The following is a 126,209-nucleotide window of genomic DNA, read 5'->3' as shown; positions in this document are numbered from 1 at the left end:
CCGCCACCTTAAGTGGGGTGCTGTTGTAAAAACAACCTATACTATATGATGTGTATTTAGTGGTTCTATGCCAGGTAGAGAGAAAAGTTCCTGGATGCTGGTAATCCATGTTCGATGTGGTTAAATATTTGGTAAGCCTATTTCCTGGAGTAACTTGGGTGGCAGATAATTGGCTGAAAGCATTTATGTCTTGGCAAAGAATTCAGAAAACAGAATACTAATTGGTTACTGGAAATGTGTTTGACAAAGTATTCAAGAAAGGTGTCAATAGAAATAAATTCACTAGTTAGCAAGTAGAAATGAAATGGATAAAATTCACAAAATTAGGGTTTTGTAGAGTTGGAGAAGAAATTGTTCTCTCCACCCCCAAAAGTAATAAGAGACTGAATTTACCTAGATAAGAATAACTTGGAAATAGCTGACTTAACTTAAGACTTGAAGGGGAGTTTTCTTGTCCCTCTGTATTTACTAATAGTTTTCATGGACTGCATATGATAATGATTTTATCAGAAGAGTTTAAACAATGTTTTTTTTTTTGTTTGCTACACCCCACAGAGATGGAAGTTAAGGGAAAGACAAAGGAGAACTTTATATTTTATTAAACTATGGAGTGTTTAATTTAAAGGACAATTTTACTCAAAGAACTAAAAGATTATTTTTAAGCACATTTTATCAACTTTGATTTTTCCCACTTGCTCCAATGTGCATGGTAATTTTTCTTATGTAATGAATTTCTTCCTAACTTAGAACTTCTTTTGGTGAATTATTGCAGTCTTTCAGGCTATTTTTGGTGACACATTTATTTAAAAAGCTTGGATTCAATTAAAGAATAGTCTTAATAATGACAAAGTGCCCAGTTACTAAGTACAAGCTATGTGCTAGATATAGTCATAGGCTTGATTAAGTGAGAAACAGAACTTTTGTTAATGTGAGATATAAATCTTAGAGTAGGTCTCAGTCATTCTCATATCATTCTGATTTAAATCTGATGCTTGACTTTTTTCTGAGCAAAATTTAGTTCTATAAATCAATAGGAAACAAAATGAAAGTACGATCAATATATTCTGTAAATTTTTCCAATAAAAATATTACAAAGAGGGATAACAGGACTCAAAAGCAGATAATTGAAGATGACAAGTAGGTGAAAGAAGAGTCATTCTTGATTTCATAATTCCTATCATCCCATCCAATCAATCATCGAGTCCTGTCAGCTCTACATTAGTCATCTGTCCCCTAAGTATTATAATTTTCATTAGTACTTTTCTATTCCAAAACACCTTTATTGCTCATTCATATTACTTTAATAGCATGCCAACTTTTCTTTTTGCTTCTATTCTTGTCTTCCTTCTTTCCATTTGGATGGAATATTATAAGCATTTTTTGCTCAATGTCTCCTAATTTCTTGCTGGACTATGTTCAGGTATGATTGGGCTGGGAAAGAATAATAATTTCCTGAATTGGGGTCATTTAGTAATCAAATCTTAAATACTCTTTCAATTGTCAGATATTCTGCTTGCCCTTCAAAGAGTTGCAACGATTTTTTAAAATAGAGTAGGCCATTTGTATCAAGGCATGTAAAAGAAGAAAAGAAATTGTAATAAAAGAATGTGTTAACCTTTGTTAAACAGCTTAAGTGAATTTCCATCTTTGCCTGGTCCTTTTTCCGCAATTGGAAGGTAGATCATTGCTGTTTATGCTAATATTCATTATTTTCTCAGCAAGTTTGAGAAATGTATTTGATAATAGGTAGAGATGATATTGGTAATTTTAATTCCCTCTGAGGGATTTTTTTGCCCCAGAAAAAGAAGTGAGATTCCATTTTAGCTCGTGCAATTCTGAAGTGATGGAAATGTCAACCCAAGATATTTTCTTGTCAAGTTTCGCTACCTCCTCTTTTCTTCCTCAGAAGACTAGCTTGATGTAACTAGTAGGCAGAGTCTCACAAAGGGACAAGGCAGTAGTTTTCTCATTCAACCATCTTTGAAGTTCTTAGGTAGCTTCCTAAATGGGCATAAATCCATGGACCTTATACATTGACATGTGCTCCATCTCTTTCCCATCAGTCATTTCCACAGTAGACTGACTTATGATACATGCCTTCTAGAGCCCCACCCTGGAAGGGAAAAAAGGTAGGAACACTCTAAAGTTGTTCTCAGGATGTCTGTCTATTTGAGGATGATCACACTTCTTTTTTTATTCAGTAATCTTTTTACTACACCTATTAATATCTTAGCAAACAGGAAATGTAATAGACACTGTGTGGAGCAACAAAGTAGCAGACAAATTTGAGTTTGAGTCTTTACTCACTTATTAGCTGGTTATCTTGGGCAAGTTGCAAAATATTACAGAGCTTCAGCTTTCTCCTTTGTAAAATGAGATATTAAAATACACAAACACAGACCTATGTAGCTATATCTGTATACTAGGAAAGTGGTATGTGTTTAATAAATATTAAATGCTTCTTACTTTGTGGACTTAAATCTCATTTCCTTTTCCTTAAAAAATACCACTTCTCTCATCCATCCTCACAATATTAATTTCCCAGCCTTGCAGTTTATCTGATTTCAAACTGATATTAAAAAGACAGCAGTATGCCCTTCAATATTAGCAGAGGTAAGAATAGTGATCCCACCTTTTATTTCCAGAACTAGTTACAATCTTGAAAACTGCTGCCTCAATAAAAGAAACATCAAGCATGTGAAACTCTAGACACTGAAGGAAAGAATTTAACCAAGAGACTCTGATAACTCAAGTCAGCTTGTCTATTATACATGTATATTTCATTTCAATTTAATACACATTTATTACATTCCTCCTATATGTCAGGTGTTATTCTGGATATGAGAGAAAATTAATAAGACACAATCCATAATCTTGAAGAGCTGATATTTTTTACTTGTTTTTAAAGATTTGAGACCACCTACATGAATATATATATATACACATATACATATATGTGTATATATATATATATAAAATCCAACTACAATGAGATATCACCTTATACCAATTAGAATGTAGAAGTGCAGGGAGGAAAATGCAGGAAAGGGGAACCCTCCTACACTGCTGGTGGGAATGTAAATTAGTTCAACTGTTGTGGAAAGCAGTATGGAGGTTCCTCAAAAAACTAAAAATAGAAATACCATTTGACCCAGGAATTCTACTCCTAGGAATTTACCCAAAGAAACAAGATTCCAGATTCAAAAAGACAAATGAACCCCTATTTATAACAGCCTAGACATGGAAGCATCCAAAGCATCCATCAGTAGATGAATGGATAAAGAAGAGTGGTACATATACACAATGGAATATTATTTAGCCATAAAAAAGCAAGAAATCCTGTCATCTGTGACAACGTGGATGGACTTAAAGGGTATCATGTTAAATGAAATAAGCCAGGCAGAGAATGAAAAATATCATGTGATTTCACTTATTTGTGGAATCTAAAAACAAAACAAAACAAAATGAACAAAACAGCAGTAGACTCATAGACACTGAGAAATGACTTGTAGTTACCATGGGGCAAGTATTGGATGGGCTGTGAAATAGGTGAAAGGGAATAAAAAGGCACAAAAATCACAGTTATAAATTAGTCATGGGGATAAAAGTAGAGCATAGATAATATAGTCAATAGTTCTGTAACATCTTTCTATGTTGATAGTAACTACACTGGTTGGGGTGAGCATTTATTTAAAAATAAACCATAAATTCATAACAATACATACAATTTCAGTAAAACTATCCAGGGTTTATTCCTGCATTCTTCCTTTCGGTACATGTGATTCCTTTCTCCAGCAGTGACAACCTGGCTTCCATTGTTCATGTCTATGACAGCTATAGATCTGTAATTTTTTGTTCTGTTTTACCCACTTGCAATATCTTTGCTTTTAGCAGTAGGATAATACTACTTTCAAAGAATGAATTGAGGACTAATTTGTATTTGATTTTCTAGAAGACAATGTATGAAATTGGTATTCATTCTTCTTTAAATGTTTGGTATAATTCTGCAGTGAAACAGACTATAATTCTAAGTTGTTATAACTGCCACATCTGGGCCTCGAAATTTCCCTTTGGGAAGCTGTAAAATTATGAATTCAATGTCTTTCATGAATACAGGATGGTACAGATGTTATATTTCATCTTAGAGGTATCAGTAGCTCATGCTAGATCATCTATTTCTTGACTATTTTCAACACCTCCTTCCCTTTTTTTGATTTTTAGTGTATGCATTCTCACCCATAAAACAGGCTTTACCTTATCAATCTTAGATAAGAATATATTCAAAGACTTATAATATGGTACATGTCTATTGAATATTTAGTTTTACACTTTTTTTTTGTCTTAGAAAGCTGTTTGTATATGTTGTGGGATTATATGGTCTTTTTAAACTAATCAACTAAACCAGTAGGAAGGAGATCAGAATATCAAAAAGCAAAAAGCAAGTAAGAAAAGAACTGATTCTTCTTGTTAAAATTTAATCTTATAAGCAAATATTTTGGAAATTTTGCTCTTTATAATCTTTTATCTAGACTGAGTCTAGTTAGGATTAATGATGAATATTAGAAAATCTTGTACAATAAAAGAACATTCATGTGGTTGTTTAGGTAAGTTCTTTATTCTAAAAGCTGGTTATTTTTGTTTAAAGAAGAGACCATAAGACAAAGTCAGATGTCAGTCTTTGAGTTCATTCTTCATTGGTAAGAACATAGTAGGAATGACAATGATGTTGAAGCTTTTTTTTTGGCTTGCTGCTTCCGGTAACATAGTTCTAGTGACCAGAGTCCTATGGTTGTGTAAGTTTCAAAATCCTCAACTGATTCAGTTCACTATGTTGAAAGGACTAAATTTGTATCAAAGTCCAATGTTGTTATCATAGACCTCACTGCTTTTGTAAATCACTGTATAAAAGAGATTTCAGTAAAAATCCAGGAGAAGATGCATTACTGTTTGGAATCATATTTGTAACTAGCATGCTACAATTCCTCCTCTGGTGTGTTGTCAATTAAATGATGCAGCCCTTCCCCACTTAGACCTGCAGAATCCACTGCGCATTTCAGTAAATTTTGTTTTCACATAGACAAGTAGCCTTGCACTTTTCCTTAAGCAATTCATGTTCACATCCAGCTGTTGTCTTCAAGGAATCACAGTTACTAAGGAGGTCTTCATACTCACAACTATTGGCTGTAAAAAAAAAAAGATTGGTTACCTCATTACCATTCTCCCCAATAGCAGCAAAACAATCTGTGCATTTAGAGTTTATGAGGGCAGTAGGACTGGACAAACATGTCAGCCTCACTTATGCTCTGATGGGCCTTTTACTTCTGGAGGGACACAGGAGACGTACCCTAATTTAGCTCACTGATTAATCCATCACTTTCTTATTTTGAGCTGGTGATGTGTTTCTAAAATGAATTAGCCTACTATTCTCCCATAGCAGAGAGAGTAAAATGAATATAAATAAATCTCTCTACACCTGCAGAGTCTAATATGGGAGCCACTAGCCACATGTAGCTATTTAAGTCTTTTTTCTTAAATTAGATAAAAATAAAAATTTATTGTCTACAATTTATCATCTAAAATTTTCCTTAATTTCCTAGCCATTATTTGAAATTATTGTAAAATTTCCTAGTTTCCTATCCATTATTTGGCTACTTGTAAGACACCCGCTGATTGAGAACATTTCCATCCTTTCATACTATTGGACAGCACTGCTCTGAACTCCAATGCTTTCTTTCTAGAGAGAGTGACTTCTATAGAAAGATAAACATGTAAAACAACAATAATATGCCCCCTTTCCTTCTAATATTTCTTCTTGGATGTTCTCCAGGGGCCCCAAGCCCAACAAATCTCAAAGACTCTTCATGCCACCAAGAACAGACCCATAGATCTATGGAACAGAATAGAGAGCTCTGATATAAACCCAAACATATACAACTAATTAATATATGATAAAGGAGCCATGGATATACAATGGGGAAATTACAGCCTCTTCAACAACTAGTATTGGCAAAACTGGACAGCTACATGTAAGAGAATGAAACTGGATTATTGTCTAACTCCATACACAAAAGTAAACTCGAAAAGGATCCAAGACCTGAATGTAAGTCATGAAACCATAAGACTCTTAGAAGAAAACAGACAAAAATCTCTTGAATATAAATATGAGCAACTTTTTCCTGAACACATCTCCTCAGGCAAGGGAAACAAAACAAAAATGAACAAATGGGACTACATCAAACTAAAAAGCTCCTGTACAGCAAAGGACACTGTCAGTAGAACAAAAAGCCATCCTACGGTATGGGAGAATATGTTTATAAATGACATATCCCACAAGGTGTTAACATCCAAAATATATAAAGAATTCACACTCCTCAACACCCAAAAAGCAAATAACCAGATTAAAAAATGGGCAGAGGATATGAAGACACTTCTCTAAGGAAGAAATTCAGATGGCCAACAGGCACACGAAATATACTTCACATTGCTAATTATCAGGGAAATGCAAATTAAAACCACAATGAGATATCACCTCACACAAGTTAGGATGGCCAACATCCAAAAGACAAGAAATAATTGCTGGCAAGGATGTGGAAAAAGGAGAACTCTCCTATACTGTTGGTGGGAATGTAAATTGTTCAACCATTATGGAAAGCAATATGGAGGTTCCTCAAAAAACTAAAACTAGGAATACCATTTGACTCAGAAATTCCATTCCTAGGAATTTCCTGAAGGAATCAAGATCCTTGATTTAAAAAGACATATGCACCCCTATGTTTACTGCAGCACTATTTACAATAGCCAAGATATGGAAGCAACCTAAGTGTCTATCAGTAGATGGATGAAGAAGAGGTTGTACATATATACAATGGAAAATATTATTCATCCATAAGAAGAAAATAAATCCTACCATTTGCAACAGCATGGGTGGAGCTAGAGGGTATTATGCTCAGTGAAATAAGATAGACTGAGAAAGACAAGTATCAAATGATTTCACTCATTTGTGTAGTATAACAACAAAGCAAAACTGAAGGAACAAAATAGCAGCAGATCCACAGACTCTAAGAGAGGACTAGTGGTTACCAAAGGTTGGTGGTGGGTTACCAAATGGGTTGGGTGGGAAGGGAAGGAGAAGGGGATTAAGGATCATTATGATTAGCACATAGAATATAGGGTCACAGAGAAGGCAGTATAGCACAGAGAAGACAAATAGTGACTCTACAGCATCTTACTATGCTGATGGACAGTGACTGCAGTAGGGTGCATGCGGGGGACTTGATAATATGGGTGAATGTAATAGCTACAATGTTGGTGTCATGTGAAACCTTTATAAGATTGTATATTAATGATACCTTAATAAAAAAAAAAACACTCCTCATGTCACCCACAAGGCTGACAGTTTTTGGGTGTGGTCTCCCTACCCCTTCCTGTCATCACAATGAAATGGCTCTCAGACTACTCAGCAATTCAGGCCAGGATGAATCAGACTGATCTTTTCTACTTCTGATCCGCACCGACTGGCAGAGATAAAAACACTGGCTATTCTAGTTCTTGTCTCTCAACCCTGCCCATTTCTTTTCATTCATTTTGCCAATAATGCATTAAGACATCCTTTTTTTGTTTTCAACTCATGTTTTGCAACAGTATTTTGGCTGGCTTCCATCCATTTGTTTCTACATAGGATTGCTAGAAAGTACTTTATAATATGTGATTTTGAACTTATTACTCTTTTATTTAAAATATTTCACTTGAGTGCTTATTGATAATAGGATAAAGTACAACCAACTCCTTATAAAGTAACAGCAGAGGTATACTCAATTTTTCTTTGATTTGTAGCTTTGGTGTCATTTATATTCTTAATTATAGCTATTAAATTCAGTCAGAAAGAATGCTAACGAAAGGTGAATGCATTTGAAAGGTAAAAATCTCAGTGAATGGGTCAACTCTATTGTTCATAATATTTTAATAAAAGTATCTTATCCACAAATAGCCAAAGACTATTTTTACTTCTACTCATGGCAACTAAAGAAATGGTATATATGATGTTTATTTTATTCTCTCCTTTTGCAACAATATGCTTGTAGGTTCTGTGGGTCAATTCTGTGTACAGATTGGATTTTTTCATTAAAAATGTGCAAAGAATTACTGTCATAGGGCAAGTGATCATTTCTTTAATCAAACACTATAATTCCAATTATATTAGAAAAAAGTGAGGTAATCAGCATGAGGAACTCATTAGCACTAAAGGAACATAATATTGGTTTACTGGTCTAGAATGAGCAATAATATGGTCTCACACATAATATATTTTGATTCTGCCAAAATACAACCTTTGGTTATAGTGATACCAACTGATGAAATGAACTATGTCCCAGAAACATGTATAGCTAATATTAGTGAGCTGTGCATAATCACAGGACACACTGATGATAGATATTTTATTATCTTATATATGGTAAAATTCTTTTCATTATAAATAATATGTAGTTTCCTGAAGTGTATAAAATGTTTACTTAAACACACACTGATGAGTAAGCTATTTGTCTTTTGCATAAAGACATTATTTGAATTGGTTACTTTAGGAGATTTCTTAATCAGTAGAAAGAAAATAAAATATCAACTCTATTATAATAGCGAGTTGATCATATCACACTTACTGCATAGCCCACTGTCACAGTTACCAGGGCAACCGGCACAAGGTGTTCCTTGATGGTAAGGGGTATTCTTTCTACTCATGTTATTACCACTGAAATTTAAAATACACAATGTCAAATAATTTTCATTTTGCTGTTTAGTTTACATGCTCTTAAAGCAATTATCCATCAAAAAATATATATAGTTATTAGATGTTTTTATATACATTAACAAAACTGAAAAATTACGATTTCCAATGTGTAATTCAAGTAACATCCAAATTAAGAAAATTCATCACATGTTGACCATCTCCTTGACAGTAATTCTGTAGGCTAAGCAATTACATTGTACACCAGGAGTCTAAAGTTTCCAGTATATTTCAACCTAGCAACATTCTCTTCACCTCCAGGGGACTTGGCCAGTCTGTAAGGCAGTAACCCAGTGTGCCAGCGGGGGTAGAACACATGCCCTGGAGGGACACAAGAGGCTCCTGGGGGCAGGGCCATTGTGGTATGGAAATGAGTACTCAGTATTACAATATTTTTTTACTTGAAAGATGATAGAATATTATAATTTCTCTAATATGAACTAGGGACACTAAGGCTCCAGTGACTTCTAGATGTGGGGGTGATATTTAAGTAGAGTTGCGTGTGTTCGTGGTGCAGGGAGAGCTGGGGAAGGTTTGTGAATTTCTAGATGTGGTGAGTGAGACATTTTTTATGTTTACTAAATAAGGAATATTAATTTTACTAGTTTTGATAAACAGCAATATCCAGGGTATAATCATCTTACAGTGACCGATTTGTAACTTACATATGATTATTTTCCTAGTGGCCATCTAATTCCTTTGAAAATACAAGGGGGTCCAGATCTCAATAGTATCAGGTGGGAGAAGGGCCCGAGGCAAAACATCAGAATCTCAGTGTCCCTGCACAGAATGTAGCCGTATGTGTGTGACCCTCGGAAAAATAGTGAAATAGATATAAAGGTGAGTTTTCTGGAAATTCTCTCACCCCTGCCTGCCTCTGCCCATTATTTGCTCCGATTCTCACTTCAGGGGCTTGGGTCCAGAAGCTGGCCCTCTCACAGCCAGGCAGTGAGGTTGGAAACATTCTCCTAGGACCTGCCAATTCTTCCTACTGAAGTCTAATAGATGTTTGCAGGAAAATGACTCTGGAGGTCATACTTTTCAAGCTGGAGATCCATATGCCTGGGTTATCTACAATCTCAAAATAAATCCTGTAGCAGCAGGCCTGGTGTTAGGTGCCCCCTGCCTCTACTGGTAAGGAATTCCAAACATTAAAAGAAATTAAGACTAGCTATGTTGAGATTAGATCTTCTGTATGTCCACAGGATTTGTTGTGGATAAGTTCGAACATAATGCTTGATGAAACAGCATGTTTCCTGCTATAAATCAAGACCTAAATGGATGGAGTTTTTGTGAAATATGTCTGAGAAAGAGTTAGGATGTTACTTTTCTGGACCTTGAAATATATTAAAATGTCTTGGAAAACCTCTGAGATCTAAAACAATGAATCATTCCTAATGGTAACAATGTAAGTGGTTTTTTAGATAAGCAGCAGCAGGAACATTTTAGCGTGCGGAAAGGGCTATAAATCACAATTTGCTATCCCCTGTATGACACTCTACTACCATCCCTTGTTTAATGATTAAGTCTCCACTTGCTGGAGTATGAAATTAGCAAGAAGTGGTGATATGAAAAAGAGAAATGCACATTACACATTCTCATGGGATATCCTTGGGCCCTAGGGAAAGGTGATTGGGAGAAAAGACAACACTTTTTAATTAAAGTCAGCGTTTCAGATTGCATAACTGAAAGTGAGAACACGATCTCTTCTCTGATAAATTGAAAGTATGTCACTATTTCCAAAGATTTAGTCCTTCCCTGTACTGATAGATCCTCTTTATTTTGGTTATTTAATATATGAGAATTTTAAAATACTAAATTACAGATGGAATTATTGGCATTAAGGTCTAAAGCATTTACTTACGCAGGACAGTATTGGCAAACATAGTAGTATTTTAGATGGTCTTGATTGGGACAATAGGCAATTCCGCATCCAACACGGTAAGATGAGTACCAAACAACCTTCCGTAAGGAAATAATAAGGTACATTCAAGGGGAGGGGAAATATGAAAAAACAAATAATAGCAAATATAAAAGTGAACAAAATGTTACTATTATGGTTTGTAGCCATGTACATTACAGAAATAAACTATTAATTTCTGTATTATTATAAACTATTAATAAAATCACAAACTTTTAAAATACTGTATTTTCATGTACATTCACTATTTTACTTACAATGTTAGCAAAGTGCCAAGTCTATTTCCCTATCATGAGTTCTGCAGGCCTTGGAACAAAGTCAGAGCTCTAGATGAACTGCCAGCCACACGCCAGGACTCTATTATACCTACTCAGGCTCTTCCCTTAAATTGAACCTTAGAGTTGGTCATAATTTGGAGAAGTTTTCTATATAAGAGCATTTGTGGTAGAAGGATTTTTACTTTTTCCTTTTACCTGGGTATAATGTCCAACGACTGTAGAAGGGCTCTCTGGTCCTACACCATAGATGAAGTTGTGGCCCTCATGATACCAGCTTTGGATCGCATCTGACCAGGCAGTGGGGTCACTTGACATATAGAGATTTTCACCACATTTTGTACCTAAGAAGGAACAGATCATTCATGAGGAAAGCAATACATGCAAATATCGAAAAAAGTCAAGTATAGATACACAAGGATGTTGCCTATCAAACACAGTGGCTATGCTCATTAACTGTTAATACACAGAAATGGTGCTTTCATCCCTTATCAGCTATAAAGCTGAACAGAAAACACATCTGCCACACATTGAAGCTGGCCTCAATGTGGAAAACTTTGAATAGGTTAGAAGACCTTATTCTTTAAAAATCCTATTCTCTCTGGATCGTCAAAGATGCATTTTTTTTCACACTGAATTCTTCACATGTGTAATGCCTCATGTACTGCAATTAATATTTTGTGTAAAGTTGATGCATGGGTGTTTTTTCTCTCATAGTTTCTATAATCCTTGATAAAATATGTCTTAAAGTTATTTCAAGTCTAATATATTATTCTACACATGATAGGCACACAGTCCATACAAAATACTTGACTGTTATTAACAGGTAAAAAATGAATCCACCTACCCAAAACATTCATCCTGCTAAATACATTTAAAGCAAAATTCAGGAGCAATTCAAAATAATGCAATATATCTTATGAATGCAAAAGAAATAGCTTTCAAACACCAAAAAAGTACTCAATATCACAAAAAGGACGGAGTTAGAGGAAGTAGGAAGCCTGTTTGTCTTTCGAATATATGACACCACTTCCAGTTCTGCTCTTGGGTAAGGCATTCTTCCCATGTCCTGGTTTTCTAATCTTTAAAGTTGGAAAAATGACGATATATATCCCATTTACTCATGAGTTAGTAGAGAGGAGCAAATGGAATATTGCTTGAGAAATTTTTTGCATAATGGCAATGGACAAGCACCTCATGGTACTTATCAATATTATCTGTCTATATACAGATACTTTGATTTTATAAAGACAGCGGTGTAAGCAACATTTATTCACAATGCCTTAATGCAATGTCCCAGAATGCTATTTATTTTATTTGGCCAATACTATTTTATTTGTTCATTTACTCAACAAATATTTTTAGTCATCTACATACTGGTTTTTCGTTCTTCTGGGTTACTGTGTTGTAATGTGCACTTGTTTGCCCACTTTTGGGCATTTGCAGTTGCTTCTCTGCTCCATTCCTAAATGTCACAAGATAAAAAGTACAATTAAAGGCTCAACTCCAATGAAGCATATGCTTTATAGTCTGATTGGCAGGTTGATTTGCACTACTTTAAAACTTCTATAGAGGTATTATCTGTTGTCACTGGTATGAAAATTTCTTTGTGTATGTGTGTGTGGGTGTGTATGTGTCTTTATCTGCCCCAGTGTCAGTTTCCACATGAAGAGTGGTCCATAAAAGATTCGTTTAATGAGAGAAATATGTAATATAATAATATCTGACTATTTATTTTAGCACAGCAGCTACATCCAAGATTTTTAGTAATGGTGCTACTGTGAATATTGATCAACATGTGATGTATCTTAATTATATTTCAATAGTAATAAGCTGGTCTAGATTATTCCCAATACTATTTGTAGCCCATGCATTCATATGGGAGATATACAGCCTTTATGGACTATGTGCTGGAAAGTGGGCTGTTATTGACCCTCAGTGGCACTGCTCCTGAAAGAAAGGGTATGGCTTTATTTTAGACTAGGAAAGATAGCTAACAAAAAAATGTAATGGCTGCAATATGATGTCTGAAGATTTGACTTCTAATTCTGCCTTCCCAACTTACTAGCCCTGTTATGGCGACAAGTTATCTAACTATTATAAGGGAAAGTTAATTTCTGTCCTGACCAAAACATGTCTCAAATGAGATAGCAAGATAGAGGCAGGACCTTGTAAATCACAGTGTTCTCAAAAGATGCCAGCTCCCAGCTGTCTGCTCTTAGCACTGCTAGTTCACACCACTATGCTTATATTACTGCCTTTTACCATCTTTAGCATGTTGCTGGCAGGTGGAGAGACCGATTTCCTCAGTTCGTTGTGTTTATTTACAATCTCTCTTTGCACTTGTGTTTGAGTGGTTAACAAAGCAGTAAAGGCTGGATCCTAAATGAAAATAAAATTAAGGTTATTTTTAAACTTTTTTGAAAGTTGCATTTAAGAGTAAGTTAATTCAAAGGAACAGAGAAGACTTCAAAAAACATTCAGTTCAAGCCAATATTAGCTGGTAATCATTGCCAATAAATCTGAGCTCAAAGTATGACGAATAGGAAAGAAATACTTTGAAGCTTTGAGAGTGGGATTGTAATTCAGTGTGTGACTAATTAAAATCCCCTCCGAGGCTACAAGTGACAGTTTCTAGATTCAAGAGAACTCTTAACAGGTTTTTCTAGATATATGAGTGATGATATTATATAATTACAAAGAAACACAATAGAAACAGTAAGATATATCACATTCACAGGCTGCCTCAGTGGGGGTCAAGGGTGGAGGCTGAGATTCTTTCTGGGCTGTAAGGGGAAGGTTGACCTGACATGGTTCCCGTTTTCAGAGAAAGAATGTATTTATAGAAAGAATGTTTAAGTTCAGTCAAAGTGCATTCAGTAGTCTTGTAAAATGATTTTTACCTATTATGGGTAGATGTATGAAGTCGTGCAAAAGACAGTTTTGCAGTATTGAAAGAAATCTCCAAGGCAATTTGAAAAAAGCAAAGCCATCCTATTAAAGGACTATTGCTGATGTTGTTCCTTTTAGTAACAGAATGTAATTGATAAGATATTAAATCAGGTGCTGATGTTTTTGGTTTATCTTTGTGGTGTACGGGTGTGTAGGGGTTTAAGCCTTGAGCTAACCCTTGTTCCCACAAGGTTTAAGCACTTTGATAACCTAAATTTACAAGAGAGAGTGACGTTATATGGGCATGAGCAATATTTTGCCGTGTAAGTATAATCAGACAGGGTTATTTGTTGATTTTCACTGATTTTGTCACTTTGGGATAAGTTATGTTCTCCTCCCCTCAATACTGAGGTCCTTCAAAGATTTCCAAATACTGTGAACATAGGTCTCACCATATTTTATGGCCTCTATTTACGTTAAGTGTCCATTTCTCCTGCTTGCTTGTATGTTCCTAAGGACAGGGTACAATAGTGAATGACATTGTACCCACAGATTAGGCACATTCCCACCAACTAACTCCTAAATTAGAGAGTTAAGAATTCACATGCGAAATACTAGCAGCAGCCAACCCTTGAATTACATCAAAGCATAAAATAACATCCCTGAGTATGTCCTATTAACCCTCAAAAACCTGCTTAAGATAGGTTCATTTCAAAATACATCAATATTTGGTCCCTGAGAAAGAATTATTTCCTGCTTCTCACCTTATTTTGCTTTGTAGATAAAAACTACTAAAGATATGCCTTTGTGTTTTCTTTTAAATGAGTTTCAGTAAAGCTTTCTTTAGGAAGCAGAAAATATGAAAAGTACTGAGAACAAAACAGATCAAATATGGTATTTGTCTATCTATCCTCAAAGGGTTTATATTGGATATGCAGTATGACATAAATAATGACGATACCACAAGATAACTGAAATGATGGGAGGGACCTACTAGATACAGGAGGAGGAGGGATCAATTCTTTTCGATTGAGGTTAGTGAAAACTTCACAAAAGATGATCTGGATTGGGGTTTTGAAAGGTAGATAGTGTTTTCTACGCATCTTGAAAATGCTCTGAAAACCACACTGAGCACAAGGAATGGAGGGCATCTGATCAGCAAACTTTCAGTGGAGAAAAAGACCAAAATGATACCTCCCTTTTAGATAATTTCATAAATGAAGACCAGAAGATGGACCAGAAAGGTAACAGGGAATTGGAAAGGGCCATGAAGGGAAATGTTTAGGCAGGAAAATGGGAACAGAGCAAGCATTTGAATGAAGCTGTAGGTGATGAATAACATGTCTTCAGATCGAGACTTGATTATGGTAACATAATGTGTTTCTGAATGCCAATGAGGTATGACCCAATGTCATGTTTCTCGGTCTGGGGAGACCTAGCTAATAGAGTTAAAGGAGGGTGCAGAACAAACAGCAAAGATCAAAGTTCCTCACATTCAGAGGTTTTCTGATCAGGAGATAGATGCCTTATGGGGCATCCACTGAAGAGGATGATTGATTCTGTTCTTGGATCTTTAAGCAAAGCAGCACATTCAAAATAGAGGATTTGAGTTCAATAGGTAGGCTCTCATATATCAAGTCTATAATTATTAATAAACAGAGCAAAACAAAATACTAAGTATTTTAGAGTTAGATTTTTTAAATGTAAAAAAGGTATTATCATACAGTAGTGATGGAAATGAAATGATATGTGAAGTACTATTTTAAGATTATGTAAATTGTTAATTTTCTGTGGGATCACACTGAAGTGGATTAAATAAAGGAAATCAGAAAAGAACTTGGGGAGGGAAAGCTATCATTAGTTTTTTAAATTTATAGACTAGCGTGTCCATCAGAAATATAATTATGCATGATATGTAATTTTAACTTTTGAAGGGTCATATGAAAAGTGTAAAAAGAAACAGGTGATAATGATTTAAATAATATGTTTTATTTGTAATGGGTTAAGTGGTAGTGTACAAGAATGACACCATGTCATTATCCCCAGAATCTCTGAATGTGACCTTATTTGGTAAAAAGGTCTTTCCAGATGTAACTAAGTTAGGATCTCTTGATGAGATGGTCCTGGATTCCGAGTGGGCCTTAAATCCAATGACAAGTGACCTTAAAAAAGTCACCCAGAGAGGAGATGGTGATATGAAAATAGAAGCAATGGTTGGAGTAATGCAGCCACAAGCTAGGGAAGCCAAGGGTTGTTGGAAGCCACCAGAAGCTAGGAGAGGGACATGGATCTGATTCCCTCCCAGCTCCTCCAGAGGGAGCTTGGTTGGCCCTGCTGATACCTTAATTTCAAACTCTGGCCTCCAGAACTGTGAGGGAATAAATTTCTGTTCTAAACCACTAAGCTCGTGTTGATTTTTTATAAGAACCCTAGTATAAGAATGTAATACATTATTTAATTATCCAAAATATCATTTCATCATATATTCAATATAAAACTATTAATGATATTTTCTTTTCTGCACTCAATCTTTGAAATCTGGTATGTATTTTACACTTCCAATAGGTCTTATTTTGGACAAGCCACATTTCAAGTGTTCAAGAGCCACATATCTAGTGGCGACTGTATTGGACAGCTTCCCCTTAGATTGAGACACTCTTGCCCCTTCCACTCTCGGAGTGCCTAGCCATCCCACAAAGTTGCCTGGATAGCTCTGGAAAGATTTTCCCCTTTCCCCTTACCTTTCCTTCAGCAGGTAAAGACAGAAGCAATCCAGCAGCCAGAAACACCACTACCGGGAGTGAAGCCATTGCTGGGAAATAAGTCAAAGAGCACAAAGGTCTGCATTGAATCAAGTAGGACATGGATCTCTGACTAAGAGGGAAAAACCAATGATACTAGTTATCTCAGAGGAACTTTGATTCCCAAACTCATAAAAATGCAACAAGAAAAGACTGTCATATGGTGCCAGTAGAATCATAGTGGGACCAACCTCTTCTCTGACAGTGACGACAAAAAACTGAAGAACTTGACTGATGCTTTTGAAGTATACTTTCAACACCCAGGGACATATTATCTTTCTACCCACTTCTATTTCTGCTAAGTCTATCAAAAGGAAAATATGGGGGAAAAAACAGAGTTCTTCCTAATTAATTATAATAGTACATTACTCATCTCCATCTTGGGAGAAATTTTATTTTCAGTGTGTACCATCTCTTGGTTTACTTTTCTCTATAAAAGGACAAACAGAAGTGTTCGTCCTTTTACTTATGCATAACTCTAATCAAGATTCCAGGGTTGTGATTATGCAAAAATAAATGTGCCAATACTTTATTAGTGGTGATTAGTTTTGTTTAATACGCAGTTGAACAAAGATGGTTTAATATCTTCATTAATGCTCTAAATTGACATTCAGCATTGGATTGCCCACATTGTCTTCTCTCAATGTGTCAAAAAATCCTTGGCTCTTTAGATGAAGCAATAAGACCACTAAGTTTAGAAAGTAGCCATATTCCTGCTAATGTCATATAAATTACTAGCTCTGCAAATGGAAGGAATGCTGCCTTGATTTGTTTTCTTCATGTGGTATTGGTACTCTCAAATTCTTGGAGGAAAAGAAAATTCTAAACAATTTATCTGTGGTATTTCTCAGGCCTTATTGATTTGTGGGTAGTAGACAATGGATAACCTGCTCCAAGTAGTCCCTCTATCTTCAATAGTGTGCTCATGAAAGGGAGGGGAATGAACATTTATTGACAGGGATGGTAAAATGCAATGTCTAATTTCACTCTCATACCTTGGTGGATGTGACTATATTTTATGAATGAAGAAACTTAGACTTAGCACAGTTAATTAACCTATGCCAGTGGTAAGTTCTTAATGTCAGAAATTACCTTCAACCAATTATGACTTCAAAGTCAATGCACATTAACATAGTTCCAACTGGGAAAAAACAATCATTTTGCTTCACAATGGAGATACTCTATCCTTGTTTTAACAATCTCTTATTACTATAACCACATATGTTCAAAATGAAAATCATCAATATAGAAGTATATATATATATATATATGTAATGTATACAGTTTATCATACTTTTATGTTTTTCCATTAAAGATAGTTCTAGTGTAATTTTTTCAAACTCATAAACATGGGAATGATTTATATTATCTAATTTACAATGACATGTAAATAATTCATTTATTTATAAATTTCATATGTAAGTTGATACAGTGAGTAAAAGAGTAAAATTAACTTGAAATCATTCGATAAAAATTTATCCATAAAGTTTTGAGATTCATGGATAAATTTATTAAACATATCATTTTACTGCAGGCAAATAAAAATGATTGGTAAATAAAGTGTTCACATAAAAATGAATGAGTAATCACATACTACTGGTTCTCATTGCAGGATGAATAGTTCCTTTATCTGTAGGAAAAAGCAAAGTGGAGAGAAGGTAATAGCACAATATGTATTACATCTACTGCTGTTTAAGCAAATTCTGGCTGTGTAAGTAAATCTAAGTAGATACATTTCTGAAACAGGATTTTTTCACACCAATAGGTACAAGTTTCATCCCCACCTGCCCAACAGTGTGTTTGACATTATTTGGTTCCCACATATCTTGCAACATGAATAAGTAAAACATGTCCTCCCTCCCTAACCAGCCCTCTACTCTTAGGCACACTAAAATTTGGGTCCCGCCTTTTTGGCCTGGCATTTTTATCACAACCACTTGAGCCTGGTTAATCACTGCAAAGGTAACCAGGATCCTACCTTATAGCTGAACTCCCAAGGCTCAGCTTTCTATGACTTTTACTTCCTAGTTACCAACTTTCCATATTTTATTGGTTGAGAGCATAGTCTTAGGAAGCCATCAGTTCTAGGAAATCACCTCTGAGCTTCTTTTCTCTTCTGTAAAATGTGGATTATCATATCATAGATTTGCTTTGAAAACTGAACAGTATAACATACACAAAACACCTGCTAAAATGCCCAGTATATAATACTTAATATATGAAAATTATTAATATTTTTATTTTTATCCTTTGCAATGCATGATAGTTTGATGACCTCATAAGATCTTTCTATAAATTCATGTTGTTTGATTGAATTGCTAATTTCAGAGCTGACTATAAGACCCGTTTTTACTTCCAGGTGTCACAGGGGGAAAAATATATATATATAAAAAAATACATATATATATATATATATATAAATATCAGTATAATCTAATTAGTGATTCCAATGTTCAAGGCCCAGTTCTACTGGTGACCTGGCTAACTTTAGGAAAATGATCTAAGATCTGGGCTGTTGTATTCTTATTAGCTCATTGAAAGACATACCCATGAACCTAAAGATTTTGTATAGCTCAACCGTTTAACATGTTTACATTAGATGACCCACAATCCATAATTTAACAGACTGTGATGCCACATATTCCTCACTGCCACTCTCCTGTCGCTCCACCTTCCATCAGCCAACCTACAGTCTTTTTTGTTGCATCAATGGGAGCAATACTTTCGATGGGAGTGTATTTCAAGAATTATGCCTTTAAACACACATATAGTTGAAAAGTTGTCTGCCATTTTTTTCTCTGCTACTTACTAATGGAAAAGTACTGTACCCTTTCTTGCAGGTGTTTTAAGATCAGGATAACATGGTTCTTTTAAGGTGTCTACAGGAAGAACATGGTGTATGGTTCCATAATCCTAGGACAGGGAAAAGGAAGATATTTAAAACAAAGGTTTGAAAACTAGATTGATAGGATCAACAATCTCTAACAAACTTAAAATAGTGCGACTGCTTAGAATTATTGGTCTCTAATAATTGACTGTATTTATTTGAGCTCATCATTAAAACAATAATCTCCTCCCTAGATCAGATTGTATTTTTGATGTTTTGATGTTTCCTTCAAACACTAACAAAGGAGACTTCTTAAGAAGTTCAGTTAACTATTACTTAGCTAACTTCCTGGGAATATCACAGCATATATATCCTTTCAAGATGCACAACTCCTTATCCAGTCTTCCAGCCCATACAGTCTTTAGATGGTAACTTCTCTAAGTAGTAACCCACATAATAAGCATTTACTACATGGATTTGGGGGATCACACCTATATCTCTTCACCTCTTTAGCTGGAAGCCAGGGAATAACATAGAGTCCAGAAGGGTCCATTTTACTTGTTTGTAATATACAGGTTCTAATAACTGCATTCAAAACATAAAGTTCTTAATTTGACCTAACGAAAGGCCAGATTTAGAAATGGCTTCAGGCTTCTGCTATGACCCAGTGCAATGAATGACTTAGGTTTTAACATAGGTAAGGGTTTCGAGAGGATAAACAGAGAAGCCTGTTGAAAGTCTTTCGTGGAAAGCTGCTGAGCAACAACATGAACCCTCCGCCCTGAATTAGCTCATGCAAGCGGAGTGCCGGAAGAGACACACAGGACCAGGAGACTGCTCACCTCCCAGATCTTCCTGTCCCCTGTCTCACCGCACTGCCCTCCTCCTGGTCGTCTCCAGGTTTTCAGACTGCTCTAATTCTTACCCTGGCTCCAGAGGCCAGATCTTCCTGCTGCAGAGTGGGAGCCAGGGACTTGCTGCTGCTGGGCTCCCCTGGAGTGAGTGTAAAATACCCAGCCAGCCACGTGGGGGCGACGTCACCGGGCTTTATCCATTCAGCACAGTTGTCAGTTAACTGCTTCCTGCAACTTCCCCATCCGCATTGAGGGCGCACCGAGAAAATCCTGATTTTCCCCTGTGAAACGCAAAGTTCTGCCTTTCCCTCCTTGTCATCACTTGATGAGGAAGCTGAACGTTTGCTCACACACCTGAGGAGTAAGAGGAGGCTGGAGATAATTAATAATCAGGATACATATAACCCAAGGGGTGGCTGAAAAGGAGGCGTTGCTTTTCAGACAAGAATTCCTGAACTAACGCAGGTCGAAGTTTAAAGAGCCAGTTGGAAAAGGCCATAGATACTTAAGATTACATCACGATACCGGTGTGGTGCTAACGATGCACTGAGGGTTTCATGGGTAAAGCTGACATTTTGCAGGTTCACTCAATAAACAAGTGTGTTCTTGCCGCTCTTCTCCCCTGCTGTAATAGTTTTGTGTCTGTAAGTTCAAGAACAAGTCTTAGGAAGAACCCAGAATTCCTGATCCAAGGCTGGTGGCTTCAAGTTTAGCAGGTATTTGAGGCATTGACTGAAGACTGTGCTGCCTCTCTTTCTAGAAGGCAGATGAATAATAGATGAATTTTCTTCTATGCTTAGTTGTTTTTTCAAGATTTAAAGGGATGAATTAACTCACTACTTAAAGTATAGGTTAGGTCAAAAGATAGCAAACCAAGAGTTAATATCCATCACACACTAGCTCTCTATACCCCATGCAAAGAGTCTTGAAATTTCTCATTCTAACCCTTGAGATTCATCTATGCACAACCTTAACTGTAACAAACTGCCATGTTTCTTAGTGCTGAGTGCTCCTTTGATTCAGTAATGCTGAAATTCCAAGTGACCAATGTATGAGCATTATTTTATTTTTCTTTTGCTGCTGTTTCAGTTAAAGGACAAGTGGCTAAAAATATCTTGGAATTCAGAAGTAATTGTAGACTGCCTTACTCTTAAGGCTACATTCAAAGTTAACTCTTGAGAGTTTGCCTTTCTGAATGTTTAAGAAACCCACTCCCAGATCTCCCTTTCTTACTGCTATATTCATGTTTTCACTGTATCTTGCTTAGATTATTAATTTAACATTTCAAATACTTAATATTCACAAAATTGCTACTCATCTTCTTACAAATAGAGTTTTGTAGTACATTGCTCTTTTCCTAGTGCAAAATAGTTCATCGTTATCCTGTAATAGTCTATAATGTACTGTGAATAACCTAATTTTCTTTCTTGGAGACAACATACCTATAATCATTACTTGTTCTAATGATGATGTCAGAATGAGAGCAACTTGGGTGTTGTAGTGATATTGTCAGTAAACATGTATTTGAGAAATGGACTATGTCCTCTCTTTATTATTGTCATATTTCCAAACCTAGCACAATACCAATTATTTAGGTGGCAGTTTGTAAATATTTGTTGAGTGAATAAATATTGACCTGGTCTAAACTCTTAAGGAATGTAGAAAAAATGACACACCATCTCTTACATCTCTTACCTGTAACAGTAATAGTACTGTGGGAGAGATACAGACATATGAACATTACCAGTTAGTGTTAAGGAGTTGGAACAGAAACTATATCCAGTAATTGGGAGTCCTGTGAGTTAATACTGAGAAAAAGCGAGGTGGTAGAAGTTGAGACAGGACGTAGTGGAAGGGGCAGGCAGGACAGGGCAGCCCCAGTGACCGTCAATGAAAACCCTGGTAATGGTTAACAAAAAGGGGAACTAAAACACAGTCAACAACGAACCCACAGGAACAAGCAGAGAGAGAGCCAAGAAAACCTTAAGCCTCACCCCAGCCCTAGCAACAAAGCCCAGCCAATCAGCTAGACTTCCTCCTTTTCAGTGCTTATAAACCCCTAGGCATTGCAGCCCCTGTGGCATCCTCTAGTGGAACCCCTCCTGATTAGCAGGAGTCATTTTCTTTTCACTCCTCGTTAAAAGGTTTGCTGGTTGCTCTGTACTCTTGTCTGTTGGCTTCATTCATTGCCTCCGAGACACGATCCTGGGAAAAACAGCTTCTCAGCCAGTAACAGTGACATTTGAACTGCTTTGAAAAATGTGTATGATTTGATCAGAAAGAAAAAAACAGTTTAGAATATTTGGTTGGAAGAGCAAACAGACAAATCAGTGTATCACAAGGTATATTTAAGTCAGAGTGATAGGTCTTTGAATATGTTAGGGATACTTTGTGTAGAAGTGTAAGGAAATTGGCTTCTTTATATAACATGGAAAAATAATTTCATTGATGTTTAGAGAGTTGGCCAATTATCAAGTATTATTTCATGAAAGCTACCTGATAGCACTATGCAGGGTGATTTACAGAGCTGAGAAATTGCTTATGGGAAATATATGAGTGTGGTGATGATGTATATAGAGATGTACATAATATACACCTATAATCTAGTGCAGCTTTTAAACTTAATCTCTCTTAATCAATCAATAGTCTCTTAACTGGTTTCTTGCTTCCACTTTTACACCTCATCTTCAGTACACCCTCATGGCTTGCTGTCTTGTAGTAATATTCTGAGTCTTTACTTGCCCTAGAGGGTGCTCCTGACTAAGTTACTCCTAACTCTGACCCTCTTCTAAGATGATCTTTACCTTGCTCACTGTGCTCCAGACATTCTAGGCTTCTTGCCTTTCCTCAATATGCCAAGTTTATTCTTATCTCAACAACTGTGTACTCACTAGTCTCTTTGTTTTCTCTATTAAGTCATTTTATCAGTTGTTCCCACACTTCAATTCTGTTCCTAATCCCATGTTATCACCTCCAAGACGATTTACCTGACTTTATTGGCTTAATTTATCCTCTTTAAATCAACATTTTCCTTTTCCAGTTTATCCTCATTATTCTCTATTCTCTTGCTCATTTTAATTCACAGCACTTAGCACCTCTGACATGATATTCAGTGTTTATTTGAAAAATACTTTGCTTTCTCTCTCTTCTATTAGATCGTGATCTCTATGAAGTTCGAAATTTGATCTGTTTTGTTAATCACTCAATTCAAAGTACTTAATTGAATACCTGAGCTATAAAAGTGTGTTCAATAAATATTTGTTGAATGCAAGAATGAATTATTACACATTGTAACAATTAATGTGAAGGGAAAGACAGGAAACATGAGAGAGAGTAGGAGAGTTCTTTAGATTATTTAATCCAAGGAATCTCTTAGATGAAATGATATTTAATGTGAAAGAGCTATTCTAGCAAATGATACAGGCATGACTCTTCCAGACAGAGTTAATAGCAAACACAAATGTCCAGAGATAAGAAAAGTCTTGAGAAGTTTGAGAGAGTTTAGTAAGGTCATTGTATTTGGAGCATCAGCAATAAGGGAGGGTAGAATGAAGTGAGATTAGAAAGAAAAGTATCAAAGAGATCATTCAGCTTTTTGAAGATGAGTTTAAGTGCATGAATACTATCCTAAGTCTATGGAAAGGTCTTGAAAGCAGACTAGTTAGCTCTCACTTTAGAGATTAAGAAACGTGCTGCAAGAACAGAATCTGGGAGCTACAGGGTGGTCTTGAACCTCTCCCTGCTTTTGCTTTGTCTTATGATTACTTGTATTCTTGAAATTATTAGTGAAGCTTGACCCTGGATAAGCTTGGGAGTCTGATTCAACAGTCCAATCATTGGTATTATCTGAAAGATCCACAAAAAGACAAAATCAAATATTTAGAGTAGAACGGAGGATTTGAAACTTGTAGGAAAAACATTTGAGAAAGAATAACCGGATAATCAAGAGAGAAAGTATGAAATATTATGAAGCCAAGAAAAAAATTTTTCTTTTCTTTTTTTTTTAAGCACTTTTAATTTTGGAATATTTTTAGATTTACAGAAAGTTTGCCAAGATAGTGTAGAGACGTCCCATATGATCTTCACCCGGTTTGAGTTTTCATTAATGTATCATCTTGCATAAGCCTGCCACATTTTTCAAGACTAAGAAATCAATATTACTGTTAAAAACACTCCAGACTCTATTTAGATATCACCAGGTTTTCCATTAGTGACTTTTTTCTGCTACAGGATCTGATCTAGGGCACCACATTGCATTGAGTTCTCACGTTTCCTTAGTCTCCTCTGGTCTGTAATGGCCCCTCGGAATTTCCTTACTGCTCATGATTTAGATGGTTTGGAGGAGTACTGGTCAGGGGTAGAATTTCCTCAGTTTAAGTTTGCCTGATATTTTAATTTATGATAAAATCTGGGTTACAAATTTTTAGAAAGAATACCCTGGAAGTGAAATGCCCTTCTAATTACATTCATGTAAGGGGTACATGAATCCCCATGACTTATTAGAGGTGATTTAACTTTTGATCACTTGGTTCAAGATGGCGTTTGCCAGATTTCTCCACTGTAAAGTTCTTCTTATTCCCCTTCCATGCTTTACTTTCTGGAATTGAGTCACTAAGTTCAGCCCAGACTCAAAAGAGAGGGTGGTTAGTTCTACTTCCTGGAGGAAAGAGCATTTACATTTATTATTTTGAATTCTTCTTTAAGGAAGATTTGTCTAAAAGAAGAGATGGTTAAAAGGAATGATATGGTCATATTCTATTATTAAATTTATGCTGCTGAAGAATCAAAAGATGTGCATTCTGACAAAACAAAGGTCAGGGTTACCTTAGGAAGAACAATTTCAAGTTAATTGTAAGGATGGGCACCAGATGAGTGGGGAGAAGGACGAAACAGGAGAGGACCCTGTTTATGAACACTTTAAGGATGTTTAGCTCTGAACTAGAGCTAGGAAGGACAGCAGGCCAGGATTTATGTGACAATATTACCTTCTGGTCTTTTTGTACATTTTACTCTAGGAACATGATTCTCAATTTTAATTCAGGTTTCTAGTGACCTTAAGTCATAAGAGAATAGAATTTTCAGAATCCTCACCTTGGTTCAATTCATTAAATTTAAATCACCAAATTTATATCAAAGTCCAAAATCATCATAGATTATGTTACTTGTTAATTCTTTGTATGAAAGAGATTTCTATAAAACAAAAAGTAGGTTCAGGAGAAAAAGACTTACTACTATTTGGGATCAAATTTATAGCTAACATGCCAGAGTATATTGATCTGACACTAATTACCCTGTACCTCAATGATGATTATTATCTTACTGGCCATATTTTCATTTTGATGAAATCCAATTTATCAATTTGTTTTACTATAGATTATTTTTGACACTGTATATAAGAAATCTTTGCTAACCAGAAGTTACAAGTATTTTATGTTTTATTCTAAATATTTTCTAATTTTTTTAGGGCTACAATAGATTTGAGGATTACTTTTTGTGTACAATGCAAAGTCTGGATCAAAGTTCATTTTTTCAAATGTGTGGGGATCAGTTTTTTCCAGGACCATTTGTTGACAAGATTACTTTTTTCCATTGAGCTGCCTCTCCACCACTGTCAGAAGTCAGCTGTCCAGATAAATGCATGTTTATTTCTGGATTGGTGATCATATCTATCATTTCTTCTGTGCCAAGGACAGTTTTCCTCCTTCCTTTCCAACTGGCTGCCTTTTGTTTGTCTTACCTGATTCACTGGCCAGAACTACAATGTTTAATAGAGATGATGTGGGTGCACTTCTTTGCCTTTTTTCTGATCTTAGGGGAAAATATGCAGTTTTTCACCATCAAGTACGATGTTAGCTATACAATTGTTTCAGATTCTTATCAAGTTAAGAAAGTTCCCTTCTATTCTTGGTTTGCTGGAAGTTTTATTAGGATTGGACTTTAGATTTTGTCAAATGCATGTTCTTTGCCTATTGAGGTGAACATACAGTTTTCTCCTTTAGACTGCTAATATGATGGAGCACGGTTGGATTTTGAAAGTTAGCTCAACCCTCTATTCACAGGGTGAATCCCACTTGGTTAGGATGTATTAGCCTTTTACTATATTGCTGGGTTTATCTGTTAAATTTTTATTTGGATTTTTCCATCCATATTCATGAAGCTTTCAATCTGTAGTTTTTGGGTTTTGTTTTTTCCTGTTTTAATATCTTTGGTTTTAGCAGTAGGACAATACTACTTTCAAAGAATAAATTGAGTAGTATAACTTCCTGTTTAATTTTCTAGAGAGATTTGTGTAAAATTGGTAATAATTCTTTGTAAGTGTTTGGTATAATTCTGCAGTGAAACCATCTGGACCTGGAAAATTACTTTTGGGATACTTTAGAATCATGAATTTAATGTCTTTCATGAGTACAGGATGATACAGATATTTTATTTCATCTTAGAGTTAATAGTAGCTCAGGCAAGTTTGCTGTCTGTCTGCTCAGACCTATTTCTTGACCACTTTCAATACCTTGTTTGTTCCCTTTTTTCAGACTTTTAGTGTAGGCTTTCTTACCCATAAAATGGGACTGCTTCACTCTGTTGTTATCAATATTAAGTGAGAATGCATGCAAAGACTTATAAAATGGTAAATATCTCAGGAATATTTACTATCACTCATTTTTTTCTTAGAAAGGCTATTTTTGTATATGCTGTTGTATATGCATTCTTTTAACTAATCAACTAAACCAGTAGGGAGGAGATCAAAATGTCAAAAAGCAAGTAAAAATAGCACTCACTTTTCTGTAAAAATTTAATTTTGTAAGCAAATATTTTGAAAATTTTGCTCTGTATAATTATTTATTTGGGCTGAATCTAGCTGGGGGTAATGAGAAGTTCTAGAAAATGAAGCACAAGGATCACACTCATGTGGTTGCTTTGATGAGTTCTTTATTTCTAAAAGTTGATTACTTCTGTTTAAAAGGAGGTCATAACACAAAGGTAAGGGGTCAGTCTTTGAATTCATTCTTTATGCAGGTAAAAATCATGTAGTAGAAGATAATGCTGTTAGCCTTTCATTTTTGTTACAGTTCTTTTTATTTTTTTGGAGTGTAATTTTGTAATTCTCCACTTTAAAATTCTAGTGACCAAAGTCTTTTAGTTCTATAAGTTTAAAAATCCTCAACTTGATTCAATTCATTAAGTTGAAAAGACTGAATCTGTATCAAAGTCCAAGGTTGTTATCATAGACTACTTTGCTTTTGTAAATCACTGTATGAAAGAGATTTCAGTAAAAATCCAGGAGAAGATGCATGGCTCTTTGGAATCATATTTGTAACTAGCATGCTACAATTCCTCCTCTGGTGTGTTGTCAATCAAATGATGCAGCCCTTCCTCACTTAGACCTGCAGAATGCATTGGGCATTTCAGTAAATTTTGTTTTCACATAGACAAGTAGCCTTGCATTTTTTCTTAAGCAATTCACTTTTACAGCCAGCTGTTGTCTTCAAGAAACCACAGTTACTAAGGAAATCTTCATACTCACAACTATTGGCTGTTAAAAAAAAAAACAGATTAGTTACCTCATTACCATTCTCCCCAGTAGCAGCAAAACAATCCGTGCATTTAGAGTGTATGAGGGCAGTAGGATTGGACAAACATGTCAGCCTCACTTATGCTCTGATGGGCCTTTTAGTTCTGGAGGGACACAGGACGTACCCTAATTAAGCTCACTGTTTAATCCATCACTTTCTTATTTTGAGCTGGTGATGTGTTTCTAAAATGAATTCACCTACTATTCTCCCATAGCAGAGAGAATAAAATGAATATAAATAAATAAATCTACACCTGCAGAGTCTAATATGGGAGCCACTAGTCACATGTAGCTATTTAAGTCTTTTTTCCTAAATTAGATAAAAATTTCTTTTTCTACAATTCATTATCTAAAAACTTCCTTAATTTCCTCGCCATTATGTCAAGTGTTCAAAGGCCACAGGTGAGTACTGCCTACTTGTAAGACACCCGCTGATCTAGAACATTTCCATCATTTCATACTATTGGACAGCACTGCTTTGGACTCCAGTGCTTTCTTTCTGGAGAGAGTGAATTCTATGGAAAGGTAAGGATGTAAAACAATGATAATATGCCCCCTTTCCTTCTGGTATTTCTTCTTGGATGTTCTACAGGGGCCCCAGGCCCAACAAATCTCAAAAACCCCTCATTCCATCCACAAGGCTGACAGTTCGGCATGTGGTCTCCCTACCCCTTCCCGTCATGGCGGTGAAATGGCTCAGACTCCTCAACAATTCAGGCCAGGGTGAGTCAGTCTGATCTTTTCTGTTTCTGATCATTACTCAACTGGCAGAGACAAAAACACTGCTATTCTAGTTCTTGTCTCTTAGCCCTGTCCACTTCTTTTCATTCATTTTGCCAGTAATGGACTTTGATATCCTTTTTCTGTTTTGAACTCAGTATTGCAGCAGTTTTCTGGCTGGTTTCCATCCATTTGTTTCTACATAATATTTTCTAGAAAGCTCTATAAAACATGACTCTGACCTTGTCACTCTTTGTTTAATATCTTTCAGTTGACTGCTTATTAATAATAGTATAAATTACAACTCTTTAGAAAAAAGTATTCAGCAGAGGTATAAATACACAACTTTTTTTCTTCTTTATTTGATCTGTACCTTTGATATCATCAGTATTCTGAAATATAGCTATGTTTCAGTCAGAACGAATGCTAACTAAAAGTGAATGCATTGGAAAGTTAAAATCTCAGTGAATGGGTCAACTATATTGTTCATAATAACAAAAAGCCAACAGCTGTTTTTACTTCTACTCAAGGCAACTCAAGAAATGATATGTACTGTCTTATTTTATTCTCTCCTTTGTAACAATATGTTTGTAGGTTCTGTGAGCCAATACTGTGTAGTGTTGGATTTGGTTATAAATATCTGTACAAAACTACTATCATACTATAAGGCAAGTTATTACTTGTTAGCCAAACAAAATAATTGCAATAATAACTAGAAATAAAGTAAGGTAATCAGCATGAGGAACTCAATAGCACTAAAGGAACATACTATTTTCTTTGCTGGACTAAACTGAGCTATAATATGGTCTCACATATAAAGTACTTTGATTCTTTCAAAATACAGCCTTTGGTATGATGATACCAAGTTTGATGAAATGCACTATGTACCAGAAGCATGTATAGTTAATATTAATGAGCTCTGAATAGTCACAAACACACACTGATAATAGATATTTTATTATCTTATATATGGTAATATTCTTTCAGTATAAATAATATGTAGTTTCCTGAAGTGTACAAAATGTTTACTTAAACACACTGATGATTAAGTTGTCTTTTGCATAAAGACATTATTTGAGTTGGTTACTTTAGGAGATTTCTTAATCAATAAAAATAAAATAAAATATCAACTCTATTTTAATAGTGAGTTAATTATTTCACACTTACTGCATAGTCCATTGTCACAGTTATCAGGACAACTGGTACAAGGTGCCCCTTCTTGGTAAGGGGTATGAATTTTATCCACATTATTACCACTGAAATTTAAAATACATAATGTCAAATACATTTCAGTTTGCTATTTAGTTTAAACGGTAAAAATAATATCAATCATTAAATACAGTTATTAGATGTTTTTAGTTAACAAAATTCAAAAATTTCTATTCCCAATGTTTAATTCAGGTAACATCCAAATTAAGAAAATACTTCACACATTGACCATCTCCTTGACTGTAATTCTGAAGGCTGAGCAACTACGCTGTGTAACAAGAGTCTGAAGTTTCCAGTATATTTCAACCTGGCAACACTCTCTTCACCTCCAGGGGACTTGGCCAGTCCATGAGGCAGTAACCCAGTGTGCCAGCGGGGGTAGAACACATGCCCTGGAGTCACAGGGGCCCCGGGGGGCGTGGCCATTGCAGTATGGAAATGAGTATTCAGTGCTACAATAGCACTTTTTATTTGAAAGATGATAGAATATCCTAATTTCTCTAACATGAACTAGGGACACTAAGGCTCCAGTGTACATATACATATTTGACTTCTAGATGTGGGGGTGATATTTAAGTAGAGTTGCGTGTGTTTGTGGGGCAGGGAGAGATGAGGAAGGTTTGTGAATTTCTAGATGTGGTGAGTGAGAGATTTTCAATGTTTACCAAATAAGGAATATTTATTTTAAAAGTTTTGAAAAACATCAATATCCAAGGTATAATTACCTTACAGTGACCAATTTGTAAGTCACAGATGATTATTCTCCTAATGGCCATTTAATTCCTCTGAAAATACAAGGGGGTCCAGATCTTAATAGCATCAGGTGGGCCAAGTGCCCCAGGCAATATATCAGAATCTCAGTGTCCCTCCACATAATGTAGCTGTATGTGTGTGAGCCCATGGAAAAATAGTGAAATAGATATAAAGGTGAGTTTTCTGGAGGTTCTCTCACCCCTGCCTCTGTCCATTATTTGCTCCGATTCTCACTTCAGGGGCTTGGGTCCAGAAGGGGGCCCTCTCACAGCCAGGCAGTGAAGTTGGAAGCGTTCTCCTAGGACCTGCCAATTCTTCCTACTGAAGTCTAATAGATGTTTGCAGGAAAATGACTCTGGAGGTCATACTTCTCAAGCTGGAGACCCATATGCCTGGGTTATCTACAATCTCAAAATAAATCCTGTAGCAGCAGGCCTGGTGTTAGGTGCCCCCTGCCTCTACTGGTAAGGAATTCCAAACATTAAAAGAAATTAAGACTAGCTATGTTGAGATTAGATCTTCTGTATGTCCACAGGATTTGTTGTGGATAAGTTCGAACAAAATGCTTGATGAAACAGCATGTTTCTTGCTATAAATCAAGACCTAAATGGATGGAGTTTTTGTGAAAAATGTCTGAGAAAAACTTAGGATATTAATTTTCTGGACCTTGAAAAACATCAGAACATCAAAGACGTCATCAAGATACATCAAGATTGAAAAACCTTTGAGATCCAAAAGAATGAATCCTTCCTAATGGTAACAATGTAAGTGGATTTTTAGATAAGCAGAGCAGGAACATTTTAGCAGAAAGGGCTCTAAATCACAATTTGCCATCCCCTACATGCCACTCTACTACCACCCTTTGTTTCATGATTAAGTCTCCACTTCCTGGAGTATGAAATTGGCAAGAAGTGGTGATATGAAAAAGAGAAATGCACATTACGCATTCTCATGGAATATCCTTGGTCCATAGAGAAAGGCGATTGGGAGAAAACACCACACTTATAATTAAAGACAGAGAGTTTCAGATTACATAACTGGAAGTGAGAAAATGATCTCTTCTCTGACAAGTTGAATGTATGTCTCCACTTCCAAAGATTTAGTCCTTCCCTGTACTGATTTATGTCCTTTATTCTGGTTAATATATAAGAATTTTAAAATATTAAATTACAGATGGAAGTATTGGCATTAAAGTCTAAAGCATTTACTTACGCAGGACAGTATTGGCAAACATAGTAGTATTTTAGACGGTCTTGATTGGGACAATAGGCAATTCCACATCCAACAAGGTAAGATGAGTACCAAACAACCTACAAATTCATAGGAATATAAAGTACATTTAAGAAGAGGGGAAATATGAAAAAACAAATAATAGCAAATATAAAAGTGAACAAAATGTTACTTTTATGGTTTGTAGCCATATACATTATGGAAATAGTTAAACTATCAATCAAAATCACAAACTTTTAAATACTATATTTTCATGTACATTCACTACTTTATCTACTTATAATGTTAGCAAAGTTCCAAGTCTATTTCCCTATCATGAGTTCTGCAGGCCTTGGAACAAAGTGAGAGCTCTAGATGAATGGCCAGCCACACTCCAGGACTATATTATACCTACTCAGGCTCTTCCCTTAAATTAAACATTGGAGTTGGTCTTAATTTGGAGAAGTTTTCTATATAAGAGCATTTGTGCAGAAGAATTTTTATTTTTTCCTTTTACCTGGGTATAATGTCCAACAACATCACTGGGACTTGTTGGTCCTACACCATAGATGAAATTGTTACCCTCATCATACCAGCTTTGAATTGCATTTGGCCAGGCAGTAGGGTTACTTGACATGTAGAGATTCTCACCACACTTTGTACCTAAGAAAGAATAGATCATTCATGAGGAAAGCAATGCAAAAGAAACCAACTATAGAAACACAAAGATGTTGCTCATCAAACACAGTGGCTATGCTTGCTAACTTATCAACTGTAAGGTTGAACAGAAAACAGATCTGCCGCACATTGAAGCTGGCCAATATGCAACTCGTTGAATAGATTGAGAATGTTTTTTTATATCCTATGCCCCCTGGATTGTCAAAGATAAATGCATTTTTCTCATGCTAAATTCTTCATGTGTAATGCCTCGTGTGCTCTCAGCTTTGTATCGTAAGCTTGTGATACACCTTCACCAAAGATTTTTCACAAATAGGATGTTGAATAAATGTTTATGATTACGATTTTGTGTGGACTTTGAAAAGAAACTTTGCAGGCAGTGTTTAAGAGCTCCAATCAACCGGAGGGATGACAGTTTCAAAAAGTGGATTTTCCCTTCATCAATAAATTGGAATGTCACAGGGCCACATCTTCCTCAGAATTAGGCAAGAAGGGCCTTTCAGAGGGTCACATCAGCGGGATGGTGGAGTGGGAAGTTATAGATTCTCCTTCCCCCAATATACACACTCATTCAGCCACAACTCATAAACAAATTGTCCTTTTGTGAAAGCCTCCTTTGCCCTGGGAGAATATGAACTCAAATTCATGGAAACCTGGAGGAAGATTCTCTTGCTAGAATTCCTCTCATCACAGTACCATGTGGTCAGGAAGAGATCCCTTAGCTCCTAGCTTCTCCCAGAGGAGGAAAGGAGTTGGTTCATGTATCTAGCATCTCAGCTTTTCTAAAGGGATTCCCCAGAAAGCTGGCTTCTGTCTTTGTAGTCTTAGAGCTCTGACAGTTAGGCAGAGGCTAGCTGCTGGGGCAGAATGGAGCTGGTGGCTTGGACTCATAGACACCATAAGTCCCCCAGTCCCTACATCACATCCAACTGTGCATAGAGAAAGAAAAAAAAAAATCCTAAGTTCTCAGCTTTCTCCTGGGGAAGCAAAAAATTATTCAGTATTCCCAATACTCCAGGGATACCCATAGAACTGGCACCTGTCTTGCCAGTTTCAGAGTTACGAAGGGATTGGCATGGTCTTAACTCCTGGGGGAGAACAGAGATAACAGTTTGGATTGGTAGATGCCATACCTACAAATTGGTAGGTTTCCCTAGCTCAGCACAGAGAAGCAGACCACCCCAAGTTTGCCTGCTTCTTCCTGGGAAAGGAAAAGTTGGTCTGGGCAGCCAATGCCACATATTTTTTAGTAGCTGCCCAGAGGACTGGCTTTTGACTTGCCTGGCTCAGAATGCTAAGAAGACCTAGCTTAATCTAGCTGCCTAGAGATAGTGAGAACAGAGACAGAGATTTAGGCTAGCAGTTGCCATAGCCTCCTTTTCTGGCTCAGCACAGATCAAGCAGACAAAAATCCTAACTCTTAGCCTCTCCCTTAGGAAGGGAAAAGAGTTGGATGGAATATGGCCAAACAGCTATTATTTCTGTGGACTGCCTGAGGGACTGACTAAGGAACTTTTCTGGTCACAATAGACTTGCATAGACATTTCTGCAAAGAAGATGTATGAGCAGCCAACAGGTATATAGAGGTATTCAACATCACTACTCATGAGGGAAAAGCAATTAAAAATCAAGTGAGATATCACCTTACTTCTGTTAAGATGGTTATTATCAAAAGAAGAAAAGACAATTAGTGATGGTGAGGGTGTGGAGAAACTGGAATCCTTGTACACTGTGGGTGAGAATGCAAAATGTTGTAGCTGCTGTGGAAACAGTATGGAGGTTTCTCAAAAAATTTCAAAGTAAAACTAGGAAATGATCCAGAAATCTCATTCCTGAGTATTTATCCAAAAGAACTGATACCATAATCTTCAAGATATTATTAACACTGTCATGTTCATTGCAGCACTATTTACAAAAGCAAAGATGAGGAAACAACCTAAATGTCCACCCAAAGATGAATGGATAAACCAGATATGGTATATACACACAACAGATTATCATTCATCCTTAAAAAGAAAGATAATTCTGCAACATGTGAGAGCATGGATGCACCCAGAGGATTTTATGTTATGTGAAATTAGCTGTCATGGAAAGATAATTAGAGCATGATTTCATTTATATGAAGTACAGAAAACAGTCATATTCATTGAATTAAAGAGCAAAATGGTGGTTGCTGGAATGGGAGAGATTAGGACATGGGGAGTAACTATTAATGAGCATAAAGTTTCAGACAAGCAAGATGAAATAGTTCTGGAGAGCTACTGTCCAACACTGTACTTATAGTCAACAATATGTATTGTACATTTAAACATTTGTTAAAGGGTAGGTCTTATGCTGTGTTCCTCCTGCAACAAAATTTTTAAAAAATTTAAAAAGTGTTCTTGTCATGAGATATAATGAAGAAGAAAAGATGGCAGTATGAGAAGTGAGGCAGAAACCTTCTCCCAAAACCACATATAATATGAAAATAGAGCAAATACAACTAAGCCTGAAGAGCAACTGGAAAGAAGACTGCGACAGACTGCCAACATCTAGGGAAAAGAGAAGACCTCATGGAAAAGGGTAAAGTAGAAAATTCCAAGGTGGAGAGACCCAAGCCCTTCCCCTGCCCAATCTCATAGGCAGGAAGAAGAAAAACTAAGAGTGGAGGGAGTAGAAGCCCAGGACTGCTGAGCTCCCATCCCTAGAGATCTGCTCCAGGAGCACTAACCCACATTACATTGTGCTCTGGGAATTAGTGGGGTTGGAAAGCAAAGGCAGGCAGAACACTCAAGAGAGACTGAGATTCCAGCCACTTGTGGAGAACAGGAACTGACAACTGACCTCTTGGGACAAAAGATGAACACTTTGAAAGACTTCCCAAAAGTGAGAGGGGTGCTAAGGGGCAAGGATTACAAAGAACTCGCTATTCAGGAGAAAGGACAGGGGACAGAATTGTCCCAGCACACTCAACCCAAAAGATTGGGAACTTTCAGGAGCTTCAGGCAATCGATCACCATGGCAGGTGATATGCATCAAGGCCCACCATAGTGATACATAGCCTACTGCGCCTTCCTCCCTGCAGGCATGGGTTCACAAACTTGTTGCTCCTGCCATCGCACCTGGCTAAATCCTATAATTTAGGATTATACCACCTAAAGCAGATACAGGGGCATAATCCAGAGGCTACTCCCTGTGTACTTTGCCTATCGACCCTGACAGTGGAGAGAGGAACTGTAGCCAGGAAGCAGGAAAGAGCTCTTTCCTCCCAGCAGGCCCTGGAGCCACTTGCCTGCGACCCCTGCCATCACTTCAGATGCTGGGAAGCTCCAGAGAGTAGAGTTTCTGGACACTAGAGGACACAGCCTATACAAAGTTATTATTCCATAGTAGTCATCAGAAATATGAAACAGCAAAAGAATATTGTACAAATTACAATCCCTCAAATGCCAGAAAGAGGACTCAGTGAAACTGAAATCACCAATCTCCTTGATAAAGATATCAAAATGAAAATCATAAACATGCTCATGGGGCTACAGAAAAACATTCAAGATCTCAGGGACGACATCAAGAAAGAGATACAAACTTTAAAAAATACAGTATCTGAAATGAAACATACAATGGAGGGATTTAAAAGCCGATTAGATGAGATACAAGAGATGGTAAATGAAACAGAAATTAGATAACAGGGATATAAAGAAGCTGAGGCCAGAGAGAGAAAAGGATCTCTAGGAATGAAAGAATAATAAGAAAATGGTGCGACCAAACCAAATGGAACAATATTCACATTATAAGGGTACCAGAAGAAGAAGAAAGAGAAAAAAGGCTAGAAAGTCTGTTTGAGGAAATAATTGCTAAAAAAAACACCCACAATCTGGGGAAGGAAATAGGCTCTCAAGCCACAGAAGTACACAGATATCCAATACAAGGGAGCCTAGGAGGACAACACCAAGACATATAATAATTAAAATGGCAAAGATCAAGGACAAGGACAGAGTATTAAAAGCAGCCAGAGAGAGAAAAAAGATCACATACAAAGGAAAGCTCATCAGGCAATCATCAGACTTCTCAGCAGAAACCTTACAGGCCAGAAGGGAGTGGCAAGATGTATTTAATGCAATGAAACAGAAGGGCCTTCAACCAAGAATACTCTACCTGACAAGATTAACATTTAAATTTGAAACAGGTTTAAACAATTTCCAGATAAGCAAAAGTTGAGGGAATTTACCTCCCACAAACTGCCTCTATAGTGTATTTTAAGGGACTATTATAAATGGAAGTGCTCCTAATGCTAAATAGCAGTCACAGTGAAAATAATACCACAGTAAAAGAAGTAGATGAATTAATTTCTAAGCAAATATAAAATTAAACCAACTACCTGAAAAGTCAGTCAAGGGATACACAAAGAGTAACATCTAATATGACACCTAATATATAAAGAGTGTAGGAGAAAGAAAAAGAAAAGAACCTTTAGATTGTGTTTGAAAGATCAATAAGTGAGTTGTTAGACTGTTAGAAAATAAAGAAGCTGCCCATGAACCTTTGGTAACCAGGAGTCTAAAGCCTGCAATGACAATAAGTACATATATATTGATAATCACTGTAGATATAAATGGACCGAATGCACCATCAAAAGACATAGAGTTAAACAATGGATAAAAAAGGAAGGTGCATCCATATGTTGTCTACAAGAGACTCACTTCAAACCCAAAGACATACACAGACTAGAAGTGAAGGGATGGAAAAAGATATATCATGCAACTAATAGGGAGTAAAAAGCAGGAGTTGCAGTACTTGTATGTATCAGACAAAATGACTTTAAAACAAAGGAAGTAACAGGAGACAAAGAAGGACATTACATAATGTTAAAGGAGTCAACCCCACAAGAGGATACAACCAACTACAAATATCTATGCACCCAACATAGGAACACCCAAATATGTAAAAAAATATTAACAGAATTAAAGGCAGAAATAGAATGCAATGCATTCATTTTAGGAGACATTATCACATCACTTACTCCAGAGGACAGATCAATGAGACAGAAAATAAGTAAGGAGAGAGAGGCACTGAACAACACACTAGAATAGATGGACCTAACAAACATCTACAGAACTCTACACCCAAAAGCAGCAAGATATACATTCTTCTCAAGAGCATATGGAACATTTTCCAGAATAGATCCCATACTAGGCCACAAATAGAGGCTCAGTAAATTCAGAAGGATTGAAATTGTACCAACCAGCTTCTCAGACCACAAAGATATGAAAGTGGAAATAAATTATGCAAAGAAAACAAAAAAGCCTACAAACATAGAGAATTAGCAACATGATCCTAAATAATCAATGGATCAATGACCAAACAGAAACAGAAATCAAGCAATATATGGAGACAAATTAAAATGACAACTCAACACCCCAAAAAACTGTGAGATACAGTGAAGGTAGTTCTAAGAGGTAAGCATATTGCAATACACACCTACCTCAAGAGAGAAGAACAATCCCCTAATTCAGCATCCATTCATGATAAAAACTCTCAACAAAATGGATATAGAGGGCAAGGACTTCATCATAATAAAGACCATATACAACAAACCCACATTCAACATCATACTTAACAGTAAAAAGCTGAAAGCTTTTCTTCTAAAATCAGGAACAAGACAAGGATACCCATTCTCCCCACTTTCATTCAACACAAAGAAATAAAAGGCATCTAGATTGGTAAGGAAGAAATCAAATTGTCACTATTTGCAGATGACATGGTATTGTACATAAAAACCCTGAAAGAATCCACTCCAAAACTACTAGAACTAATATCTGAATTCAGCAAAGTTGCAGGATACAAAATTAATACACAAAAATCTGTTGCTTTCCTATATACTAACGATGAACTAGCAGAAAGAGAAATGAGGAAAACGATTCCTTCACAATTGCATCAAAAAGAAAAAAATACCTAGAAATAAACTTAAGTAAGGAGATGGAAGACCGATGCCTTGAAAACTACATGACATTAATGAGAGAAATTATAGAAGAAACCAATAAATGGAAATACATCCTGTGCTCATGGATAAGAAGAATTAATATTGTCAAAATGGCCATCCTGCCTAAAGCAATCTACATATTCAATGTAAGCCCTACCAAAATACCAACAGCATTCTTCAGTGAACCAGAACAAATAATTCTAAAATTCATATGAAGTCACAAAAGACTCCGAATAACCAAAGCAATCCTGAGAAGGAAATATAAAGTTGGGGATTACATTCCCCAACTTCAAGCTCTACTACAAAGCCACAGTAATTGAAACAATTTGTTACCTGCACAATAACAGACCCATAGATCAATGGAACAGAACAGAGTTCAGATATAAACCTACACATATATGGCCAATTAATACATGATAAAGGAGCTATGAGTGTACAATGGGGAAAAGACAGCCACTCCAACAACTCATGTTGTGAACACTGGCTAACTATATGTAAGTGAGTGAAACTTTATATTGTCTATCTCCATATACAAAAGTAAACTCAAAATGAATCAAAGACCTGAATGTAAGTCATGAAACCATAAAACTCTTAGTAGAAAATATATACAAAAATGTCTTGAAAATAAACATGAGCAACTTTTTCCTGAACACATATTCTTAGGTAAGGGAAACAGAAGCAAAATGAACAAATGGGACTACATCAAACTAAAAAGCTTCTGTACAGCAAAGGACACCATCAACTGAACAAAAGGCATCCTACAGTATGGGAAAATATATTTGTAAATGACATATTCAACAAGGGGTTAACATCCAAAATATATTAAAAAATTCACATGCCTCCACACACAAAAAGTTAATTACCCAATTAAAAAATGGGTGGAGGATCTGATAAGAAAATTCTCCAAAGAAGAAACTCAGATTGGCCAACAGGCACATGAAAAGATGCTCCATATTGCTAAGTATCAGGTAAATGCAATTTAAACCATAATGAAATATCACTCACACCACTTAGGATGGCCCAACATCCAAAAGACAAGGAACAAGTGCAGAGGAAGGGGAATCCTCCTACATTGTTGGTGGGAATGCCATTGTGGAAAGCAGTATGGAGGTTCCTCAACAAACTAAAAATAGAAATACCATTTGACCCAGGAATTCCACTCCAAGAAATTTACCCAAAGAAAACAAGATCACTGATTCAAAAAGACATATGCACCACTAAGTTTAGTGCAGCACTCTTTACAATAGCCAAGATATGGAAGCAACCTGTGTCCATCAGTGGATGAATGGATAAAGAATAGGTTGTACATACACACAATGGTATATTATTCAGCCATAGGAAGAAAACAAATCCTACCATTTACAACAACATGGAATGAACTAGAAGGTATTAGGGTCAGTGAAATAAGCCAGGTGGAGAAAGACAAGTACCAAATGATTTCACTCACTTGTGGAGTATAACAACAAAGCAAAACTGAAGGAATAAAACAGCAGCGGACTCACAGACTCCAAGAAGGGACTAGCAGTTACCAATGGGAAGGGATAGAGGAGGGATGGAGAAGGGAATCAAGGGGCACTATGATTAGCACACATAATGTAGGGGGGTCAAGGGGAAGGCAGTATAGCACAGAGAAGACAAGTAGTGACTCTATAGCATCTTACTATGCTGATGGACAGTGACTGCAGTGGGGTGTGTGGGGGGGACTCAATAATACGATTGGATGTAGTAACCACAATGTTGTTCATGTAAAACTTCATAAGATTGTATATCAATGATACTTTAATAAAAAAACAATGAAAAAAAATTGTTCTTGTCACAATAAAATTTTAAAAAATGAAAGAAGTGCATTGCCACCCAGAAAATTTTCTATATCTTTTCAATCCCTCCATTAATATTTATATTTTGGTGGCTTGAAATATAATTTCTACATACTGTTTAAAATTTAAATACTCCTGAATATAAAATATTGGGCTTGCTCATATGTATATCATGGTGGATAATGTAATTAATATTTTATGTAAAGTTCATGTATAAATGTTTTTTCTCATAGTTTTTATAAACTTTGATAAAATACATCTTACAGTTTTTGAGTCTAATATATTATTCTATATGTGGTAGGCACATAGTCCATATAAAATACTTGACTATTATTGAAAGTTAAAAAATGAGCACTCCTTAACAAAACATTCATCCCGCTGAATGTGTTTAAAGCAAAATTCAGGAGCAATTCAACATAATGCAATATATTTTATAAATGCAAAACAAATAGCTTTCAAGCACCAAACAGGCACACATCACAAAAACAAAGGACAGTGGGTTAGAGAAAGTAGGAAGCCTGTTTGTCTTTCCAATATATGACACCACTTCCAGTTTTGCTCTTGGGTAAGGCATTCTTCCCATGTCCTGGTTTTCTAATCTTTAAAGTTGGAAAAATGACAATACATAACCCATTTACTCATGAGCTGGTTGAGAGAAACAAATGGATTATTGCTTGAGGAATTTTTTGCATAATGATAATGGACAAGCACCACATTGTACCTATCAAAATTATCTGTTTGTATACAGATACTTTGATTTTATAAAGACAGCCATATAAACAACATTTATTCACAAAGTCTTAATGCAATGTCCAAGAATGGTCCTTATTTTATTTGTCCAATATTATTTTATTGTTCATTTATTTAGCAAATATTTAGTAGTTTACATACTGGTTTTTCGTTCTTCTGGGTTACTGTGATGTAATGTGCACTTGTTTGCCCACCTTTGGGCATTTGCTGTTGTTTCTCTGCTCCATTCCTAAATGTTACAAGAAAAAAATACAATTAAAGGCTCAACAGCAATGAAGCATATTCTTTATAATTTGATTGGTAGGTTGATTTACAATGGTTTAAACTTTTGTAGAGGTATTATCTGTTATCACTGGTATGAAAATATCTTTGTGTGTGTTTATCTGCCCCAGCGCCAGCTTCCACATGAAGAATGGTCCACAAAAGATCATTTAATGAGAGAAATGTAATATAATAATATCTAACTATTTATTTTAGCACAGCAGCCACACCCAAGATTTTTAGTAATGGTGCTACTGTGAATATTGATCAACATGTGATGTATCCTAATTATACTTCAATAGTAATAAGCTGGTCTAGATTATTCCCAATATTATTTGTGGCCCATGCATTCATATGGGAGATATACAGCCTTTATGGACTATATGCTGGAAAGTGGGCTGTTATTGACCCTCTGTGGAACTGCTCCTGAAAGAAAGAGTATGGCTTTATTTTAGACTAGGAAAGATAACTAACAAAAAAATGTAATGGCTGCATTATGATGTCTGAAGATTTGACTTCTACTGCCTTCCTATCTTCCATTATAAAGGAGAATAAATTTCTGAAAGGAAATAGTAAGATAGAGGCAGAACTTTGTTAAACACAACATTCTTAAGCAATGCTCACTCCCAGCTGTCTGCTCTTAGCACTGCTAGTTCACACCACTATGCTTGTATTACTGCCTTTTACCATTTTTAGCATGTTGCTGGCAGGTGGAGAGACCGATTTCCTCAGTTCATTGTGTTTATTTACAATCTCTCTTTGCACTTGTGTTTGATTGGTTAACAAAGCAGTAAAGGCTGGATCCTAAATGAAAATAAAATTAAGGTTATTTTTAAACTTTTTTGAAAGTTGCATTTAAGAGTAAGTTAATTCAAAGGAACAGAGAAGACTTTAAAAAACATTCAGTTCAAGCCAATATTAGCTGGTTATCATTGCCAATGAATCTGAGCTCAAACTATGACAAATAGGAAAGAAGTACTTTGAAGCTTTGAGAGTGGGATTGTAATTCAGTGTGTGACTAAAATCCCCTCCAAGGCTGCAAGTGACAGTTTCTAGATTCAAGAGAACTCTTAACAGGTTTTCTAGATACATGAGTGATGATATCACATAATTACAAAGAAACCCAATAGGAACAGTAAGGCACATTCATTCACTTTTGGTCATGCTGCTTCAGTGGGGGGGATAAGGGTGGAGGTCGAGATTCATCCTGGAGTGTAAGGGGAACTTTGACCTGACATAATCTCTGTTTTTAGAGAAAGAATGTATTTATAGAAAGAATGTTTAAGTTCAGTCAAAGTGCATTCAGTACTCTTATAAAATGACTTTACCTATTATGGGCAGATTTATGAAGTCGTACAAAAGACAGTTTTGCAATATTTAAAGAAATCTCCAAGGCAGTTTGAAGAAAGCAAAACCATCCTATTAAAGGACTATGGCTGCAGTTGTTCCTTTTAGTAACAGAATATAATTGATAAGGTATTTATTCAGGTGAGGATATTTTTGGCTTATCTTTGTGGTGTAAGGGTATGTGGGTTTCCTACAGGTCTAAGCAATTTGATGGCCTACATTTACAAAAGAGTGTGATATTTTATGGGACTGATCAAAATTCTGCAGTATAAGTCTGATCAGAGAAGGTCATCTGTTGATTTTCACTGATTTTGTCACTTTGGGATAAATTACCTTCTCATCCCTCAAATTCGGTGCATTGGTATGAAGTACCTTCTCTTCCATCAGATCTGGCACAATGGGTTGAGTTACCTTCCCTTCCATCAGATCCGGCACAGTGGGTTGAGTTACCTTCCCCTCCATCACATCTGGCACGGTGGGTTGAGTTACCTTCCCCTCCACAAGATCCGGCACAATGGGTTGAGTTACCTTCCCCTCCGTCACATCTGGCACAATGGGTTGAGATACCTTCCCCTCCGGCACAATGGGTTGAGTTACCTTCCCCTTCAGCACATCCGACACAATGGGTTGAGTTACCTTCCCCTTCGGCACATCCGGCACAATGGGTTGAGTTACCTTCCCCTCCGGCACATCCGGCACAATGGGTTGAGTTACCTTCCCCTTCGGCACATCCGGCACAATGGGTTGAGTTACCTTCCCCTCCATCAGATCCGGCACAGTGGGTTGAGTTACCTTCCCCTCCGTCACATATGGCACAATGGGTTGAGTTACCTTCCCTTGCATCATGTACGGCACAATGGGTTGAGTTACCTTCCCTTGCATCATGTACGGCACAATGGGTTGAGATACCATCTCACCCATCAGATATGGCACTCTGGGATAAGTTATCTTCCTATCCCACAGATTCAGTGTATTCCCAAAGAATAACCCCTAAGTTAGAAAAAATGCACATGTGACATATTATCAGTGGCCAACCTCTGCATTACATCAAAGCATAAAATAACATCCCTGGATATGTCCTATTAATATATCAAAAGCCTACTTAAAATAGTTTCATTTCAAAACATATTGAAATTTGGTCCCTGAGAAAGAAGTAATTGTTTCCTGCTTCTCACCCCATCTTGCTTTGTAGTTAAAAACTACTAAAGATATGCCTTTGTGTTTTCTTTTAAATGAGTTTCAATAAAGCTTTCTTTAGACAGCAGGCAATATAAAAAGTACTGAGAACAAAGCAGATCAAATATGGTATTTATCTATCCTTAAAAGATTTATATTGGATATTCAGTATGACAAAAATAAATAATCACATAGTGCATGAAAAGTGAAATGATAGGAGGGATGACTATATATAAAAGGAGGGATCAGTTCTTGACTGAGCTTAGGGAAGGCTTCACAAAAGATGATCTGGATTGAGGTTTTGAAAGGTACATAGTGCTTTCTAGGCATCTTGAAGAGGCTCTGAAAGCTGAGCAGAGGGAATGGAGAGCATGTGATCAGCAAACTTGTAGTGCAGCAGAAGACCAAAATGATATCTTCCTTTTAGATAATTTCAAAAACCAAGACCAGAAGATGGAGCAGAGAGGAGCAAGGGATTGGAAAGAGCCATGAAGGGAAATGTTTAGGCAGGAAAATGGGAAGAGGAACTATTTGAATGAAGCTGTAGGTGATGCATAAAGCGTCTTCAATGAGATTTGATTTTGGTAACATAATGTGTTTCTGAATGCCAGTGAGGTATGACCCAATGTCACATTTCTCGGTCCGAGGAGTTCTAGCTAATCATGTATGTTCAGAGTTAAAAGAGGGTGAGGAAAAGACAGCAAAGACCAAAGTTCCTCCCATTCACAGGTTTTCTGATCAGGACATAGGTGCCTTAGGGGCACTGAAGAGGATGATTGCTTGTTTTCCTAGGATTATTAAAGTGAAGCATATTAGATATGAGAGTATCTTATCTCATACATACGAATTGTAACACCTTGAAAAAAATCCAAATGCTTAAGATCTTTAGTCAATTTACTTTTTTTATAATTTAAAAAACAGGTATAATTATTTTCATACACTAAAAATATGATGGGTGTGAAGATATGTTGCCAATTTGGGGATATATAAATACATAGCATTAATTTTTTGTGGGGATAACATTTAAATAGATTAAACAAAAGGAAATCAGAAATGACCTTGGAATAGAAGGAGTTTCATCAGCTTTTTAAATGCATAGAGCAGTGCTGTCAATAAAAATATAACCATAGTATTACTTGTAATTTTAGCTTTTTAGTGGCCACTTCAAAAAAGGAAAAAAATGAACAGATTAAATTGCTATTTGTAATATACTTAACTTATATATTCAAAATGTAATCAGTATTAAAATTATTAAAGAAATATTTTATCCCCCTTTTTTTAACTGTCTTAAGTCTGCTCTGCATTATGTTTATGCAGATCTCAATTTAAACTATCCATATTTCCAGTTGTCTGTAACCACATGTGGCTTGGGGCTATGATATTGGTGACCACAGCATTAGACTTACTTGTGTTAAGTACTCAAGCAACCTTTTGATGTACCGGACTCTAGCCCTTTTTAGTTTCGAAAATTGATCTCGCAGCCTGCTAGTTCTCAAGGCTACTTGAATCATTCTGAAAAGAATTTCAACCTGGACCATACCTGTCCATTTGCAGGAAAGAACGGAAGCAAGACAGCATTCAGGAACAGCAACACTGGCAACAGCGCCATCGCTGGGGAAACAAAACAATGGGAAAAAAGAGCTGAGCTGGGCTGTTTAATGCATGAACTTCTGAGGAACACGGTGGGGGGTTTGGGGGACAGGGAGGGAAATGAAAGAAAGCAATGAAATAGTGTTGATTACCCCAAATTTATTAGCAACATAAGAAGAAAAGATGTGTTACATGGTGACAGTAGAATGATAATAGATTAAATCAGTGTTAGTAGCTTTGAAAGTTCAGGTACATGCAAAAAATTTGAAAGCAACAAAAATGTTGAAGCGGTTGAAAGTTATACATTATATAATACTTCAAAAAATTTGTTCAATGAACTTGAATGTTGTTTAAAGTGGTCATTTCCCTTCTTCATATGATATGGAAAGCAAAACTTTCCTTTTTTAACATTTTCATTTATTTAATGGAAATCTGTTTATTTTCATATGTCCTGCACATTTATTTTATATTTTTAAACAACGACTGTTCATCTATATATTATGCATAATGATTACATCAAGTGTAGGGGGCTTTAGGTCTTGTTATTAAAATCAGTTAGGCAATCTTTTATGTTTCTATATTATCCTTTAGAATAGTTGTTGTGATTTTTATTTATAAGAAAACTTAAGAGCTATGTTGTTTATATATGTCTATTTCAGTTGCTGGTTAGAGATGGTGAAAGTGCTACAGAAAGATCCAGTCAACATCTGTCTACCTCACTCACTTCACAACTAAAACTTCTTTATATACTAGAATTCAATTTTACATTTTTATTGACATGTATGTAATTATTACATGTGATTAATTGGGGTTTATATTGATAATGATATAGAAGTTAAGCAGCTATTTATTTAAAAATAAGCCTTTTTTTCTTAAGTAATACATTTACTGCCTTAAAAAATATACTTTCCTTGTGGATCTACTAACAGAAGTTAGATTTCTCACTTTTAAGGGATTGCCATCACAGCCTCTAAATATCCTCAATATGTTTACATCCTTTGCCTCCCTGATTCAACTTCTTGGAATCCTGAGGAAATAACAATATACCCTGGGAAAGCTTAGATGTAAAGTTGTCATCCGTTTAATAGTTACAAGGGCAAAACACTGTAATTACGTACATGCTCAATAACAGAGAGATAAAATGTTCAAATACAGTAGAACAATCCTCTTGCTAGGGTATATTAGACATAAAAATTATATTTATGATGCTTTTATAACAAAGAAAATGCATATGCTTCAAAGTTACGTTAAAGAAAGTAAAATAAGGAGTGGTAAATGGGAGATCTTTAGCTTTCAGTTATGGATGAATGTTGGCACCCTCACTGAATTCATATGTTGAAGTTCTAACTGCCAGTGTGGCTGTATTTGTAATTAGACCTCTAAGGAAATAATTAAGGTTAAATCAGACCCTAATGATGGGTCTGATCCAATAGGATTAGTGTTCACATAAGGAGAGACGCCAGGAAGGGCACTGTGTCTTCCTCTCTCTCTGCCTATTGGCCCCATGCACTCAGAGAAGAGTCCATGAGAGAAGACAGTGAGGACGTGGGTGTCAACAAGCCAGGAAAAGAAGTTTTATCAGAAACTGACTGTACTGGCTTCTTGATCTCAGGCTTTTCACCTCTAGAACTATAAGAAAATTAATTTCTGCTGTTCAAGCCACCCAGTCTGTAGGATTTTGTTATGGCATCCCAGGCAGACTTATACCCATTCTCATATTTAATATTTGATGTTCAGTTATTTTCGAGTGAGTTCCAAGGTCCTTCATTTGTGATAGTTTGAAATCTTCTGGAGCTACAGGTCAGCATTCAGATGGACATGTGAGGGCAAGTTTATGCCAATGGGGATACACAAACCCACAGACTGAGATAACACTGCCCTCTGACTACCTCCCGGCACGCGTATCTCAGGGCAGCTTTGCTATTCTCGTGAATGTGTGACAAAAACTATGACGTAGACATTTTGGTGCAGTTTTAAGATACAGTAACAGAAGAAAGAAAGTTATTGCATAATGGTATTAATGACCTTTATGTGTAGGGAGATCGGGAGATCTGGGAATGCATACATTATTACTCTCCTGGAGGACAGTAACAGAAATAGTATCTCATCCTCTTATCCCACAAAACTAATGATCAGGCCAAATGCCAGGCAAAGAACACATGAGATGAAACAGAGATACAAGAGAATGAGCTTATCTTCACGTGGTAAAAGGTTCTTTCCTGCATTTTATATAATGAGCCTACATTACTGTAATTACAGTAATTCAAGCAAGGAAAGGCCTTTATGACAAAGAGATTATTAACTTCTAGAAAAGTGTCTCTGACTTTGTCAAACCTATTAGTTACCTTTATTTGCAACCTGGTGTAGCTAGTAGTTTAGGCATTATGATGTCCATGTAAAAGAACAGAGGCACAGGGTTATTAATGACTTCCTGGTAGTTTCATTATTAGTTAGTGTATAGCTGGGACAGAACCTGATTTCTTTTAATCTCAGTATCCATTTCCAACTAAATTGCATTATATTTTTGGGGGACTGGGGTTCAGGGTAAGAATGAAAGTATTTAATGAATTTTCTGCCTTGACAAAAGGAGTTGTACATCACTACAAATCTTTTTTTGTAGCTGGTAAATAGCTGGTAGATTACAGAACACATTTGAGGGGAAAAAAACCCCACAATATTAAAAATTAAGGTAATCCTTTTTTGTTGTCTTTCAAATAAAACAAAACTCCTGAGACCTGGAGAACTCAAATTTAATATTTTCATGGAATATCCATCTTAAGTTGAAAACATACCCCATTACGATATCTTATTTATGTAACATTGTTGAAATAATGGAGAACTTTCTTGGCATTTTAATGAGGACTTTTGTCCATTTAATAACCAGAACTTGAAGGGAGGGAATTGGGATGGAATCATGATTGATAGCATATTTCTATAAGGGTTTGATAAAGGATAAAATTACACAGGTGTTTCTACAATGATTTAGAAATTTAATTATTTCTATACCATTAAAATTTCACTCAAAGCAATAGGAAAGGTTGATTTGTTTATATTGTAATTTTTAATTAGAACAGAGGAAGAGGTGGCAGAACAAAATGAACAAAAAAATTGTATTTATATAAATCTAATACATAAACTTAATGTCATAAAGAGTCATTTTCATTCCTTACAAATACCTGGCTCCATATTGGGCAAAGCTAAAGTTTGGCACCTGGGAATTTGGTAAAGGAAAAAGAGTGCTGAAGTGGTCAGAAGTCTGGATTTTTGTTGTTGCCATTGATGTTTTGCCCAGCTCATCTGTAACTAGCTATATGAAATTGAAAATCTTCATTTGTCAAGTAAAATATGGTGACCTAGGGTCACCTTATAGGGTTCTGGTGAGGTTTGAAGAGGTAAGTAATATTAAAGCAACATGAAAAATTAAAAACTCACCATATATATATATATATATATATATATATATATACACCAAGTCCTAGCATTCATCTATCTATCTACCTATATCTATCTATCTATCTATCTATCTATCTATCTATCTATCTATCTATCTATCTATCTATCTATCTATCTATCTATCATCTATCTATCTATCTCCCTCAAGTCCTAGCATTCACAGTTGCTATTTTTAGTACCATTTGGGACACTTGCTCCTCAGCTGGGAGTGTCACCCAGGAAGCTTTCAGCTCTGAGGCCCCTCAGGTGAGTGAGACCACATCACAGCTTGATTTCTGCCTTTGCCTAATCTTGCTTCTTTTCCTCCCTTCCTAGGGAATTTCTTATTCAGTTTCTTCAAGAGCATTTCTTTATAAATGTCCCCTCTCTCAGATTTTGTTACCATTACCTGGGGAACACAACTTGTGACATCATTCATTAGATAATCTTTTTTCCATAACTGTAGTCAGGATAGGCTCCTTATTTATACCTTCATTATTCTTTGATCTAATACCCTTTTTGCCTTTGATGATGTTAATCTTTAAGCTCAGGCTCTAGCCACATTCCTCAAGAACATTTCTAAGTCCCTCTTGCCAAAGAAACTCACAGGCTAACTGCAAAAACACTGATCTTGTCCCTGGATAGGAGCATTTAAAGCCCACACAGTAGAATTTTGATTATATTCATTTTTTCTAATATGTGTGCAGGATCTTATTTCTCTCAATTTCTCCATGTACTTTTGACTTTTTTCCAGAACTAGACTGTGAGTCTGGAAAAGGCATACTACCATCTTCATATTCTTTTAAATGCCTTATGGCCGAAGATGGCTCACTCTGTCCTTGCTTAGTGGTCGAGGGGCAGAAGCTGTCAATGACTCCAAAGGACTCTGTCTTAAAGCTACTGTCCTTGGGTGTGCACCCCTCTGGCAATGGCCCCAGATGGGCTTCCTGGAGAAGCTGAGGACAAAAGAGGCCAACAGATACTTCTTGTTTTACAAGTCAATGACAATCAGGTGTCATTCCTTTCTTTAACAGATATTAATTAAGTTTTACCTACTCTATCCAGGATAGCACGCAAGATATTGTTGAACATGATCAAGTGAACAAGATATGATTCTTGCCCACTCTCATAGTCCTAGTATATCATCAGGGGAGCCCATCATTCAACTACCCAGAGGGTGAGCTGGTTGGATTTTTGATGTGCAGAAGTGGAGGGTAAAGTTATTTTCTTTTACCTTGACCCATTCTAATGCTTTTGAAGAAGGATGGGTGAAAAATCTAGCACTGCATAGGGCTCTAGAAGTAAATATTTCACATGAGGTAAATGTGATAAAGATCTATTATTAGCTGTAATACCAAAGGATTTAGCTCCACTCCATCCCTCCTTCCCAGGAGCTGCCCTAAATAGCAGATATAGACAGTATATAGTTTATTTGAACCTCCATTTGGTAGTCACACAGAAAACCTTAGAAAGAATTAGCAAAAAGAAATACCTCTTCCTGTTATTTACTTGTAGTAACAATTTTTTAATGTGTGTAGTTGTATATTTCATCTGTTATTTCCTCCAAGAAATTAGAAAATTTCTTCCAGAGTAATTTTGTTATGTGCAAGTCACCAAGTCTCTCATTTTATACGGTTTTCTGCTCTGCCTTTTGTGAATTTTCCTTTTTTGAAGAGATTACTAATTTTGCTCCTAAGTGTGATTACAGAAAAGCCAAATCCAGGGATTTCAAAGATTTATAATTCCAAGTGAAGGGTCCCCACCAGTAAGATGGCAAACTTCCGGCTTCTCTTCAGGGTCCTCAGTTCCCGCCGGCGCCACCTGAAGCCCAATCACCTCTCGCCCCCCTCCCAATCCCAGCACCTAGCCAACAGCCACCAGCCCCGTAGAAGTGACACCTCAATCAATTCATGCCCCCTCCTATATAACCCAGCACCTTTCCCTAATAAAGCGGAACTCTCCGGTGAATTGCTGCTATGTGTCACTCCTTTCCTTTCATTGGTGCCGAAACACGGGAGACGGGACACCCCAACTGGGCCCCGTCTTCCCCCGACACCAGCAGCAGCTTGCCCTCGTCCTCTTTTTCCGGCGCTGGCTCATCACACTCACCACATCTCTCTGGCCTTTAGGTAAGTTTTCCCCCTGGAGTGGGCCACTCTTCCCCGAGCTATCGCAGTGCCATTGACCGTGATAGTCCGGCAAGGCCCTGACGCTCGGGGATGAGGAGGGAACGCTCCCTGCCTCAGGCCTTCACGGCTGCGGCGGACCCTCAGGCCCCTCCTCCAAAAGCCATAAATCCCCGCCTCAAGCCTTTACGGCTGCGGTGGACGCTCAGGCCCCTCCTCCGACAGTCATAAATCCCCGCCTCAGGCCTTCACGGCTGCGGCCGACTCTCAGGCACCCCCCTCCAACAGCCATAAACGAGGTGACTCCTTTGTGGATGAGAACGCTCCCTTTCCCCCCCTCCTCCTTCTGCTCCGTCCGCCGAAAACGCCTAGCGCTAGGTACCTCGTGACTCCGGCACTCTGCCTTCTTAGGGAAGTCTGGGTGACGACCCACACTTCCCAAGAAATTCCGACTCGTATACGAGTTTCTGCAGACCACCAAGGATCATCGGGGACGCCCTTTGTCTCCTTGTGGTCTGCTTCCAGTCCGAGGATCTCCGTTCGTCTTCCCCTGTCTGTCTCCTTCTCTGTCCTTTACCATGGGAGCCTCCTCATCCCTCCCTGAAAGTTCACCTCTTGAATGCCTGCTTAAGCATCTAGCTACCCTCTCCCTGATGCCTGATATAAAACCAAAACTTCTCCGTAAATATTGCTCCCAAGATTGGCCGACATACCCCCCTAGACAATAAAAACCAATGCCCTGCAGGGGGAACTCTTGATCCTAACATCACTCGCGATCTTTTTAACTACTGCCAGCGCCTGAAAAAATGGAAGGAGATTCCCTAGAAGCTTTCCGCCTCCTCCTCTCCCCGCCCCCTCCCAAGTTCTCCTAGCCTGCAAGCCGCCGCCCCCACAGAAGCCTCCTGTTCACTCCCTTCCCCTTCTTCTCCTACAACAGCCCTTCTCCCTTCCTCCCCAACCATCTCCTCCCCCATCTCACCTCCTCCACCTTCATTCCCTGCAGATTAAGCCTGAGCCTTTCAGCCCCCCTTTAACTAGGTCCCAGGGGCCTCCTCCGTCTTTGCCCTCATCACCTGTTTCTCCCCTGTTAGGGACCGCCTTTGTCTTCTCACATGTTTGTAGAGAGAATGGGAAAGCACCTCCCCCCATGTCTGAATGCAGCATGGGAAAGCACAAGCTAGAGAACAACCGGTGCAGTCCTTAGAAGTTATCTGTCCACAAAAACATATCTTGCCAAGACTCCTCACTCTGAAAATAGGGAGACCTTGAAGATGTGTAGAAACACCGCCCCTGCTTCTAGCTATGCCCTTCCCCCACTTGCCGATGTGGCAGGAATAGAAAACAACGCATTCCATAAGCAATTAACTGGAGCCCTGCTGTAGCTCAGTAGAGCATGGGACTCTTAACCTCAGAGTCATGAGTTCAAGCCCAACTAAAGCAGCAGAGGCAAGCAGCTGGGCTGCTAGCTGGCGACATGTAGGTCTATCTTTCTTTATTTTCTTTGCCCCCCTTCTGCACTTCAGGAACTGCTCGACTAGGCACGGCTAGACCGCGTCACTCCCCCACAGACTGAGCCAGAACCCTTCAGTCCCCCTCAGACTCAGTCCCGAGAGCCTCCCAAAATTATCGCCCCCCTCCGGGAGGTAGCAGGATCCGAAGGCAGCGTGCGCGTTCACATCCCTTTCTCCTTAAGAGATTTAGCCCAACTAGAGAAACGCCTAAGTTCCTTATCCACTGATCCCATGACATACATCAGGGAGTTTCAATGGACCCTCCAGTCTTACAGCCTCACACATCATGACATTTTCATGCTCCTGGCCAATACTCTCCTCCCTGAAGAGCGCAGACGAGTTTAGGACTTCGCCCAAATGCAGGCTACTGAAACCCACAGGACTGACCCCACCTATCCCCCTGGCCCCACTGCTGTCCCCGAACAAGACCCACACTGAAATTATAACACCGCCATGAGTCTCCGCTCTCGAGATATTTTTGCCTCCTGCTTAATAGCAGGTCTGAAAAAGGGCAGCTTGTAAAGTAGTCAATTTTCAAAAGCTCCAAGACATAATTCAAAAGAGAGATGAAATCCCCTCTGAGTTCTTAGAGTCACTCAAGCCCTATTACAGTACACCAGCCTGGACCCAGAAACACCTGAAGGAAGACATGTCCTTATGACATACTTCCTAGCTCAAGGCTACCCCGACATTAAAGCTAAACTCAAAAGTTAGAACAGGGCCCCGCTACCCCACAGACTGAGATCCTAACAGTGGCCTTTAAAGTCTTCCATAAGTGGGAGGAGGAGAAAGAATGCCGTAAACAAAAGGCTGATCAGGCCAATTTCCAGATGTTGGCCCAGCTGATAAAACCACAACCTGGGCGCCCCTCTACAAACAAGCCCCCCCAAGAGCTTGTTTCAAGTGCAGAAAAGAGGGACATTGGTCAAGGGTGTGCCCCTCCCCCAGATCTCCTACCACCCCATGCCCCAGATGCCACAAAAAGGGCCACTGGGGGTCTGATTGCCCAACCACCCGAAGGGGAGGCTGGACGAACAACCCCCATCCTAAGCCCGCCGTAGTGGGGCTGGCAGAAGAAGATTGATGGGGCCCGGGGGCTTCTCGCCCGACCATTTCCATCACCAAACAGGAGCCCAGGGTTACTTTAACAATAGACGGTCACCCCATCTCCTTCCTCCTAGATACAGGAGCCACCTTCTCAGTCTTGTGAGAATACCGGGGGCCTACCACACCAGCCATTACTCCTATAGTCAGAGTAGGAGGTAAACAGATTTTCCCATTAAACCCCCCACCCACCCTTTTATGCACAATCCAAGACAATCCCATACCTTTTTCCCACTCCTTCCTGGTTATGCCCCAGTGTCCCATCCCTTTACTAAGACGAGACATCCTTTCCCTCCTCCACATTTCCATAACTATATCCACTCCCACAGCCCCCAGTACTCCCTTTCTGATGGCCCTCATAGCCGACGACCCCCCTCTACCCAATGAAAGCTCTGGTTCTGCCCTCATACACCCTGTAAATCCCAAAGTTTGGGACATAACAAGCCCCTCCGTGGCCCTATGTCCCCCTGCCTCTATCAAATTATGTGACCCCTCTCAGTATATCTGTCAGGCCCAATACCCCCTAACCACTTCAGCCCTCATAAGCCTCCAACCCATCATTCAAGCAGACCCACTCACTCCCCATTTAATACCCCCATATTAGCTGTTAAAAAAACCAACGGATCTTGCCGCTTTGTCCAAAACCTTCGCCTCATCAACATAGCCATTGTCCCTATCCATCCCTTAGTTCCAAATCCATACAGCCTCAGCATCCCACTTCTCAGTCCTAGATCTCAAAGACATACCCCCATATTAGCTGTTAAAAAAACCAACGGATCTTGCCGCCTTCTCCAAGACCTTCGCCTCATCAACATAGCCATTGTCTCTATCCATCCCTTAGTTCCAAATCCATACAGCCTCAGCATCCCACTTCTCAGTCCTAGATCTCAAAGACCCATTTTTCTATCCTTCTAGACCCCTGCTCCCAAGATATTTTCATCTTCACCTGGACGGACCCATACACAAGACATTCTAAACAACTCACTTGGTCAGTTTTGCCACAAAGCTTCCGAGATAGTCCCCATATTTTTAGACAGGTCCTAGCTCAGGACCTCAAACAGTTTCATCATGATCACTCCAAGTCCACCTTATAATACATAGACAATCTTCTACTCTGCAGTCTCTCATGGGAACAGTCTCAACTTGACACTGCCTCCCTACTTAACCTTCTAGCTTCCAGAAGTTACCGAGTATCCCCCGTCAAAGCTCAAATCTCTTCCCTCCTTTCACTTACCTCAGATTCCTTCTATCTCAACAAAGAAAGTCCATTACCTTAGACAGAAAATGGCTCCTCTCTGACCTGCCCATTCCCAAAACCAAGACAAAAATCCTTTCCTTTCTAGGCCCTTTCTAAGTCTAGCTAGATATTTTAGAACGTAGATCCCTAACTTCTCCCTGCACCCTGTTGGCAAGACCCCTATACAACCTCAGCAAGAGCCCCCCCTAAAAAACCATTATCCTCCTCACCCCGACACTCCTTCATTAAGCTCCGTCAAGCCCTTGTAGAAGCCCCAGCTCTCCATCTTCCTGATTTGTCGAAGCCCTTCTCATTATACATTCATGAGAGGTCCAGTCAATCTCTAGGAGTCCTAGGCCAATATGCTTTGCCCCAGTAGCTTATATCTCCAAGCAATTAGACCCCACAGTTCAGGGATGGGCCCCCTGCCTACGGGCATTAGCCGCTGGACAGCTCTTGCAGAAGGAAGCTCATAAACTGACATTCAGAGCGCCCCTTACCATTCTGTCCCCACATCACCTAAAAGATCTCTTAACCTACAAAAGTTTACAGACTCTCCCTCCCTCCAGACTCCTGACCTTACTGTCCTCTTTCCTCCAAAATCCCGTTCACCCCCTTTGCCATCCATACCCGAATCATGACTTTTTCCTCCTTTACTGCTCTCTCGCTTTTTTTCCTCATTCCTATTGTCTTCCCCACCACCCCAGCCTCCTTTGTATGGCGATTCAAAGTCAGACAGACTTACACACAGCATCAAACAAAAGTTACTGCCCTCATTGCCATACTAGACTGCCCTCTGAAAAGCTGCTCTGAGCCTTTATACCTCCACTTTCCTCCCTCCACCGAAGTGTTCACTAGCAGCTACCCTTACTCTCCCTACCTCTGCTTCCTCTATGACCAAAAACAAGCCTATTGCAGGCGATGGCCAGATACCTACAGTAGATGTCCCTACTAGTCTTGCACAATTCACTACATAGGTAACTTCCAGTACCCACAGTATTACTCCTCCAACCGTTTCATGAAATATCCCAACGGCTCATTCTCCTTATCAATCCCAGATCCCTGGGACTCTCGATGGGCTGCCAGAGTCACAGCCTCAGTTTACTACGGGGGGTCCTCGACCCTCCACAGTACCCTTCATATCTCTCGAAAGTATGTTCCCTCTCATTCCCAGATCTCTCAAGTTGCATCAGATATCGGACATTCCGAAAAAGTCATTATCCAAACTCTTGATGGCGCCTCTTCATCTTCTTATCCCCGCCCCTCTTCCCATTTCTCCTACTCTTCGTTACAGCTCATTCAGGACACCACCATCTTTCTCAACCACACCCTCAACACCGCCAATTGTTTCTTGTGCGCATCACTACAGCGCCCACTGCTGGCCGCCGTGCCCCTTAATATTTCCAACTACTCCTTCCATGCAGAAAGACAACCCCTCTGCCCCCTGGCAGACATACCCCTATGGGAACCAGAATACGCAGATAATCTCACCATCCACCACTGTGTAAGCCCAACTCCACCCCCCTCCTGCACACTTCATTGCCTCTCTATCTACACCCCTACCTCCGGCTCTAAGACTTTTACGCAACCGGGACACTTCTTTTAGTGTAATAGCAGTCTTTTCAACTCACTGCCTCTCAACTCCGATACACCCTGCATTCTCGTCACCCTAATCCCACAGTTAACACTTTACAGCATGGCAGAATTCCTTGAGCTCCAACCTCCCTTGCCCTCGCGCACAAAAAGAGCTGCTTTCCTTCCCATCATAGTCAGTAGCTCTTTGATCACCTCAGCCATTGGGGCAGGGTTTTCTAGAGAAGCCTTGGGTCACTCTCTATGGGCAGTTAGAGATCTCAACGCCAAACTTGAGGGAGCCCTGACATCCACTGCCGATTCTCTAGCCTCTCTCCAAAGACAGGTCCCTTCGCTAGCTAAAGTCACCCTTCAAAACAGGCGGGCCCTAGATCTGCTTACAGCCGAGAAGGGCGGCACCTGCGTCTTCCTCTGGGAAGAGTGCTGCTATTACATCAACGAATCTGGCATTGTAGAAACTGACATCACCAAACTCACCGACCTTGCCACCAGCCTCCACTCTGCTTCCAATTCCAACCCATTCTCGTCAATACTAACAAACCCCCTCCTCACCTGGCTCTGGCCCATTGCAGGCCCCATAATAATCATTCTTCTCGCCTGTCTCTTCTTACCCTGTATAATAAAGTTCATCAAATCCCAAGTAGGAAAAATCTCTAATTAAGCTTTCAACCAGCTTTTACTCAGGAACTACCAGCTTCTGGCCACAGAAGATCCCTCACCCTCACGTGACCTCCTCACCACACGCTGAGATGGACCCCTCTCTCCACTGGAAACTGTTCCTGGAAACAATAGCCGCAGACGCCTGGCTCCTGACACCCATATCCTCTTGGCCAACCTATGGTTACAGGGAACCTTCATTGATTTCCAAACCTGAAGAAGTCCACATCTACTCGTCCTTACTGCGGGGAGTCCTATCAACCCTTTCCTCCCAATCCTCAAGCCCTCACTCCCTTCTCCGCCCCTGTTCAGCAGGAAGCAGCCAGAGAGAAAGCAACGTCCACAACCCCATAGAGGAGAAAGGGGGGAATGAAGGGTCCCCACCAGTAAGATGGCAAACTTCTGGCTTCTCTTCGGGGTCCTCAGTTCCCGCCGGCGCCACCTGAAGCCCAATCACCTCCCTCCCCCCTCCCAATCCCAGCACCTAGCCAACAGCCACCAGCCCCGTAGAAGTGACACCTCAATCAGCTCATGCCCCTTCCTATATAACCCAGCACCTTTCCCTAATAAAGCGGAACTCTCCGGTGAATTGCTGCTATGTGTCGCTCCTTTCCTTTCACCAAGTGTTGATGGTTCACTGCTATCTAACTACAGACAGCAGAGCAAACTGTGTTTTCCTGAAGCGTAAGTGCATAAATGGCCAAGACACAATTAGACTGTAACATAGAGCTTCTTCCTGGCATTGATGTTAGGACCACCAAGTTTGAAATGCTCACTTGAAAAAGAAAATGGATCATTTTCTCTAATGACATGATACTGATGCTTATTAGTGGATAAAAAACATATTTACAAACATTATAGGGGCATAGTATGCCTTGAAAGTCCATTTTGTGGAAATAAAGATTTTCAAACTGTAAACTAGGGAGGATTTGCTTCATTCCTAAGAAGAAAATTCATAAAAGGGCCCATTTAAAAAGTAAGACTTTAGGATTCTATTCCAGTCAGGATGTCAAAGTTACCAGGATTCTTTTTATCACCCCCAACATGAATTCTGAAGAATGATACAGCAAAAGGAAATATGCTTCCAAGAAAGTAGCAAAAAGATAGAAAATCTGAGGAGAAATAAGTCTTTCAAGAAGTCTAGTATTCATGTACGGATGTGTGTGTGTGTGTGTGTGTTGCTGGGGTGCTGAGCATGAAGTGGGCAAAGGGGTTGCATCCTGGAGCAGTGGCTGAGCTGATCCTATAGTGACAGTGTGGGTAAAATGGTAACATTTCCAGAATATCTTGCCTGGCTTTAGTATCTCTGCATATCAATAGGCGTTCAGAGGTGGAAAGAAATATGGCTTTAGGGCATTTGCATCATTCCTCAGGGGTGGAGAGAAGTTCATCTCCATATCAATGGGTAATTACCTGGGCAAGGAGGGCTTATCTGTACCTGAGAGGTGAGGGGGAGGGCCGTTTTTGCTGTTCCTGGAGCTGGAAAGAGAGATTGGCCGGACTGTAGTTTTGTAAACAATAAATGGGTTTTAAACTTTATTTCTCCCTTTGACTGATTACGGTTTTTAGAGGTATTTTGCCCTGGGATTTCCTCTCCCCAGACTAACATCTGGCGCAGTCAGCAGGATTCCTCTGAACAAGAAATCTGTCATAATGGGTGTGGTCTTTGGGAGGGCTGCCCCTAGAAATGATGGGGAGAAGTGGTGCTGGCACTGAGGGACATGTGTCTACACTTGTGGGGTCGTGGAGTTGCCACCACTGCTGCTGGCGGTGCTGACCCCTGCCTGTGGCCTGAGCCTAAGGCTACTGCTTCTGCCACTGCTGCCGGCCAGAGCCTGGTCACAATTATGGAAATGAGCAGAGGTCTGGGTCACCTTGACAGAGAAGCAAATGGCTGCTGTGTATCACACCTTGCTGGCTGTGGAACCCATCACTGGAACAGCTCCAACCAAGGTAATAACCACCTATCCCATTGCGGGGCGGGTGAAAGACTGGACCCAAAGGCCACGGAGTGGTGTGGCACAGACACCTACTGTATATCATGTGACTAGCCATTTGCCTTTGGCATCCCCAGGGAATGATGAAGCAGACACATTGGCCCAGGTGTACTGTGTAGAAAGAAAGCCTGTCTCTACTGTGGCCCAATGGCTACATCAGTGTTTGTTGCCTGTGGGGCAAAAGACAATGTGGGCCTGTCAGTGGGGCTTGCCATTGACCTTTGAAGAAGTCAGCTGAGCCCAGAAGGAGTACCCTGCACATTGTGCAGATCAGCAAACCACCAAGAGGGTCCCAGAGTGTCTCCTTGCAGCCTATGGCTAGTTGCCAGTGATTGAGAGTGATCAAGACACCCACTTTATTAGACATGCATTGCAAGGATGGGTACAGCAATTAGGAGTAAAATGGATGGGGCCTGGGACATTTTGATACATGGATTGGTGATGGCTGGCTCTTTTGGTACCTTGGGGAAAGGGCATGGAAGCTGGCCTCCTGTGTATTCCTGGAATAACAGCAAAGTAGCCCCCCACAATCATGGTTATTTGCTTCTATAATCCTTGTGTCATGGATGCGCTTCCTGGCTGCAGCTGCCACGTGATTGCTGGAATGGATTAGCTTTGGACTTAATCTGCATGGGACTTTGAACCTAGCTGCATCCTCTGGCTGAGAATTATCATGATTGTGTTGCTATTGTCAAGAGGCTTGACTTTGTCTAATGTTTGGTAAAATTTTTGTGGGCAATCTAGCATAGTTGTTAGGAATGAGTAAACATGTGTAGAAACATGTTTTGAGAGATTGTGCTATAAAGTACATTTACTTAATCTGCATAGGCTGAATCCTCTGGTTTGAGGATTATCATGAGTTTATTGCTGTTGCTATTGTATGTCATTAGTTTGGTCGGAAGAGGGGAACAAGTAAATTGTAAGGCGAGATTTCTGGAGGGGTGGCCTACGAATACAATTGTAGTATTTCCAGAATATCTCACATGGCTTTAGTACATCTGCATATCAATAGGTGCTCAGAGGTGGAAAGAAGTATGGCTTTAGGGTATTTGCATCATCCTCAGGGGTGGAGAGAAGTTCATCTCCATATCAATGGGTAATAACCTGGGCAAGGAGGGCTTATCTGTACCTGAGAGGTGAGAGGAAGGGCCGTTTTTTGCTGCTGCTGGAACAGGAAAGAGAGATGGGCTGGACTGTAGTTGTGTAAGCAATAAACAGGTTTTAAACTTTATTTCGCCCTTTGACTTATTTCAATATTTAGAGGTATTTTGCCCTGGGATTTCCTCTCCCTGAACTAACAGACAGTAATGCCATTTAGTCCCTGGTTTTGCCCCAAGATAATTATTGCTACCTCTTTATTGCAAAATTCTGCAGCAACAGAACATGCTACCTGTCCAGGTGCCATATGTCAGCAAGAGAGCATTAGGGAAACATAAAAACCTTCATCAGGTATGAAGAACTCATGAAAACCAAATTTTGAGGACTACTCTATATGACTATTACAGTCTTATCTCTATTTCTTCTCTAGGATTATATGAGTACAGGTTTCTGTGACTACTTTGTCCACATGCTCATTCTTCTTGAAGTGTAACTTGAGGAGTGGTAGTGAACGAAAATGAGTCTGGGATTGATTCCTCTAACAGATAAGAATAATAATAAATAATATATAGTCCCATTTCATAGATGAAATGCAAAAATCCTATCAGAATAGTAATTTATAAATTTCTAAAATGCATTAAAATATCATGATCAGGTAAAGTTTTTATCAGAACTGCATGGATTATTCAAAATTAGAAAATTCATTGGTCAAATTGATCATATTAATGAACCAATGAATGATCATGTGGCAAAAAATGTTGTTCAATCTAATTCCTAAGTGTAGCTAAAAGAAACAGAGGGGAATAGAGGAAATTATTAATTGGGTAGTGGCAATGTTACTAAATATCTATAGCATATATTATAGTTACTGGAGAAGCTCTAGGTACATTCCATTTAATACTGGGAACATAAACAGAATTACTAATGTCACTGTTACTCAACATCATATTGGAAAGGTCCTCATCAAAACCACAAGAAAATAAAAATATATATTTGTAAGTCTTTTACAGGGAGGCAATATTATTTGCAAATGTATGGTCATCTATCAGGTGAACACACCATAATTAGTAGGTTTGCTACATACAATATCAACCTAAAAAAATACCATTAGCAACAACTGGAAAGTAAGATTTAAATTAAAAAAAAAAGAACCTGCTCAAAACAGTAATAGAAATTATAAAGTGTCTATGAAATAACCAATAATAAAAAAATCCTCTTTGGAGAAAACTTTAAAACTTTGTATAAAAGAAGATCAGCATAAACTGAGAGATTTCCCTGTCCTTAAATGATATACCTTAAAATAAGAAAGTTATTAATCCTAATTAAGCTAATATGAAAATTACAATCTCAATAAAAATTATGATTGGCCTATGAATAGCTAACTAAACTTTTTATAAGAGGATTAATTTGGGTTTCTTTTCATATTAGTTATTAAGACAGACTTCAAACTTATCTTGAAAAAAATTTGATATTATAGGACAGACATATTATATGGATTGATGGAGGTGAATAGAAAACTTAGGAGACATACCAATGTGGTAGCATAAAAAAGCATTTTCTAGCATATCATATTGGAAAAATGAACAACTGTATGGAGGAAATAACCCAGATCCTTTTAAAGGATTACCTATAAAGGTGAATATAAAGAAATTAAAATTTTAAATATATCACATGATTTTCATGCAACTTTTCAGGACCATATAGAGTAGTTTACTTGAAGTGAGTCACACATAATAATGCCATTATACGGTGATCCTGTTTTCTTGAGGCATGGTTTCATTCTTTACGGGCTTATTTAAAACCCACAACAATCTACATAATAGACGATGTTAGTCAATACCCCAGTATGCAGACGGACAGTTCCAGAATCAAAGATTTAATGATGAAACACCACAAACTTGCAAGCAGAAAAACTGGGGGAGAAGCCCGGACAGTTTGGCCTCAAAGCCCTAGCTCCTGAAAGGAGGGGATAGAAATATTTTAAGTGATGATATAGCCCAGAAAAGCTGCTGTTAAAAAGATTAACACACATGTGTGTAATGTGTTCACTATGGGTATAAACACATTTATATACTAATCATGGGACAGAAAAGTATCTGATGAAATACTTTAAAACTGTAAATATAATATTTAATCTTCATTCTTGTCATTTTCTTTCATCTTCCCACTTGTCTGTGAGACAGAAAGCAGCCCATGACACTATATAAAATTTGCAAAACTTCCAGATTTCATCATGTAGGAAATTTGTAAAGCTATCTAAATAAGAACCATTTGACACTTCCCAAAAAGCAATTTGGTTTCCCTTTCCATGGATGAATTACCTGCCCTTTACTAGAATTTACTAAACAACATAACTGGCATTCTTAGCAGTATCTGATTGAAACATAACTTGTGAAAGTTCTGACACTCTTTCTTCCAGTTTACTTCTTCCTCTTACAAATCTGAGTTCAATTCAGGGGCCCCAACTGACCTTACGATGCATCATTATAGAGTAGCTCCCGGGCTTGAAATTCATCTTTCATTTCCTTTGATTCTCCCCCAGAGTGTTAGTCATACAGGCAGAACTTGGTTTTGGTTTTAACTAGCAGAAAAGGCAACACCAGATCTCTTCTGGCCATTGTGAAAGTCTTCCCTAAGCTCCCTGATGGCATTTAGCCATAGAGGAGAAAAGCAGTAATAAAATATTTTTGAGAGTAAAATCTTCCCTCTTACCTTTCTTAAGGTAACTCCTTATGTACTGTCATTTAGGTAGTTTCGTGGTGTCTTAATATCTGTTTATCCAGAATCACTTCTTATTTGCCAAGGACTGTAAAGTTCTATGTGGAAATTGCTTCCTTATGTAAAATACATACAATAGATATTACATTTAAACTATTTAGACAGGTGTAACTGGCTGAATAGATTGACTTGATTGGAAAATTTAAGTCACCTTTTTCTCTTTTCGATTTGAGTGCATTTTTAGGGATACTGGTGATAATCTTTAATAGAATATTTCCTATCTTAAGGTCAGTGCTATAATTTTGTTTTGATAGATTTAAAACTATTAGCAACAGTTTCCCACCCTTATTTTAATAAAGTTTGTATCAACACATACCCATATATGTGAATACTGACAAAGTTATTAATATGCAAGTATGCATACACATATAACCTTAGTTTCTCATTGTTATATTAAAGGAAGTTCCTGTATAATTGTTTCCAAAAGTTATGGACATAGAAACTAATTATGTTATTTGTTTTAGAATGAAAGGTAAAAATTAATTTAAATATTAAATTTGATAAAAGTGCTTTTAGAATAATACAGCTAAATTTTTTTTAACTTAAAAAGAACATAATAACTTAAGAGCAGAATTCTCAATAAAAGTCATTAATAAAATTTTGGAAATCATAGATTCATTTACTATATATCATTTTACCACTGACAAGGCATAAATATATTGGCATAATAAAATGTTCATTTTAAAATAAAGGAATTACCACTTACTGTTGGTTCTCAGAGCAGGTTGAAATGGCTGCTTTATCTGTAGAGAGAAAGTAGAGAGAAAGGAGGTTAGAGCACAGTATATGTACATTACACCTATTTCCTGTTTTTGGCAAATTCTGTTTGTGCAAGTAGATCTAAGTCAACAAGGTCCGAAACAGGATTTGTCATACCAAGAGTCTCAGATTTCATTGCTGGTTGACTTACTGCATAATTTTGGCAGTATCTTGCAATTCTCCTCACTGTTTTTAAAAATAAATTATTATTTTGAATTTAGCTATTGTACATTCATTCTTTGGAGCTTCATGTACTGTTACAACTAATCCACATTTTGTATTGACAATTCTTAACTAAATATTCTCATTACAACATTAGAGTTTTCAAAATTACTTCTATAAGAGTAAAGCCAAGCTTATCCTTTTTGTGAACTGCAGAGACTACCATGTTTTTTTACAGACTTACACTATGCAATAGAAATCTGTTGAATCTTACTGTTTTGGAGAAAAATTTACTCTTTTATCTTTGTAAACATAAGGTCACCGTGGCTTTCAGAATCTAATGGCAGAGGACCCCATAACTCATGGGTATTTCTAAATTCTAAGTTCTCCTCTATTAACTTCTATTTTCTGGTTGTATGAAACTCAACATAACATTGAACAACATTACATAGTAAATTAGCATCATTTGATTCTATGGAAGACTTTATTTAATCATTCCAGGCTATTTCTACATTTCAGAAATGAAGGAGGTTGGACCAATGATTTCAAGTTTTCTCTCCCTCCAAGATGTAATGATTTCAAATATGAAGTTTTTATCAATGAGGGAAAATAAATTAATAAATAAATATCAGGCATTTCTGGGTGCACATATCTTATTTTATTGTGTTTCACACATATTGTATTTTTTCCAATTTAAAGTTTGTGGCAGTCCAGCATCGAGCGAGTCTATCCGGGCCATTTGACCAACAGTATTTGCTCACTTCATGTCTCTGTGTCACACTTTGGTAATTCTCCGAAAATATCAAACTTTTCCATTATTATTATACTTCTCATGGTGATCTGTGACCAGTGGCCCTTGCTGTTACTATTGTAATTGTTTGGGGTGCTATGAACTGCTTCTATCTAAGACAATGAACCTAGCTGATAAATGTTGTGTGTTCTGAGTGTTCTACCAACCTGCCATTACCCCATCTGTCTCTCTCTTTCCTCAGGCCTCCCTATCCCTGAGATAAAACAGTATTGAAATTAGGCCACTCAATAATCCTACCGTGGCCTTTCAGAGTTCAAGTGAAGCATCAAACATCTGTCATATTACATCAAAAGCTAGAAATGATCAAGCTTAATGAGAAAGCACGTCAAAAGCTGAGATAGACAGAAAGCTTGGCCTCTTTCACTTCAGTTAGCCAATTTGGGATGCAAAGGAAAAGTTCCTGAAGGAAATTAAAAGTGCTACTCCAGTGAGTACACGAATGATAAGAGAGCTAAACAGCCTTATTGCTGATATGGAGAAAGTTGAAGTGTTCTGGACGGATCAAACCAGCCACAGCACTCCTGTCAGCCAAAGCCTGATCCAGAGCAAGGCCCTGAGTCTCTTCAAGTCTCTGAAGGCTCAGAGGTGAGGAAGCTGCACGAGGAAAGTCTGAAGGTAGCGGATGCTGTTTCATGAGGTTGGAAGAAAGAAGCCAACTCCGTAACACAAAGTGCAGGTGAAGCAGCAAGTGCTGATGTAGAAGCCGCAGCAAATTGTCCAGAAGATCTAGCTAATTACCGAAGATGGCTTCACTAAACAATAGATTTTCAGTGTAGAAGAAACAGCCTTATAATAGAAGAAGAAGCCATCTCAGACTTTCCTAACTGGAGAGAAGTCAATCGCTGGCTTCAAAGCTTCAAAGGACAGACTGACTGTCTTATTAGGGGCTAATGCAGCTGGTGACTTTAAGTTGAAGCCAATGCTCATTTACCATTTTGAAAACCCTAGGGTCCTTGAGAATTATGCTAAATCTATGCTTCCTGTGCTCTAGAAATAGAACAACAGAACCTGGATGACAACACATCTGTTTGTAGCATGGTTTACTAAATATTTTAAGCCCACAGATGAGACCTAGTACTCAAAAAAAAAAAAAAAAGATTCCTTTCAATATCTTACTGCTCATTAACAAGGCATCTGGTCACCCAAGAACTATGATGCTGATATACAACAAGATTAATGATGCTTTAATGCCTGCTAATGCAACATCCATTCTGCAGTGCATGGATCAAGGAGTCACTTAGACTTTCAAGTCTTATTATTTAAGAAAAACATTTCATAAGGCTATAATTGCCATAGATGGTGATTCCTCTGATGGATCTGGGTAAAGTAAATTAAAAACCTTCTGGAAAGAATTCTCCATTCAAGATGCCATTAAAAAAATTTGAGATTCATGGGAAGAGGTCAAAATATCAGTATTAACAGGAGTTTCGAAGAAGTTTATTCCAACCCTCCTGGATGACTTTGATAGGCTCAAGGCTTCAATGGAGGAAGTAACTGCAGATGTGGTAGAAATAACAAGCAGAAAAAGACCAGAAGGGGAGAATGAAGATGCGACTGAATTGCTGCAATCTCGTGATAAGCCTTGAATGAATGAGCAATTGCTTTTTATGGTTGAACAAAGAAAGTGTCACCCAGAGGCCACTCTCCTCTCTACTTAACAGTGTAGGATATTGTTAGGAGGCTGGGATTTATGGTGTGATAGACATGGGTTAAGTTTCTATACCACAGTATATTAGGAAATTATTTTTCTGTCCATAAGTTTTCACATCTACAAATGGGAATAATATTATTTTATTTTATTGTGATAAAATGAAATAATATGTAAATTATCAGCCATGTAGTAAGAATTTCTAAAATTATGTTAGTTTCCCCTTATTTAATTTGCTTCTTTTCTTCTGGGTCTGGACAAACTGTCCCTAACACTTACATGCTATGGAATTGTACTTAACTTTTATGAGAAATGGTTTGACTTACTATGGTATAAGTAGTTATGTGAGAAACTACCATAAGATGTGGATAGAAGATGGTATAAAAAAGGAAAATATATTTTTGACTCATTATTAATACTTAATAAATTTACTCTAACTTTATATTTATAGTTATGACTAAATAATCATTAGGTGCACCATGATATATAAAGTATTTTGTCAGATATTAGTACCTCTCTTATTAAGTTAAATAAATATAAAAAATATGTGACACCTTTGGGCCACAGAATACCATACACATATGGGATTGACAGATTGGTGACCCTAATTTTTCAAAATGATTGTTTGCAGCCACCTCTGTTCCCTCACCTCCTGTGATTAGATTATCTTTTAAAATTTTTTCTTTCCTTCAAGCATATTTTATTTTTATTTTATTAATTTTATTACTTTTTAATTGTAGTATAATTGTAGTATTATGTTAGTCTCATGTTTACAACATCGTGACTTGACCATTATATACATTTTAAAATGCTCTCCACAGTAAGTGTAGCTGCCATCTGTTACCATAAAAACATAATACAATATTATTGACTGTATCCTTTATGCTGTTTTTTATTCTTTTTCATCACCATGACTTATTTACTTTATAATTGGAGGTTTGTACCTCTTTACCTCTTTCACCTATTTTGTCCAGCCCCCCTCCTCTCCTATGGCAACCACCAGTTTGTTCTCTGCATTTATTTTGCATTTATCTATTTTGTTTGTTTTGTTTTTTAGATTACACATAAAGGGAAAACATATGGTATTTGTCTTTTTCTGTCTGACTTATTTCATATAGCATTATACTCTCTAGGTCCATCCATGTTGTTGCAAATGGCAAGAGATCATTCTTTTTTATGGTTGAATAATTTTTAATTGTCTAGATCCACTTCTTTATCCATTCATCTATTGATAGTATTTGTGTTGCTTCCATATCTTAGCTATTGGAAAAAATGTTATAATAAACAGGGGGGCATATGTTTTCAAATTAGGGTTTCCATTTTCTTTGGGCAATCTGCAGAAGTGGAATTACTGAGTTGTATAGTATATCTATTTTTAACCTTTTTGAGGAATCTCCATATTATTTTCCATAGTGGCTGCACCAATTTAAATTCCCACAGACAGTGCATCACAGTTCCCTTTTCTCCACATCCTCAACAACACTTGTTATTTCTTATATTTTTATGCTAGCCATTCTGCCTGGTGTGAAGTGACATCTCATTGTGGTTTTGATTTGCATTTCCCGGATGATTAGTGATATCAAGCATCTTCTCATGTGTCTGTTGGCCATTCATTTGTCTTTGGAAAAATGTCTATTCAGGTCTTTTGCCCACTTTTTAATTGGATTATTTGGGGTTTATTTGGTGTTAAGTTGTATGAGTTCATTATACATTTTTGGATATTAACTACTTATCAGACATATCATTTGCAAATATCTTCTCCCATTCCATAGGTTGTCTTTTTTTATTTTGTTGATGGTTTCTTTTGCTGTACAAAAGCTTTTTAGTTTGATGTCATCACACTTGTTTATTTTTGCTTTTGTTTCTCCTGCCTGAGGAGATCCAGAAAAATATTACTAAGGCTGATGTCCAAGAAATTACTGCCTATGTTATCTTTCAGGAGTTTCATAGTTTCAGGTCTTATATTTAGGTCTTTAATCCATTTTGAGTTTATTTTTATGTATAGTGTAAGGAAGTGGTCTAGTTTCATTCTTTTGCATGTAGCTCTACAGTTTTTCCAACACCATTTATTAGAGACCGTCTTTTACCTACTGTTTTTCTTGCTTCCTTTGTCATAGATTAATTGACCATATAAGGATGGGTTTATTTTTGGTATCTCTATCTGTTCCATTGATGCATGCATCTATTTATTTGTGACAACACCATACTGTTTTAACTACTATAGCTTTGCCATATAGTTTGAAGCCTGGGATTGTATTATTCCAGTTTTGTTTTTCTTTCTCAAGAATGCTTTGGCTGTTCAGGATCTTTTGTTGTTACATATAAATTTTAGGATTATTTGTCTTAATTGTGAATATTGATATTTTGATAAGGGATTAGAATGTTAAATGATGCAGTTTGTATATTTATTTGGTGTAATCAGTCTGTGACTATTTCTTAAATAAAATATTCATATTGGTCAAAAGTTGCCATGATATAACTTTTCTGTGTAGGCATCATTTCATACACTTAAAAAATTACAGCTATGTTTATCCTCAATGCTCTAGATCAAAGTTTTAGAATCCAAGCTCTGAATCATTGCTATAACTAATACAATCTTAGGAATTTAGGCATCTGAAGTCAATACTCAACTGAAGTCCTAATTACTGACAAATGAAAATTAATTTGACCATTCATTCTAAATTCTGACACATGTGATGGGTCTGTGCCCCAAATCTGGTATGCATATAGGTATCACTAGAATTAGTTCTGCAATGTTTAAACATATGGAATGTTTAAACATATGGAAATCAATATCATCCACTGTTATCTTCAAATATATAGGAAATTATATTTGTGAATGCAAACAAATTATGGGTGGAGATTAAAATCTTCATTGTTGAAATACCATGAAGAAGCAAGGTAAGTCTTTCAGATCCAGAGGAGGAAGCTTATAAATTGATAATCTTGTGAGCATTTAGAAGATGAGTGGCATAATTTATAATTATGACATATTTTACCTTTGGAAAATAAACAGAGCAATGTTTACTTAAAGAAAGCAAGAAAAAAATCAGAAATTAAGGTTGAATAATTTGAAGATTAACTTTTTGGTGATGTTTTCCTATGAATACTGGCAATATTTTCCAATAAAGATGACTTTTTCTGTGCAGCCAATTTATACAGGTATTTATATAAATGTTCTTCTCCCTAAGGCCATGCTTAGATTTATTAATGCAGTCTTTGATTAATGTCACCTAACAAGAAATGCTGTGTATCCCTGGCCATGAAAAAGTAATGTATCTTACAAGGAATGAGAATGCTTTAAGATTGAACAGCTAAATAATTTCTGTGTCCATTCACTTTTCCTTCTTAATTCAACATTAAAAAAAGTTAATTTTTACTCTCAACTTTTGTATCTGTACCATGAGTTTACCTTCTGGTTAGCTGATTTCCATAAATTAAAATTTTTGTAGTTAGTAGTAGTATCTCTTTGTTCAATCTTTTACTGATGTTCGAAATACTTGTTCTTTGCTTTTCCTTGAGTTACCTACCATGCAAATGACAGAAGATGGTGTCATGAATAATACCCTTTATTTTCACTAAAGGTCACAGTATTACTTGGAACCATATCCTTTAAAAGGAAGAATAACTAAATTCTTAACTGATATATACCATTAATTTAATTCATTTGGCAATTCTTTGCCAGAAAAATTAATAAATAATAAACACTATTTTACAATATATTTCAATATGAGCTTCTGAATCAGCTTTTTCATTGTAGGAAGGTAGAACAAATGGGTTGTTTATTGAAATCTTATTATAAGACTAATTCTGGAAACACTGACAATTTTATGCTATTGATTTTCCTATACAAATCCAAGTTATATCTTTCCATTTGCTTAGTTCTGCTGGAGGATTTAGGTCCTTCAGGAGTGTTTAAAAATTTTCTTCAAGTAGGCATTGAATGTTTCCAGCTAAGTTTCTGTCCATTTTCATCCTTTTAGCTGTCATTGCAAATGGTGCCCTTTCTGTCCATCTGCCATTCTAAAACTTATGATGGCACATCTAGTCTGTCTTTGTAACCTAGGAAATGAACTGTGATGCAAACCAAAGAGATCGTAAAGAAATATCTCTACCAAGATTACAGAATATGGACAAATTTTCCTCTTAAAAACCATGAACAATTTCTCTTGCTTCTCTGCTTGTGACTCCCAACTATTGAATGTTCATAGTTGCATTCATTTCCAGTGACTTCTATAGTTAATTACCATAGACTTTTTGGCTTAACCAATTCACATGTATTCCTTCACAGTTTTGGAGGCCAGAAATCCACAATCAGTATCAATGGGCTGACATCAAGATCTAAGTAGGGCTTCACTTTTCCAGAGGCTCTGGGGAGAATCCCTTCCTTGACTCTTCTAGATTTTTGTGGCTGCCAACATTCATTGATTTGTCACTGTATCACCTCAAATCCCTGCCTCTGTGGTAATACACAAGAGGTCTATTGCCTCCTCCCCTTCTATCTGTAATCTCTCTCCCCCATAAGCACATTTGTGAGAACACTTAAGGCGCACCCCAGTATGCTAGGATAATTTCCACATCTCAAGATCCTTAACTTGATCACATCTGCAAATAACCCTTTTTTTGGGAAATATGATAACATTTACTGCTTACAGGGGTTAGAATATGAACACTTTTAGCGGGGATCATTTTTAGCCTGTACAGTAATAAATTCCAGAATTCTATCTTCTTAAAGTCCAGGTGATGTCTGACTTCATCCTTTCTTCTATCTGAGCAGGTGAGGGGAGGATTGATTATAGGCTTATTGTGACAGTATAATACATTTCCAGGGAAAATTTTCAGATCCAGATCTTCACATATAATAAATTTGATCTGAATAAAGTCATTCAGGTTCTAGATTATAGCTCAGTATACGTCACCACTATCTAAGCACCCTTCTCTGAACTATCAAGAAAATCATGGTTTAAGATGGAACAATGACAGTCTGAATGCTCCAAAACTGGAAGCCATGTTCATCATGTATATAGAATTCCTGCCTCAATAACTGTGCATGACAGCACACAAGATGTGCAGAGAATGTAAAAAGAAAAACAATTGGACAATAGCGTTCCTTGGCAAAAATTTGAAGTATTTTATAAGAAAAGCATTTTTACATTGGGCAAATATGAGACGCTGGAAACCAATAGGAATTCATAATCAATATGTAAATTATGATTATGTAATTAGTATTCCCTTAGCTCTGAAAAATTGTATTAAAACCACACAGAAGACAAGTACTTGGTGTATACTTGGTGCTGAGCTGTCTAGAAACATCACGGAAAATTTACTGGTGAATGAAAGGCCATGTCATACACATGGTATTGTAGAGAGAATTACTACTAATGTAGTTCAGGGATCTCTAGTAACTAAAAAGCATGGCACAATCTAAATTTGAGCCAACTTATGCATTTCATAGTCAGGTGATATAAATATATTGGAAAAGAGAAGTAGCAAAGTTTAATAATCTTAATGAACTCCATAGTAGTCAGAGTAGCTAAAAAATCAAACATGGTATAGAAAGATAATAAATTTCAAGAAAAATCCATGAAAGAAAATGATTAAAATATATTAGCAATGGCTATTTCAGGTACATAAATTTCAAGAAAATAAAGCCAAATTGTTGTAAAGTTCCTCATGCTCATCATTAATATGTAAAACAAACAAAATCATCTTCTGAGCCAGAAAGAAGGTCATATCCAAAGACTAAAATCTCACTACCACACTAGAATCCAGTTGGTTTGCTTAATCCCTCATATAAATTATATTAGAAACTGAATCATTACAATCTTCAAACAGAAAAGATCACTTTTAATCCCATAGACAAACTCTAATGAAAACAAATGATAGTGGCCCTGTTTATGCCAGCTCTACTAAGATTGTAGGCTTTAGAACAAACAAGCAACTTAAACACTGTGGGGCAAAAATACTTGGCTCAAAGGTTTGAGGAGACTAAGGGCAGAAGCAGAGATGCTCTGAAGCTGGAGCTTCTATCTGTCCAGTGGCCAACTGGTATAGAGGCTCTTTGGGTTTTCTGGTTTCTTTGTGGGGTGTGGGTGGATAGACCGATAAAAATATACCTTTTATGCTTGCAAAAACACATAGCACACTCTTTGTTAAAAGTAGTATGCTTCCTATTCTCCAAGGATCATGACATGGAAAAGGTTCTTCAGTTATTAGTAAATCCATGAGAAAAGTGTCTCACATGGTCTGAAGTGGAAGAGATTTGCCACGTGATAGTGCCCGATCTGCTCTCAGCTTTAACTGAAACAGAGCTTCCAAAAACCTATGCTCACAGGAAAAATGTGGAAATTTCCTGATAGATTTATGTATATCTTTAAAGACCATATTCTCAGACTAAAGGTGCTGGGTATGGAACTTCAGATTCTGTTTCTTCATAAAACTCTAGATATGCTTAAAAACAGAGGGAAGGATTGCTCTGCCATGTCTTTACCTTTTTCCTCTTCCTTCTCAGAATGTGTTGTGTGGGTGGTTGATTTTGCTAGATTGGTACTTAAGCCTGGTTTTTGTGAGAGGGATATAGAATGCAAACTGGAACTGAATGGTACGTACTGTTTCATTCACAAAAGCATTGAAAATTCTGTTGTATGACTCATATACAGTATCAGTCATTAGTAGAAACAGAGTAACATGGTTGCTATGGTGAACTATTTGTGATGATTTTTTATATTTTATCAACCAAATGCTATTTCTATAAGAAAAAGTTTGCCACAGAGAACTTTATATGCTGTAATTTTATTGTCATGCAAGTTGTCTCTGTAAAGCATTTGATAAAATGTACCTGAATGTATGTCATCTCACTCATCCTAATCGCTCCTAACTAGCTCCTTGAAAATATTACAAAGCAAATAAAAAGGGTCACTATTATATTGAAAATGTTGAGCACTTTCTTGAGGCAGTAGTTATCATTAAAAAATTTTAAACCAATTATACTTCAAGTCCTTAAGTATTACGTGTGGTGTCATGTGAATGGGGACAGGTAATTATCTTTTAGACAGTCAACCTTGATGACATAAGCTGATGTTTCTTTATTGAGAACAATTGTGAAAGGAAAAACTGCATCCTTAGATGAGAAGTAGATATATCTCAGCCAAGACTTTCTTTAAGTTCATTTAATTCCTTTCAATTCTTTATCTCCACGATTTTCTGCCCCTTAATCCACAAGTCATACTCCACCTCTTATTGCTAGTTTTATTTCTTTTACTTCACCACCATACAATTTTAACATAGTGATGCTTCCTTTTATCTTAGTAGTTGTTCAGGAAGACAGATAAACAAGCTGAATACAAAGGGAGGCTTTATTTGTATGCAGGAAGAGGAAACGAGTGAGGGGAAAAGGAAAATCATTTTTTCATCCCTTGTCCTCTTCACTAGCATTTATGGGTTCCCTGTTTCTGGGTGCAGACTTCTGAACAGATTCATCCATCGTAATAATCAAATGCTTTATAAAGACTTTCATGATTATACATTCCTAATTTCATAGTAAACTTCTTGTATGATGAGAGTCAAGAGTACTCAGAAAAACTAAGTGGGCCTCTACAGTGTCTAATACCTTAACTTATTGATGCTGAACTTTCTTGGGTTTGAAATTTCCTTGTGAGAGAGCAAATCCAATCATTCTGTTGGGAGTAGGCTAGTGTAGCATGGATGCCAAAGATGCGTGGAGGGGAGATGAGTCAAATTTTTGGATTTAACTCCATGCTCATCCTTTGATTTTGACTACTTCAGCCAAAATCATGACTTACTCTATGGGCAGGCCATAGTACTAATTTCACAGGTTGTTATCAGATCAAGAAAAAAGATTTTGGAAAGCAGGTGTTTCCTAAAAATATAATTCCAAATCAGAAGAGGTTGATACCTCTGGAAAATGTGGTACATTAAGAAACTATTTCACTATGAAAAAATTACAGGTAATTAATTCTTTTCCTATAAGGAAAAGGGGAACATTAAAGGCAAACCGTATGTACAAAGAATAATCTTTTGTCTAGAGGTGATTCTCTTTATTTTTATTTAAATAATGTGGAATCTTGATGTCGGAATTTGTTCTTTCTGTTACTTCTGCCTGAAAGGTCCCACAGTTATCCTCATCTTATCCTTCTTAGATGTAATTAAATCCTAGTCATTCTAATTGGAATCCTAGGTTAGGATAGAGAGTATTAGAGTGTAATCAAGCATAGTACCCCAGGGGCCTCTCTAACGTTGTTTAAAGCTCTGAGATGTCTCCAGTAACATTAGTCTCCTCTGTGATTTCAGTCAAGGGCCCTCTGCGGTCCTTTCTTTCCCTACCTGGGCCCTTTGACTCTAATGTCTATCACTTGATCATATTTCCTGGGGAACAGTGATAGTGTTCAGAATGCGCTCAGGTGACCGGACACCTTGTGTTCTTCCCAATGGTCCCAGTACATGCAGTTAGGACATGTAATGCTTATTTAGGTAGAACACTGAAGAGTTACAGCGATGGGGATTTCTAGAACAACAATTACATAAAAATATTTTCCAATAATTTCCCAAGGGGGACTTCCTTTTCTAGTCAGTTTCTCCAAGTCAACTACAAAGGATGTGCATGCTGCCACATCACAAATTGTCTATTCAGTCTCTTCATCTCCGCTATTCCATTTTGTCATTGTTTCTATAGTCCTGATTTATCTTCCCAGGCTGTAAAAAGAGAATGATTGCAATATCCTTGAGGTTTCTGTAAGACCTTATAGGTTGCTCAGGTTATAGCAGTTTTTCCAGGGACACCCTAGGACATTTAACTGTAGGTTATTTTGCTCAGTACGCTCAAGTATACATAAGCAGTAAAAGCAATATATGACTTAGTGAGCACCTGTTGTATGTATAATTTATTCTGTCTTCTGTGGACAGAAGAACAGGTGGTATATAATTAGTTTGGGTATGTTAATATAGTGCTCCAATGATATCAAAATCAGCAATGGTACTTCATTAGTATATGGATTTCTGTATTGTTATGTCACTTTGTTTCATCCTAAACATATTGCATCAGCATCTCTGGAAGTGGATCTCAGATTTCAGCATCTTTGAGAAGCTTCCCAAGTGATTCTTACATTTTGGGAGCTCTTTTAAAAGTCCTTCGTGTGTGGAATGACTTGGAATGTTTTCTAAAGCTACTTAGAATGACCACCTGATTTCTGATACTTTGAAAGTAAAAGAGGACACTATTAAGAAATTATTGCTAAGAATACCTATGTATATCAGGGACTTCCTCAACAAATCAAGAATTCCTATTATTAGGATTCATGTTTTGAATATGAAATCTAGGACAGACTAAATGTTTTGGGCTGTATCTTAGACTATTGGTTCTGTATTATCCCTACTCATATCCAATCAGAACTGCAGATTATCCTTCCAACCTATTGCTAATGCCAGCTCAGCTTTTACATTCCCAGCAACACTGTCCTAGATCAGCCCCCATCCTTTACCTTTTACATTATAATGCCGGGCTTACAACTGCTCTTGCTCTGTCTATTTTTATCTTTCTTCCATTCTTTCTTTCCAACTGATGCCAGAGTAGTGTTGCATGAATTATCATTGCATTATCACGCTTGAAATGTGTTAATGTTTCTACATGACTTAAATTATAATGATGAGCAAAATAAACAATAGAATAAATCCATATGATAATAATAATGATACAAACAAGAAGATACATAGTGATAAAGAGAACAGACTTCTTATTTAGCCAGTATGCACCAGTAGTTAAAAATAGCAACTGGCAAATTACCACTGCTCTTACCCTTTCGAGTCCTCCGTGCCTCACTGTGGAACCTCCCTGGCCCTGCCGTCAGGACCTGTGTGGACATTCCCATAATCTGGTGACAAACAAGGCTAAGCCTGGCACGGCAGTGTCCTCCTGGACCCAGTTCCAGGGCGACGGCCTGAAAATATTCTAATAGGTCAACGCATGTGTTGTACTGGTAGTAAAATCTTTTCAGTAGCCACCCTTAGAATAAATAATGTCCTTTTTGTGGTATAAAAGGTTCTTCATGACTTATCTCTTTCATATTTCATCTCTTCCGTGATCCATCTCCTCCCTGTCCATGCTTCACTTCTCTGAAAAATGGCATCTTCTCCCACGTCTTCATGCTTTCACATCTGTTTCCTGGGCCACTCTCTTTCCCTACTTTCCTTCCTCCTAAGCACTTACTTACTATGTTTGTATCTCAGTTTAATATATTTTTTCATGATGGGCTTCCTTAGCCCCTGTAAGCATATTTGAATATTTTCCTATGTTCACGTTTTATTTTGTACATATCTCTAATTCAGTAATTTTTAAATGTGCCTTTTTTTTATATGTGTTCCTTTTCCTTCTCAATAGTAATATTCTTGACCCCTGAATTTTCATGTGTATTTGGCCCCACTCCTTAGCACTTGTTCTGCAGGTAGCATATGTCAATATATATTGACACATGGCAAATAAAGAATAAAGAATAAATAAAGAATGCTTATTTGAAAGAGCATGTAATTGAAAAAAAAAGTTTGCTCAGAGTAGTCAGAGAGGTGTTCATAAATGTGACAGAGTTGAACAGAATTTTTTAGGAGTAATGGACATGATGGAATGGAGATGAGGGCGATTCACATCCTCAGTGAGGCAATAACAAAATCAAAGCACAGGAGGAGAAAGGAGTTCATAGGTGAATGCAAAGTGGCAATACTGGGTTAGTAAGTGAAAGAGAGAGAAGGAAAGGAATTATTCCAACTCACTTATGCCAGTTTGAGGAGTTGAGAGCTACACTACTGGAACCAGAAAACCCGAAGTTTTATGTCCTCACAGTAGCCTTGGGTTTGTAACAATTGGCAGTTTGTTCTTCCCCGGGGATTGGTTCCAACTCCATACAATGTCACCATCTGTGTCCCAGAAGGATGCAAATCCATGCTAAGCATTAACTAATCTTCCCGAGCATGTACCTTCCCTGAGCTCATTATGTTCTTCTCTCAAAGGTCAACTGATGGCTGCGTAGGCCTGTTGGCTCACTGTCACATAAGCATGTGGCTCTCTGTCAAATGTTAATCTCCCTTAAATTAGGGCCCAAAGAATAAAGAAATCCATTTAGTGATTCATGTGGATGTTGCTGCACCTGGCACTGGTTCCTTGCTCTTTGGCATGTGACCTTTTCGTGTTAGTTTTAGTAATTCACTGGTGTTCAAATCTCATCTATGACTCAATAAAAGCCGATTCTTGTGGCTGTGAGACTCTATATCTTGCCCCTCATTCAGGAAACTACCTCATCTGCCTTTTATGTGAAATTTACAGATTAACTTCCATTGTCTATTGCTATTTATATCTTTGTAAGTCTAATACTTATCTGTAGAATACTCAGAATGAAAGAAATACAGCCTCCATCAGGTTAAATACATTCTAGCCTGGGAGTCTATTTCTTCCAAATTACACAAAATTGAAAGTGACCTATATTCATTTCACTGTAGTTTTAAGCAAAAGCAAGCTTTTTACAACATTGGGATCCCTTCCTGGGGACATAAAACAAATCATATGTATAGATTAATTCATAGGAATTACTAGGGCTGATCTCTTTGTGTGATATAAGGTCCTGTTATTTATTCAAGTGATAATGTTCCTTGGCAAATTTCTTATATGGGGTAAGGAATTTTCTACCTGCTGGAAAATTTTTTAGATATAATTATCACATGCTGTCCTCCAGTTTTCAAAATTTTGCTCTGTCTTGAGTTGGGTCTCTTGCTCTTCTTGGTTCCTTATCCATGTGTTTCCACTGCTTGAAGGGTACCTTCCAACACAGGGAAATATTTGGAAGTAGGACACTTCGATATGCACGGTTCTCAGGATTAGCTCTGTGGCAGCTTTCAACTCACCCATTGATCCTCTTCTTTTATTGCTTTATCTGTTTTTGGTTTTCTCTCTATCTGCTCCAAACTGAGAAGGGTTCCCATGAAAATCACTCTTCTCCTCCCTGATGATGCTTCAACCACATGGGACGTCCTAACACTTTTCAACATGAGTGCATTTCCTCACTAGCAACTTAGCAATTTCTGGACTCTCTGCCTGGGTAGCTCTACCCTGCACCCCCACCCTCAAAGCTGCATGGTTAGCTTTCTTATATATTTCTGACTTTTAGCTCATATATTATTTTTCTAGAAAGGCCTTTCCTGACTCCCCTACACTATGCTGCACATATAAGCTCAATACAAATTTGTTGAATAAATGATGGGACATATCTGTACAACACATGTCATATTAGGAAATTAAAGATGCTGAAAGTACTAGAAAAGTATGGATGAAATGAGAGGGCCAGAAATAGATACTGGCCATCCACATCTGTTTATGCTTTACAGTCACAAAGCAACTTCACTTCCATCAATTTTTGAACTCTGTTATGGAAAACTGTTACTATCTCCATTTCATAGGAGTAATGGACTCCATTTAACATTAAAAAAGTTAAATAATATCCTATCTCAGGATCATATAGATAATAAGGAGGAGATGTTGGCAGTTAAATTATAGTCTTATCTTCAAATTTAATGTTCTGTTCTCCATGACATGTTGTAGTCCCCTGACTTAAATTTGAGTTTTTCAAGAGAAGTTCTAGGTGAACATCAGATAAATGGCAATTATCACAGGTTGATTACTCCTGTGGATGTTCAAATATGTTTCCTGCTGCAGAAAAACACTTACCTGCATCCTTATGTGCTAGCTCCAGCTTAGCCCCTTCTTAGCTGTGTCACCAACTGCTAATGCTATGCTTTACTTTCTTCTTCTACAAAATAAGATAGTTATAGCACATATTCCATAGGGTAGCTGTGAGAATTGAAGCAGTTTATATAGGTAAAGCAATTTATATATATTTATTTAGTTGTAAATGTAAGTAGCTTATATATGTTAAAAACATCTGTTTATGTATTGGAACATTGCCTGTCACAGAGTAATACCCAATAAGTGAAAACTGCTCTTATGATTATTGTCATTGTTATTAGCATGACTTCACATGTTTAGTAAAGACCTTTTGTCCTGTCAAGAGAACTCTAAAAGCTTAAGATATGTCACTGTTTTATTTGCAATTCATTTTTTTGGGACTTCCATTATGATTGCATGGAAGGAGTGCTCTTTATTTTTCACCTTTAGATCTTTGATTGAATGTGAGTTGATCCTAGACACTTTTCTTCTGAGGTTCCAGCCAACCCTAAAGAGGAATTCCTAGAATGGATGTAACTAACTGATTCTGGATTTGTCTTGCAACTGTTAAGTCACAAAAGAATAAGACCTCACTGTGGATACATCAAAACTTAAGTAGAATCATAATATTTAAAATAATCAAAAGGAAATTAAACACTGTCCGCTTTCTAACCCTGTCCCTTAGCATGGGTAATACACTCTTTCATTTCCCTTTACATAAACACAGAGACTTGAGAAATTTCTTGCACTTGGAATTATTTGGTATAGTATGGGTTTTGTATCTCTTCTTAATTTGTTTTAGTGGGGATATGCTCCAAAGGAGATCTTGTTCATGGATTCTACTAAAATGAAAATTATATTTTGACTATTTGAGGTCCCCAATCAGGAGATTAGAGTCCAACAGCAAGCGTCAATTCTGAACCTAGTAGAGAGAAGTCTTGGTGTTTCCACAACGGCTCCATATGCAAAGGAATTGCCAGGATTCCTGGTATGAAGGGGAAGCAGTGATTTCAGACACTTCTTCCTCACTCTCTGACCTTTCTTGAACTCTTTAATAAGATTGCACAAATGGGAAGAAACACCTCCCTTCAAAAATTTCTGCAATACTTACAGTCTGATACAGTGATTTTCAACCCTATCAGACCCAGTGCTTCCTTTTTTGGTGATTTTTTTTAATACATTATACTTCCATGACTTATTTTATTACTGGAAGTTTGTACCTTTTATACCTACTGCTTCATTTTTATTGCAAAACTTTTTTGACATCTCCTTTATGATTCTGAAAATAAATTCTGAGGATATATATCCAGGGCTCCCCAAGAGTCTGCAAAGTCTTGAGAAAATATTTCTTGGGGGCCCCCTTTCTACATAAACCATTTTATTCACCTAAAATCAACATGTAAACACCATTCTGGTGGCCTAATATCATTAGATAATATAAAACACAGCTACACTGACCAGTGAGAGCAATTCATTCACCTGGAACTAAGGACTTGCCCCAGAGCCTGAGACACTCTACAGTTCAATTGTGATGCTTCTGGGACATCTATACCCCATGTATAGGGTAGAGGGTTGGAAAGTAGCCCATAGGGACTAACAGGGACTGGGGCCCACACATGTAGGGTCAAGTACACTTCTGAGGGACTTAGATATTTTCAAGCCTGTTGGTCCAAAGCAGAGGGGTCCTCTGATACCCAGATAGATAGATCCACGAGGCAGGGACCTGCTTGTCCATGTCAAAGGACAGTTCAGACATAGCTTATGTGTATACATACTTTTTAAAAATGTTGGTAGTAACAATGCTTACATATAATAGGGTAAAAGAAATTCATAATAAATTACATGTATTTCAATACAAAATTTTTAGTGCATGTCTATGCCAGAAGACTTAATGAACTGTCAGATGATTGTAGCCTCTTTTAATGGATATATTTGTAGTTAAAACAATGAGAACATCACAAGCCAATCTGTACAAGAAGTACAGGGAAAATGAAAGACGAAGTATTGGTAGACACCGGAAAAATAAAGGATTAGGGTAGTTAATTAGGGACCATCCTTATTTGCACAGGATAAATGAAAAGGGAAATAACTGTAACTGGATTTGGGATTACATGGCAGGACAAATTGAAGAAATAAGGAAGAAAGAATTTCTTGTATATGAACCTACCGTTATTTAGAACTGCATTGCTAGATAATTCTTGGTGCTGTGCTGTATGTCTGAAGGGGCCACTGTTTCAGTCTCTGGTATTTAAAATAAACTTGGAGACCATATTCTTGAAGAGGTGATGGGGACTACAGGCCAGGTTAGAAAAATGAACAGTAACTCAAGAGGCTAGAGGGTTTGCGTGGTACACTGCTTAAGACAACATCCAAATAACATTGAATATGATCCTGGAATACAAAAAGACAGCCTGTGTTTTGTGACACAGAAGTTGAAGGACACTGATGATTTTGAAGGAGGGGTAGTATGGGGCAATGTTACAAATATCTCCCAGTTTTCTCGCTCAGTCTGTCCCTGGGTGGACAGTAGAATCAGAATTCAGTAAAGGGATGGCCAACTCAGAGTTAGTCTAGTAAAACATTTCTAATTTTTGCTTTTAAACCTTGACCTTCCCTGGCAACTGACTAATTAGTAGCATGTTATCATTATACAGCACTCATTGCACGTTTAAAAAAGAACATGCCTTATTTTTATAATCAGAGAAAAAGTGTTTTTGTTTGCATAATTTGTTTTTAGCCAAATGGAAACATTTTAAGTATCAGCGGTAGAGCACAAAAGAGAAATCAGGCATTTTTGCCTTCAGGGTATGATTATCTTCATACCATTAATTATTCTACTTATTGGATAAGCATAATTTCTAGTTACTGAAAATGATATTTAAAGCTCTGGACAAATAATTGCTTGATTTGTTTCTCTACTTAGGGTAAATATGGCCCTGCTCTCACTGTTGTCCTACTTGTTGAAGATGTCCTTCAGCTTGGGAGCCTTATGATTCTTTGTACCACAATCATTAATTATCGACCATGCAGAACAGTTTGTCATATTCTTGCAAAATAATTTTACAAATCCTATTGACTTTTCCTATGTATTTGTGATTCTAGAAGAATTTTACAGGTGTTTTTTGGGACTGCCCAGGTTCAATATGTGCCCTCTAAATAAGCACTGGCATTACTTTTGTGGATCTTTGTTCCTGTTCAGATAGAAATAAGAAAGGAGGGTGTAAGTTAACTGTAAGTAAGCTTCATTTCTGCGACAGCTATGTTGGTTCAAACCCATGGAATTGACATTATACCATCTAGTTCATTTCAGCCTTGGGCATATAATGTAAATCATATGGAAAGGAGGAAAGTAGGTGTAAATGGCATTTCCTTGTTTAGCGTAACCATGTTTTCAGATTTGGGTAATATTTTGGTCTTGGAAAAATCATTGTGCAAGTCCTTAAACAGTGTGGTTGATTCAGGAAGGAGCACAGTGTTTTCTTTAGTTAGTTCCACTTGGGTTCTACTGCTAAGATATAGACTATCTCCAAAGCTAAGAAGGGGATGACCGATTAATGACTTTGTACATATATAAGACTACCATTAGCATATGATGGATATATATGTATCAAGAGTTTGGAATACAAACTAAGAAACAATTGCTTATATTATTATAATCTATGTCAAAAATAGGTTCCAAAACAGCACTGGGTGTCTCCTAGATATTCAAAACTCCAGTATTGAAAAGTTAGGAGTAGATGCTCTGACATCATTGTTAAGTCATATCATTCAAGTTTCCTACATATTTTTTCATGTTGTTTCTACTGACATATTTGCTCAATCTGTAGAACCCTGGCATGTCTAATCAAGCAGTTCACCTTCTGAGTTTGACCACTCTCTGAGAGTGGGGTAAGGGTGTTGTATGGATTTTTGTTTGGCATATTTTATGCAAAACAATAATTCTAGATCACATTCCTTCAAGCTCTTTTTCTGTCTTGTTGCCAAAGTTTTCTGCTCAGTCTCACCTTTAGATTTGGAACTCTCAGTCCTCTTAAACCTTTAATCATGCCTGAATTAGCATAGTGTTCTGTCTTACCTAGGAAGCCTCCATCATCTAGTATTCACCTTAGGCATCTTAGCACTCTCCCCCCAAATTGAATAGCAATAGTTTATGTCAGTTTTCAGGGAATCATTTTGATTTCTCAGGAGAACTTCACCTTTCCTTTTGAGAAGGCTTAAGCTTTTTCTATGATTGTCACTTTTAGACCAGTCCTCCTATAATCAAACTGTACTTCCTCAGTCCTTTGTTTGATTATAAACATAATTTGAGGGAGGGACACAGTGTTTTCTTTAGTTAGTTCCATTTGGAATTGCCCTACAGATTGTCAGTCTCCTCAATAAGCACTAGACTATCTCCTCATTAAGTCTAAGACTATTCTGTTTGCTAAATATTTTTCCTCTACCAGACCACAGTTATTTCGACATCTAAATCCTTAAAGCTAAATAAGTGGTTTTTTAACATTCACTGATGCACATGAGTATAATCACATTCATGAAATAGAAATAGATCAGTTTGGGTCATTTACAGTGTTGTTTTCCCAAAAGTAGTAAATGTAACAAAAAAAAGGGCTACATGGGTAGTTTTGAGAGAAATGTGGTCTGAGGTAGCTTTAGGGGAATCCTTCAATTCAATGTGTGTATTCTTTCTTAAAAATACTCTTTCTGAGAACATACCTACAATTTCTTGCTCATTTTGTGTTGATTGAAACTTTGTGCTGTTTTCCTTTCTTAACTTTCCATGTACTATTATACACTTCCTCTTATAAAAGAAAAGCACCTCTTTCAGACCTGAAGGGTGAGTTGCCTCAAGATGTAGAGCCTCTAAGGCCTCAATAAAAGGGCAATCTGAATTATAGACATTGCAGGAAGCCTCCTTCAATCAAGGTGCCACCACCCTGTGTAGGGTTTAAATCAGTCCTTGTCACGCATATTCTGTTAACAGTGAGCCATGATATCAGAAATGGATATTTAGGTTGGGTTGCAATATTCTGAATTCTGATATATTGCAGAGAGAGGCAATAGGAATGTTGACAATTTTCATCCAGTCTTTTGCAAGTTCTCTTCATTCTATTCTCTTTGCTTCTGTCAAAGAGCATATTGTTTTTTTAAGAAAGTCTTCTAAGAACAATGAAAGAAAGTTTTGGTAAGCAATGTTGAAATCTAGGTGAAAAAAATAGAGCAAAAGTCCTAGTTTTATCTACTCATCAATCTTAGAATCAAGCACAAAACATTCATAAGAAAGCCTTCTGTGAATTACTGATTTGCAATGAATCTGTGTCTTCTCTAACTTACTGCATTCAAGAGGAAGGAGTTTGTAAGCATTCTAATTTTTGTTGTCTCAATTGCATGTTTTACATTGTTTCATAAGGAAAAGGTGAAAAGTTCTGTATTTATATCTTTGACTAAAGGAAACACTATGGTGATAGACTTTTATATTTTCCAAATATTTATACTCAAGTATTAAGCACTCTAAATATAATTTAAAACTTCTACATTTTTGAAAACCTTCGACACAAGTTTCTTGCTCACAGTTATGTGGTCATGAAAAAAAAACTGTTGATTTAAATGGGCCTTGTCTATGAATACTTTTAACAAGAAACACATTTTTCACAAACAATGGAAATAGAAACTTCTGTTCTCAAAATTATTAACATATCAGGAATCTCAAAAAGTAGGGTTTTTTTTCCCACCAGAATAAAAAATAAAACTTTCTTTCAATGAACCCATACAAATAAAAATGATCAATTTTTACCAAAACTAATAGCAAAATACTGGAAAACCAAAGTATACATATCTAAGAACACAGCTTCTTAATTTTTTCTATCATGATGTCTCTGAAATACTTCCTGAATCATTGTTCTAGCCTGCCTGAATCCAGAAACAATCACCGGAGATAGTGTTTCCTAACTATCTAGATCACAACGGTTAAAGCACAAATTGTAAAGAGACTCCACTGCTCCTTGTTGGACAAGGTGTTCATTCTCTCTGTCCTTAAAGTTTTGTATTTGTGAAAGGGGATTACTCTACCTTGTAGCACAGTTCTAAAGATTAAATGATATACCTCTGGTGCTTAGCCCAGGGGTTAAAGGAACTTCTTAAAAAAATGTAATCTATTACTAACTCAAGCAAAAAGGAACAGATGTTGTAATTTGGTATTTTATCACTTGATTCATCTAATAAAAACTGGTTGAGCTCCTATATTGTGTTTGTCAGACAATTTTTCTGACATGTTGCAGATGCCATAATGAATAAAAAGTGTAACATGGTATGTACGTAAAACCAGATAAACATAGAGTAATGTACTGCAAGATATCTTTTAAGCAGTTACTTAGTGAATGTGACTTATCCTTACTCTTCCGGTGGTTACAAGATAATGAAAGTTGTACTGTACCTCTAAGGTAGCAAGTAAAGGACAAAGGAAAGACTGTACATCAATCACTTCAGTAATGATATATTGGCCTGTTTCATCATTAAGGAACAGGAACAATTGAAACTTTTATGGTCCAAGCAGTTTTATAACAAGGAGAAAATGACTGGAGCTCAAGTGTATTTCAGAGGATGCCCAACCCAAACATTGGCAAAGACACTGGAAAACTGAACAAAGGGCTTGACACATTTCATGGGACTCTCTCGGATTTATTTAATAGGTATGGTTCCCTATAAAAATTTCTTTCCAAGGGAATTCTGATCTTGTGAAAGTGTTCTTAACTCTAATACATGGTAGTACAGATAAACAGGTCCCCTACTGTTCTTAATACAAGTGCTTGTACATTTATAGAACTTTCTGCCAAACACTGTGGTGAGCACTTTGGGAAGATTGCCTCCTATGGTCCTTGCACACACATAATATACATATGTGTTAATATCATATCTATTTTATGGATGAGAAATTAAGGATGCATATGTCTTCCCTCTGGGAAAGTATGCAGAGTATTTATTATCAATTTCTTGTGACTTTCAATAATGACTTCTCACTGGTTTCACAGGAACTCAACTTTGTTTTTCTCTAACAGTAGATTATCTTACATCCTGGCTAGCTTGCTTTCTTCTCTGTAAGATACTGCGTTAAATGGAATATTCAGTTTCTTTTGACAGGAAAAGAAACTTCCTGATTGTGAGAATGAAGTTCCCATTATGTAGCAGTGTGGAGAAATTTCCTGATTGTGAGGGGTCCCTGTTGCACAGCTCCTGGACATGGCCACACTTCTGCTCTCCCTGTGCAACTTGTATTTGACCATTGCTGTTCACATATCATGTGTGTTAAGCTTTCAATTCATAAACACAGCATCAACAACAAAAACCTCCTGTCTGCTAAATACGGTGTTAAGCCCTGGACTAGAATGTTGAAAAGATGTCATCTCTGATGTCAAGAGCTGGGACAGATGAATAAGAAAACAAACTAATTCCAATAATGGTAAAGAGTAAAACAGTAGGTTTGCATAAAGAGCAAAATACCCCAAAGATGTGATTCATTCATCTAGATGTGTGGCTCGAGCTGGGTGGTGAAGTAAGGCTTTTGCAAGAGTGGCAGTATATCTAGGCCTATCCACTTAAGTATATTTCTCCTCAATTGTAGATGACTTTTCCTAATTGAAAAGATGATCGGTGCACCGATTTCAGCTGTATAAGAGAGTATACAATGGAAACTAAGCCTCTTTCTCACTCTAATTTCTTATCTGCTCAAGCAACCGAATTACAGCTTTAAGAAACCAGCCAAAAGCAATAAGCAAACCAAACCAAACTTTTAAATGTGCGGGTATTTTCTGAACTATCAATTTTCTCCTATAAACAAGAGCTTACCTTTTTATCTATAGACTCACATTTTTATCTGAATGAAAATGGTGGACCCATGCTCACAATTATTAATAATTACAGGATGGCAAAGCCTTAAAGCAAACACAGGCCTCTCCTGACAGTGGGGCTCTGTTTGCCAGCCCGCTTGGGTCACACATCGATGAAACCGGCCCTGTCTTCAGGTTTCCTTCTAGGTTGCCAAGTTTAGTTCATCTGCAGAGGAAAAGAATCTGGGGAGTCAGAGCAGAAACTCTGCAGGGAGTACAGGGTTTATATGTATTTGTACCTTATGTTAAAACAAATATATTAAATGATATGTATGGTATATGGGTGAGAAGTATCTTGGTGATAGAAGTTTTTCTCCAGTGGAAAACTCATATGAATGTTTAGAAAATAAACAAAATGGCAAAGTGTGAGTCTATTAAAATAAAATCTAAAAAGGTCTTTTAGAAACTCCATTACTTACATTACCCCATAAAGAAGGGGTCACATGTCACCACCAGTACATTATCTGGCACCCTGCACAATATACTTCAACTGTGTAACAGAGTACTTACCACAGTGAAATAAAAGCATTTGCTTATTTTTCTCTCCTTAAAGGTCTGTGGATTCTTGCGAGAACTGACGGTCTTATGTTAACATCAGGAACTCGCACAGGGTCTATGACAAAGTGGCAGCTTAAGACATGTTTGAGGAATGAACTAGAATGTGTGAGTGAGCAAATTAAGCCAACTTCAGAACAAGGTTATTTATCTACAGGACATATTTGATGTGCACTAATGGTTTTAATGTTTAGGAGGGAAAACTATGATTCTTTTGGATTTGTTATTTACAGACCTAACACATCTGTATGAATGATGAAAGAGTCATACATGCCTCCTCTGAGGGGACCGTGCATTTGTCTATGCTTTTTCAGTTCAAGCCTGATTCCCTCTTGCATGACCAGGTGCATCCACAACATTCCATCTGAGTCACCCATTGTGTGACTCATTCCACCAGAGCACCTGAGTGCTTTTGCCTTCCGCCCCTGTCCATGGCCCTGGGTTTAGCACAACTCATCAGAACTTCCTGTGTGGCCCTTGAAGGAAACAATGGAAATTAAAATTAAAAATTCATTTGCAAAATGTATCCATGTAGTGATTTAACATCACAGTTTTCGGGAATCTTAACGGCACTGTAATGGAAGAGGCAAAGGAAGGTGTTTAGATTGCTATTCCATTTGGTCTTGCAAACCTGACACTGGCCTTTATATAATTGGTTTTACAGGCAATGGGTCAAATCCACTGTTTCTCAGTTTGCCTACCTCTGTGCCTGTACCTTAAGGTGGTTCCCAGGTAATCTAGAAGAGATTTGAAAGCTACTGCTATCATAAACTCAAACTGCTCTAGAACACCTGGTGACAATCCATCACGAGTATTTGCTAATGCTCTGTAAACCTTAGTGTACCCGTATTTTTTCTTTACCATTCCATTCCTTTCTTTTCTTTTCAATTTAGTTGTTCAACACCAACAACAATCAAAACAAAACAGAAACAAAGAAAACCCCATGGCTTAGATTCCTACTGAAAAAAAAAAAAGAACAATGTTTTTAATCAAGGAAGATTCAGTATGAAAGGGACCCAGTCACTGGGGGTCCCCATGCTCACATCTTTGAATTTTACTTCCAAGAGTTCTTCTATCTACCAGGTTCTCATGGTAAAAATCGGAGAAAAATCCCCTTAGGCTTCTGGCTGGAGGTGGGTGGAAAACAGCCCTTTCAAAATGTGACAGAGCCCTGTGATCTACTTAACAAAGCCTGCCTTTGAGAGAAACTGTTTTACCAGAACTTACCCTGTTGAGAATGCATGCGCGCCTAACTGACTGAGGAAGGGAAATACCCAGTTCTTGAACATCTAGCCTTCTACACCTGGAAGGGATATGCAAATTACAGTCCCCTCTAGCCATTCCTGTACCACTAAAATGGTTGGAAACAAAACAAACAGAAAAGCACAAAAAGAAAAACAAACAAAACACCAACTAAGCCCAGGGCATAGGCTTTACTAAAAAGATCAACACCTAACTGTAAGACCATAGAATAATTTCTCTACTCCCACACCTTACCACTACATTACTGAAGACCTATTTACTACAGTTCCTCTTACCCAGACATCAGGTCCGGCTTTCCACACAAAAACCTGCACACAGGATGGATGTTTTTAGCAGTTTTGTTCATAATTGCCCAAACTGGGTAGCTACAAAGATATCCTATAGTAGGTAAATGGATAAATAAACTGTGGTCCACTCAGACAGTGGAATGTTACTGACAGCTAAAAAGAAATGAGCTATCAAGCCCTGAAAAGGTATAGAGGAAACTTAAAACCACATTGCTAAGTGAAAGAAGCCAACTGGAAAAGCTACATACTTTATGATTCCACTTATATGACATTCTGGACAAGGCAAAACTAAAGAGACAGTAAAAAGATCAATGACTGCTAGAAGCTAGTGGGGAGGGAAGGATGAAGACAGCAGAGAATTTTTAGAGCAGTGAGACTATTCTGTATGACACGGTAATGGTAGATACATATCAAAATGCAACATTAGAATGTACAATATTGAGACAGGGACCATGGGTATAGTTAAGAGTAGGGTAAGGGCCTCTGGAAAAAGACCCTTACCAAAACTTGATAGTAAACAATAAAGCAAAGTCAGAGACACATTAATTCTCTAAAGTAAAATATGAAACTAGGAATATAAATATTCTTCAGTGAGATTAGTTAAGACTAAAAAGCCAGGAGTAACTTAGCCTGGAATGTTTAAACATTCCCCAGGTAAGAAAATATCTCAGCATAGCCCATGTCTTCATTGTGTCAATTAAATGAGGCTATTGTAAAATTTACTTTAGACTGCTAAAAGGCCCAGCTTATCTTCTCTAACTTTGCCCAGATACTGCTTTTCCTCCTCCAGCCCCTAATTAAGTAATAAATATATAACCTGGGCAATTAATATAGCAAGCAAGCCCAGTCACAAATAACATAGCAAACACAAGAAAGATTCCATCTTAGAGATAAGATTGCATTTTAAAACCCAAAAAGAAAAAAGTAGGTTTCTTAACATAACAGACAATCACCCAGCCCAGTTTAGGAGCAGACAGGCAGTCTTGATTAATGTGCTCCCAGACCAAGAAGCTGCTATTCTGGGAAAGAATCAGAGCGGTAAATTTCTTGTTTTAACTCTGCAAAATAATCCAGAACACTGATAAGAAACTTAGTGTCTCTTCAAAGATAAACATTTGGGGACCGTTCAGTGGGTCTGTATCCCTAGCCCTTTGTCTCTCAACCACCTATAAATCCCCAGACAACACACCACCATGGGCTGTCCCCTGTCACTTGTCCCCTCCTGGCCCAGGAGCTCTGTCCTCTCACTGTATCTCTCAATAAAAGCCTCTCCCTGGTTCTCCTACCTTGGGTGTTTGCTAAGTTCATTCTTCGACTCCGCAAACAAGAACCGCAGCATCAATACCGAGACTGAACCCTGGAGTAAACTTTGGGCTTTGGAGATTATGATGCATCAATGTAGGTTCCTCGATTGCGACAAATGTACAGCTGGTGCTGGACGTTGACAGTGGTAGAAGTTTTATGTGTGTGGAGACAGGGTGTGTACGGAAATGCTGTACTTTCTGTTTAATTTTTGCTGTGATGCTGAAACATCTCTAAAAGATAATTTAAAGAAAATCAAAAACAAGGTGGCCTTCATCCAGAGGAAAAATATGTTCTTTTCCAATATTAGGAAAGAAAGGAGGTCAAATTGAAAAATGAGGTAATGTATCCACAGCTCAGCTGGGTCTTAAAAAGAGTGTTAGTGTAAAACTGAAAATAAATGACTTGAGCCTCCACTTCTGATTAAGATGGATGAGCAGGGACTAGAAACAGCTGAAAACCAAGCAAAATCTATGACACAACACCCGAGGGAGAGGTAATGAAGGGGAGGCCACAGTCGCCTGGAGGAAGTGTCCAGGCCTCTGAACGGAGAGAAAACATGTCTCCAAAGGGAGGAGCAGTCAGCTAAAACATTCTCTTTTGTGTACAAACTCACATGTGTCTCTAATTTGTCATTTTCCAATTATTTTGCTCTTACTTTTTATCATATCCCCACTCTTCTTGGTTATTACTAATGTACACTGATTTAGGAAATTCATATTTTGCTGTAATCCCTAGGAGACTCCTAATAACTAATTAAGGTGTAAAGCTTCTTAGAAACAAAGTTAAAGGAAGCATAAGGCCATGAAATATAGCACCTACTTAAAAAAAATTTATGACAGCCTTATTAATTAATGTTGCTTGAAATAAGCTATTTCTATACAGGTATTTTTATAAAAAATGCACAGAAAATGAATGAATAGTAATATCCAAGCACATGAGTTGAATAACTCAAATTGCAACCTTCAACAAATCAAGCCCCACACTTTTAGTTTGAACCAAACCTAAGACATTCCCACCATCCTGTGGAATAACACCTTAACTTCAGTTACAACTATGTGAGACATTATATGTACATACAAACATGTATATAATATATGTATGTATGTGATATATAAGCATGTATGTATACACATACACACAAATGTTTCTTCCTTTCTAGATCTGCATTGAATTCTAGTTTTTTCCCCCCAGTCCTCTAGTTCAAGTCACTGATTCTTTTCTCTGTAGTTTCAATTCTTTCATTTACTCATTCTAACACCATTCACTATACTGTACTAGCAACACTTGAATCTGTCATCTCTTTTTATGTTTTTGCTAATTTATTTTGAATCTCATATTATTTCCTTAATGCATAATTTCTCTTCCATTAAGTATACTTGTTTTCTAAATGTTCTTCTTTACCTTGGGCTGCATGCCATGTACAAAAGCATGGTCTCCACGGATCTTCCAGGGTCGGGTAAAACTTTCAATAGTTTCCTCTTCTTGATATTTTCTTAAATCCACCTTTTATTCTTCTTTTTAGTAATGGTTTTAACTGGGCCCATGACCACCCCAAGAATACATTGCCTTTGTTCCATATGAGGTAGATTATGATCATATTACTCAGTTTAGGCAAAAGGAATCTTCCAGGTCTCATCCTTAAAAACAGGATGCTTTTTCTGGATTCTTCTTTCCTTGTCCAATTGTCTGGAAAATGTCAACAGCTGGTCTTCCTGCTCCTAGAGATGGAAGACAAGTGCAGATGATGGCAGAGCCACCTTGCCAGCCGTTCTGTTATCTTGATAAGCTCAGAAAAGAGTGTCTACTCACCCATAACCATCTGGGAATGGCACATAAGACATTAACTTCTGTGGGGACATTTGGGGCTGATAGTCTTTGCTGTGAAGGTTGTCCTGTGCATTGTATGCTGTTTAGCAGCCTCCTTGCCTGTGGCTATGGGATCCTCGGAGCACCTCCCTCCTGCCCCATTTGTGACCAATGACAGTGTCTCCATTCTTTGCCAAATGTCCCCTATAGGGAAAAATTGTCCCTGGTTGAGAACTACTAGACTATAGGCTAATTAAGGCAGAAACTGCTACCTGTAAGTTGGATGCTGCCTTAATAAAACTCACAAAACATGGCATTCACTTAGGAGTCAGGTGGGGGGAAGTGAGCAATGCGATGTGGAAGGCTGGGAGATGGTGGCCATTCTTCTGCTGTGGAATCTGGTAAAACTGTTGCCTGTGGTATTGCAGTAGGGATTTCTACAGAGTCTAAAGCCATAGGAATTAGAAAGGGGTAGAATATCAGCGTGTTTGGGTTGTTACATGCTGTTTTAAGCAAAATACTGCAAGAAAAAGTGAAATACTAGATAGTCTAATCTGCCTGTTGCTTGCCATTTAAATTGGCTAATGGGCCACAAAAGTGAGTTCTTTAGGAGTTGAAAAGCTAATTGACTCAGTATCACAAACAGCAAGAGAAAGAACATCATGGTTTTTCTCAAAGGCTTTCCTCTGGGTGAGGTTCTTTTACATGGAATTAGGCCAGAAATCTTGATTCTTGAGAAAGTTGTAAAAGCAATAGTCTGGCCTGCAGAGGCTTTTAATTTGTGGCAAATAAAGAAATCCTTGGTTTCTAAAAACTGCACTAGCATGAGAAAGCTAGGGAACCTGTGCACTGACCTTAACGTGGCCCAACCCTTCAACATCCACTTTCAAAGATGGCATAGAAGACAAGGAAACGAGGAACATTTCCCAAATGGCCAAATGACGGGCCAAAAAGGGACAGTGAATAAGAAACTTCCTTCCAGAGACCAACACTAGAGCTGAACCCTGAAAATTGTTTCACTGTCAGGTCAGGGAGTTCTTGAAATTCTGACTCACCATGATCATGTCACAGTGGCAATGAACCAGTGGTTGTTGTAGGTGAGGATTTTTATTGCGGTTATCTTTTTTTTTCTATTATTGCATATTGGGTGTGTATGGAGAGGGATGTTGGAGACATGTATGGCTCTTCTTTCAGTTCTCCAGACTGTGGGGCTTCCCACTGGATTGCATAGAAAAGACCCGGCGTCACCTAGAGATACTGTTTTGAGTAGGATGCAGTAACTGGACATTTGATTGTATCTCTTGGAGAGGGATGCGTCCTATATGTAGGAAGGATTCATGGGTACTTGTACACGTGGATATTTGAGTGGCCAGAGGGACAGTCTGTCAGAAGCCTTTACTGCCTCCATCCTGAGTTTATCCCCTCCCCACTTTTTTTTAGTAATAGAATGTATTGATTTTTAATTGAGTACGAGGTACCCATCTAGAGAGAATACATTTCCAAGACTCTACGGCAAAGGAGGCCTTATTGCACAACTCACAGGTAACAGAATAAGTGAAAAAAATTTCCTGAGCTTTGTGGGTTATGTATTTAAAAGAGATACTTTGCCTTGCACAATTTCCTCTTTGGGCTAGAAATCAAGTAATAAAAATGTAACCTACACAGAAATGGAACCTACTGAGAGTCACAGATTTGTTTCACTAGTTTGGTTCCCTAAATGACATGGAGAGGGGTCCACCTACTTTTTTTTAACCCTGGACTTTTATGCAAGAGAGAAATATCTTATTTCAATTACTGTGATTTTGGTTTTCTTTCTCCCTTGTTTTTAAGTTTGTACCTTAACTCTTACATCTTCCCTGGGATTACCATGGCATTATCAATATTGTTCTTAGAAATAAGATGTTGTTTCAGGGGTGTTAACATCATATTTTAAGCTCAATTATTCAGGATGTGGAGGATATATAATTGATTTGCTCTGGGGCTATGGGACATAGGTTCTACACTCTAACTCTTAATTTGTTAACAGCCTTGCCCTGTGCCAGTTCTTTGTTGACAGAACTAGGCAAAATATTCTCCAGTAAGTATTTTCATTTCCTCTACATTCCTGAGTGTTTTCCTATTCTACTTTCCAATATGGAAGAATTTTTATCTCTCTAGCCCATGACTAAACTATGTACATATTTTTAGTTTATTTCAGAAATCCAGTTTTAAGATTTAGCAGTTCTATTACCTATTTATTAAAGAATATCTGTTTTAAAAATAAAATAATTCCTTCTTTATTTAAAAAATGGATTTAATTTGTAATTCCCATTCCAGCAAACGTGTACTTGCATGCATCTGCATATATGCCAACATAATACCTTCCCTGGATTTAGTTTCTTTCCACTTTTAAAACTTTTTGGGTTTAATGTTCCTCTTGAGTTTTATTTCTCTCCCTTCTTATTTAGTAAGAAATTTCCTCTTAGCAGAGCTTTAATGTTTTCCTAATGAGTTCTTAAATGTAATTATTGTTTTTGGTTTGTTTGGGCACTTTCATTGTTTGTTAGCTGCTGCTCCCCCCTTCCCCAACAACCTGGGTTTTCTCTCGTTTCCATGTTTCAAGAGTGAAAAGATAACAAAGAGGACTAAAGAGAGTCAGCATATTCAACTCCCTTTAATAGGCAATGTGAGAATATATCCTCCCTACACATTATGATGGTAAAGTTGGAATGAGATTTTGAAGCGAGACAAGTTCATGATGGAACTAAAATGAATCGAGCTGCCGTGCCGATGTTAGGAGCTCCTGAGGGCCTTACCCTTGGTCATTGGCTGGATCCTGACCCAGGGGTAGATTAGAGCAAGAGGCAAGCTGAGATGTAAAAGCACTGGGCTGACGTAAAGGCTGAGGACAGCAAACGGTGGCAAGGCACACTTTGTCAGCTACAGGCTGCAGAGGGCATCCACTCCAGGAAGGACTTCACCTTCCAGAAGCTCTAGACTGGCGCCTCCCCCAGTGCTCACGTGGCTAGCTTTATCTTCGGAGTTCCATTTGGCACAGCGAGTAGCAGTGTCGCCACCTCCTATAATGGTGATACAACCCTGAGAAGTGGCTTTCACAATTTCATGCATGAGGGCTTTGGTTCCTTTTGCAAAGGCATCCCATTCGAATACCCCGACAGGTCCATTCCACACAATTAGCGTGGCTTGGGCCACAACTTGAGCGTAGTTCTTGTTGGTCACAGTCCAAAGCCATCCAGCCAGGAGGTATGTCCGATGCTCCTGTGGCTTGACCAACCTTAGCACCCTCCTCAAATTTGTCAGCAATGACAAAGTCAACAGGTAAGGTAATGTCCACACCATTCTTACTGGCTCTGGCCATGATCCCTTTGACCATCTTGGCTCCCTGTTCATCAAACAGGGAAGCACCAATCTGCATACTGTTGAGTACCTTAAGGAAGGTGTAAGCCATTCTGCCACCCATGATCATCTCATTGACCTTGCCCAGCATGTTCTTGATGAGCTGGATCTTATCTGCCATTTTGACTCCACCAACTATAGCCAGGAAGGGGCTCTCCGGGTTTTCCAAGGCTCTGGCAAAGTAATCCAGCTCCTTCTTCCTCAGGAAGCCAGACGCCTTCTGAGGCAGGTTCACGCCCACCATGGAGCTGTGGGCCCGGTGAGCAAAGCGTCATTGACATAGACGTCCCCCAGCCTGGAGAGTGCCGCTCGGAAGGCTTCTACTCTATCTGGCTCAGCTTTAAGCTTACGTCCAGAAGGATCTTGGCCTTTCCCTTCTTCCTCCACATGAAACCGCAAGTTCTCCATCAGGATGATGGAACCAGCCTCTGGCACAGCTCAGGCTTTCTCCACTTCGGAGCCCACACAGTCCTTCAGGGACAGCACATCCTTACCCAGAAAAGATTTGAACTCAGCAGCAACAGGCTCTAGAGAGTATTTATCAGGCATAGGGACACCATCAGGTCGACCTAAGTGACTCATAAGAACTACGGATTTGGCTCCGTTATCCAGGCAGTACTGAGTGCTTGGGATGGAAGCCTTGATTCTCTGATTATTTGCAATCTGGTTCTTCTTCATGGGAACATTGACGTCTACCCTCATGATGACTCACTTCCCTTTAACATCCTGCTTGTCCAAAGTTAACTTCTTAGAAACAGACATCTTGACAATACAAAGACATAGGCTGACACACAGATACCAAGGCTGAAGAACCGCTTGCCTGCTGCTGGGCGGATGGGTGGGTGGTCTTTTCTAGTGCCCTCCCCTTTATCCCACCCCTTTCTTCTCTCAGGGCTGCTGTGATTGGACTGAGGAAAGGAAAGCTGGTTCTGTGATTGGTGAGTAGTTCTGTCAGTCTGGATTTGACACAGGTTGCGGGGCTCAGAACCAAACTGCCAGGTCTGAGCACAAACCCGGAGGCGTGGTTTTTGACTGGGAGTGAGAACTGGTGCAGTGAAGAAACCCTGGAATAAAATGGTCCTAAGGGCTAAGCCTCCTGCTGGTTCTTTTTTTCCCACATCTCTTATGACAGTTGTTCTTATTGTTAAAAAAAAAGAAAAAGAAAAATACTGCTTACCCATGTCAAATCTTAAATATATTGAGGTATATAAACTTCTGCAGTGCCAAATAAAATGAAAATATGAAATAATGGTTGTATGAGATGTCGCTTATTCAAGCAACATAGTATGCTTCTGTTTTTAACTTGTCTTAATACATTTTGTGTTAAGTGCACACTTGGTGTTAGCCTTTGGCATTAGAAATACTACAGAGTGGGGTGGGAATGATACCCTCTTACCTTACTTTTTCCCTTCTCAGACTACTCAAGAATGCTTGATGGCTTTTCAGGAGAATTCCATAAGATCATAGCAAAGAAAGGATCAGCAGCGCACTGAAGCTGGTGGTGAATCTTCTTTCAGGCCAAAACGTTACGATAAGGCCTCTTGCTTTTTCTTTTTTCTTTGATTCACTACCTGTATAATTTAGGAACCAACACGAAAAAAGGCATGGTTTTCATGAGAATGAAAATGGCCGTTTGAATTGAGAATGAGTGGGAGATTTTATTTTTAGAGAAAGACTATAGGGCTGATTGGTTTAGTAATGAAAACTAGCTTTGAACTTAGTTTACATAGCCGTTTTCACAAGTTCAATGTAGCATAAAAGCTTTGACAAAAATATATTTGAGCCATCACCCACTAGGATGAGTATAACCAAAAAACACAGACACTAACAAGTGCTGCCAAGGACGTGGAGATACTGGAATCCTCATTGCTGGTGGGAATGTAAAATGGTGCAGTCACTATAGAAAATAATTTGACAGTTCCTCAAAATATTAAGAATGGAATTAACACATGACACAGCAATTCTACTCCTAGATGTTTACTACAATGATATCTAAATTCATGCACTGGATAAAAAGTCATAAATCTGACAAGAACAAATGCTGTCAAATATGCATAGCAATGGAAACTTTCCCTTATTGCTGTTGAAGGTGAGGTATGCTAGAGCCACTTGGAAAACATTTTGGAAGTTTCTTGTAAACATAAACAAAGACTTACAATGTGAACCATTGGTCCTACTCCTAGGTATTTATAGAGCTACACAGTAAACCCACAGGCCTTTAAAATTCCATATGCAAATGTTTAGAGAAACTTTACTCAATGGTCAAAAGTGAATATTTTTTAACTGGTGATACATCTTCGGCATGGATGCACCCATACAATGGAATGCTCCAAACCAAAAAGGAAGAAGATATTTACTTACTCAAAATCATGAATGAAGCTTAAATGTATTTTGCTAACTAAAAGAAGCTAGACATTAAAGTAGGTAGATAATATATAATTCTATTCACATGACCATTTGAGAATAGATGAAATTAAAGGGATGGAAAACATATCAGGGGTTGACAGGTCTTAGGGGAAGGTGGAGGTGCTCATCTGTTGTGGGCATGCAAAAATATACAGGTATAAATAAATGACTAAGTAGGTACATAAGTTGGGGAGAGGGAACAAATCTTTCTTATAGAAGAATTCCAAATAATAAATATAGATAGACTCCCCTCCTGGAGGTGGGGTTTTATTGATTCACTGTTTGAATATTGTCTGAAGTTAGTGACTTGCATTGACAAGATATAATATAGAAAGGGGAATTAACAGTAACTTTACAGAAAAAAACTTGGTAGACACCACTATGACCAAGAGTCAAAGTCAACAGTATCAATTACAAGCCATGTGAATCTGATGAACAACCTGAATTGATGCTGTGAAAAAGGAGAGCTCACTGACATGGCATCAGGAGGCCCACCAGGGGGAGCTCTCACACCCACCACTCTTAGGAGAGGGATGCCAACTGGTTTAACTACTTTACCAGCCAGCTGGAGGAAGGCTTCTGCTTTCTGCCTCCCCCACAACGGCCCAACCAATGAAAGACTGTCACAACTCAGCCAATGAGAAGCCACAACACGTGGGAGTATCCAATGGAGAGTGTTTAAGAAACTCCGCAGTTTCCTCCAATGGACTTTTTTGCTTAAAGTGTCTGCCCAAACACCCCAGCTTTCTTCTATAAAAGAACATTCCTCTCTTTTGTTCTGTGCACATGCCTATGGTTTTGCCATAGCTTGCCTGTCCCAAATTGCAATTTTCTGCTGTTTCCAAATAAACTCATTTCTGCTGGTAAAATAGTTGACTGTTTTATTTTAAAGGTCAACAATGCAATAAGAAAGGTACTTTACCTCTGTGATAGTCTTCCTTAACACCCATAATTCCAGTATAATCATGAGACAACATCATACAAACCTAAGTTAGAGACATTTTACAAAATGCCTGATCAGTATTCTTTAGAACTGTCAAGGTTATGGAAAACAAAATACTGAAAAACTGTCATATACCAGAGGAGACTAGGAAAACGTGATGACTAAGGAAACATGAAGACTATCTGGCAGTTTCTCATAAAACTAAACAGGCATAACCCTATGGCCCATCAGTTTCAATCTTAGATATGTATCCAAGAAAATTGAAAAAATATTTTGACAAAAAGGCTTGTACTGGAATGTTCATAGCAGCTTTTTTTCATAGCAACCAAAAAATTGAAACATTCCAGGTCATAGTCATAAAATGGAATACTATTTAGAAATGAAATTTGCAGACTCAGATACAAACTATAGTGTGATTTTGGAAATGAAGGAGACTGCCTCCTATATATATATATATGCATTACATTTCATTTGTAGTCTTTTCTGAGTATTTGTAAATTAATTACATAAGATTTTTTATTCCTGCTTCTCATATGTATACAGAAATTACAATGAATATGTGCTACATTTAAACCACTTTCAGTTAAGTAATATTTACCTTGCAAGTAATGAGACTGGACTGTTTATTTTGTAGATTTTGTATGATTTATTGGAAATAGAAGTAAGTGAAAAGGTGGAGTTATTAGCAAGTGTTAGTTGTGTAGGGAAGACAAGCTTCGCAGAGGATGGGGTGTCAGTGAGAAAGATAAGGAGGGTTAGACACAGTAAGCCCTACTTTAGGACAAGTTTTATTACAAGGACTCAGTTATGCAACTGATTTATCCATCAATTGAATAATGTCAACCTTAAGAATTACAAACAGCATGATTTAAATATGAGGATGTGTTGAATTCAGTCCTTAGTTTCAGCATGAATACAGGGTACAGTATTGCTGTATTAGGACAAGAGTGGGTGGCATTGATGTTAGTAAACTGAGGCCCCTATTGATTAATATCAATTAGGATTTCAGGTACAATTAGAACAAAATAAAACTTAGTAAGTGCTACAGAAGCAGAATAAGGTGAAAAATATGATCTAGTAAATGTCATCTTCATAATATACGATCAGTGAGTTATTTTATCTCAGTAAAAGAGACAAGTAGCTTTGCAGAATAGAATTGTTCAACCACTGTGTGACCGTATCTTGTATTTTTCATGATGGTTAATGACTTCATCAGTGTAGGAAGAAGTGATAAGGAAAAGAAATGAACAGGATTATACAACATTGTCTCAAAAAATTATAGTCGCTAAGAGAACATCTTAAATATAAAAACATTAAGTTTATTAACAATAGCTAACTAAATCTAATTTGTATGAGTTAATGAAGTCTGAATGGTACACATGTAATGGGTTAAAGAAAGTCAGTTATCAAAAGAAAAGATAAAATTCTAGTCTTGAAATAAAATGGGTTCTCTTACTGTGGTAATCATTTCATAATATACACATATATCAAATCATCATTTTGTATCCCTTAAATGTATACCATGTTATATGCCAATTATATCTCAGTAAAGTTGGGAAAAAATATTTTAAGAGTACTACACGCTCACTATGATTAGAATAGAGTTATTTCAGTGACTGGTCGTATCCAGCATTGTGTAATGCATGTAGTACAACATTTAAGAGACTTGGAAAAAAGAAGTTTCCAAAAGTGCCGCTTGGTGGCTATGTTGGAAATAGTGTTATTTCAGTAATTGGGTATTTTAACAACAAAAAAGTAGGTTTCTTTCTTCAAGACTTGTATGTTTGAAGGGGGAAGCCTGATTAAGAATTTCTTCTTTACCTTTTTTATTGTGGTAAAATATACGTAACAGAAAATTTACCATTTTAATCATTTTTAAGTGTACAGTTTGATGGCATTAAGTATATTCACCTTATTGTGCAACCTTCGCCATCATCCACCTCCAGAATTTCTCTGATCTTCCCAAACTGGGACTCTTTATCCTTTATACAATATCTCCCCATTGCCCACTCTTCCCAGCCATTGGAAACCACCAATGTACTCTTTGTCTTTTGAATTTGACTATTCTAGGTCCTTCATGTAAGTGCTAACATACAGTATTTGTCCTTTTGTGACTTGCTTATATCACTTAGCATATCTTCAAGGTTCATCCATGTTGTAACAAGGGTCAGAGCTGCCTTCCTTTTTAAGGCCAAATTTTATTTCATTATATGTAAACCACACTTTGTTTATCCATTCACCCATCCATGGACAACTTGGGTGGATTCCACCTTTTTGATATCATAAATAATGCTGTTAACTGTGAGAATGTGTGACTATCTGGTCTAGTTCCTGCTTTCAATTCCTTTGGGTATATACTTGAAAGAGGAATTGCCAGATCATATGGTAATTCTTTGTTTAATTTTTTGAGGAACTGGTGTATGTCTATCACTGGTTGCACCATTTTACGTCCCCTCCAGCAGGGCACAGGGGTTCAAATTCAACACATCCTTGCGAAAAGTTATTTTCTATGTTTTGGTACCAGTCATCCTAATGGGTGTGAAATGGATTTGATTTGCATTTCACTAACAATGGCTGATGTTGAGCATCTATTCACATGCCTAATGGGCATTTGTATATCTTTTTGATATCTGTCCATTGCAGTCCGTAGCCCAATTTTTGATTGGGTTGGGTTTTTTTCATTGTTGTTGTTAAATTGCAAGAATTCTTTTTTACCTTCTGGATATGAACTCCTTTTCCAAGATACTGTTTGCAAATATTTTCTTCAATTCTGTGGGTGGTTTTTTCACTCTGTTGTGTCTCTGAATGAACAAAAGTTTTTAACTTTGATGTCCAATTTATCTGTTTGTGTCTCTGAATGAACAAAAGTTTTTAACTTTGATGTCCAATTTATCTGTTCTTTCATTGGTTGTGTTTCAGGTGTCATATTCAAGAAATCCTGCCAAATCCAGTGTCATGAAGCTTTTCCCCTATGTTTTCTTCTAAGACTTTTACAGTTTTTGGTCTTACATTTAGATCCTTGATTCATTTTTAAATTAACTTTCTTAAGATGATATAAGGTAAGAGTACAACTTCATTCTTCAGCATATGGATAACCAGTTTCCCAATACCATTTGTTGAAAAGGCTATCATTTCCTTCATTCAATTGTCTTGGTAATCTAACAAGTGATTGTTGAAAATCATTTGTTCATACATGTGAGGGTTAGTTTAAGAATTCTGAGGATAATTATATTCTCAATTTCACTATTTTCTTAAAAGCAAAAGTTTCATGGTTCTTGTGATCAAATTTTCTATCTGATATTTCTCTTTGAATTTTGAACCTTTGAAAGCTCAGCATATGAACTAAAATGCCCATATGTAAAAAGCCAACCCACACTGAATATTGGCAAGACTATGGAGAAAATTGAAACTGTAATACATACAGCAATGTAGTAATAACATTACATGCCAATGTAATAATACATTGCTGGTGGGATTGTAAAATAGTGCAGCCAACTTGGAAAAAAATTAAGACAGTTCCTCACAATAGTAAATGTAGAGTTATATAACCCTGCAACTCCAATCTAAGGTGTCTACTCAAGAAAAATGCAAACATCTGTCTGTGTAAAAACTTGTACACAGATGTTCATAGAAGCATTAGTCATAATACCCAAAAGGTGGGAACAACTCAAATGTTCATAAACTGATGAATGGATAAAAAAATGTGGAATATCCAGAAAATGGAATATTATTTGGCAAGGAAAAGGAATGAAGTACTGATACATGCTGCATCATGGATGAGCCTAAAAAAACATTCTAAGAGACCATTTACAAAGCTCACATACTGTATGATACCATCTATATAAAATGTCCAGAGCAAGCAAATCTATATAGAAAGAAAGGAAGTAACTGTTACAGGTACAAGTTTTATTTTGGGGTGATGAAAGTATTCTGGAATTAGAGGTGATGGTTGTGCAACTCTGTAAATATATTTAAAGCAATTACATTAAAATGGTGAACTGATTTAAATTATGCGTGATTGAAGCTATTACATAATTTAGTAAGGAATTTAGTCAAGAAGATTTGGGTTAATCTTTGGCCAAGAAAATTCACAGCTGCATACATTATACATATCTTCTTTTTATCATCAGAAACTCACAAAATACCAACCAATCATGTAAAAATGTAGTGCAAGTAATATGCTGTAGGTTCAAAGAGATGTTGTTGTCTTTTGTAAAAATTACATAAATAGAATATTCAATCTATGATTACATTTGCTGACACTTATTAATTTTGATGTTTTATTTTGATCTCATCAATTATAAATAAAGATTTTGCTAGATTTGAACCTTTGAGGTGTAGGTCTGAAGGAAAACAATATGCTTTAACCAGAAATTATCCTCAGATTGAATTTCTCTGAGTACATAGAGAAATGAAAAGTTATTTTATAGAGATGATGGTAAGCTTTCCTGTGTCTGCTCTTAAAATCTTGTATAGGATATCAATCTGGAACTACATTCCCAAATTTGAAATCTGTGGATAAGTTCATATGGGTCTTTTTTTTCAATACAGACGGATTCAATGTCTAAGGACTAGAAAACACTACTAACTCTCTAGGGAGAGTTTAGCTATTGATATTATTTTTAAGAAGTTTAGTCTCTCTAATGAATTTAAGAATCCACAGGTAATACAATGCATGTCATAGTTTACAAATGAACTCTAATTGTTTCAGAAGGAATTTCTTTGAGAACATGTAGTATTTTTCATTTTATTGGCAAGAATCAAGAGATCTGCAAGTTCTACATATATATATCATATATATATATATGATATATATATGCAAATGTCTTAAACATTGTTGTTTTAGGATGAGTGTGCATAGGGGATTTGATAGCATTACTCCTTATGTAGGTTCAAGAGTTGATTGAAGTGACTCTTTTTTGGTGGGGCATGTCACAACTTTGCAGTGTTAGGTAGGTTAATTTTTATTCCAATCATTATTCTGGATCTAGATCCTCATGCTTACTTTTCTGTTGTTCACTTTCTACACTCTATTCCAGGAGAGGCTCATGGATTTCCTGCCTTCAGCCATATTTCTGTTGAATCCTCAGTTTTCACAAATAATGGAGCTGTAGTGATTTTTGACTTAATGAGGTATTCTCCTTATCTGTGCTTCCAAATCACAGCTCTGTGTACCTAGTAATGTTTTAAATGCTTGTTGACTTGAACTGCAAGAAAACTTTTGCTTTGGATGATTTATATTACCTGGAAAATCAGATGGCTCTTATTCATTTGCTGATGTATTTAGGGTGGTTTTTGTTTTTTGACTATTACAGAAAAAATTGCTATGAACGTTCACGTACAAATCTTTGTTATGGACATATAATTTCATTTCTTTTGCTTAAATACTTGGGAGTGGAATGGCGGAGTGTGAAGGTTGATGACTTTTTCTCCTGGAAGTTGCCAACTGTTTTCGAAGGGTCTGGCAGCCCCAGTTAACATTTCCACCAGCAGCAGTGTGTGGAAGTTCCAAGGGCTACACTTTCTTGCAGACACTTTGGCTTCTTAATTTTTGTTTTAATGGGTTATAGTTGCCTGTCATTGTTACTTAATTCGGAATTCTCTAATGATAAATGATGTTGGGCATCTTTTCATGTATTTCCTGTCTGTATCTTCTTTGATAAAGTGTTTATCCAAAACTTTGAAAACTACACATTTTTTTTGTTTTTTCTATTGCTGAGTTGTCAGCATTTTTATGTAAATTTTGATCCAATCCCAGTATGACATATAATTTTGAGGTAATTGCTATGAATCTTTGAATTGTGTTCTTGTTGCTTAACAGTGCCTTCTTAATATTAGACACTCCTCATTTTGAAAGAAAATAAATGATCAATTTTTTCATGTATGAACATTTCTTCATCGATTTTAAGAAAACCACCTATTGGATCTAGGTTTTGCTTGTTTCCTCCAGGTGTTTTACAGCTTTAGATGTTGCGTTTGTGTCAAGGATCCATTTTGAGTTAATTTTTATATAAGTTTTAATGTATGGATCAAAGTTCAATTTTCACGCACGTGGATACTGAACTGTTCCAACATGTTGAAGGGACTTTACTGTCCCAACTGAATGTTTTTCAATCTTGTTGAAAATAAGTTGATCACTTATGTCTGTGTCTATTCTGGATTCCATTCATGCCATTGGTTGTTTATCTTGATACATATATCATAGCATTTTGATTACCTAGAATTATAATAAGAACTTCCTTTTTTTCTAACATAGGCATTTATTAATGTAATTTTCCACTAGACAGTGCTTTAATTTCATCTAAAAATTATTCAGTGTTCTGTTTTCATTTTTTTTAGTTCAAGTTGTTCCCTTATTTATTTTTCTTCTAGGCTCCATGGAGTTATTTAGTTTCCATTTGTGAGTTAGTTTCCAAAATATTTGAGAATAGTCCAAGTATGTGTCTGTAGTTGACATAAAATAATTTACTTCTAAGTAATTGGAGATCAGTGTATTGTGTCTGTTGTGAATTAGTTTTGAAACACTGACATGGACCAGAATATATTCTATCTTGATAAATATCTGTGTGTACTGGAAAAAAATGTATATTGTACCATAGAGTGTTTATTCAAAGAAAAAAAATGGCATAAAAAATCAACTTTGAACTATGACACAAAAAGTGGGAATAGTATATTACTGTTCTATTAGTAAGTTGTTGAAAATTTAGTGTAGTTTAGCTCAAGTCAAATTTCTGTTGAAAATTTATATGAAATACACATTCCACTATGGTATACATAGGGCCTGGGAGATGAGATGATCAATAATCTGTAATCTTGTAAGCAAATTTAATCACTTGTTTTATGAACAAAATGAGTCAACCTCTTATTAAATATTAATGATTTGCTTTTTGTGAAGCAATACTCTCTATTAGATGACTAGCCATGAATTTATATTGTAAAAAATTTCCATAAACTCATGTCTTGTTATTTAAAGGTAACAAAGTGGTAATGCAATTATTGCTTGTTCCTCATTCAATACAAAACTAGTCTTAAGAACTAAAGAATCATACAGTAACACTGTATATAGATGTATACATTTTAAAGTACCTGCTTTACTAAAGTAAACAAATGGGACTATAGCAAACTAAAGAGCCTCTGTAGAGTAAGGAAACCATCAACAAAATGAAATGGCAATGTACAAGATGAGAAAATATATTCACAAATATCTGATAAGGAGCTAACATTCAAAATATATAAAGAATTCATACAACTCAACATCGAAAAACAAATAACCCAATTAAAAGATGGGCACAGAATCTGAATAGACATTTTTCCAAAGAAGAAATACAGATGGCCAACAGGCACAGGAAAAGATGTTCCATCACTAATCATCGGGGAAATGCAAATCAAAACCACAATTAGATATCACCTCATATCTGTCAGATGACCACTATCCAAAAGACAAGAAATAACAAGTGTTGGTGAGGATGTGGAGAAAATGGAAACCTCCTACTCCATTGGTGGGAATATAAATTAGTTCAACCATTATGGAAAGCAATATGGAGATTGCTCAAAAAAAAAAAAAAGAAATACCGTTTGACCCAGGAATTCCACTCCTAGGAATTTACCTGAACAAGACAAGATCCCTGATTCAAAAAGACATATGCAACGTATGGAAGCCACCTAAGCGTCCATCAGTAGATGAATGGATAAAGAAGATGTGGTACATACACACAGTGGAATATTATTCAGCCATAAGAAGAAACAAATCCTACCATTTGCAACAGCATGGATGGAGTCAGAGGGTATTATGCTCAGTGAAATAAGCCAGGCAGAGAAAGACAAGTACCAAATGATTTCCTTCATTTGTGGAGTATATCAACAAAGCGAAACTGGAGGAACAAAACAGCAGCAGACTCACAGACTCAAGAAGGGCCTAGTGGTTACCAAAGGGAAGGGGTTGGGAGAGTGGGGGGAAGGAGGGAAAAGAGGATCAAGGGGCAGTATAATTAGCAATCACAATATAGGTCGGTCATGCAGTACAGCACGGAGAAGATAAGTAATGATTCTGTAGCATCTTATTGAGCTGATGGACAGTGACTGCAATGGGCCTGGGAGTAACTTGATAATATGGGTGAATGTTGAAAGCACAATGTTGCTCATGTGAAACCTTCATAAAATTGTATATCAATGATACCTTAATTAAAATATATATATATATATATAAAGTATTCCCATTATCACAAGGATCCTTCACTTTGTTCTTTTATAGTAACACCCACACAGCCCACCAGCTTCAGTCCCCTCCTTAAAACCTCTTCTTAAAGCCTGGCAGTCCTAATCTGTTCCCCATCTCTGTAATTTACCTTTCAAAAATGTTATATAAAGGAATCATTAAGTAAAAAAAAAAATTCATTCTTTAGAAAGCTGGGTACATGGTACATCAAATAAAAGCTATTTCTACTGTCATCTAAAAACTAAAATTGCCCCTTTTTATGGTCTCCCAAACAGTATCTGTGTTCCTGAAGGCATTCAGGTAATACAAGGATGGTGTGCATGGGGGGGGAGGTGTCCCCTTTCATAACTCACTACAAAGATACTTTTCACTCACTCAATTAAACCAGAGGTATTTTGAGGAAAATACTATAATGTCCATAATTAATAAATAACAGCTTAGGTTAGAATTAAATATAGTGTCAGGGGTCTCAATTATAAATTGTGAATAATAAAAATAGCTGTCACCACATGCCGGGATCTGTCATGAATCCTATATATTTTCCCTTACTTTATCCTCCCAGTAACTCGACAAGAAAGGCACTATTACTATCCAACATTGCAAACGAGGAAGGTGAGGCACAGATACGTTATCAGGTAGGTGTCAGCAGCAGGTATTCTGCCAGTAAGTTGAAAAGCAGAACCTCTTTCTTAGCAGGTGTGGGACAGTCCCCCTAACATCCTTGTCCTATGCTTGTGAACTTCGACTTAAAGGAGCAACATATTGCTGACAAGGTGTGGAGATTGTGTGTTTGTTTGTTTGTTTTGTTTTACTATAAGCGTTTATGTAGTCATTCAGCTCTTCTTTAGAATAATTTTAAGATACAAATCTAGGTTTATTTTGCTTGGCTTCAAACGAAATTTAACTATCATGTATCTGCTGCCATCTTGTGTTCATTTTCTGGAGTTACCCTTTATGTGAAGGAATTTTTTAATCGTGAGATGAATTAAAATGTCAATTTGGCAGAAAGAAAAAAATTGTTTTGTCAGCTTTTAATTATTTTCTACAGAAAAGATATATTTCTATCAAAACCAAATGTAACTGAGGGGAGAGAACTGATAGAACACGCCCAACCCGGGCATAGGATCTCTTACTACAAAGATCAGCTTCGCAGTCGTCTGGACCGGACCATCTTTACATGTGGTTCCTACCTATAAGATAGATTCATGAGGTCAGGATCATCTTCTCTAGAAAGAAAGAGAGAGAGAGGCGAAAAAGAGAGAAAGAGAGACAGAGAGAGAGAGAGACAGAGAGAGAGAGAGAGAGAGAGAGAGAAAGAAAAAGCTGTCCAATAAAATCCAACTTTGAAATATGCTTATTAAAATCTTAATCACTGTATGCAACCAATTTAAAAAACAAGTTGTACAAATCACTTACATAAAGATGGGCATGAAATGTCTACACTTACAGTGATGATAATGTATCTTAATATGCACAGCAGCCACCTCTGGGTGTCATAAGAGTATTTTTGAGGAAATTGACAGCACCTCTTTGGACACTGAAGTCCTAACAGGACTGGGACTTAAGGACAGTCAAATCTTACCAAACAGCAGTTAGATTAACTAACACACTGAAGCCCAAACATGAGAACACAGCTTTTTTTGTTGGATCATTCTGTACACTCCACTGCATTTCTTTCTGCTCTTGAGTCCTAAGAATAATACTTTTGAAATAAATATCCTTATTTCTTTGCTTAAGATCACTCAGATTAGTTTCCCTTAACTAATACTAGCTACAAGAATCAGTATCACATAGGAAGACTACTGGTAGTAGTTCTAAATTTTCATATTATATTAATGAGATGTATATTCAGAAAAATAAAGAAAAATATTTGGAGGTGTGTGCATACAATTTTTTAAAGGTATTGGCTAAATGATATTTTATACCTAAATCTGCTGAACTGAAATAAAATATTTTTTAAATAATGCTTGAAAGATGACTTATGTTTCTTTGGGAGAATGCATATCTAAAAGCTGTGTGAAACCAAGCTATATAATACACACACTCATGACAACACAGACAAATGCAGAAATATGGAGAGACAAAAACATTTGGCATGATGCTACGCCACAGCCAATAGTGTGAAAAATGGTCCAAACAAACTGTAACAGTAAGGCAATTATTATTTTTTTTACAGATTTGATATTTCATATTATGACTTCACCAAAACTACTCTTCTACCTGATTTACAAAAATTTCTTGGGGGTAAATTCAAAGACTGCATGATTCTAACAAATGCACACTTTCCTTAAGAGACCCTATTGCACTCAGAGCCTAGCAGAACATGTAAGTAGAAGAAAACAGGAGAAAATCTTCCATCACCTGGAATTGTCAATAATTTCCTGAATATGACACCAAAAGCAAGCAATACAAGAACAAAATAGAAAAATTGGAATATTTCAAAATTGAAAATCTTGATGTATCAAAGGACACAATCAACAGATTTAAAAGGCAAACCATGGAATGGAAGAAAAGATTTGCTGGTCTTAATATGTACAAGGTATTAATACCCAGAATATGACAAACTCCCACAATACGATAACTTAAAAACAAACATCCCAGATAAAAACTGGGAAAAGACGAAATACGCAGAAATTCTTTTGTGGCAACAGTTTTGGTGAATAACTAAAACTCTTACTTCTATGCAATTTGGTTGCTTCAATTAATTAATTGAAGATTCATTTAATCTTCAGTGATATTAGGCTAAGATGCCCAAAAATATGTAAATATGAAAGTTCACATGAGTGCTTTTTGTTAGTGTTATGATAAAAATATTCTTGATATTTGTGTACTTGTGTAGGAAATGCTAATGGCTTTTCTGAAAGTCAGTAGTAAATACCCAATTTCCATAGTCTTCATATTGCTACAAGATGGGCTCATGCTGTAGCAGCAAAAATCGTTCTTAGGGGCAGTTCGATATAGTTTCATATCACACATCTCCCAAATGTAAAGAAACCCCCATGGTGGTATTGCAGGTAGCTGAGAAAACCATACAGAGTGGAAACCTTCCAGCTCTAACTGCCATTCATCCGGTCATCACTGCCATTCATGAAGTTTTTTACATTTTTAGACTGCGATTCTTTTCTCTCGATGATCAGGATCTATAATCTGAAAATTTGAATATTCAATTTAAAAAAAACAAAACTGTTTTAGGTCACATTCACCGTCATGAAAAGGTGCAAACACAAATACAGCCAGGGTGACTTCATTATTACCAGGTTACTTAACTGTTCCTGGTGGCTTTGATCCAACGACGTGGGATCACGTAGACAGACAGCGTCTTGAGGTCTGCTGCTTCTCTGCACTGTCCGCTGTGAGTTCACTGCTTCGACAACATTTTGTGTTTCTATGCAGCATTTTCACTCCAAGTCTACAGTGGATGAGTAAAAACCAAGCACATGGTCTTCATAAAATTTCCATGATAAAATTCTGGTTTATTTTTCCTAAATAATCCAAAGCCACTAATTAATCTTCAATTGTGTAAGTTAAAATAATGAGGTCATTGTTAAATATTTTGGTTGGAAGAAGAAAAGCATCTCAATGGCTCATTCATTGAATTCACAAAAACAAAATTTGGTAATAATTTCAGACATAGTACAGAGTTGAAGGAAGCTTCCCATAAATCAGAGCAGGGTTAGAAATCAATCCCAGTCATTCTTTAGCAGTTTAACCGTGGATGTGCTATTTAATCTCTTTCTTTTTCAGTTTCTGCCTCTGTATCCATTACCCACTTTTCACACCTAAAGTTTGTTTCAAAGATTTAATGAGATACTGCAGGCAGTACAATTGTGATATGCTAAATCTTGTACTGTGTGCCCAATTAATGAAAGCTTTTATTAGAATTAAGTATAGCATCAGATACCTTAATTGAAAACCACGAATGAAAAAAATGAATAGCTAACATAGCATGTCAGGATCTGTTACTAATTCCGCATATATTTGCCCTTTATCCTCCCGGCAACTCTACAAGAAATGTACTATTATTATTCCACTTTGCAAATGAGGAAACTGAGGCACAGAAACGTGATCATGTAGGTATTGCAGGAGCTAATTCTACAAGATCAAAGGCAGAACCTCTTTACTAACAGGTGTGAGACAAGTAATCTACCCAACACTCTCGTCCACTCATAGTGTATGGCCACTTAAAGGACTGCACTTTTGGATATTTTAGGATGTCAATCTAACAAGAGTTTCGTGGGTTCCTTTTTTCCAGCCCTTGGTATAAAAAAATTAACCAGCTTGAGTTTATGCTTCCATCTTGTGGTCATTTTCTAGAATTACAGTTCATGTCAATGAACGTTCCAAATCTTGAAACCAGTTAAGAAACTCAATAGCCTAGCACAGAGTGAAACCATGGTTTTGCAGCTTTTAAGAAAAAAGATACATTTCTGTTAAGGTATATGGAAGCCAAGGAATAGAGTTGACAGAACACACCCTATCCATTGTTTCTGCCAGCACTGGGAGCGCTAAGGCAGAGAAATCTTACCTGTTTACGGTCAGGGTTCAAGGGCTCGCATCTGAAAGGACCCTCTAAGTCAGAGATGATGGCGTCCACGCGCGCTGTGTTGCTCTACGCTTTCCCTTTCCGCGGTGAAGGTCTTATTCCCCAGTAGCTGGAAGACCTGCCCACAGACACTGTCTGTTCTCTAAAAGTGCCCTTATCCTCTCCCCGAGGCAGCCCACATCCAAGACAGGTTGATGTAAAGGGCAGGCCGTATGTATAGTTTAATAAATAACCTGTGGGGTTTATTAGACTTCTGACTACATCCTAACTCAACTTATGCTCCCAGCTTGCTTCTCTCGGCTTTTCACAGGAGGGTGTGAAACGAGAGATATTTCCCCAGGAAGCAACCTGTGTGCTAATTTCTATCTCAGAGTCTAATTATCTTAATGGACAAACTACCTTCAGTTTTCATTATGTAGTTTGCAGCTCAGATAACTTTAAACAGGCTCTCGAGACAGTACCTCTAATTAATGTTAGTAAGATACTCGTTTTCTGTGATACATCCATGATTAAAATCATGAATGAGTATTCGTGGTTGTTGGAGTAAAAGCAAGACTTTTGGCTTTAACAAGTGGCTCCATTTTATCATGTTCTAACCCTATATTGTATATGCCATCCTCCTTCCCTCCTTCGTTCCTTCCTCCCTTCCTCCCTTCTTTCCTTCCCTTCTTTCTTTTTGAAAATCTCTGCCTGGAAGCTGTGTTTGCCTCACCAGTTCTACTCTTGTTCCTTTAATTGGCTGCTGCTAATTCTGTCACTTTCTATGCATGTTCTACGCATTATAAAATAGCTCAGTTCCAATATTCCATTTGAAATATTACTCAATTTTACCAGTACATTCAATCTATTATCTTGGTCATCCCTCATACCGTTATACCTTAGCACTTAAATAAATGCATTACTTTTCATTTTCTAATGTTTTCTCTGTGTTTGTCTTTTCCCCCCAATATTAAGGTTTTTGAAAACAGAAGGTATGCAGTCCATACATTCTTTTACCTGTTCAGCCCCTCTTAGGCACTGTTATTGTTCATCTCAGAACCAAGGAGTTTGAACCCTTTTGCCCTAAGTGACTTCAGACAAGCCATTTAACTTCTCTGAGATTCAGATCTTTAATCCATAAATGGAGATACTATTATCCACCTCACAGGTTGATTGCAGGAATTAAATGAGTTAATGTAACAAGGTTCTGGAAGAGTGCCAGTCGATAATATGCACGTCAGCTACAGCACTCACAATGTAAGAATGCCTATGCAGCTGTTGATTTTTATAGTTTTGTTCCAATAACAGTTTGGACTAACAAGTCCAAGAGAGAAATTCCAAAATCATTTTTCTATTCATGGGCCTCCTCCCCTGTCGTCATTTTCATGAGGAAGCTGCCTCTTGGACTCACCCTACGGAACCTGCTCTGTTTCTCACCCTTCTTACTCCAGGCCAGTCCAGGACTAAGGAACCAGCTCCAATATTTCAAAAAGCTGCGTAATACTTCTGGGAGATAACAAATGTGAGGCTAATCATCTCATCCACCTGTAACTGTTCTATATTTGTTTTGGTTTATAGTTCATAGTCTGCTCACACAGCAGGTTTGTAGTGGATAAACAATTTCTTTCTCACTGTATCAGATACAAAGAAACTGGGATAGATTTGCCAATATTTGTATCTTTGCCCAGTGAAGACGGCTTGAATGGCCTCTGTAAATTGTCACACAAAGTTTGCCGTCCTGACGATACTGGCTGGAAGCATCAGCATCAGCTGGGAGCTTGTGGAAGTCTCCATCCCGACCTCCCAAATCAGGACGTCAGAGAGTGGGGACCGGGGAAACTGCATTAGCAAATTCTTCAGGTGATTCCTAAACACCCTCAGGTGTGAGAAGCACTGTCCCAGGGTTTGTTAAGAAGACAGTAGACCGTCTGAATTGGGATGGATGCCGTGTCCTTTACGAACTGTAAGATTTGGGAGAAGTTACTTCCCCTGGGCCCCTGTTTCTTCTGCTCCATGAAAGCTTTGTTTGTGGAGATCAAACTTTTCATATATTGAAAGAACATAGAACTGAATAGAACTTCAGGGCACGCTATCACGTGGGGCATCATTGTTTTCATGGTTGAATTCACGTTACCATCTTCTGATTGTTGCTGGTAGCTGGAAATACTGCTCTCGTAAGGGTGTTATATGTGGTAGTGATTTGTTCTTGCACAGTTGGTGACTTGGTGAAGAATATTATATGGGGTTCCAGCTGGTTTTGCTTATTCCTAGGAAATTGTTAATTAGTCTTGATTCCTTTAGACAGGATTTATCACATTACGTATAGTATTTGTAGACTTACAGGTAACATTGAATTTATCAAGTGAATAAATAGTAAGATATAGTATTTTTGAATTTATGATTTCTCAGTATATTTGTTTCCTTTTCTCAAGTACTAGTTTTGAATGCTTCTGAGTGAGTCTGACATTGCCCAAGTCTATGGCATAGTGCACTGGATATTCTGTGAATAAAGCTTTGAAATTTAGGATTGGTATGTTGGGCCATATGGTAACATTTTTTTTATTGGGTAATACAAAACAGAGTATGAGAAAGCTTGATATGACATCTTTTGCTAAACTTCCTACCCCACTACAAGTGTTCCCTTCATCTTGCAAATGAACCACTTACACTTGAGTTCTTGTCTAAAGGTTTTTCAGGTTTTTCAGTGATACTGTGAGTATCATTATTAGTACAAATCCTCAAAGGTCATTCATTCAGAGTCTACGTGTTTTTATTTTCAATAAAATGAACACCAAATGTCTGTATGCATATGTATAGGAAATTTTTAATTAGGGAGAATTTATCTCAGTCTACAATCTAGGATTTGTAGCTGTTTCTTAATTTTTTTTAACCTCCCATTCTAAAGTTACTAAGAAGAAAAATAAATGGCCTCATGATACATCCTCTTCCAACATTTACTCTTGTATTAATGGCTTTTCTGTTATTTGCTCTATTGCACAAAAATTGAGTCTCTTGAAACAAATTTAACCTGTTTCAATTTCCACCCCAATTTCTGTGGCCGACTCAGGCTTCAACATCCCTGAGGATGAGTGTAGCCCTGCGATGTCTCAGGCCCTTGGAATCCTCCTCATTTAAACTTCCTCTTCTGATCCTCTAGCTCTCCCGCTCTCACGGCCTCATCCTGAATATGATGGCCACCCCACAATGTCAGGCCTCCCCATCAATCTGTCAAGCATCTCCCCACCTGACCAGGATCTCTGTTCTTCCAGGTTGCAAGGGTCACCCACTCTGACTGCTGTTCAACACAACGTGGCCCTCTAGTTCACTCCGCGTTCTGTCTATTCAACTCTCCCTTGCTTGTTCTTCCTTCCCTAACCGTGTTCTGTCATTTACAAAGGTCTTCTGCCAAAACTCTGACACATTTGCCTTCCCATCACCTCCTTCCAGAGAGAACAGAGAAGGATCTCCTGCTCCTGCGGTGGAGAGTCAGAGGACCCCAGCCTCACCTGCAGGTGGTGAGACGGGCAGACATTGAGAGGGAAACAAAGCAAGAATATTTAAAGAAGACTTAACACCAATAATTATAAAAGTCATCTAAAAATTTAAAGATTAGGAAACACCTCCTAATACCTTCTATGAAGACAACATTATTCTGATCTCTATAAAGGCAGACAAAACACTCTAAGAACTACAGACCAATATTTTTTAGTAGCAGTGATGCTAAACTCCTCAAAATGCTAGCGAACTGAATTCAATGGCATATTAGAAGGTTTATACACCATGACAAAATGGGTTTTATTCTAGCAGAATAAGGATGGTTCAACATGAAAATCAAGCAATGTAGTCCACCACATTAACAGACTGATGGGGAAAAAACATGATCATATCAAATGGTGCAAAAAAAGCATTTTACAAAATTCAGCACATTTTCACGATAAAGACACTCAACAAACTAGTAATAAAACTATCTCAACATAATAAAGACCTCTGCCAACATTGTAGTTAATGGCAAAAAACTGAAATTATTCCTCTAAAATCAGGAACAAGAAGCTGCTGGCTTTGGAAGTCTTAGACAGAGCAATTAGGTAAGAAAAAAATAAATGTTATTCAATATGGAAAGGAAGTAAAATTATTGCTGTTCATAGATGATATGATCTTATATATAGGAAACCTTGCATCTTATATGTAGTAATATCACAAAATTTCTTAGAACTATAAATTAAGGACATATGTGGAGTTCAAGACCAGCACACAAAAATCAATTGTGTTTCTACATGCCTGCAGTGAACAACCTGAAAAGGAAATTAAGAAATTAAAATAGCATTAATAAAATAGCATCCTTATAAATAAACCTAACTAAGGAGGTAAAAGATTTGTTACACTGAGGCTAGAAAATACCACTAATAGAAATTCAAGAAGACTCAAATAATGGGAAAGACATCCAGTGTTCATGGACAGGAGGACTTAAAATTTTTAGCATGTCAGTATTACTCCAAGCAATCTACAGATTGAATGCAATCCATATCAAAATATCAATGACTTTCATTTTTCAGAAGTAGAAAAACTCATCTTAAAATTCCTAAGGTACCTTGAGGGGCCCCAGATAGGCAAACAATCTTGAAAAAGCAGAACAAAGTTGGAGGTCTTATGTTTTCTGATTTCAAACCTTACTGTAAACCTATAGTAATCAAAACAGTGTGGCACTGGTATAACAATAGGCATAGAAAAAAATTGTGAAATAGAATAGAAAGCCCAGAAATAAACCCTCATATATATGGTCAAATGATTTTCATCAAGGGTGCCAAGACCATTCAATATTTGAGAAACTGGACATTCACATGCAAACATATGAAGTTGGACTATACAAAAATGAATTCAAAATGGATCAAAGATCTAAATTTAAGATCTGCAACTACAACACTCTTAGAAGGAAACACTGGGGAAAACTTCATGATACTGAATTTGGCAATGATTTCTTGGATATAATACTAAAAGTACAAGCAAAACACTTTAAAAAGGTAGATAAATTGGATTTCATCAAAATTTATAACTTTTGTGCAGCAGAGGACATTATCATCAGAGTGAAAAGGCAACCCAAGTGGTAGGAATTAATATTTGCAAATCACACACCTGATAAAAGACAGGTATTTAGAATATATAAAGAATTCTTACAACTCAACAACAAAAATACCAAGCAATTTGATTATATAATGAGCAAAGGACTTCAATAGACATTCTTCCAAAAAAAGATACATAAATGGGTGATAAGCACATGAAAAGGTGCTTGACATCACTAATTGTTAGCAAAATGCAAATCAAAATCACAGTGAAAAACCACTTCATACCCCTTACAATGGCTATTATAAAATAAATTAAAAAACAACACAAAATACAAAAAATGTATTGTGTTATGGATTGAATGTTTATGTCCCCTCAAAACTCATATTCTGAAGCTTTAACCCAGCACTGTGAGTCTATTTGGAGACGGAGACTCTAAGGAAGTAATTTAAGTTAATGATATCATAAGGGAGGAGCCATGATCTGATAGGATTAGCAACCTTAAAAGAAGAGGTGGCAGAGCCCTCTTCCCCTCCCTCCCTCCCTCCTTCCTTCCTTCCTCCCTCCCTCCCTCCCTCCCTCCCTCCCTCCTTCCTTCCTCCCTCCCTCCCTCCCTCCCTCCCTCCTTCCTTCCTTCCTTCCTTCCTTCCTTCCTTCCTTCCCTCCCTCCCTCCCTCCCTCCTTCCTGTTCTCTCTCTCTCTTTCTCTCTTGGCTTATGCAGAATAAAAGAACAGCCACGTGAGGACACAGTTAGAAGTTAAGCCAGGAAAAGAAACTATGTTGCAGAGGTTCACACACTTCCAGCTACAGAACTGTGAAATTTCTGTTGTTTAATCCATCCAGCCTGTGGTATGTTGTTATGGCTGCCCAAGTAGACCAATAGAGTGTGGATGTGAAGAGACTGGAAATTTCATTGCTCCTGAGAATGGAAAATGGTGAAGCTGCTATGGAAGACAGCATGGAAGTTCCTCAAAGAATCAAACATACAATTCCCATATGATCCAGCAGTTCCACTGCTGCATGTACACTCAAAAGAATTGAAGGCAGGATATGAACAGATATTTGTATACCAATGTTTATAGGAGCATTATTCTCAATAGCTGAAATGTAGAAACAGCCTACACACCCATCAATGGGAACATTCTCAATAGCTGAAAGGTAGAAACAACCTATCAATGGATGAATGGCTAAGCAACAGGTGGTATATAAGTAAAATGGAATATTATTCAGGCTTAAAAGAAATAAAATTCTGACACATGCTACAACATGGATGAACACAGATTGAGGATATTGCGCTAAGTGAAATGAGGCAGACAGAAAAAGACAAATACTGTATATTCCAATTATATGAGGCATTCAGAGCAGTCAGACTCAGTCACAGAGAGGAGAATGGTGGCTGCCAGAAGCCGGAGAGAGTGGGGAATGGGTGGTGTTTGTTGAATGGGTGAATAGCTTTAGTTTGGGAAGATGAAAAGTTCTGAAGATGGATGGTGATGATAAGTGCATAAAAGTAGAATGTTTTAATTTATGCTACTAAACATTAATGTTATGCAACTTAAAAATGGCCAAAATGGCAATTTTGCCACAATACAAGTAAATCAGGAATAAGGGGATTCTCTGTATTACAAGGTACTATCATTTTCATTCTTTACAAATATTACAAATGTAATTTGTAAGTGACATTGATGTTTTGTGATTTTGGTACTTCCCAGAAAATCAAATGTGTGAAAAACTAACTGAAAAGTTAAGCATCTTCCTTAGAGCATCTTTTCAGGGACACAGTTTCCTTGTAATCCAAAGTATAAGAGGAACTCAGTGGGCCAGGTGTAAGTTTGCAAAAAGTGGGTAGAATGACTGTCCATGGATATCAGTCACCTATTTTCCACACACGCTTATAGTCACTTAACCAATGTGTATATTTGCAAGTACACAGGTTACCTGGGTGTAACGCTCAATTGTTACATCATCATCCATTGATATCCATTTGCCATAAAATATTTAGACTCATTGTACCAGGTTCTGATTATTTTTGACCACAAGATAGGATAAGATGTCAAATGCATATTTTCTCCCCAGAAGGTATCTGAAAGGAGGAAAAAGGTTGGGTCATATTCTAAAAAACTTGGAAATATTTTACAAGAATACTCTCCTCATTTTTATTTTACAAATGTTTCACTGGTCATCCAAGCAGTGTAAGAGGTGACAAACTCAGCCGTCTCTGCTGGCAATCTGTCTCGTCAATGAAATAACTCACTTGTGGCAAGAAGTTGACAGTAGAAGATGAGATGCAAGCTTGGAAATCAGATCAGCCAATATTTCAGACTATGCCATTTCTAAGCTGATGTTTCCAAAAGGGTGAACCAATCAGCAGCCTGGGAGTTGTAACAGTGCCCCCCATGGTTTGACAACACCCACAGAGAGGTATTCATGATGGAAGGACCTTGAAATAAACATCTGCCCATTTAGCCATCCACCTGTGCTGTGGGCTCTTAATCAAACGTGGTATTTGGAAATTATCTGCCTTTCTGACATTGCTAATATACAGCTCAGCAGCATTAGGTCAGGATGCCCAATAATTTGTAAATGCTGAAATGAATTATTGTTTTTAAAATATTTTGAAATAAACATCTCATGAATATTATTAGTGTATACTTGTATAGGAAGTACTAATGGCTTTTCTGGACACTAGGAGGGATCTACCTAATATATATGCCATGAGATGGACTCATTTTTGAGCACCTAACATTGTTCTTATAGGCATCTTAGGAGACTTAAATAGAACTCACTTCTCAACTGTGTTAGTGTTCCAAAGCTAATGATATCCCTAGGGTGATCTGGGAGTAGCTGAAATATCTACCTAGAGTGGACACCTTCTAGCTATCCAGCTGCCCATGGAGTCACGTACTATGTAATGTCGTATTACGTACTATGCAATGTTGAGAGCTTTGGTTCTTTTCTTCTGATGATCAGAATCTGGAATTTGGAAATTTGAACATCCACATTTAAAAATTAATAATAGTGAAACACTGCAGTGGGCCACAATTTCCTGCCACTTATGGGGAAAATGTAAATACAGACTATGGATGTATTTAAGCTACCCTCACCAGGTAATTTAATAATCCTTGCAGACTTTTAAGCACAAAGATGGGTCATAGAAACATACACCTACTTGTAATTCGCCTCTTAAGCGCATTTACTCTCTGTCAATTCACACTCCTTTGACAACAGTCTGGCATTTTGGGCAGCTCCTTCACTCCAGCTCTGCAGTGGAAGGGTAAAACAAAAACACGTGGTTTTATTAACATCTCCATGATAAGATTCTACTTTTTTGTTCCTAAAAATCCAAGGCCAGCAATATCCTCAATTGTTTAAGCCAACAATTTAAATAATAATAATGCTTTAAAATATTCTGTTTGGAAGAGGAAGACAAAATTTTCAATTCATGTTTTAGTCCTTGAATTTGCAAAACCAAAATTTGGTAATAACATTCAAATGTAGCTTTTTTTCCCCCCTCTCTCAAAAGTATTAGAGAATTTAATTAAGTGAATGGTTCTGGTAAAACAGACCAGTGTTAGTAATCCATCCTATCATTTATTAGTTTTACCTCTGAAACATTATTTAAATGAAACAATTTTACAATCTATGAAATATTATTTAATCTCTTTGAATCTCAGTTTCTTCATCTGTAAAATGTGACCCATTAATTCACACATAACAGTTTGTTCAAAAGTTTTAATGTGCTAATTCATGCAATATAATTGTGATATGATAAATCTTATGGTACCTGCTTAACAAATAAATAATGGGTGTGATTAGAAGCAAGTATAGTGTCACACATCTCCATCTAAAATTATGAATAATCATAGAAAATAATAGCTAATGTTTAATGCCAGGAACTGTTACCAGTTCTGTATGTATGTTTTTTCACTTTCACTCATTTTATTCACAGCAACTTTACAAGGGAAGCATTATTGTTATTATCCCCATTTATGAATGAGGAAACTGAGGCACAGAGATGTTGGATAAGTTTTCAGGATAACACAACCAGTAAGTGGCCAAAAGAGAACTGGAATTCAGGTTATTTTTGCTTCAGAGTGTGTATTCTGCACTCCCCACGTGTGTCAGTTGTAGGGAGTTGAAGCATTTGTCAGGCCTATTCCCAAGAAACGTAAAAGGCAGAAGGTCTATGTCACTAGATATGGGAATGTGTGTCAGATGTTCTCCCTAACATTCCTTTATCCTCATGTTGTGATAACCACTAAAAAGACTGTCTCAATATCTGCATGTAACACACTACCAAAAAAAGTTGTGGAGGTTTTTTTTTTTCACTATAGGCTTTTACACAAACAGCTACTCTTTTTGAATGACACCCTAACTTAGATTCTCAATATTTTTTCCTGGCTTCAAAGAAGTTTAACTGTTATATGTACATGCTGTCATCTATGTTAGTTTTATAGACGTACCTCTCAGGTTGATGAATTTACTAAACCATGAGATGAAATAAATAATGCATTCGCCTAGGCTCCAAATAAAAACATGATCTTGTAGGGTTTGATTGTTTCATGTAAGAAAAGATGTATTTTAGTAACAGATACATCTAACTGAAAAGAGTAGAGATGACGCAACACATCCCTTTAGGGCCCAGGGTCCCCTAGCAGTGGGAATACCATCAGTGCACTCACTAGTAAGAAATCTTGTCTGTGTGACCAGGTTATCAAACTGTTAGTATTAAACTCAACTGGCTAACAATATTTGTTCTTATATTCTAATGTTTCCTTTGTGTTCACCTTTACTATTCATACAACGATAAAGTCTCTGAAATCAGAGGCTGTGTTTTCCAGTCACTCTCTATCTTCTTTACTACCTCCTAGCTACACTTACTTACTCATTTGGAGGCCAAGGAGTGTGGGTTCTGTTTGTCCTGAGGGAGGTAAATAGTTAAGAGCCCGGTGGCCAGGAGCTGGCCCATTTGCAATGGATTTCATACTTACCCAGTGCTTGTGACTTTGGATGAGGTCCTCCTTATCATCATTTGCCTCCCTTTCATCATTTGCCTGAGGAAACTGCCCCTTAGAACCACCCTCCAGAGCTTGCTCTATTTCTAACCCTTGTTACTCCAGGGTTCAAGTAACCAGGATAAGGATTCCCCAAAACCTGAGTGGTACTTCTGTGAGATATCAAATGAAAAGCTAGTCACCTCATACTCCTGAGAATTCCCTAAATTTGTTTTGTTTTTGTTTCAGCTCTAGTCTGCTCACACACCAGGTTTAGAGTGGAAAAATAATTTCTGTCTCCTGTTACAGGATGCAAGGGAACTTGTAAATATATTTGTCAGTATTTGTTCATCTGGCAGCACCAACTGTCAAGAATCTGGACATCTTGATTCTCTGACAGTGTCTTAGCCTTTGGGCTACTGAGCAATGAAGACAGCTATGAACGGCCTCTATAGCTTGTCAAACAAAGTTTGCCATACTGACCATACTGGCTGGAAGCATCAGCATCGGCTGGGAGCTTGCGGGGGTCTTCATCCCAGACTTTCAAATCAGGATCTCAGAGAGAGGGCCCCGGGAATCTGTGCATTAGCAAATTCTTCAGGTGATTCTTAAGGACACTCAAGTTTGAGAAGCAGTGTCCTAAAGTATAGTGAAGAATGAAGCTTGTCTGTCTGAGTGGCTCTGTCATTTGCTATGATTTGGGGAAAGTTACTTACCTGGGCTGGGCTTCTGTTTCTCCTTCTGATTTGTCGTAGGTTTGATTGTGAAGACCCAATAGAACTTAACAATACTCAGTAAACACCGTTACTATAGTTGACATCATGGCTGTCGCTGCTTCATTAATCTTACCATCTTCAGCATGTTGCTGGTGGATGGAACAACTCTTCTCCAGAGCGTGTTATGTAAAGTAACGATTTCTTCTTGGACAGTTGCCAATTTGGTGAGGCGTGTCTTATATAGAACTCTAGCTGGTTTTACCTGTTACCAGGAAATTATTAATTAGTCTCACTTCTTTTAAGTGGAATTTGTCATGTATAACATATTACTTGTGCACTGATAGCAATATGAATTTATATTCTATATTTTATAAACAATGATCTACAGCATTTATAAATTGTTGATATCTTCATATATGTTTCCATATCTCCGGTGCTCCTTCTGAGGATTTCTGAATTCCAGTCTGATGTTGCACAGGTCAACAGAACATTCTGCAATTGGGGTTTTTCAAATTTGTGATCAGTATGGGCCATGTTGAAACACTTTTTATTGGGCAATACAAACCCTAGTGGAAATGTCTTGATATCACATCTTTTACTAACTGACTTCTTTTGCTTGGCTTATTCCCCACCCCACCTCTTCTAAATGTTCTGTTTGCTTCCCAAATAAATCACCTGCACAAATACTGTGTAAAGGCCTGTGTCTGGGAAAACATAATCTAAGAGATTCATTATTGAGTACAAAGTATCTTCAACTTGGATTCTACATCTTTGTCTTATTCATATGAGAAAACATTATTTGCATCCGTAAGTGTAAGTATTAACTAAAATTCATATCAGCTACAATCTAGATTTTTGAGATTGCTCTTTTGTTATCTTTTATCCTGTAACTTATAAGATAAATAAATGGCCTTAATAATTTAGATTAGCATTAACTAAAAGAGTAGCTTTTTTGTTACAGTCACAAATCAGATAGCTGAAATAGGATATTGATGAAATGCTTACCTTTTCTGGGTAAACCAAACAAAACAGAAAACAAATTTTTTTTTCCTATTCATGAAAAATGCATAGATAGGTTACCAAGAAGTAGTTCCTGCCCTAGATTCTCAGCTAATTTGAATTATCCAGAGGGGCTCCACTGAAGTAGGAATGAGTCCAGGAAGCCAAACTGCTTAGGTTCCCTTTCAGGCTCTGCCGCATCCTGGTTACCTACTCTTGGCCGCATGACTTAACCTCCAGATGCTTCGGTTCCTTTCTCTGCAACATTGGATTAAGAACTGTCCTTGCCTAATGGGGCTGTGGTGAGAATCAGGTGGGTAATGGGCATAGCATCCTCACAACAGTGCCTCTAACAAAGTGAGCTCTGTTACTGAGTTAGCGCTTATCTTTTTCTGGGAAGTAATTATGAAACATACAACCTGCACCTACTCTCATAATCAAAGCAGGCAGGAAGCCAGCAGCAGAGGCCAAAAACAAGAAGTGCCTCATTGTCGTCCTGAAAAAAAATATCATAATTTTAGATTACTGTGAACTTGTAGGATGTTTTGTAACAAGCTTTTTTTGAACCACTTTTACGTGTATTTGCATTTTCTGCAAAAAAGACCTGCAAATCAGAACAAGGGTCAGTACTGTAGTTGGCGGGACCAAGAGAGAAGGACAGAACTGTAATTGGAAGAAAAATAGACTCAAGGTCTTAATCCTTGGAACATTTGAATATGTTACATAATGTGCCAAGAGAATTAAGGTAGCAGATGGAATTCAAATTGCTAATTGGCTGACTTTAAAGCAGGGAGATATGCTGGATTGCAAGTGTGCTCATTGTAAGCACAACGGTTCTTAAATGTGGAAGAGGGAAGCATTGTCAGTGGCGGGTCATGAAGACGCCTTCACCGGCCATTGCTGACTGGAGATAAAGGGAAAAACCATGAGCAGAAGACTGTGGGCACCTCTGGGAGTAGGAAAAGGCAAGGAAATCAATTCTCCCCTGCTGAATATAGATTTTAAGAGAGAAGAGAAACTCATTTGTATTTCTGACTTCCAGAACCATAAAGTAATGTAGGGACCAATGGCGGGCCACCCCAAGATGTGCCACGTTTAACACACAGATTATATTGACCTGAAAACAGTCAAGGTCCAAAAGACTCAGAAGAAACCTTTGGCCTCCCCTACTGCCCCCAACTGCATAAAAGGAATTTAGATGGAGGAACTGCTCCAGGAAGACAGCCGTCACCACAGAGAACTACACTATAACATGAACGAAGTTTGGTAGGCAGGGAAAGAATTTGGCAAAATTTGTTAACATTTCTATGTCCCGTTGTTTCTTTGTGGCTTATCAAACATTTGTTCACAAAACATTCATTCATATTCCTATGAATTACTTCCTTTTCCCTTTGAGGTCCTGTGCAGAAATAATTTCATTTATTAAATATTTTAAGCACCTATTAGGTATCAGGCACACTTAAAAGTAAAATTAGATTTATATTCCCCCTCTCCTTAGTTCAGAATGATATATATAACTGTTTGTTCCTAAATGTCTTTGGAACTTCATGTCTGTGGATTCCCTGTACTACATAATTAAATTTTGTTTTTTTCTTTTTCCTGTTAATCTGTCTCATGCCAATTAATTCTTAGGCCAGCTAGAAAAACCTGGAAGGGCAGAGGGAAGTTCTTCCTCCTCAGCCATAATAAATTTATGTTTATAGTAATTTGTTAAATTAGCAACAGGAAACTGATACACAAACTGAAAACAAGATTAGATCTGAATTCTCTGTTGCCTTCTAGAAAAGGTGGGATCTTGGTGCTAGTCATTTGTGTGCACGACTTAGAGATATTCTGTACTATCCGATCACTCTGCTAGGAATAGCTGTCATTGAGAGTCAGGTGAATAAGACCTAGTGTACCATCCTCTTTATTTCTATTTGAAATAGGGTGCTGATTGTAGGATAATAATAAGTATAAGGTTATCCAATCTCGTTGGCACCTTCTTTTCAAATTCTGCCAGGTTTATTTCTGAATCTATCCTGCTGAGTGAGAAGCAGAAAAGGGTAACAGTTTGGTTTTCATTTTAAAGAAAACTTTCAAAGAACAGGTTAAAAGATTTGGGCAGAATAATACGGTTTGCTATTGCTCTCAAGCTTCCCCCACCCACTGCCAAACATGATATGAGGGGAATTACATAACTCAGTTCTTTCAGGAAAAATACACATTTGTCCTTGATCCCTCTTTTTTTCATCTTTTTTTCCCCTTCCTCTTTTTCTCCCTCCAAAATGTCACATATCCTCAAGATTTACAATAATATAGTGACTTAGATGATGAAATATGCATCCTGCTCTCTTAATCCTCAAAAAATCCAGTAAAGCAGATATCTTTTCCCTAGTTGATTGAAGAAAAAAAAAAGAGCTTCTGCAATATAGTATTTGATATATATATATAACAGATTAATATTGATACCCTACACTACAAATAACTAAATAAATATACACATTATACACATACACATACCTATGTATATATTCAATGAAGTGTTATTATTCAAGTTAATCTCCATTACATAGCTGTCTGTACCTTCTATTATTGCATTTTCTGATGGAAAAATTTTTGGGTGGTATGTCTAGTGGTTATTTTAATTGTTATATTTTAATGGGTATACACTAACATGTATTTTAATTGTACCTCCAAAAAGCTGTTATAGGTTTGAGAAATACCAAAAAAAATTTACCTGTTTCACACCACTCAAACAGTTGACATTGACAAATTGAATTTTGTCTTTCAAATTTTTTTGCCTTATATACTATTCAGTACTTAGATTTACACATAAACATATAATTTATATGAATACTG

General features: G+C 37.3%; 4 protein-coding genes across 22 annotated transcripts; all 4 read right to left on the bottom strand.

Annotated features, from left to right (window-relative positions):
• Positions 1-4,578: 4,578 nt before the first annotated feature.
• LOC140846680 (cysteine-rich secretory protein 2) lies at positions 4,579-20,524 on the bottom strand. 7 transcript variants are annotated; one of them, XM_073224180.1, is made up of 11 exons: positions 20,421-20,524; positions 19,478-19,581; positions 18,263-18,298; positions 16,609-16,741; positions 14,320-14,378; positions 13,241-13,357; positions 12,353-12,440; positions 11,174-11,319; positions 10,644-10,741; positions 8,655-8,743; positions 4,579-5,181 (listed from the first exon to the last, which is right to left on the bottom strand). In XM_073224180.1, the coding sequence occupies exons 5-11, from the start codon at positions 14,320-14,322 to the stop codon at positions 5,054-5,056; spliced, it is 669 nt and encodes a 222-aa protein (XP_073080281.1). In that variant the 5' UTR covers positions 14,323-14,378; positions 16,609-16,741; positions 18,263-18,298; positions 19,478-19,581; positions 20,421-20,524; the 3' UTR covers positions 4,579-5,053. The 7 variants fall into 7 exon arrangements, with proteins under 7 accessions (XP_073080281.1, XP_073080275.1, XP_073080276.1 ...); XM_073224174.1 differs by lacking the exon at positions 14,320-14,378; XM_073224175.1 differs by lacking the exon at positions 14,320-14,378 and having other exon boundaries at positions 16,609-16,679.
• A 6,735-nt stretch (positions 20,525-27,259) lies between these two features.
• Positions 27,260-63,730, bottom strand: LOC108396533 (cysteine-rich secretory protein 2-like). Of its 13 annotated transcripts, none has more exons than XM_073224228.1 (11): positions 62,614-62,673; positions 60,150-60,210; positions 58,462-58,527; positions 45,339-45,409; positions 43,454-43,612; positions 41,963-42,079; positions 41,156-41,243; positions 32,328-32,473; positions 31,814-31,911; positions 29,807-29,895; positions 27,260-27,880 (listed from the first exon to the last, which is right to left on the bottom strand). In XM_073224228.1, exons 1-11 carry the CDS (start codon positions 62,656-62,658, stop codon positions 27,753-27,755), a joined length of 1,068 nt encoding a protein of 355 aa, XP_073080329.1. In that variant the 5' UTR covers positions 62,659-62,673; the 3' UTR covers positions 27,260-27,752. The 13 variants fall into 13 exon arrangements, with proteins under 13 accessions (XP_073080329.1, XP_073080331.1, XP_073080330.1 ...); XM_073224230.1 differs by having other exon boundaries at positions 43,493-43,612; XM_073224229.1 differs by lacking the exons at positions 60,150-60,210; positions 62,614-62,673 and adding an exon at positions 63,628-63,730.
• Positions 63,731-94,867: 31,137 nt separating this feature from the next.
• Positions 94,868-96,276, bottom strand: PGK2 (phosphoglycerate kinase 2). Its single transcript, XM_017659429.3, is given in 3 exon segments — positions 94,868-95,335; positions 95,337-95,781; positions 95,784-96,276. Coding segments are annotated over 3 exon segments (1,236 nt in total). The 3' UTR covers positions 94,868-95,037.
• Positions 96,277-109,105: 12,829 nt separating this feature from the next.
• On the bottom strand, positions 109,106-123,857 carry CRISP1 (cysteine rich secretory protein 1). The gene is given in 7 exon segments (XM_017659430.3): positions 109,106-109,219; positions 118,598-118,653; positions 118,656-118,742; positions 119,829-119,850; positions 119,852-119,920; positions 122,503-122,631; positions 123,798-123,857. Coding segments are annotated over 7 exon segments (537 nt in total).
• Between the last annotated feature and the right edge of the window lie 2,352 nt (positions 123,858-126,209).

The sequence above is a fragment of the Manis javanica genome, chromosome 16, assembly GCF_040802235.1.
Source record: "Manis javanica isolate MJ-LG chromosome 16, MJ_LKY, whole genome shotgun sequence".
Classification (NCBI taxonomy): Eukaryota; Metazoa; Chordata; class Mammalia; order Pholidota; family Manidae; genus Manis; species Manis javanica.
Note: the sequence above shows the minus strand (reverse complement) of the source record. Positions and strands in the feature narration are given on the sequence as shown.

What these genes read in the sequence shown, in the direction of transcription:
- LOC140846680 (XM_073224174.1), bottom strand. Translation starts at nt 16,731, where the DNA reads ATGTCCTACTTGATTCAATGCAGACCTTTGTGCTCTTTGACTTATTTC. An exon ending in CCAGCAACATGCTAAAGATG is followed by an intron (nt 12,441 to 13,240) that starts GTAAAAGGCAGT and finishes TGTGACATTTAG; the next exon opens with GAATGGAGCAGAGAAGCAAC. An exon ending in CCCAGAAGAACGAAAAACCA is followed by an intron (nt 11,320 to 12,352) that starts GTATGTAGATGA and finishes GTTCCTTCTTAG; the next exon opens with GTACAAAATGTGGTGAAAAT.
- LOC108396533 (XM_073224227.1), bottom strand. Translation starts at nt 43,387, where the DNA reads ATGGAGGGGAAGGTAACTCAACCCATTGTGCCGGATGTGCCGAAGGGG. An exon ending in CGAATTTGAGGGATGAGAAG is followed by an intron (nt 42,080 to 42,955) that starts GTAATTTATCCC and finishes ATTTTCATTTAG; the next exon opens with GATCCAGCCTTTACTGCTTT. An exon ending in GTTTGCCAATACTGTCCTGC is followed by an intron (nt 29,896 to 31,813) that starts GTAAGTAAATGC and finishes TTTAAATTTCAG; the next exon opens with TGGTAATAATGTGGATAAAA.